General features: G+C 44.1%; 2 protein-coding genes across 2 annotated transcripts; both read right to left on the bottom strand.

Moving 5' to 3' along the window:
- Window positions 1-64,819: 64,819 nt before the first annotated feature.
- On the bottom strand, window positions 64,820-91,009 carry klhl14 (kelch-like family member 14; the record flags this gene model as incomplete). The annotated part of the gene is made up of 8 exons (XM_084327248.1): window positions 64,820-64,960; window positions 68,200-68,357; window positions 69,170-69,328; window positions 71,754-71,944; window positions 72,235-72,313; window positions 72,464-72,553; window positions 84,755-84,876; window positions 90,126-91,009. 8 exons carry the CDS (start codon window positions 91,007-91,009, stop codon window positions 64,820-64,822), a joined length of 1,824 nt encoding a protein of 607 aa, XP_084183374.1.
- A 15,237-nt stretch (window positions 91,010-106,246) lies between these two features.
- ccdc178 (coiled-coil domain containing 178) lies at window positions 106,247-143,917 on the bottom strand (the record flags this gene model as incomplete). The annotated part of the gene is made up of 11 exons (XM_084327662.1): window positions 106,247-106,414; window positions 111,908-112,042; window positions 114,485-114,634; window positions 117,478-117,637; window positions 117,984-118,129; window positions 120,859-121,012; window positions 139,178-139,320; window positions 140,420-140,598; window positions 140,900-141,101; window positions 142,079-142,209; window positions 143,860-143,917. 11 exons carry the CDS (start codon window positions 143,915-143,917, stop codon window positions 106,247-106,249), a joined length of 1,626 nt encoding a protein of 541 aa, XP_084183788.1.
- Window positions 143,918-144,179: the final 262 nt, after the last annotated feature.

The following is a 144,179-nucleotide window of genomic DNA, read 5'->3' as shown; positions in this document are numbered from 1 at the left end:
ATGATTCATAAACTAGGTTTAAGCTAAAGATAAAGCGTCAATATTAACCCATATAACTCTGTACGATAGCATGTGCAATAATGCTGTATATACAGTATATATATGTATATATGGACTGCATTTATATTTAGCGCTTTTATCCAAAGCGCTTTACAACTTATGCCTCACATTCACCCGTTCACTCACACATTCACACACTGATGGCTGAGGCAACCATGCAAGGTGCCAACCTGCTCATCGGGAGCAGTTAGGGGTTAAGCGTCTTGCTCAAGGACATGTCCATCCACATCTTTATGTCATTAAGGCAAGCTAGCAGAGGCTGCAAAAAGTCGTTACTAAGTCGTACACGGCCACATGAGCGCCTCAAAGTACGGACAGAGTCGTTCATCCATGGTTCAGAAAGAGCCGTGGGGAATTTATTCCTTAAAGGAGCGATGGAATCCACGATGCTGGTGCGTGTAGAGTTAAAAAGAGCAACACGCTCCTCAGCACTAAAGGCACCACAACCATCCAGTAGTAAAGGGGTGTAAAAAGTACCCAGAAATGATACTTAAGTGATAGTATGGGTACCATCTCAAAATCGTACTCAGGTAAAAGTCAGAGTATCTGGCTAAAAACACACTTGAGTAAAGCTAAAAAGTTTCTACTTTTAAAATGTACTTAAGTAAAAAGTAAAAGTAAAAACCTTTTTTATTGGAAGGGATAGACAGGGGTCTCAAACTCATTCCATCGTGGGCCAAGTTTTCATTTGATAGGAAATTATTCTTCTGATAGCAGGTGTTTAATCAAAGATCCCCGCTGTCTAGTCTTGCACAAGGACCAATCAGCATGGGTATGGGCGTGTTAATTTTCCATTGATGGTGATTTGATTGGCTGTTTTTAAATAAAGTGTGGCCGCAGGATTAATAACGTTAACGTTAGTTCGGCCAGAGAAACAAATATACTAATTAAAATGGTTGGACTTGCGAGATTTGTACTTTGTACTTTGTATGTCTGCATTTTAAATGTAAGGAGTAAAAGTTTTTTTTTTTTTCTGAAATGTAATTGAGAAAAAGTACAAGTATACAAACCTAATAATACTAGAGTAAAGTACAAATCCCCAAAAAACAGTACTTAAGTATTGTAACGAAGTACAATTACTCAAGTACTTTACACCCCTGCATAGTACATACAATAGAACTGTAGTAATAGAGTGAAGTATGCATACAGCGGGACAAGTAGAAAGCAACAAGCAGGGGACATCTTTAACCAGAGCTCTAGTTTCACACATGGATGTTGGTGTTGAACAACCTGTGGTGTTCATCATAATTAATCACAGCCTGTCATGTGATTAAAAGGGAATGCTACCCATTTTAAGAATTCACATATATTCTTCCTGTACTCCAGGAAAGTTCAGTCAGCATTTGTGAACACGTATCACTCTCGCCTAAAGCTAGAAATCAGAGCGAGAACCCTCAGTGATGTAACTGGGATGTAAAATCTGGGGCCATGCTCCATGTGTTCAGATCCCTGTTTAGATGACTGGCTCCCAAGTGGCCCTCTCTAGGTAGTGCTTGTTGTTTTCATACTCCATTTGGGTTTCAGTTGAACAAAGAGCAACCTATTTCATGCATGCTAAACAGTTCTCTCCTTTTGTTTAAAGGGGCTATGCGTTATAAATGTCATTTTTCAGTCTCTAGCATTGTATTATAGTAATAGGAGTTCGTATCAATGTGTTTTTGGGCCTAAATACTATATTGACGAATTCCTCAGCTACAGCCCATCCCCTGTTTGCCTCTAGTAAATCAGGTCATGTTGATTTGACGACCTGGTGCACGTCACAGGGCGCTGTTTATAGCGCACGGTGATGTGATTGGCTCTGTGGTTTTAGTAATGCCCGCCTCCATTCTTCGACAGACAGACCGGCGTTAGCTCTCGGGACTCGGGAGCGATCGCTAGCTAGTTAGCACCAGCCGGGGCCGGCGTTAGCAACCGGGGGCGTCGCGGAGCATTCAGCCTGCTGGCTACCTAGATCCACTTCAACCAGCGTCGCGGAGCATTCAGCCTGCTGGCTACACAGCTTGTCGGTGTGCTAATAGCCTCTGCAAGCTAACGGTAGCTGGCTCCAGGCTATTAGCACATCGACAAGCTGCTGGAGCTCCCGACGCTCGGCTGGTTGAAGTGGATCTAGGAATGCTCCGCGACGCTCCCGGTTGCTATCATGTGCAGGTCCTCTTCTCAGACCTGTGTACTGCACACGCATCATGCACGCTACACATCGCTGCATGTTGATCAATGGTGGCCCACTCGGTGCATCACAGTGGGCTACTATTGTGCTAACAACAACCGCGGTGTCCGGCTTGTCGGCCGGCATGAGTGCTCGATTTAAAATGGTTCTCTCCTCTTTGTATACCTTTGTCCTCACAAGTATTCTGCCAGGGAACTTATGGATACGACAATAGTAGTAGTTATAAGGTGTTTGATCATTGTGTCGTTGTACATATTGTGTATACACCGTTAGAAGCTAACGTAGCTTAGCTTGGTAGCTATTGTGCTAACAACATACCCCGACGTCTAGCTTGTTAGCCGGCATGAATGCCCGATTTAAAATGGTTCTCTCCTCTTCGTATACCTTTTTCCTCACAATTATTCTGCCAGGGAACTTATGGACACGACAATAGTAGTAGTTATAAGGTGTTTGAGCTTGTAACGTTAGTTAGCTCATAGCTATCGTTTGAGCTTGTAACGTTAGTTAGCTCATAGCTCTCGTCGGGTATTCATGCCGGCTAACAAGCTAGACGTCGCAGCATGTTGTTAGCAGAATAGTAGCCCACTGTGATGCACCGAGTGGGCTACTATTGATCAACATGCAGCGACATGTAGCTTGCATGGTGCAGTGCTTTGCCCCACAGGTCTGAGAAGAGGACCTGTGGTACCCTTGACTGAGATTTCATAATCAAAACTGTTAGATCAACCCTGAAAACTGAAAATATCTGTGGTAATAGTTCATAACATGGACTCTCAGAGTGATGGAACCTATGTTAGCTTCTAACGGTGTATACACAATATGTACAACGACACAATGATTTACATTATTACAAATATGGTAACGTGGTTGTGGCTTTTACAAATAGTGGTAACATATATATATATAGATAGACAGTACTGCTACATCTCTATATTTATGACATACCATATTTGTATGTAACCTGAAACCTAAGGGGGGACCCTGATGTAAACAAGACGAAAGTCTTTCTCTGGTCTGCATCCCCTTAACAATTGTGTGTATTGAGCTGTACTGTATTGTACCCATTCTACAATCTGTTAATAAAGTTTTCAATCAATCAATCAATCAATCAATAAGACCTCCACCTGGATGGAATGACGGGGAGATGGGCGGAGCTATTTGGTGGGTGGCTGTCACTCAAAGTGTGGGTGGAGCCAAGCCAATAATAGCCTGCTTTCATGAGGCTGAAAAATGCTGGTTTTGAGTACAAGATTAGAAATATAAAACAATGATTATTTTTGGAATAAAAATTACACATGTGTTACATAGACTCACAGGAAGTGTGTAAAGTTGCCCAAATAGTGCTAGGAATAGCACTGCATGACACCTTTAAGCCTTGGAGTTGATATGTCCTAGGTAAATCAAATCAAATCCAATCAAATGTATTTGTAAGGCCCGACAACACACGTTAATATCCCCATGGGATCTTCTTTAAACAAGTCAAGAAGAAACATCACAATAAGTCAAGAACAAAACAAAAACACCATAAAGTCCAACACATTTTAAATAAATGCAAAATAAATGCAACACTCCCAGACGCTTCTATACTTTAAGCAAGTGGCTTGTCCTTCCGCGTTCCCGTTTTGCGCTCTGATTGGCCACGCACGTTTCTGGTCATGTGACATGTGCGCCAATCGTGGGACGGCAAGTTTTTGGACGGTTAAGCTTAGGCACTCTTTCGAAGTTGGTTAAGGTTAGAGTTTGTCTTAGAGCGTAACGGCAAGTTCTTTCGACGGTTAAGCTTAGGCACTCTTTCGAAGTTGGTTAAGGTTAGAGTTTGTCTTAGAGCATGGTGATAGAACGCCAGGTAGTTTGCAGGCTGTTCGACGTGGAAATGGGCAAAGACACAGCTCGTCACGCTATTGGGCGCACATGTCACACGCGGAAGGACAAGCCACTTGCTTAAAGCATAGACGCCTCCCAGACATACCCCACGCGAAGGTAAGGAAAAACTCACTAAAACCTAGCACTAGGAAAAAATGCACCACAGGCAATGTGGAGGAGAGAAACCTTAGAAGGGACATTCAAGGGGGATCTCCCTTCATAGATGATAGTAGTGTTGCAATAAAACAGGCGAACAGTTGGTAAGCATGCACTCATATGTGTAATGAAACACAGATAAGTGCATGCGATAGCAACTGAACATTTTGAAAGATTAAAGATAGAGCTGATAGCGGATTTATTTGAGGCAAAGGGGCGGTGCAGAGAGGGTCGCATCCTCCCGGTCATCATCGCGGGACGTCCAACACTCCAGTCATCACTCCGAGACAGCCACTCACAGGGAGACAGGGAGACGGGACAGGCGTTAGACAGTTCGCGTGATTGCGATGGGCGGACATAGCAATAGATATAAGTGGTAAGCATATATGTGAATAGAATAGATATATGTAGTAAGCATATTATGTGAGTAGAATAGAAGTACTTAACCCAGCAATGAACTCCACGTCTAAACCACGTTGACAGACCACGGACAGAAGACGGTAAGAAGCTGATCCATGGCCTCGGTGGTGCACGTAGAACAGTCACTGCAATCTTGGCCAAGACCCCGAGACATCCACCACCTTGGTCAGCGCTACGAGACAACCACTCAGAGAGAGGGGGGGGGTTAGAGAGTTCCCATGTTTGTAGTGGGCGGAGATGGAGCAATAAATACATGTAGTGATCATATGCATACATGGTGACAGTAGATCTCATAGTATATAAGAAAATTGTGAAATTGAGTAATAGATAGAACTACTGCAAGCGTATGGCATACTCAGAATTGGTCAGGTAAGGTTCAGCACTGCAGGCCAGACAGAAGGCGTTATGAAGCTGTTCCATGGGACCGGTTGAGACAGAGGTTAAAAAGGTTCTCCCATGTCTGCAGAAAAGCAGACATGGGAGCAAATAGACATCCTAACTAAACTAGACAGATTAATCTAAGGGTCAGTCCCCAATCAGGTGAGATCAGGGTAGGTTGAAGGAGAGAGAGAAAATATGGGTCTTAAACAGGGATTTAAAAGCTTAGATTTTAGATAGGTATTGTTAAAATGATTGTTTTCATGAGGAAATTGTTCTTTGTAAGATAAATGTTATTTTAGTCACCAGATGAAGGTAAGCTACTCATGCTAGTCACTTTCTTCATTTTCTAGCTAACTGAATGGGGTATTTCTATAGAGGTCTCTGCTAAGCTAATAACAGTACAATTAATTTCACTTAATACTTACCTTACTATACTATACTTTGTATAGGCATTCAAGAAGTTGTTTATTTCATTAGTTAATGAGCATTTCATACAGTACATGGAGCTATTTACATTGTCATTCCATGTGTGCAGTATATTGATACTGTACGTGTTTTGTATTGTATTTTTCAGTTTTACGGAAACGACCATCAGTAAAGCCACACCTTTTTTCAAGAACACGGTTTTATTGGAGTTTTTGTTCGCTATCTGTCTAGCCTATAGCTCAGACGCGCAATTGCGAGGACAGAATAAAATTAATGTGGCTCTGACTGTATGTCCCAAGCCAAGGCATCAAGCTGGTTCTGCTGTAGTGTAGTTGGGTTGTAAGTAGCTGGTTTTTGCATTGACATGGCTGAATAACTGTCATTGAAGGATAGCAGTGGGTCGGCGACGGTGTTGTTGACATGATACATCCTTGTAGAACCAGTCTCTCAGTCCATATCCCTTTCCTGGTTTTAAACCCCAGGTGCTGGCCCATGATGCCACAATGATCCTATAGGCCAGGGAAGCTTGAAAGGACAGCAAAGGGAGGGGAGAGAGGCAGGCATAAAAGGTCTGAAGCATCCCCCCCAATTACTCCAAGTTCCCACTCCAGCTGTCCCATATTAATGTAACCACAGTCACTGTCAATGTTCTTTCTGGGGCCTGCAAATAACCTGGGGCAAAAATAGTGGCTGACACAAGTTCAGTCAGAAAAGGAACAAGTCAACCTGTGACACTAACTCAGTTCTCATCTCCTCTCCTCTACCGTCTACCGAAAATAGTGTGCATGTGTTGTGCATGCCCTGCTGGTCTCTGACAAGAACAAGTTACAGGTTGAAAAAACCCTCAGCTCGGAACTCGGCAGAATGTGCACCTGGCTCGCTGATAACAAACTATCATTACACCTGGGTAAAACAGAGTCCATTCTCTTTGGATCAAATAACAAACTCAGCAAGACCGACGGCTTCTCAGTTACAGTGGGTGACAATATTGTCACAAGGAAAAATGCAATTACATACCTGGGTTCCATCCTAGAGACAAATCTTTCCTGTGACAAAATGGCATCCAATGTAATAAAAAAAGTCAACCAACGAACTAGATTCTTGTACCGGATCTCCTCTCTGGTAAACAAGAATACCCTGAAGACTCTGGCAGGAGCACTCATTCAAGGGTACTACAGTCCAAAGCACCTCAAAGGCGCTAAAAACAAGATTACAAACATCACAAAACAAACTGGCCAGACTACTGCTTGACCTTACTCCTTAAACCCACCTCACCCCTGCCCACTTTGACTACCTAGGATGGCTAGAGTAGACGACAGAGTACAGCAAGTTGCAATGGGCCTGGTCTACAAGATACACTACACAACTCAGGTACCAATGTACATGTCGAAATACTTCCCAAAGGTCAGTGAATACCACGCCCACAACACCAGAGGGAGTTCCACAAATCATGTGCAACCCAGATTCGGCACAAACAAGTGAAAGAAATCGGTGGTGGTTCTCAATGTATGTGATGTATAGACCTGACAACCAGAAGAGGGGCGGGCTGTCGTTGCTATGACAAAGATCCTATAAAGGTAACAGTGGTTCCGGGTAAGGGCAGACTACAATCTGACTGAGACTAAGAACGAACAAAAGAAACGAATCCCACAGGAGGGAAGAAACCATCAGAGACTCTCATCCCTCTCACCCTCGCCGGTGGGGGGGAATGACACATCATCATTAGCTTCGGCTAACACGAGGAGGGTTTCGGCTAACTACAGGCCTGAGCCACTATTGGACTGATAGCAATGACAATACAATATGATAACATCTGAGATGAGGTTTCTGTTTATATCAATAAACAACGCTTTTTCAAGAAAGGTATGCTGTCTGAGGGTCGAATTCTTATGGAGGGGGAGAATTATTATGGTTGCGGATCGCACTAACGGGGAATGATAAGGGTTTTATCAGCCAGTATGAGGAGACGTCGGGGGAATCAAATACACAACGCAGAGTCAGTGGAAGTAAATGAGAACACAAACCAAACAGACGAGGACGTGATACTGGCCGATTGATCAGAATCTAACACAAGGGACTAAACACGTTTCGCAATTATGCCACAACAATGTGGAACGCCCTACCCACAGCCGTAAAAAAAAAATGTAATCCCTACCCACATTCAAAACCGCTCTCAAAGAGCACCTACGGGAGGCTGCACTTCGAAACTGGCCACCGTAAATGTCCAAACCTCCCCCCCCCCCCTACCCACCCCCTCCTAATGGACAGTCTCCTCCCCATCATATGTATTTATTTTCTGTTAGGATCTCTGGGTAACAGTACTGTATATTTGCATATCATATATGTCACGAATGTAACAGTACTATATACCTGTATGTCATGTATGTCCCTATGTCATACATGTCATGATGTCAAATGTCACTATGAATTGAAAATGGGGGACCCTGATGTAAACAAGACAAACGTCTTTCTCTGGTCTGCATCCCCTTAACAATTGTGTGTATTGAGCCGTACTGTATTGTACCCATTCTGCAATCTGGTTTGAATTCATTCATTCATTCATTATTCATTCATTCATCCATTCATTCATCCATTCATTCATTCATTCATTCATTCATTCATTCATTCATTCATTCATTCATTCATTCATTGTTGAAGAGCAGAGCTCCCACCTCGGCAAACCTAATGCATCTAAAAAGGCAGAAAGGAATTGGAAGAATGCTGCTGTGTATTGTATGAGACACAGCAGTGTGCTATTTATGGTTAAATCATAATCACCAAGGGCTTGTTTGTCACTGGTACAGTCAGCAGCAGTGATTACAACGGCCACAGCTCAGCTGCATGGCAATAGCAAGGTTATAAATGAGAATGTCAGACAAACATGAATGATACCAGATGATGTTGTTTAGCCGCCAGTAAATCATAGGTTACAGAGTAGCTGGGTTAGTAGTCTCTTATTTAAATTACCTATCATTGGCTGGTTCTAGCGTGAATATCTGAATAGCTAATTACAAGCAGTCGAGTTGGCATCACCCTGTCAAAAACTGAGGCCTTGGAGATATTTCCTAGTAGTGGTAGCAGCAGCAGTAGCATAAGCTCTGTAGCATTATTGGAATGATTTCTCTCCAAGTCATGCTTGTACAGTTGAATACAGTAGATTTGATTCAGGACACTGGCAATTTGACGAGATAAACTTGGAAACAAATTGAGTTGGAAAAAACGTTATTGTCAAAAGCAGATTTGCTAATCTAAACAAGTGACAAAGACAATAGCTGGCGGTCCAGTGTGTGATTCTGTTTTGTTGTTCAGTAGCTCTATGCCGGCAGCCTCCCCAGATGTAACGTCTACCACCAGCTCTTGGTGCCTTAGGGGGCTTTCTCACTGCCATTCGGGGTTGAATCAGCTCCGCTCCGTCCTCGCTCCGTCCTTGGGTGCGAACTTCCCCCCTCCCTCTCCCCCCTCTAGTTTGTGTACACACTGCAGTCTTGGTGCGCTCCGGGTTTTGTTTATGGTTTGCGTTTTGAGCGTGTAAGCTGCCGTAGCGATGATGTCACACTCTAACGTCAACACAGGAAGAGTTGAATACACGTTGGTGGAAACTGGATGCTGATATAAAGAAACAAATAACCAATAAATATGAAGTTATATTTGAACCTCTGTTGTCAAGCGTCGTCAATATAACCCACCCCCTTTTCTCACGAATGGAACTGGTGTTGTGGAGTCCGCTTTGAGCGTTTTCCAGGGTTAACGCTCACGCTAATCTAACGCTATTTATTACTAGTTAGCAGCTAACATTAGCCCATCACTCGCGTCAATTATATTGCATGTCATTGATCTACCGGTCGATCACGGCCGACTGGTTGGGCACCACTGGTCTATAGAAATAAATGCATTCCAACAAGAAACCAATTTATAGTAATGGAACTGGTGTCGTGGAGTCCGCTTTGAGCGTTTTCCAGGGTTAACGCTAACGCTAGTTAGCTTAGCTTATTTATTACTAGTTAGCAGCTAACATTAGCCCATTGCTCGCGGCAATTATATTGCATGTCATTGATCTACCAGTCGATCACGGCCGACTGGTTGGGCACCACTGGTCTATAGAAATAAATGCATTCGAACAAGAAACCAATGTATAATAGACATAGCAATGGCAAAAAAATTGCCAGGCCTAATGCGAGCCAGGGAAGTCTTATGCTTGTAACGTGGCTTCATGTTTTCATCCACTGAGCCGTGAGGCTCAACATGCTTGTTTGGTTGAGGTCTGAACTCGCCAAATTGCCCATAAATATCGTTTTGGGTATTGTCCAGTTGTTGCTGTATGTTTTTATCTGCCCAAAATTCAAGCAAGCATGAAAGCATTACAGTAATGACGTTGTGTGTGTCAGCAAGTTGATACAGCAAGCCTCTCCCGTGTTTTGGTACAAGCTCGCACCACGCCCCCCACTCCCACTGAGCGAATCAGCGTCTCCGGGGACGGGGGGGAGCGTTCTCAGTAGGACGGACACACCCTATTTGGGTGCGATCGGGCTGTGATTCGACCCTGAAAGGTTAGTGAGAAAGCCCCCTTATTGACTCCAGAGGGACTATAGAATGCTCTGGCTATTTGAACATGGCATCCTCAGCAGTGCTTGGATGTTTCAGAGCATTATTACTGCCCCTGGGAGTTCCTGGGGTTCAGAAGGAGGGAGCTGCAGTCATCACGGTCTTCAGCTAGACAACCTCACCTAACCCTTTTTTTGTTTGTTTTTAAACAACTAGTGCAGTGCCCATTCAAAACGTGGCCATCCAGAGTGCGTGCCTGTTCAGAACTGGGTGATTGCCTGGCTCCTGGAAGTGCTGCTTGCAGCATTGTCGGGAACCATGGTATTACTGCTTACAGTGTCCTAAAGAACTGCACATCCAATCAACATCACATTCGACACCTCCTCAGCAATACACCCACGAAGTCGAACTGTTGGATGAACAGTTCTCAAGAAATGTGAATGATAGACAGGAGCATTATGGCTATTTAAAATGTAATTTAAATAGTTATTTTGTCATTCTTGTTCGTTGTGAGAAAAAGAGGTGCATTTTGTACTTTTTATGTTGTTGAAGAGTTTCTGACCAACTCTGCATGTGTAAGCTAGCAACTGCTATTGTCTCGCTGCAGCGGTCCTGGGACTGAGTGTATTCATGCAGAGAAATGTGCAAATGGCTGTAGGCTATACTGTATATAATTCACATAATACAAACAAGTGAAGGCGAGAGTTGTGTGCTGCTCTCTTCATCTCTCTCCTCACTATTTCTGTTACGTTCCACCCGGTTTCAGGATCCGTCTGTCCAGCCTGGCTCCGTTCCCCCGCCAGTTCAGGGATCCTGCCCTGCACCTCAGAGACACTGCCCTGCACCCACCAGACCCTGCCCTGCACCCCCCTCTAGTGGACTTTTCCCGCTACTCCCCCTACTGCCTCTGTTATTGACAATTCATATGTGTATCCTCCAAATGTCTTTAATGTTCAATGTATTCTCTGTGATGTTGTCTTTGTTACCCACTCTGTTTCCCGGTCTGGTCTAGTATGTTGTCTCTTGTATTTGTATGTATTGTTAGTCATATATTTGGTGTCATTGTTTGTCAGCCTGTGTGTCTGTCCAGGTGTGTCTTGTTAGTAATTAGTCTCCCTATATATTCTGTCCTTTCCTGTTACTCCCCTGTCGGTTCGTTATCATATCTTGTCATATCAATGTTTGTGATTCCACGCAGCACCCTTCCGTACTCTCCACGTTTGTACCCTGTTATCGGGTTTTTGGTATCGTCTAATCTGCCAGTTTATGCTGAGGTACTATTCTTGTTTTGTTGTAGTTTAAGCCTTGTGTAAATACAAGTAAAGCCCTTTTGTTAAACTACATCCCGTTGTGTCCTGCCTGTCTCTCTACCCTCGTCCTGTGATTGCTATTGGGTCCACACCAACACCGAATCCTCACACCCGGTCCTGCCCTCATCCCCCCTCGCATTCCTGGACTTATCCCTGCACCTCACCTCCCCTCTCTTGGACAGTTCCCCTCACATCCTCCACTTGTTCATGGTCCTCTTCCCCCACCTGCTGGACAAATACCCTCACTACCTCTGGGACTCCTCATTCACTTGTATCTGGTTAGGTTGTCCATGTTTCTCTGTGTTCTCCCCATCTTGTTGTCTCTCCCAGTGTGCCTGTTGTCCTTTGTGTTCCCTTGTCTGGTTTAGGTTATTATTCTTGTCTTTAGTATTATGTCCCCAGTGTGTTTAGTCTTGTCTTGTGTTGTTTTTCAGTCAGTCTGTTCCTATCCCATGTGTGTCTCATTTCCAATCAACCCTCATGTGTCAACTAACCTGTGTATATTAGTCCTGTCTGCCTCCTTCCCTGTGTCGGTTCATTACTCTGTTTATTCTGTATTCTGTTTCCTGTGATGTTCGTTGTCAGATACTCCCCATGTTATATTATCGTATAGCTTACGCTCTGCACTCTAGTGGAACTATCCCTTTATCAATCTAATACTGAATAATTTGTCTCCACATGTACACACCCATCCGCTTGGCCACACCCACATCCGCTCCTCTACATAAGCGGGTTCGTGGACATACTAACAGCTCCTTCCCTATTTTCACCACCGTAGAAGTGACTGTATACACCACTTTGAGTTTAGTGCCGAAATAGTTGTTGGAAAGGAGCTACGTTGACATTGTATCTTTGTTTTTGTCTCTCTCGCAATTTTACGAGAAAAACTAAGAGATAATGTTTGCACCTTCGGAGGGTTTTTAACTTTTTTTTGTTTTTTTTATTTCTTTTTTGTTCTCTTATTTTGGAGATTGATGTCATACTGTGACACTGAAATGAAAAAATATTTCATCAACTGAAATATTACTCAACTAAAATATTTCATCAACTAAAATATACAGTACGTCACACCCCGCGCCTCTCCCTGCCGTCTGCAAGTGGCTAATCTTGAGTTTCCGACCCCCCAGTAAGCTAACCATGGATAAATCCAAAAAAAGGAAAAATAGAGGGTTTAATTCAGCGTGGACAGATTAATTTGCTTTCACGACTAACGATGCAGGCTTACCTGTATGCCTGATATGTGGTGCGAAAAACAACGAAAAATTTACTTTTTATTTGATAGATTTTCCACAAATAAGGGAAGGACTCAAATAGAGCTGCATAGTTCAGGGTTTTATTTCAAAGTAGGTCTACAGATGCCAGTGTTTTTTCTCCTTTTCTGTGTTTTATTTCAAAGTAGGTCTACACATGGTAGTCTTTTTTCAAAGTGGACTACTTTTTATTTTATAAATGTTCCACAATTAAGGGATTTTCCACAAATAAGGGAAGGACTCAAATAGAGCTGCATAGTTCAGGGTTTTCAAAGTCGGTCTACAGACACCAGTGTTTTGTCTCCTCTTCTGTGTTTTATTTAAAAATAGGTCTACATATCCAGTCTTTTTTCTCCTCTTCATAAGAGTTTGAGGTTTTCCTTTGTTATAACAGGTAAAAACAGCAATAAAAAGTCAAACATTTTCTTTTTGTTGCTTTATAATTCCATTAATGCAACAAACTGTGTGCTATAAGTATAAAGTATAATAAATCGCAAATTACTTTGGGTATGGAATTGTCAGGCGTTTTATGCTAAATGTGGGGTATGCTTGGGGATATATAAAACGTTATACACTGTGTTATCTTCATTTTAATGGTAAATAGGTTGTGCGGCTCTCTGAGCATTTTATTTTGTGGGAGGGGGGAAAAGTGGCTCTTTTAATAGTAAAGGTTGCTGACCCCTGGTTTAGACGCTCACAACGTCACCCTTCACCAGCGCTTCACCATCGGCGTGTCCTCCGTGCGTCGTGGGGCGTCTCTGGCTCTGCGGTCGTGGCAGCCAGATACGCCTGGGCGGCGCCCGGTGGTGAGTTTGCCTTGCCGAGGGGCCGTTGAGCCTCCATCTCCGGTGAGATGGCCTGGTTCCGGCCCTGGTTCCGCCGCCAGTGGACAGTCGGCCGAAAGGCCGACAACTCCTCTGGTGGCAGGGGATTTGCGACGCAGACTCTTCGCCTGGGCTCGCTCTCGTCGTAAGGCGGCGAGCAGCAGGGGCGAACGGCCTGGCTTTGATGTTGCGCTGGAGCTGGACGAGAGTTCTCTTGCCTCGTCTCCATTTCCGATGGAGACTGAGGATTACATGGAGGGGGCGAGAGCTCTCTTGTTCAAAGCCCCAGTAGAGACATATCACTCCCCCTCGGGGAGTGGCAGGGAGTGTTGCGTCTCCTTGGGGTCCCTTGTACTCCAGGGTTGGGTTAGAACCTCCGTCAGCCTTCTCTTGGACCTCGACCTCTAGGGGGTCGGGTTTTGTGGAGGCTGCGACATGGTGCACAGCATACCAAACGCCCCTTCCACTGGGGTGCTGTTTCACAGTAGACCCCTTAGGCGCCTGTCTAGTCCGCAGTGCTCCGGGCACAGGTCAAGTTATGCTCTTGGCCTGTTACCGGGATTGAGGGATCAACCTCTTGGGGGTTGTCTCCCCAGTGCGCAGACTGGCCCCACAGTATTGTGGGGGTGTAGCCTCTGTAGAGTGCTTCAGGGCGGCATGCTGTAGGGGGGAAGGGCCTGCTCTTGGATTGGGCCCTGTCCGATATGCTGGAGATGTGGGGGGTGGTGTCACTAGTGACCGTCTGGTGGGGTCTCGATGCTACAGCATCGTTGGCCCACCAGGCCCCCTTTCCGAGGGGTCCTGGCCCTCAGGCTGTTCCTGGGGCTGGGTCCTCCTCCGCGCTCCGCTGCTATGGCCTTGTCACGGTGTTGGGTTCTTGACCTTTGACCCCGTGATGTTAGGGGCTGTAACAGGGTTTTTTTCCTTCCCGTTCGTTCCCTAGTGGCATGTGGGATGCGCGCCTGAGTGGTCGCGGGTCCTTCTGTGTGAAGGTAAGTCCCACGATCTGCTCACCCTGTGCGTTGAGGTGCTAAACCCTCTTCGCACAGTCCGATCCAATTCCCTCCCGTCCCCCTCTAGGGGGGTCCGGGGGCTCGGGTCCTCCCCGGTTCTGACGGTTGTGGGGGGCCTCAGCAGGTACATTTGTCGAGCTTCCGCTCTGCTCCTGTGTTCCACTAGAGTGCAGAGCGTAAGCTATACGATAATATAACATACGGTTATCCTATAACCATAGTTATATGAGTATAGCGAGCGCTCTGCACTGACTCACTCAGGACCCCGTGGTCTTCGCCTTCGGTGAAGTGCTTGGGACTTGGGAAGGAGCTGTTAGTATGGCCACGACCCGCTTATGTAGAGGAGCGGATGTGGGTGTGGCCAGGCGGATGGGTAGAGAAAAATCATTCAGTATTACAGTAGATTGATAAAGGGATAGTTCCACTAGAGTGCAGAGCGCTCGCTATACTCATATAACTATGGTTATAGGATAACCGTATGTTTTTGTTCCTTGTTAGGTTTTCTCCTTTTCCAGCGTTGCTGAGGTTTTAGTTTTTCGTGTTTTTTGAAGGTTCGTTTTGTTTGTTGCTTTTAGTTTATGTTCTAAGTAAAGCTCTCTTCTTTGAATTACACCCTGCCGTGTCCTGCCTGCTTCCTCCTCGTTCTGTCTGCTATTGGGTCTTACCACAACACCAATCCCTAACAATTTCACCCTGTTTAAGTTGCATAGTAAAAAAATGTGGTGGCACTAGTGTGAGTGGGGGAGAAATTGCATATGGCGATGTAACTGTCATTCAACACCGTTGGAACTAGTTTGAATGCAAAACTGAATAGACAGTAATGAGGATGCAGCTTTGCTTTGCCCTCCCATGTGGTTGATGCCTATTTATGCTGTCTCTCAATAAAGTAATGTTAGGTACCATCATTGATTTTGCAATGATGGATAAATGGACTAGCTAGCAGACAAATGTGATAACTATGCATGAAAAATTCACCTCTACTTTTTGGCTTTGGAAATAAGCCAAAAGTAAAATGACATCAGTGTTGTCCTTCAAGTGAGAATTGGACACGACAGCTCATCTTAGGACTGGAACACAGACTCCACATGAATGGATTACGTTGGTGAGAGAGCGCTCAAGGACAAGACTGGGGACAGAAAAAAAAGATAAAATAAAATCTGAATAAATAAAAGAAGTCTGTCAACACCACCATTCAGGCTCCTGATTCACTTCCATTCATTTTGGGGACCTAGTGTAAATGTCATACTTCTGAAGTATAAACAAACTACTGTTCTGCAATGTCCATAAAACAGATGATTCTGAGCCAAAGGTATGTGTTTGTTTTGGCATTTGATGTGTCTTCACAGACGTATTACCATTGAAAATCAAAAGCAGATCTGGTCAATTTGTTGTAGGTTTGAGTGTGCTGTGTATTGTGTATATTTGCCTTGCATGGAATGTTTGGAGAGTGGTTACCCCCGTTACATGCTGCCTTGCTGGAAGATTCTGAACATTCTGTGAAACGTTGACAGTTTGCAAGTGAGAAATACTTCCTTTACTGATGATTTGAAAATGGCTACTTTGAGTACCTTTTATGATATAATTGGGTTTTTCGTTTAATTTCTATGTAAAGATAATTAGAAAAAAAGTTTGAAGCATTTTTTTGTTTGGTAAATAAATGCTTTGATTTTTTTCAAGTGACAAGATGTTTTTGAACATGAGTGAGTTAGATTGAAGAGGGTGGATTTCTTTTGCAAAATACATTAATAATGTTGTTAATATGTTGCTGGTGATTTAGTTTGAATATGTGTTTCATGTGCTATCACCAAATATGTTTTTATCTGGTGTCTGGTCAGGTGCATCTGTCACAGAATCATATGTTTTAATCTGTCAAGGTCGAATGTGTTTACAGTTTCATCTGTTATGCTTCTCAGACACCAGAGTCCTATAGCGTGGTATGAAATATGTTCAGATTCATTGGCATGGCTGTGCATGGCGGCAATGCATGTGTGCGTGTAAGCCTAGCAGCTTGGCTGGAATCTGTGGGGAAGCCTGTTGAATCCTGATTGTGTTGTGTTTTACAGGATTTCTGCAGAGTTGGTTCTACAGGATTCTTGCAGAGTTTGTTCTTGTCCCTTGGTAATGAGTCTGGTCTCATTCTCCAAGGACTTACGACAAAAAGGGCTTTCTCTTAGGGCCATTTGAGACCTTTTCGGGACGATTTTGGGATTCACCAACCGTCCCAATAAAACATATAATTAATATTATATTATAATATATTGTCTATATTCATGTCTTGCCCGAAAAGGTCTCAAATGGCCCTAAGAGAAAGTCGTAAGTCCGTTGGAGAATGAGACACATTGTTTTGGGCTATGTGATTTCTATTTGTGATGCAGCATCCTGTCATACTGCGTAACAGTGGTGCATAATTGTTTCAGTCACCATCATGTCTCTGCAATTAATGTATTGTAACTCTCAAGTGTTGAGCCTATACTTTATAGTCACTGTGTGTATGAATATGTGGATCTGGGGTGGTTATATCAAATGACAATAGCCTAGTTAAAGTTAATGTCATAGCTTGTATTTGATTATATTTTTCTTTGTTATTTACTAGTTTGACCATTGATTGATGGAGTAATATGGGGTTCTTAACCTGATAAAATAACAGAGCAATAGACTAACATATTTTTATATCTGCAAATGCATACATGTATGTGTTACACTCCCAGACCAGCTCAAGTCTGGGACAGTATAAACAATAAGAGTCACTACCCCACACAAGGAATTGACAGTGGTATCATGGCGCCATCTAGCGCTCACCTGCAGATGATGCAGTCAGTAAGGATCCTCTTTGATTGCATTACAAATATGCTGTTGTTGCAATTAGTTTATTTGTTACAAGTGTTATCTGTTTAGGTTGTTCTTTGTGTTGGTATTCTAATTCTGTGTTTTGTATAGCCTTGTCCTTGTTCCTGTTGTTTTTGATTATCGTTTTGTTCTAAGTTCCTGTCTCTCCCCAGCTGTTTTTTATTCTTAATTAGTGTCAGTATTTATTGCTTGTTGGTTGGTTGGGTTATTGTGGCATCATTGTCTCCGCGCTGTCCCCGTGTCGTGCCCGTGTTCCCTGGTGTTTTGTCAAGTGAGTTCGTGCCTGTCTACTCCTGTCCTTTTCTTGTTTTCGCCTCTTTGTTATGTTAGCGACCAGTGCCAGTGCCTTTCTTTTGTTTTGTATTTTTGGTTGTGGATTCAGTCAAATTCCCTTCATTAAGTATCACCCTTCGCCTCTGTCTCCGCTCTTTCATCCTTGTCTGCAAACTGTGTTCTCCTCACCTTCATCATCACCCCCAATCGTAACAGAATGACGCCACCAATCAAGAGCACAGCAGACAAGGTGGCAGACACTATGACCATCGTTCATAGCATGGTGAACGGTGATCTGGAACATTACACGCCTGCCAAGTGGGTATTCTGGCTCCAGATGATCGACAAGATCGCAACGGAGAGTCCGACACAGGAGCCAGCGATGCAGGTTCTGGCCGACCACGTTACTGCCCTCATGGAGGGGTTTAGGTCGCTCTCCACTACCCTACCCACCAACCGAACCCCAGGTATGGTTCCCATGGCTAGCGTAGCTACGTCAGCTAACCTGTTCCCCATTGTTAGCACAACCCCGTCTGCTAGCTTAGCCCCTGAAGCTAGCCAGGCCTCCCAAGCTAGCACAGTCCCCACTGCTAGCTTAGGCTCTGCAGCTAGCCAGGTTCAACCAGCTAGCATAAGACTCACTGTTAGTCTAGCTCCTGAAGCTAACCAGGCCTCAATGGCTAGCACAGACTTGTCCGGTAGCCTAGCTCCTGCAGCTAACCAGACGTCCACAGCTAGCACAGCCCTGTCCGTTAGCTTAGCCCCTGCAGCTAACAGACCTCAGAGAAGAAGCAAGGCTCGGAGGACTAGCGTGGCTGTTGTGGCTAGCCAGCCCTCCACAGCTGATCTGGCCGTCGCTGCCAGCCTGGTTCCGGTCGGCGTAGCCCCGGCTGTCACCGTTCCTCCTCCGACTTCCACGTCCTGCCCAGCCTCTACGCCTGGTCCGGCTGCTACACCGGTTCCAGGCTCCTCATCTCCGGATCCTACGCCACACCTCGCCGCCGAGACCGGTCCGGTCTCCACGTCCTGCCCAGCCTCTACACCTGGTCCGGCTGCTACGCCGGCTCCCGGCTTCTCAACTGGTCCTGGCTCGTCGACTGGTCCTGGCGCTCCGTCTGGTCCAGCCCCACGACGTGACCGGCGCCCTGGTCCTCGCCGTGGTCTTCGCTGTGGTCTTCGTCGGGGGTTGTGCTGGGTCCTACTCCGGGGGTCGTCGCCGCAGCACCTACGTTCTGGCTCTCCTAATCCAGTCCCTAGTCCGGCGGCTGGAGGGTCCCTCGTCCGGGATCCTGCTCCGGGGTCCTTACCCTCTGCCCTTGGCTCCCTGACCGGCTCCCTGTTTCTCTCCCTGCCTCCCCTCTCCGGGCCGCTGTCCCCGTCCCCACCCCCCCTCATCGGGCCTCTGTCCCCGTCCCCACCCCCCCTCTCCGGGCCTCTGTCCCCATCCCCACCCTCCCTCTCCAGGCCTCTGCGCCCATTTTCAGCCCCCCTGGCTGCTATGCCCCTCCTGGGTTCCTTGCTCGGGCTCCCGGCCCCAGTTCTCCGGGTCCTCGCCCTCTGTTTTTTCCGGGGTCCCGGCTTCCTGCTTCACCCATGTCCGGACGTTGAGAAGGAAGGAGGAGAAAACAAATATGAAGGAAAGAGAAATGGAGAACTCACAGGAAGAGGAGAGTTCGATGGAGCAAAACCCCCGAGGCGAGACCGAGAAGGAGAAGGCGGAGGAAGGGGGAGTCTCGGCTGAGACAGACAAGGAAATGCCAGGATGGGCCGTGCTCATGCAGGCCGGGATATTGGCGACCATGAAATTGAACTCGGACACGATGCAGGCGAACATGAAACTGAACTCGGACACGATAAGAAATGATATTGGGAAGTTACGAGAGGAATTGAGGAAGGAACAGGAGGACTTCAGAGGTGAAATGAATACAGAAATCAAAAGGGTGGATGAGAAGATGGCGGAACAGGACAGTAACGTGACAGAGGTACAGACTAGAACGGCGCAGATGGAGGAATGGAGCACAGAGATACACGAGGTGTTAACGTGTGCGATTCAAAAGCAAGGACAGATGGAGACAAAGATATCGGACATGGAGGGGAGGTCACGGAGAAATAACATCAGAATATGGGGATTGAAAGAAGGAGTCGAAGGGGAATCGGTGATCCAATATGTGGAAGAGCTTATCAAGGAACAACTGAAGGAGACGGGACTGGAAAAAATGGAGATACAGAGGGCCCACAGGGCGTTGGCTCCGAGACCGAAACCGGACAGACCTCCGAGGGCGGTGATTATTAACTTTCTGAGGTTTGAGATTAAGGAGTTGATACTCAGAACCGCGTGGACCAAAAAGATAGAAATCGAGGGGAAAAGACTGTCGTTTGATCAAGATTACTCGACAGCGGTGGCAATAACACGCAGGTCCTACGCGGGACTGAAGAGAATTCTGAAAGAAAACGGAATGAAATTCCAGTCACCCATGACCTCGCTAAGGATTCACTGGAAGGAAGGGACGGTGACATACGCGACGGCGCGGGAGGCGGCGGAAGAGATGAGGCGACGGGGGATGCAGATGACGGAGGACGGAGAGGGAAGGAGACAGGAGGGCCAGACGCGGAGCCTGCAGCAGAGATTGGAGGGGGCATGCAGATGGACCAGAGTGGGAGATCGAGGCCCGGGAGAGGAGGGAGGAGAGAGGAGAAGGCCGAGATGAGACGTGACAGACCGAAAGCGGAGACGGACGAGGAGGCCAGAGACGGAGAAGGAGGGGAGAGGAGGCGGGAGGAAACGAACGGATGAGTACACGCACAAGAGATTGAAAAACTATCCAAATAGAGACAAAATATAGAAACTGAAATAACATATACATAAACACACATTCCCAGGTAGAGGCAGGATATAGGAACGAACATAACGTATACATGGACACATAATACACAGGCCGACGGAGGGAATAAATGGAAATATAAATAGGTATGATAGACGGAACACAGAACATATTGAAACAAGTACATAGACACACGCTGAGAGTAACACAGTTGGAAGGGATTAAGGGGATAAATGGACATCACATAGAAAATAGAGAGGAGGAGAATAAAATGAAAAGGGGTACACAGAAGACACCACACACGGGTTTGGGAGGAAAGAGGGACATTGGAACATACAAGCCGCATTGAGGGGGACCTAGGGAATGGGGGTCTCTCAGAATGAAGGACAGAGCGATTTTGACCAGGAGCACGACAGCAGTAAAAACAGTAAGAATGCTGGACAAATATGACGAGCGGTTGGGGGCAAAGGTTTCAAACCCCCAAGCTGTCAGGAGGAGGCCTCTCACTAGGAGAGCAATTACTCCTCACCCACCAGCAGGGGACAGGGGGGGACACAGGGACCCCCCGAACGCCATGGGAGCACTTTATGTAAAGTTTATGTTTTTTATTTATGTTAATCATTATATGTATTCGGTGAAGAGAGCGGAGGCTACAACCGGAGGGGGGAATGAATGTGACATGGGGGGGACTGGCAGACGAAAGAAGAAGAAAGATGACAATGGTTAAAGGTATAAAAATGATGTCGTTAAACGTTAATGGAATGAATAATGCGATAAAGAGGGGCAAAGTGATGTTGAAATGTAAAAAAAGTGAGATGGAAGTGATTTTTCTGCAGGAGACACATTTGGTAGCACAGGAGCATGAGAAACTGAAGAGATTTGGATATGAAAATGCATACTATAGTTCCTTTAAACGGAACCTGAGGAGAGGAGTAATCACGTTAATCAAAAACACAGTCAAATTTGAATTGATCAAGGAAGTAAGAGACAAGGAGGGAAGGTTTGTTCTGGTGAAGGGGAAAATGGAGGGCCAAATGGTTACGTTAGTGAATGTTTATGCACCCCCAGAGAGTGAGAGGGATTTATATGAGACCATTTTTGATATGATAGTGATGGAACTAGAAGGGATATTGATATGCGCGGGAGATTTTAATGTAGTACTGAATCACGACCTAGACACCACGAGTACTAGAAAAGGACGGGCACCAATCAGTAGATATATGAATATTCAGATGACGGAAATGGGAATTACAGATGTTTGGAGGGGGATGCACGCCATGGACAGGGAATACACACATTACTCACACCCGCACGTGACATATGCGAGAATAGACTACTTTTTGATGACGACGGGGGACAGTTACAGGGTACGGGAGAGCAGAATAGGAGTAGCGGACATATCGGATCACAGTGCCATATATCTGACAGTAGATCTAGAAGGGAGACGGAGGAACACGATCTGGAGACTAAATGTAGGAATATTAAATAACAAGGGGGTGGTGAGTCAGATCAAGGAAGAAATAAGGAAGAAAATGACAACGGGGCGGTAGATCCGAACATTCTATGGGACACACTGAAGGTGGTGATAAGGGGGAAATTGATGGAGAAGACAGCAATGCTGAAGAAGGCCAGAACGGAGACATATCACAATCTGATAGGGAAGCTGAAGAAGCTAGAGGGGAGACACCAGATATCAAAAGAACAGGAAACGCTCGGAGAAATCAAAGAAGTAAAGGCCAGGATAAATAGGGAATTATTGACGGAAATAGAAAAGAAAGCGAGGTTCATGAAACAAACGTACTATGAAGGGGGACCAAAAGCGACCAGACTGTTGGCTAGGAGAATTAGGAAGCAACAGAAGTTGAACACGATACACACAATAAGGGATACAAAGACTAATGAAATATTGAGAGACCCAGCTGAAATAGAGAGGACATTTAGAGAATACTATGAGAAACTATACACACAGCCAAAAGCAGCGGGAGAAGAGGAAATAGAAGCATATCTGGAGAAGCTAGAGTTACCATCGATAGGGAAAGAACAGAATGAAGAATTAAATAAAATAATTACGGAACAAGAACTGGAAGAGGCAATTAGTAGAGCTAAAAACAACAAGTCTCCGGGGAGCGATGGATTCCCATCGGAATTCTACAAGACATTTAGAACTGAATTAGCACCCATGTTAGGGGCGGCGTTCAGACACACGATGGAAGAGGGAAAAATGCCCCCCTCGTGGAAGGAAGCCATAATCACCACGATACCGAAGGAAGGGAAGGATAGGGAATTATGTAGTAGTTTCAGACCTGTGTCCATACTCAACGTGGATGTCACGTACGTGGGTTGTTCATTATCATTATTGCCATATATTTTAACACCATGTAACATCAGGGTAATATATTATTTGTGTTGTCTGTTATGTGTGGTGTTGTGTCATCTCCTAATTGACTGTTTCTATTCACAGATGCCACTCATCTCCCTGATTGGATTGGTTGCATCTGATTGGTGCACCTTCGAACAGGCAGTGGAGATGGGTGGTTAATAGAGTGGAGATGACACACATCGGGGCGCCTCACTCTGTCAGTTGCCACTGATCAGAGTTTCGTGAGGTTGCCATTTATTGACCATTGTGGAACGATACTGTGCTTATCTACTGCTTCGTGTGGACTAAGTACTAAGTATATATATATAGATATCAGTGGCCTCTGCGCCACTTCTCTCTTGTTGTGAGTACTCTCTTGTTGGCTTTAGGCCTATTTTCCACTGAGTGTGGAATTGTACCTTTGGTACCTTTGAGTGTCTGTGGGCGCTTATTTAGTATATCCTATATCTCACTTTGTCTGTTCTCCAATTACCTCTTTCCCTATTTGTTTACATGTTTGTGGGTTGTCTTTTCCCTTTGTTGCATAATAAATCAGTGGAGGTTTAAAGCCCTACCCTGTACAATAAATAGAATTTACTATTTTGGATCAACGTCTTGTGTTCACTTTATTACCTGCTCGGGACCTTGCTTAAAGCACTACTGGACGGGCTGGTTTTCACATACAGCCCGTTCCAGCTTATCTTCTATATTGTCTTGTGACATTGCTATGTGACATGGGGGCTCATTTCCGGTCTTTCATGTTCTTGTGACATGGGGGGCTCAATGCCGGTCTGCTGTGTACGTTTGACATAGGGGCTGATGGTATCAGGTAAAGTGGCGTTGTTGTTTATTGGTATTTATGTATCCATGCTGTGTTTTATATAATAATTAACCATTCGTGTATGCTCTTAACCAGATCTCTTTTTTCTACCACATAGGTAACAGGGGGGGTCACCTGCTTGGCTAGAGGGTGGGGGGCACGAGTCGTGATTCCGGTGGAGCGCGCAATGAAATCGGTAAGCGACTGAAGATATGTGTAGCCTTCATCCCGGTAGGGGAGTAGTTTAGCTGGGATAGGCTAGAGTGACACAGGTGACTCCTAGTTGAGTGGTTAGGAACATTTGTTATTGTTTTCATTTGGTAGATGTGGTCAGTTGGATTGTTTTGGTTAAGAGGTATAAAAGCAGAATGTGTCTATTATTATTGCGCACGGTCATGGTTAACTAAGTGAGGACGTTATATATATATTTTTTTTTTGGTGTATCATAGTCACGCATAAAGACATATTATGGCTGCGTCGGCATTTGTTTTTGAAGTCTTCGTGGCGGATCCAACAGAGGATCAGGTGGAAGGTTCCACTAAGGCGGAATTATGCCTTATTGCTAAGCATTATAATATTACTGTGCAAAGTTCCCAGTCCAAGGCTGATATGAAGGCGGCTGTAATAGCTGGGTTGGTGGAGCAACAGGTGTTCAGCACGGCTGTGGGAGTGGTGAGTCATAGTGACTCACTGTTAGAAGACCAGGAGGTTAAAAACACTGGCGATAAATCTCCCTTGCGTGATCTTAACCGGGAGGGTGGTGCTATTAGGAAGAATGGTAGTACTCACAGAGCTGAAAGTGAGGGCGCGGGCGATTCAGATAAAGAATCCGCGTCTTCTGGCCATACGCGCTCTAGTCTGCGTTTTGCCCGTCTCCAGATGGAGGAGAGAGCGCTTTTGCGCAGGGAGGAGCGAGACAGGGAGGACAGAGCGGCTGTACAAGATAGAGAGGAGAGAAAGGAGGAGAGAGACAGACTGGAGAGAAAGGAGATGGAGGAGAGAGCCGGGCTGGAGAGAAAGGAGGAAAAAGACAGGGAACTTCAACTGGCCATAGAGAGGCTGAGGTTGGAGGCTGGAGCTGGTAGTGGTACCTCCTCTCCAGCTGGGGTTTCCCCGGCTCACTTTAATATCGGCCAGCACGTTAATCTGGTGCCCATGTTCCGAGAGTCGGAGGTAGAGGCTTATTTTTCTGCTTTTGAGCGTATTGCACAGGCTCTGCATTGGCCGGAGGATATGTGGGTGATTTTACTTCAGACCAGACTCACTGGCAAAGCCAGTGCGGCGGTTGCGTCGTTAACTATGGCTGACAGTCAAAATTATGAGCGGGTGAAGAATGCTGTTTTACGTGTGTATGAGTTGGTTCCCGAAGCATATAGACAGCATTTTCGCTCGCTCAGAAAATCCCCTTCTCAAACAAATACAGATTTCTCCCGTGAACAGAGGAATCTTTTGGAACGATGGTGCGCGGCGAGTAAGGTGCAGGATCTTGCAGCCATGAGCGAGTTGGTACTCATGGAACAATTTAAACTCTGTATGCCCGAACGAACCGAACTGTATCTGAATGAACAGAAAGTGTCTACTCTCCAAGACGCTGCTGTTTTGGCGGATGAATTGGCGTTGACGCACAAACATGCTTCGGTGCGTAACGATACTGTGTGTGTTAAAAACGGTGCGTTTCCCTCTCGGGAATTACCATTTCGGGGAAATGGCGAGCGTGCGTATCGGCCACGCTCGCCTCCGTCTGAAAAGAGACATTGTAATTATTGTAAGAAGCCAGGTCATTTGGTGGCGGACTGTTATGCATTTGTGGGCGATCGGCAAGATACTAAAAGGCCAGCTCAGAAACCAAAGGGGGTGGGGTTGATTAGCACTGTCTCACGCCCAGAGCAGGAGAAACCAGACAGTTGTTTCGAACCTTTTATATTTTCTGGTTTTGTGTCAATGTCGGGTAAAGTCTGTGACCAACGCGAGGTGAGGATCCTTCGTGATACAGGTGGTTCGCAGTCCTTTATTCTGGCGGATGTATTGCCGTTAAATGAGGAGTCGTCTTGTAACTCAAGTGCTATTGTGCGCGGGATAGAAATGGGCTTCACACCCGCTCCGTTGCATATGATACATGTGAGATCAGAGCTTGTCACAGGTTGTTTTTCCGTGGCGGTTCGTTAATCTTTTCCGGTAGCCGGAATTGATTTTATCATGGGGAATGATATAGCTGGGGGGAAGGTAATTCCATTCCTAGAGATGGTGGATGCCCCAGTGTCTGAGTTTTTGTGCGATGCGTTGATTAAAAGTCACCCAAATGTTTTCCCTGTCTGTGCTGTGACTAGGGCTCAGGCGATTTGATTTGATTTGATTTTGGGTGTGAGTAGCGTTCAGGGGAAACTGGTAAATCCCAAGTTTTCCGACATGCCGTTGTCTCTAACGCGTCAAGCGTTGATTGACGCTCAGAAAAAAGATTCCTCCCTAACAAGTTGTTTTGCGGCGGTAGCCAGCACTACTGATAGTAGGAAACACACCTTCTTAATGGAGGAAGGGGTGTTGATGCGAACTTGGGTAGCTAGGCCAGGTGTGACAGGCTTAGAGTGTGGGGATGCCTGGAATGTAGTGCACCAGGTTGTATTACCAGTGGAGTGTAGACTTCACGTTTTGATGTTAGCTCATGAACATATTTGGTCTGGTCATTTGGGTATTTCAAAGACTTATGACAGAATACTGCAAAATTTCTTTTGGCCCGGTCTGAAGGCCGATGTGGTAAAATTTTGTAGTACTTGTAGTACATGTCAAATTGTGGGTAAGCCAAATCAGGGGGTTCCTTTAGCTCCCTTGCACCCCATTCCGGCGATAGGGGAACCTTTTGAACATGTGATCATTGACTGTGTTGGCCCCCTGCCTAAGACAAAGGCAGGTCACCAATACATGTCGACTATTATGTGTCTTGCCACCCGTTTCCCAGAGGCGATACCTCTGAGGAAGATTACTGCCCCAGCAATTACCAAGGCATTAAACAGGTTTTTTTCGACTTACGGGTTACCAAAAACCGTGCAAAGTGATCAAGGCTCGAATTTCATGTCTAAGACCTTTAATCAATCATTACAGGCTTTGGGTATCAGTCACACAGTGTCAAGCGCGTACCATCCTGAATCGCAGGGGCCGCTAGAGCGCTGGCGCCAGACGCTGAAGGCGATGCTGAAAAAGTTCTGTGTTGATACGGGTTGTGGTTGGGACAAGGGTGTGCCATTTGTACTGTTTGCTATTCGGGATGCTAAACAGGAGTCACTTGGGTTTAGCCCAGCAGAGTTAGTGTTTGGTCACAATGTGCGTGGTCCATTGAAACTGCTCAAGGAGAAGATGTTGTCTGGTTCTTCTCCTAAATCGACTGTGTTTGATTTTGTCTCCCGGTGCAAGGAGCGTCTCCGCTGTGCGTCCTCGCTGGCTAGGGAGGCCCTCGCCTCTGCCCAGGGGGAGATGAAGGTGAGGTTTGACAAGAAGGCGGTGGGGCGGCAGTTCGAGGCTGGCGATGAAGTGCTGGTTTTGCTGCCCATGCCTGGGTCAGCTCTCTCTGCCCAGTTTGCAGGGCCCTATAAGGTGGAGAGGAAAGTGTCAGACACCAATTATGTTATATGTACGCCCGAGAGGCGCAGGAAGACACGGTTGTGTCATATTAACATGTTGAAGAGGTATCTCACCCGTGCTGGTGAGAGTGAGCAGGAGGTGCAGTCTGGCAGCCCAGGAGCTGTTCCAGCTGTTTTGTTGACTTGTGTTAATCCCCTGCCGGATGATGATTTGAAGGCGTTGTCCGAGGGTCAGCAGACGGGGCGTTTGACTAACTCGGAGTTCATGAGTGAGGTCACTGCCCATCTGTTGTATCTGCCCGAGTCACAGAGTGATGATGTACGTCAACTGTTGTTATCCTACCCTGTGTTGTTGTCTGATGTGCCTTCCAGAACAACCGCCCTGGAGCACGATATTGATGTGGGGGGTGCGACCCCCATCAAACAACACGCATATCGGTGTCCGGTGGCGAAGAGGGAGGTGATGAGGAAGGAGGCTGAGTATCTGTTGGAACATGGGATGGCTAAGGATAGCCGTAGTCCCTGGAGCTCTCCTTGCCTTTTAGCTCCTAAGGCTGATGGGTCTCCCCGGTTCTGCACTGATTACAGGAAGGTGAATGCAGTGACGGTGCCTGACTCGTTCCCGTTGCCCAGAATGGATGACTGCATTGACAGTATTGGTCCCGCTGTATTTATTACGAAGCTCAATCTCTTGAAGGGGTACTGGCAGGTTCCCCTGACAGAGCGAGCATCTGATATTTCGGTGTTCGTTACACCAGACTGTTTTTTGCAGTACACCGTCATGGCCTTCGGAATGAGGAACGCACCGGCCACGTTCCAACGGTTGATGCACATGGTGTTGGGGGGTGTGTCTAAGTGTAACGTCTATTTGGACGATGTGGTGGTGTACTCGGACACTTGGGGGGAGCACATTGACAAATTGCGGATGGTTTTTGCACGCTTGGCGGAGGCTTCATTAACTCTGAACCTCGCCAAGTGTGAGTTTGGGAAAGCCACGGTGACGTACTTGGGGAAGCAGGTGGGTCACGGACAGGTTCGCCCGGTGGACGCTAAGGTGACAGCGATCCTGGCGTATCTGGCTCCTTCCACGAGACGCGAGCTACGGCGTTTCCTGGGGATGGCAGGGTATTACCGGTGTTTTTGTACGAATTTTTCTGTGGTGGTGGCTTCCCTCACTTCTTTATGTAGTCCTATAGTACCTTTTGTGTGGTCCGAGGAGTGTCAGTGCGCCTTCGACGCTGCTAAGTCTCTCCTATGCAGTGCTCCTGTTCTGGCAGCCCCTGACTTTGCGTTACCCTTTCAGCTGGAGGTCGACGCGAGTGCTGCTGGGGCTGGAGCTGTGCTGTTGCAGGCGGGAGAGGGCGAGGTGCATCATCCGGTTTGCTACTTCTCGGTGAAGTTCAAGCTGCATCAGTTGAACTACTCGACCATCGAGAAGGAGACGCTGGCGATGCTCCTCGCACTCCAGCACTTCGAGGTGTACGTGGGCTACAGCGCTATTCCTGTGTTGGTCCACACGGACAACAATCCCCTGGTGTTCTTGGCTCACATGTACAACCACAACCAGAGGTTGATGCGTTGGGCCCTGTTGGTGCAGGGCTACAACATTGTCATCCGTCACAAGAAGGGGGTGGACAATGTTGTGGCCGATGCCTTATCCAGAGGGTAGGTCTGGGGGTACTGCTCTGATGTTGGTTGTATAGGTAATAATGTTTTGTTCACCCGGTGGGTTCGCTTCTATGGGGGGAGGTGTTACGTACGTGGGTTGTTCATTATCATTATTGCCATATATTTTAACACCATGTAACATCAGGGTAATATATTATTTGTGTTGTCTGTTATGTGTGGTGTTGTGTCATCTCCTAATTGACTGTTTCTATTCACAGATGCCACTCATCTCCCTGATTGGATTGGTTGCATCTGATTGGTGCACCTTCGAACAGGCAGTGGAGATGGGTGGTTAATAGAGTGGAGATGACACACATCGGGGCGCCTCACTCTGTCAGTTGCCACTGATCAGAGTTTCGTGAGGTTGCCATTTATTGACCATTGTGGAACGATACTGTGCTTATCTACTGCTTCGTGTGGACTAAGTACTAAGAGTATATATATAGATATCAGTGGCCTCTGCGCCACTTCTCTCTTGTTGTGAGTACTCTCTTGTTGGCTTTAGGCCTATTTTCCACTGAGTGTGGAATTGTACCTTTGGTACCTTTGAGTGTCTGTGGGCGCTTATTTAGTATATCCTATATCTCACTTTGTCTGTTCTCCAATTACCTTTTTCCCTATTTGTTTACATGTTTGTGGGTTGTCTTTTCCCTTTGTTGCATAATAAATCAGTGGAGGTTTAAAGCCCTACCCTGTACAATAAATATAATTTACTATTTTGGATCAACGTCTTGTGTTCACTTTATTACCTGCTCGGGACCTTGCTTAAAGCACTACTGGACGGGCTGGTTTTCACATACAGCCCGTTCCAGCTTATCTTCTATATTGTCTTGTGACATTGCTATGTGACAGTGGATTACAAGATGTATACATCGATAATATCAAAGAGATTTGAGACGTTTATGCCAGACATTATAGATGAAGATCAAACTGGATTTATTAAAGGGAGACAGACACAGGACAACGTGAGAAAGACATTACACATAGTAGAGGAGATACAAAAACAAGGGGGTAGCGCGGTACTGATTAGCCTAGATGCAGAAAAAGCATTCGACAGTGTGAGCTGGACATTTTTATATAAAACATTGATGAGGTTCGGACTGAACGGGAGGGCGATGAAGATGATCAAGGCGCTATATCAAGAACCGACAGCGAGGGTTAAGGTGAATGGCAGCTTGACGGATAGAATCAGATTAGAGAGGGCTACCAGACAGGGATGTTGTCTCTCACCGACGCTATTCGCCGTTTTCATAGAACCACTGGCACAACTGATCAGACAGACCGAGGACATTAAGGGAGTAAGGATAAAGGGAACGGAATATAAACTAGGCCTATTTGCGGACGACGTGATAGTATACATGAGGCAACCAGACAAGAGCTTCCCGGCACTGATGGATCTACTGAAGGAATATGGCCACTACTCAGGATACAAACTAAACGTGACAAAGACACAGACCTTAGCATGGAACTATACCCCAACGACGGAAATTAGAGAACAGTACGGGATAAGATGGGACATGGACAAGATTAAATACTTAGGGGTGAACATCACGAGAGGGGTGGAGAAACTGTTTGAGGCGAACTATACACAGATAAATCAGAACATCAAGAGAGACTTAGAGAGATGGACAGTAATGCCCTTGGACTTCAATTCAAGAATAGAGGTCATTAAAATGAATATACTATCAAGGTTACTGTACCTATTCCAGTCACTACCGATACAAATACCACAGAATCAATTCAGGGAGTGGGACAGACTGATATCGAGGTTCATATGGGCGGGGAGAAGACCACGGGTCAGATATAAAACACTACAACTACCAAAGGAAGAGGGAGGGATGGCAGTACCCAGCCTACAAGATTATTACTATGCAGCACAACTGAGAGCAGTGACGTGCTGGTGTAACGACAGATATGAGGCAAGATGGAAAGACATTGAAAAAGAAGGGGAGGGTTACAAGGTACAAGCTCTGGTGGGAGATAGGGAACTATTTAAAGAAAAAGAGGGACTATTAGATCCAATCACCAAATGCACCTTGACCATATGGAACAGAGTAGTAAAAACACACAAATTGGAGAAGCAGTCAGGGGTCCTGAGATGGGTAGCACATGACAAGAGATTCAAACCAGGGAGGTTAGACCATGGATTCAGAAGGTGTGAGAGGGGGGGGGGCAACAGCGATATGCAAAATGATAGAGAAGGGGGAAATGCAGACACTACAAAAATTAAAGGAGAAATTTGGACTAGAAAACAGGGACCACTTCAGATATCTACAGGTTAGAGACTACTACAACAAAGAAATAAGGGGGGCCAAAGACGAAGAACAGAATGGAATAATAAATATGATAGTAAGGGCATACGAAGGGGGGCAAGGAAGAGTAATATCAGCAATATACCGGGCTATAATGAACAGCAAGGGACACACGACCGATTACATAAGGGAGAAATGGGAGAGAGAGCTAGAGATAGAAATAACAGGGAAGGAATGGGGGAACATATGCGAGGTGCAACATTCAACAACAGGATCGAGGATATGGAAAGAGTTTGGATGGAAAAACATAATCAGATTCTTTATAACCCCAGAACTGAAGGGAAAATATGCACCAACACAAAGAGCTTGCTGGAGGATGTGTGGGAAGGAGGGGGCAAATCACACGCACATATTCTGGGGATGTCAGAAGCTGAAGGGGTATTGGGAGGAGATAGGGGAGGCAATGATCAGAATATTAGGATACGGATTACCACAAACAGGACTGGTGCTTTACTTAGGAGACCTGACACACAAGGGAATACAAGGGGGGGACAAATATTTAATAAAGATAATGTTGATAGCGGCCAGAAAAGCAATAACGAGACTGTGGTACAAGGAAGACCCACCGACAATAGCACAATGGGTAGGAATAGTGGAAGATATACAGGATATGGAGAGGATAACACACATGCTGAGGTTACAGGAAGAGAAATTTGGGGAAAGATGGGGAAAGTGGGAGGACTATAAGGGGAACGAAAACGACATCACAGAGGAAGAAACAAATGCAACACAAGAGGGAGAAGGGTAAAGGAGGAAAGAGGTTCAAGGAGGGTCTCTGAACCCATGTCACACATTTTTGCTTTAGTTAGTATTTTCTATCTCTATCATTTGGGTAGGACAATTGTTTTATGTTTTTTCAATTTATTATTTATGTCTGTGGAACATTTGCTTAAGTTGGGTCAGACTACTACTTGACCGGGGGGCGCTAGTGAGCGGTGAATGGAGTAGTCGCATTTTTCTGAGCTCCCTCCTCAACTTCTAATTTTGTATAAAAAACACACGTTTATCTAACAGTTTGCTTGAAAAAGTATCAACAGACTAAATATAACACTACCGCCGTGGAAAGTTGAGATTATAGGGAATTTACCGATGAGAAGGGGCCAAACAAACAAAAAAAAGGCAACCGCAGCTGGCAAACGACAAACAATGGCCACTACGAGAAAAGCAGCAGCAGCCCAAACATCTGATGACACTGCCAGCGCTGCTATTCTGGCTGCAATTGAAAGCCAGGGTAAGAGTCTGAAGAAAGCGATGGACGAGACCCGAGTCTCTATCACATCCCGTTTGGACAAGTTTGAAGCCACTTTGGCATCCCTGCAGTCCGAGCAGAACAGCGTGAAGCAGCTAGTGACGGGGATAGAAGTGACGGTGAACGACCACGACGCGCGTCTGAAACTCCTGGAAGCATCCCAAAAATCCTTACGGAAGGAAAACACAGAACTCCGGGCTAAGCTCAACGACTTAGAGGGCCGGTCCCGCCGGCTGAACCTCAAATTCGTGGGAATCAAAGAGGGCGAGGAGAAGGGAAGGCCTACTGACTTTGTGACCGAGTTGGTCTCGCAACTACTTGGCAGTGAAAACTTCACCAAGCCAATTAAAGTGGACAGAGCCCATCGTATCCTGTTAGCCAAGCCCGCTGAGGGGGAGAAACCACGCACCATTATCGCCAAGATGCACCACGACAAAGACAAGGACCGGGTCCTGCGTCTCAGCCGCGAGCACGGTCCTCTTTACTACAAAGGATCCAGAGTGTATATTTTTCCTGATTATACAGCGGACGTGATGACCCAGCGCAGAGCCTTCAGTGATGTGATGAAGACCCTCCGAGAGGCAAATGTGAAATACAGCCTACGCTTCCCAGCCAAGTTGCGCGTCGAGCACAACTCTACTGTCACAATGTTTGGCACCCCGGAGGAGGCTGTGCGCTTTTCCAAGACTCTCTCAACTGATGGACCTGGTCCCATGCTGGAGGTCTGAAGCAAACTGTATATAAGCTGATTTGTTGACTATTCAACATAAAACACGTGTGAACACTTTATTATTTTTCATCCACTGAGTTGTGGAGGGACAGCTGTCTAGGTATTGGTAACTATAACGTTAACCGGTGCAATGCGATGCCTATTCTTTTGCCCAGCTGTCTTCGTGAGTATATGGGGATTTTGCCGTTCAGTTTTGGTAAGCGGCGGTGGGGGGGTGGGGGGGTTTATTGTGTTGCCAGTCCTTATTGTTATATTTTTGTATCTGAAGTCTCTTTCAAGAAGGTGGATGATCAATGGATTAAAATGTACTTCATATACCATGCTGTTTGTATTAAGATTGTTATCACTTGGTCGTGATGACGCAAGGGGTTAATATATCGGGGGGTGAGAAGCCTATTACGATGGTGTCATGGAACACTAAAGGATTGGGTAGTGCAGTTAAAAGGGGAAAAGTATTTGCTCATTTGAAAACATTGTCTGCAGATATTATATTTTTACAAGAGACCCATATAGCTCCAACGGAACAGAGGCGCCTGAGGAAGCACTGGGTGTCACAAATGTACCAATCTGCTTTTTCTTCCAAAGCAAGAGGGGTTGCTATTTTATTTAGTAAATCTGTCCCATTTCAAATGACCACAGTAGTCTCCGACCCCGGAGGCAGATATGTCATGGTGTCTGGTAGCATTAATTCACTACCAATAACATGCCTGAATATTTATGGTCCTAACATTGACGACCCAAGCTTTTTTCGTAAAATATTTGACATAATCCCTGATCTGAATACCACCAACTTGATTTTAGGTGGAGATTTTAATTGCTATCTAGATCCCTATCTTGATCGTACGTCCACTCGTCCGCCTCCGACCATTAATTCCGTTGGAGTACTAAACAATTTAATGCGTTCTATGAACATAGTTGACATATGGAGATTGCAGCACCCTACAGACAGGGATTATTCTTTCTTTTCCCACGTCCACAAATCGTATACAAGAATAGATTATTTTCTTGTCGATGCTAAATTTATATCTAGTGTGCTGCAAACTAAATATCATAGCATCCTTATTTCAGATCATGCGCCAATCACTATGTTGGTAAAGCTGGCACTGCCACAGACGCGATACAGTTGGCGCTTCAACCCCTCTTTGCTCTCGGAGAAAGCATTTCGCGATCAAATGAGATCTCGACTCATTGAGTTTATGGAGACTAATGATACCGGTGATGTCTCCGACGCTACACTATGGGAGTCTCTTAAGGTGGTATTGAGAGGGCACATTATATCTTATGAAGCCGTAAGCGCCTGGCTGAGATTGAGGCACGGCTCCCCTCGCTGGAGCAGGTTTACAGACTATCACAATCCCAAATGGACTTAAATAACATTTTAAAATTGAAGTATGAATACAATTCTATTCTGGGCAAGCAGGTTAGTACCCTCCCTCCTCCTTAAACTCAGACAGAAGCACTTTGAACTAAGTGATAAACCAGACAGACTGTTGGCTAGGCAGCTGAGGGGTGTACAGGCCAGCCAGGCAATTCATAGTATCAAATCTATATCGGGCAGCTTGCTGACTAACCCTAAAGACATAAATGACCGTTTTAAAGAATTTTATACTGGCCTTTATACCTCTAGATGCCATGCCCCAGACTCTGAGGTTGAGAGCTTCCTGGACAATATTGATATGCCAGTGCTTAGTGATAAGGCAAGGGATGAGCTAGATGCTGATTTCAGCCTGCAGGAAATAACAAGTGCAATAAAGTCTTTCCCTAGCGGGAAGGCCGCTGGCCCGGATGGGTATGGGGCGGAGTTTTATAAAACTTACAGTGACATTTTGGCCCCTCTACTTCTTAGAATGATTCAACATTCTATCACTAATAATGTCTTCCCTGACTCCCTTTACGAAGCAAATGTGTGCCTTTTACTCAAGAAAGGTAGGGATGGGACTGATCCAGCAGGGTTCCGGCCTATAAGTTTGTTAAATTTTGACCAAAAGACAGTTGCCAAGGTGTTGGCCACTAGGTTGGCTCAGCATGTCGGATCTCTCGTCCACTCCGACCAAACGGGATTCATTCCTGGCAGGCTTGCTTTTTCTAATATTCGGAAATTACTAAACATATTGTACTCTAACCAAAGAAAGGACACTAAGCCGGCGATCATATCACTTGACGCTGAAAAGGCATTCGACCAGATCAAATGGAAATATATGTTCAGTGTCCTCCAGCGCTTTGGTTTCGGTGACAGGTTTCGTTCTCTTATTGGAATGTTGTATGCTCATCCCAGAGCTTCCATTCTTACCAATTCTGATAGATCTGACTCCTTCCCACTCCATCGCGGCACCCGACAAGGATGTTGTATTAGTCCCTTACTGTTCAATTTAGCCCTCGAACCCCTGGCTATCAGTATCAGGAGTCATCCCAACATCACAGGAATAAAGTTGGGAAAGTATGAGAGCCGTATTTCGCTATATGCGGATGATGTGGTCCTGTATCTTGCTGATCCTGCCTCCTCCGTCCCATGTCTCCTAGATTTAATCAGGCAGTTTGGTACTTTCTCTGGTTACTCCATTAACTCTTTCAGTGCCACGCCTGGTTTTCCATTTTACCGCTTGAATGCCACCATCCGCACCAATGTTAACGTTAATATCGCCTAATCTATGTTTTAGATTATGGCTATGTGTCTAATCTGCCCATCGCATTATCAAAGACTATTTTCCAGACAGTGCTGTGAAGGCAGATTGTTTTTTTATCGCGTCGTTGCCGTTTCAGAGCAGTTAGAAAAGCCCCCGTTTTGATATAAAAAACAGCTCATTCTGGAGCATTCTATGAAAATCGTCTTTTAGTAGAATATTCCACAACGTTGATATTCGTCGGCCTTTTTATGAATCGTTTTCAAATAAACGCTAGATGATCAATATTATACGTGCACGCACGCACATTACGGCCGCGCGCGGATAATCGCCTCGTTGATTTCCTCTCGGAGTTTTACATTGAAACCGAAAGAAGACATTTCACAAAACAGCTTATAACTTCATCAAACTTACTCTGATTATCCTACCACTGATAACATAGAGTCCTTACCTGACATCAGATGGTATCCAACTGGTATATTCCAATTCCTGATCACCATTCGAAAAAATCGATACGTGTATGGATCCAACGCGACACAGTGGATCTCCATGATCCGCGGGGATCTGAGGCTCCAGAATGAACTCTAGTAACCCCGGCTGGATCAGTGAACTGGAAAATGTGGAGTACCGGATTTTTTTCCCCATTCATTTTCATTGAGTCCATTCCAAAATCACTTATGTCATCTGGGAGACGACAGGGGGCGCTTTTTTCCACAGTGATCACCGGCGCAGCTCGGCAATACTCGGGTAGGCTCGGGTGATGCAATAATTTTTCAGATCGCAAAAAAATAATAATAATAATAATTCCGAGAAATCTCGTGAGTGGCTAGCAACCACCTATAAAAAAACACGAGAAATCTCGTGAGTGGCACTGAAAGAGTTAACTGGGAGAAAAGTGTGTTCATGCCCATCTCAGGGAGCCTAGACTCTTCCTTTACTGACAGCTTACCCTTTAAAATAGAATATGACCACTTCACCTATCTGGGAGTAGTTATACCAAAGGATCCCAAACTCCTATTTAAACTGAACTTTGGTGAAATGGTCTCAAAATTGAAGAAAAATATGGAGAGGTGGAGAATTTTGCCAGTGTCTTTGGTGGGGCGTGTGAATGTCATAAAAATGGTGGTTCTCCCCAGGTTCCTTTATCTTTTTCAGAGCGTGCCTATTTTTTTGACTGCCTCTTTCTTTAAACAGATAGACACTATACTTCTGCCATTTGTCTGGGGCTATAAAGCACATCGTATTTCAAAAGCACACTTGCAGAAGCCAAAGCATATGGGGGGGCTGGCCCTGCCGGTATTCCAGCACTACTACTGGGCTGCTAATGCAAGGGCCATGACCTTCTGGCAAGATTACTTCATAGGTGATGCTACAGTAGCCATGGACGCCCCCAGGTGGCTAGACATGGAGGCGCATGTGAACCTAAAAAGCTCTCTTCCTGCAATGTTATTTTCTAAGTGTGATACGATTAGTAAAATGGCTCTCAACAATTTTATCCTTCGGAACTCACTGAGAATATTGAGTCAAATCAAAAAGGTTTTCAAAGTACCTTCAACCTCGGCATATGCTCCAATATGTGATAACCATAATTTTCCCCCTGGTCAATCTGATATTGTTTTTTCATTATGGAAGGGAAAGGGACTGGCCACTATTAAAGATCTATATGTTGATCGTCACTTTGCCTCATTTAACGAACTTAAGTCTAAGTTTAATCTTTCAAGCTCACACTTCTTTCGTTACCTGCAGGTTAGAAATTATGTCCGCAGTAATATCCCAGACTTTGAGACATGTCCTGCTGACTACCAGTTTTATAATCTCATGAGCCGATCACCAGTTTCAAAACACCTGATATCTGATTTTGTTTCATATTTCTCTGTCCAATCTATGGCTTCCTCCGACCACATTAAAGATGTATGGTCCACAGAGCTTAGTATGGAAATCTCTGATGAGATGTGGGAGGAGGGACTTAGCAGGATACATAAATGTTCTATTAATGCCAGAGTCCAACTTATACAGTTTAAGGTCATTCACAGACTACATTACTCTAAAACCAAACTGCATAGAATCTATCCCTCTGTATCGCCTATCTGTGATCGTTGCATGTCCGCAGAGGGTAATCTTTCACATATGTTTTGGTTTTGTCCCAAGCTATTTAAGTACTGGGTAGACATTTTTGACTGGTATACCAAGGCGTACAAAAGAGAGATTGCCCCAGACTGCCTTCTAGCTTTACTCGGCTGTTCAGCTAACACTGCAGAATTACCTTACAATGAGCAGGAGGCCCTGATGTTTGGTATGGCTGTGGCCAAAAGAATTATCCTGAAGGAATGGAAAGACACGTCGTCTCCAAATTTTAAAAGGTGGCTCACTGAGATGGTCTCCTCTCTGCAGCTGGAAAGCATTCGTCACAGTAGGTCTGAGACCTTGAACAAATTTGAAATGATATGGGGTCCCTTTTTGGAATGCTTAGCTAGAACATAAGTGCTTCTCAATGTCCTCCTGTGTATTTTCTGTACTATGTATTGACAACACTACTATGTATGTGTGTATATATATATGTATATATATATATGTATGTGTATATATGTCAGAGAATCAGCCCCTTGCGTCCTTAGTGTATAGCATTTGACATGGTGTATGTTTGTTCATTGATGTGACAGTGTCTGGCAACATACTGTTTGTGTTCTTTTTATTTATTTTTTATTTTCTTTGTGTTTGTGATATTTGTCTTGATGTATGTTTGTGAAACTATAAAAGCTGAAAATAAAATATTATAAGTCGGTATTTTTTATTTCTGTTTTTGGATATTAAAATCTTTTCTTTATTGTTTATATATGTTTAACGGTGTTGTACATTATGTCTATGTATTATGTACCTGGAAGACCGACTGAGATGATAATAATATACAAAGAGGATGTTGTTTGTATGCTTGTAATCCAAAAATGCAAATAAAAATTGAGTTTAAAAAAAAAAGAGTCACTACCCCACACAAGGAATTGACAGTGGTATCATACCGCCATCTAGCGCTCACCTGCAGATGATGCAGTCAGTAAGGATCCTCTTTGATTGCATAAAAAATATGCTGTTGTTGCAATTAGTTTATTTGTTACAAGTGTTATCTGTTTAGGTTGTTCTTTGTGTTGGTATTCTGATTCTGTGTTTTGTATAGCCTTGTTCTTGTTCCTGTTGTTTTTGATTATTGTTTTGTTCTAAGTTCCTGTCTCTCCCCAGCTGTTTTTCATTATTAATTAGTGTCAGTATTTATTGCTTGTTGGTTGGGTTATTGTGGCGTCATTGTCTCCGCGTTGTCGTGCCCGTGTTCCCTGGTGTTTTGTCAAGTGAGTTCGTGCCTGTCTACTCCTGTCCTTTTCTTGAAATACACAGCCCGCCACTGGTCAGCTTTCAATATATTGTTACACTCAAATGTCTCGCATAGCCTGACCTCTCTCCACAGGAGATATTATAACCCGAGTGTAAAAACTAACATTGCTACTGCTAACCAGGGGTGCGTTGCTGATTTCAAAGCTGGTTGCACTGTTTTAATGACGCCACATGCACACGCGCTCCCGCGCATAAATGTTCCCTCACATACGCACAGACTAAAGACAATGCCTAATTGCCTCTACGAATGGAATATAACACATTTCATTCACAAGTTTTGTGTGAATGTGTCTGAGAACGTATTTGAACACACCTGACGACCTGCGCTATTGTTATGCAAAGTAGCCAGGTGGGTACTTAGCGAGTTGGCGCATCAGTCGAGTGCAGTGCATTCCTGTGTGCACGTGCGTGCACATCCGTGCATGTGTGTGAGTGTGCATCTGCTCACAGAGCCGGTTGTGCAACTCCGTCCCATGAGCAACGCACCCCTGCTGCTAACAGGAGTCTGGAACATGCACATGGTGCACGGAGGGTTGATGCAAATGCTTTGTCATATTGGAGGAGCTTCCTTGCTGCACAAAATACTCATGCTGCAGGTATTGAGTTTCGCTGTATTCCATCTTTTTGTGCTCAACCAAACAATCAAACGTTTGCTGCTATTAGCCACCGACCACTGTTAGCCATGGTCCATGTAAACAAGAGCCTCTGCTCACACGCGTTGTTGACGCAAGCACGTAACCAGTGAAATAACTTTTTTCCAAGCAACAGGTCTTGGTCATTGAGTAGATTATTTTGCTCAATGCACCTATATGCAGTGGGGGGGTGGGTATAATTGAACTGTCAGCTAGTTGGATAGATTACAGGTACAATATTTCCTTAAAAATTTAGTGGAGTAAAAGTATGAAGTTTCCTAAAATGAAAATACTCACGTAAAGTACAACAGTTTTACTTACTGTACGTACAGTAAAGTAAAAATACTTTCCACCATTGAGTTTTAGGAATGATCTTTCATTGTCCTGAAGTACTGCACTTGTTCTTCCATGGGGGAGAACGTTGGAAATCTCTTTGTGCCAAAGTGTGGCAGTAGGTGAGTTGTCTTTAATCCAATTAATTTAAATACAGTATACAAGTAAGAGCTTATCAAATAGCGTATAGTGCAGCAAAGGATGTACAAGCTCTTTTGGAGGTCGGCCCAGGATAAAAACTCCCGGATCTGTCTTTATTTTGACCTCGTATTATCACTTAGTTCACGGACAATGCAACCCCAGACTATCCACTTGCACTCCCGAAAACAATGGAAATATTTTCCAAGATCTGTGTGGCATTTCGTACAGAGGATATATTTTGCGATTATACTCTTAAACTAACAGAGTCCCAATTGTCCTCAATGTATTCATTGTTTAAGTCCTTCTCCAAATTAGGAGTTGGTTACCTCCGTTATGTCAAGAGTCTGAGAGTACAGCAAAAAATAAAAGGAAATGAAGTGTGATACACATTTAGGGCACTAATGAAATTCTCCACCTCACTGTAGAGAGATACCCTGGCAAGGGTACAGATAGTGAATTGATTGACGTGTTGTACTTGCAGGAAGCCAAATAAATGCTCCTTTGGTAGATTAAATTGCCCCTGTAACTGTTGGAAGGACATTAAGACACAATTTTTTAATGAATCACAACCACCTTATGTCCTTGAGTATGCCAGAAATCAAAAGATAGCTGAGCTGGAGCCTGGAATCTGCCCATAATCTGTGATCTGTTGCCATACTCTGCTAGAGTTATTAATGATGGGTTACATTTTATATCAAGATGTATCTTGTCTTTATTGCAAGTGACAAAACCCCACAATGTGTTTGGTGAGCAGCCCCACGAATCCACACAATTTGTATGATCCAGATAAGCATGTAACCATTCCCATATAAAGCGAGCATGACATGCCCAATTATTTGTCTGGGTCTCTTTCCATGCCTGTGTCACAATGGTGGGGGTGTGGTAGGACCCAGATGCAGAATGATGGGAGGTAGAGGCTTGTTCAAAAGGGTGTTTAATAAAAGAAATTAAATAAAAAAATAAGCACAGGATACAAAACCACAATAACTAACACAGCCTGGCTGACTAACAAAAAAAAAAACATAAATACAGAAAAGCAATACACATAAGAACAGACTAGCATACTAGACAATGACACTCCACTAACATAGAACACTCAGAACAATGACACCACAAGGACGGAACAGAAAAACAGGACTGATATACACAGGGTAATTGAGAAAAATAAATGGACAAGATAAATGGAGTGGTGAGCAGTTGTGGAAAGTAACAAAGTATTTATACTCAAGTACAATTTTGAAATACAACTACTTTGCTTTTACATTTATCTGAACCCATCAGTTATTAGTTACTTTATAGTCAATTCTGCATAGAAAATATAGCAAAGATTCTGACCCTAAGCGAAACGGAGTTACTTCACCTGCTGATCAAATCCTCCCCGCTGATCGACCTTTCGTCCTCGACCGGAGGTGTAGTCCTTGACTACTGAACTTCTCTGCTCACATCGCCTCAACAACCAAAACCTGCAGATTCTTCCTGAGTAACGCCAGAAGGATCCACCCCTTCCTGACAAAAGAAGTCACCCAACTCCTCGTGCAATCAACAGTCATGTCTCGCCTCGACCATTGCAATGCAGTGCTGTTCACCGGCGACTTTAACTCATACAGAACGCAGCAGCCCACCTGATCTCTCCTGATCAGCCCATGTTACCCCACTTCTTAAGAGATATGCACTGGCTTCCCATTGCCGCACAAATCTCCTTCAAGGTCCTTGATCTGGCATATCAGAGCTCCAGGGGGGTCATCAAACAGAAGCAGGCTATTCTATGTCCTCGCTCCACAATTGTGGAACGCACTTCCCACCAGTTAGGACAGCCGAAACCTGTAAACATGTTCTGCCATAAAAACACACTTCTTCAATCAATATCTGAAATGAAGAAGGAAAAAATGCACTCTGCTACTTAGGAATCTACCTTGCCTATATTACTACCTACTATGCTAATATGTCTTTACTATTATGCACTCAAGACTGTAGCACTCAAGTTCAACACTGTTTGATAAACAATGTTACGTACCCTTATATACCCTTTCACTACCACACTACAGACGGTTAACCATCTGTAGTGTGGTAGTGAAAGGGTTAACCTTCTGTAGTGCGGTAGTGAAAGGGTTAACCCGTTGCCGTGTGGTAGTGAAAGGGTTAGGGAACTGTGTACTTCTTCCACCATTGGTGATGAGCCGATAGGAAACGTTAATATGACTATATTACTTATTACTTACAATATTATATTATAAGGGTGTGTTCGATCGTACACAAGTCACATGAAGGGCTGCAGGTGAGATTATTTTGTTAAAATAAAATTAACATGTTAAAGAGAGTGTGTGTGTCTGTGTTTTTTGTGTGTGTTTTCCTTGTGTGTGTGTGTGTGTGTGTGCATGTGCCCTCGAGCATAGTTCAGTCCTACTGTAAAGGTCCTGTGTCTTATAAATGGCCTTTTCCAGTTTTTAGCATTGTTTCCTAGCAATGGGGGTTTATATCAATGGGGTCTGTGTCTCTAATTCTCATTTTGACTCATCAGTCTAGTCTCGAGTTCACGAGATCCTCCCTCACTCAACTAAGCCATTCTGATTTTACTGTTTTGCTGATGTGAGTAAGGCACTGGTTGTAGTCAGCGCCCACAATCAACAATTCGAGAGAGAGAGAGAGAGAGAGAGAGAGAGAGAGAGAGAGAGAGAGAGAGAGAGAGAGAGAGAGAGAGAGAGAGAGAGAGAGAGAGAGAGAGAGACACACACAAGCTTCTCTCTGGGAAACACACGCATTTACACACACCGCGCGCCGTGGGGATGGGGCTTCTCCACTCGCATATCACTGTCAAAACGCGCACGCGCGTATTCCGATCCGTGCAATAATATTCACAGGGGTATAGGGCTGTCCCCGACTAAGGATTTGGATGGTCGACTATGATTGGCCAAAATTTGCCGTTAGTCGACTATTGGTCGACAAAAAAAAATATATATATATATATAATATTTTTAAATTTACATTTTTTTTATTTATTTTTTTATCATTCCATTTGGGCTGTGGGGGGTGCTTAATGTCTGAAGGAGTCGACTGAAGGCTTCTTGTCCTCTGCAAAAGCATGCAATTGGTCCACTGATGGATACATCTTGATATTTGTCTAGTCTAGTGTGTTCATTAGATGGGTGAAACCCTCTTTCAGTGCCTCTGTGCCTGTTTTCGCAGGCAGTTAGCCTCTGGTATGCGTGCCATTAGCGTTAGCCACGCTTCTACTAGGCCTCTTTTATTTTGGAAAGAATAAAAAAAATTATAATATTATAATATATATATATATTTTTTATATATTCGACTTAGAGGTTGGCCAGTCGACTACGGCTCCTTTCGACCGATTAGTCGACTAATCGACTTATAGGGGTCAGCCCTACAGGGGTATTATATTGTCATTTGAAACAAGTTACCAATGCATTGTCCCGTGGGATTATGCCCCCCGCGGCTAAATTAATTAGTATCCCCCTCAATCTTTCTATATCTCTCTCTGTCTGCCAGTCAGATTGTGGGTGACTGTCACTCAAAGTGCTTATGGGCGGAGCCCAGCCCAAAACAGCTTGAAATCTTGAAGTGGAAAAATGCTGCTTTAGAGTACTTGATTAAAAATACAAAACAATGCATTCTTTTGATTTTTTTTTTTTACAGATGTGTTCCATAGACTCACAGGAATTGTGTAAAGTTGCCCAAATAGTGAAAGGAATAGCAATGCATGTCCCCTTTAAACTTATCTTGATATACTGTAGGAATTAGGGGTGTAACGGTACACAAAAACCACGGTACGGAACGTACCTCGGTTTTGAAGTCAAGGTTCGGTACAGCTTTTCGGTACAGTGGGGGAAAGTTTGGCTTTCCATGTTCCACTCAGGGGTGATGTAGTGTGCAGTAACTAATACTTGTAGGGCTATCAACGGATATTCTATATTGAAATTAATAATCGGCTTGTAATTCTTTTTTTAAATAATAATTATATTAGATTGTGAAAAAAACAGCCCCCGGTGGGCAGTCGTTAGTGGTTAACATACCGTTGTATTCGTTCGGTACACTACACAGCCGGTACGGTACGGTACACACTGAAACGGTTCGGTTCGGTACGGATAGGTGTACCTTTACACCCCTAGTAGGAATACATAACACCTTAGTTATACCACTGGTCAGTATGGCTTACTACCATAGTGTATGTATACTTGTATCACTGAACATACATTAGATTAGCATATTTACTCAGTAGCTTCGTTATATACAGTATACTGTGGGATCGCAAGAAAGGATAAAACGGGAGACGGTAGTCGAGTCTTTCCTTTACTTCCCAACATAAATTACATACATCAAACAGAGTGCAGAGGCGTTTAACGTTACTACTTCAAAGTGACAGCAGCCAGCTGACAGCTGACAGGTGACCTAATATACGTCACCAAATACCCACACCGTTCCCAGAATCCCCAGGCTTAAAGGAGCATTCCTCTGCTCCTCAAGTCCAGTGAATGTCTGCACCACACAGGCCCCCCCAGAATTCACAATAACCCCCCAAAAGATCATCCACAGTCAACGAGGCGGGGGGCAGATCAGGCGCCCAAAACGAGTCTGTATCACCCGTGCAGGGGTAGAGGTGGGGATTGGGGCGTGTGGGGGGGATTCAGGAGATATGAGGTGACTAGAGGGAAAAGCAGTTGGCAGGGGCCGGGCAGGGGGTCGTCCACGCCGCGGGGGCCGGGCCAGTTCAACTGGCCTGTCTAGGTCCAAATGGGCAGGCTTGAGCCGGTCGACCGATACCCGCTCTGACCTTCCTCCAATGTCCACCATGAAGTTCTTAGGCCCCGCCTCCAGGACGCGAAAAAGGGCCGTCGTAAGGGGGCTGCAGAGGAGTACGGTGGCTGTCATGGCGAATGAAAACATACCTGGCTGACTGCAGATCCCTAGGCATGTAGGACAGCGGGAGGCAGTGCTGGGAAGTTGGGACTGGGGTGAAAGCACCGGCGCCATCCCTGAGCACAGTCCGAGATGAGGTGACCGACCAGGGAGCCTCGGCATCCGGGAGGAACTCCCCAGGGACTCGCAGCGGCTGTCCGTACACCAGCTCAGCAGCCGAGGCCTGCAGGTCTTCTTTGGGGGCGGAGCGCAGGCCAAGCATGACCCAGGGAAGCCGGTCGACCCAGTTGCAGTCCGTAAGGCTGGCCCGCAGAGCAGCCTTCATAGAGCGGTGAAACCGTTCACACAAGCCGTTGCCCTGTGGGTTGTAGGCTGTGGTGCGGTGGAGCTTCACTCCCAGGCCCTCGGCGACTGCAGTCCAGAGCCCGGACGTAAACTGTGGGCCCCGGTCGGATGTGAGATCAGATGGTGTGCCAAAACGGGCTACCCAGGACCCAATGAACGCCCGGGCCACCTCGGCGGATGTGGTCGATGCCAGCGGGACCACCTCCGGCCACCTAGTGGTTCTGTCCACCATGGTGAGGAGGTGAGTGAACCCGTGGGAGGGGGGCAGGGGACCCACCAGGTCCACATTGACATGGTCAAAGCGCCTCTCCGGCACGAGAAACGGTGCCAAGGGGGCTTTGGTGTGACGGTGTATCTTTGCACGCTGGCACGCCACGCAGGAGCCGGCCCAGGCTGCGATGTCCTTCCTGAGGCCATGCCAGACGAATTTAGCACTGACCAGCTTAGTTGACGCCTTCACCCCCGGGTGTGACAGGCCATGGATGGCTTCGAATACCTGCCGCCGCCAGCCAGCGGGAACCATCGGACGGGGCTGACCGGTGGAGACGTCGCAGAGGAGCGTGGTGTTGGCAATACCAACCTGCACATCCTCTAACCTTAGCCCAGTGTCGGCTGTTCGGTAGGCCTGCATGTCCTTGTCAGTGGCCTGGTCGGCAGCCATGGCAGCGTAGTCCAGTCCCAAGTGGACGGCCCCCACCACCGTCCGGGAGAGGCAGTCAGCGACGTAGTTGTCTTTACCTGCGACATGCCGTAAGTCCGTGGTAAACTCGGAGATGGCGGAGAGTTGGCGCTGCTGGCGCCCTGACCACGGCTCGGTGGCCTTGGCCATGGCGAAGGTGAGTGGCTTGTGATCCACAAAGGCAGTAAACCGTCGGCCCTCCAGCAGGAATCTGAAGTGCCTGATGGCCAGGAAGAGGCCTAGGAGCTCCCGGTCAAAGGTGCTGTACTTTCTTTCATTGTTCCACAGCTGGCGACTGAAGAAAGCAAGCGGTTGCCAGCCCCCCCCCCCACCCACTGTTCGTACACTGCCCCCACTGCGTAGTCTGAGGCGTCAGTTGTGAGGGCGATAGGGGCGGTAGGAAATGGGTGTGCCAGTAATGCGGCATTGGCCAGTGCAGTTTTAGTGCCCAAAAAAGCATCGTCGGTACACGGGGACCAGTCCACCTCGGCCTTGGGGTCCTTACCACGCAGGGCCTCATACAAGGGGCGCATGAGGTGAGCAGCACGGGGAATGAACCTGTTGTAGAAGTTCACCATGCCTAGGAACTCCTGCAGGGACTTCACAGTGCGGGGGCGTGGAAAGCTGGCAACGGCGTCCACCCTGGCAGGGAGCGGAACGGCTCCCTCTGCTGAGACCCTGTGCCCGAGGAAATCAATAGACGACCGGCCGAACTGGCACTTGGCGGGGTTAACAATGAGCCCATGTGCACTGAGCCGCTCAAACAACTGCCTGAGATGTGTCAGGTGCTCCTCTGCAGACGTGCTGGCTACGAGAATGTCGTCCAAGTATACGAACATGAATGCCATATCCCGCAGCACCGAGTCCATCAGTCGCTGGAAAGTCTGTGCCGCCCCCTTGAGGCCAAAGGGCATCCGCAGAAACTCGAACAGGCCAAAAGGAGTGATGACCGCCGTCTTGGGAACGTCCCGTGGGTGAACTGGTACCTTGTGGTATCCCCACACCAAGTCCACCTTGGAAAAGATGGTGGTCCCCGCCAGGTGGGCTGAGAAGTCAGGCGACAGTTTGTAATGTCCACTAGCAGCCTGAACGCACACAGGAAGTCCGCGCCGAGGAGAGGAACTGACACAGCGGCCATGACAAACTCCCACCCGAAACGGCGCCCGCCAAAACACACCTCTACATACCGGGTTCCGTAGGTACGTATAGGCGTGCCATTAGCAGCGTCCATGGGGGGACCGTGGCCCCCAGCCATAGTGTCCACAGCTGTAGCAGGCAGGATGCTGTGTTGCGCGCCCGAGTCGACTAGTAGTCGCCGGCCAAATAAGGTGTCCTTAATAAATAGCAGCCTGCTGCCTCCGCCAACGCTCATGGCTGTTAATGAGCATTGGCCCTGGCGTTTCCCTGGTCCCTGTAATTGCACGGTGGGCGACACTGTTTGGCCCTGGCGCCAAACCGGTTATGGAAATAACACCATCCACTGTTACCCTGGCGACGGGCAGTCACTGCTGCAGCGGCGTCCGCAGCGTCCACTAGGTGGGTAGGTGGGTGGTAGGCTGGAAGCAGCGCATGCACAAACTGCTGCCGGTTGGCGAGATAAATCCTGTCCGCTTCGGCAGCCAGCGTGCGGTAGTCCTTGGTGAAGGAGACGGGAGAGCTGGCCAGGGCGGTGCGCACAGGCGCTGGGAGCTGACGCATGAAAACATGCTTAAACAAAAAAGAGGGATCTGCCGAGCCCAAAACGGACAGCATCCTGTCCATCAGTTCGGACGGCTTGCCGTCGCCAAGGCCGTTAAGTGACAATAGACGATCCGCCTTTTCAATTTCCGACAGTTCAAATAATTGCAAAAGGAATGCCTTGATAGCGTCATATTTGCCGGCAGCTGGTGGGGCTTCCAGCAGCCCCATAGCGCGGGCCGTCGTCTGGGCATCCAATGCTGCTACCACATGATAATATTTCGTAACATCCTGTGTTATTCCTCTCAACTCGAACTGAGCTTCAATGTGTTGAAACCAGGGTCGAGGGCTGTGATGCCAGAAGTCGGGTAACTTAATTGCAGCGGCGTAGACAATGTTCACTTCTCCGTCCGTCATGATGTAATATTCACGTACTTCAGGTCACCAATGTGGGATCGCAAGAAAGGATAAAACGGGAGACGGTAGTCAAGTCTTTCCTTTACTTCCCAACATAAATTACATACATCAAACAGAGTGCAGAGGCGTTTAACGTTACTACTTCAAAGTGACAGCAGCCAGCTGACAGCTGACAGGTGACCTAATATACGTCACCAAATACCCACACCGTTCCCAGAATCCCCAGGCTTAAAGGAGCATTCCTCTGCTCCTCAAGTCCAGTGAATGTCTGCACCAATTGTGCGTGATAAGTGTCACCACAATACTCCATATAGTGCACTTTATATTGTTATGCACTTTACTGTTACCTTGCACTCTGAAGTTTAGATGCCAACTTATTTTCATTGTACTGTAATTGTTCTGTATGATGACAACAATACATTAGAATCTAATTGAATCTAAACTTTAGTCCTGTCCTCCTATGGCCTGCTAGAAGAACCTGAGACCGTCCAAGACAGGATGGTTGAGATGGAGCCTCTCCATATATATAAAAGCAATATTTGCAAATGTTAGATTATTATTATTAATTAATGAATAATAATAATAATAATAATAATAATAATAATAATAATAATAATAATAATAATAATAATAATAATAATAATAATAATAATAATAATAATAATAATAATAATAATAATAATAATAATAGTAGTAGTAGTATCATCATTATACATCATATCATCATACATATATATGTGTCACGACTAGGTGTATTGAACCCAATATGCAGACAATGAGAAACGGCAGACAGGTCTTGTTAAAACCCGGTATAATACAATATTATAGACAGGTCTCCAGGCAGAGGTCGATTTATACAGGGGAGATTCTCGTACAGTCCAGGGGTGTGCGCGGGACAGGATAGTCAGACAGGCAGGGGTCGATACACAGGTTCAGGGCTTGACATTAACTTTTTGGCTCACTAGCCACTGTGGCTAGTGGTTTTCCAAAGTCACTAGCCACTCAGCATTTCACCAGCCAAAAATCACCACACTAAATAATTTTTTCATCAATACGTTCCCATTTTATAGCATGATGAATATGTTTAAAATCAAAATGCATATGATCGGTATCATGTTCCACCATGAATGCATGAAAGGGGGGGGGGCGGGGGATGTCATTTCTGATTATTGATTACCAATAACGGCATTCGTTATTGTAGCATCATACACTGATCGGCTGGTTGGCTATGCTAACAAGGCCTGATCAGCATGAAATCTACGTGAAATCGTTCTTACCTGTGGCCGGTTGGATCCCAAAAAGGATTTCCCAGTTATTGATCGCCATCTGGTAGATCGATATGTCCATTGGCTGATGCTATATTCCTTTACTGCATACTGAATTCGGCGTCGCAAAAGGTATTCCATGCGATCTGATGAAGGCATAGCTTCACGCTAACAGAAAAAGTAGGCCTGAATGAAAAAAATTAACATCCGGTCTGAAAACAAGGAGTACTCCATTCTCGAGACAGCACCACTACAAGGATCTGGCCGGTAATGCACTTTTCCGAATTGTTGTGGGAGTTGTAGTATTATGTAGTATCACTTGGATTGATGATGCCTTTTGCCTTTTGTAGACTACAATGTTTTTTTTTCATAAAAAAATGTCACCGGCCACCGTGGCGGGTAGAATGACGGGTCACCGGCCATTTGGCGGATGGCGGGTGTTAACACATTAACTGCCACGCTTCTATCCATCAATGTATGATCACTGCCACCAGTCTAAGCCTATGGAGATGTTCACCTTCTTTGCAGGGCTATAACTTTTTAAATTGTATTGCTAAATTGACATTACTATGGCCCATTCACCATCGATTATCTATCGTTCAGGATGTAACATCCGAACATCCGCAGCTCCTTCTCCCAACCCCCACCCATTCCAAACGCTGAATCGAGAACCTCATCCTTCACTCTGTCATCTTTCTCTCCCATTACAGAAGCCGAGACCCTGACACTGGTAACGTCGAACCGTCCGACTACATGCCAGCTGGACCAGCTACCCTCCCCACTCCTCCAGACCATAGCACCGGACATCCTCCCATTCCTAACTGCAACCATCAACTCCTCACTCAACTCGGGGGTGGTCCCCACCTCCCTAAAACAAGCCAGAGTCACGCCCCTCATAAAAAAACCAACCCAGAACCCCACCGTCATAGCCCTACATAGCATAACTATCGCCCTGTCTCTCTTCTCTCCTTCCTTTCTAAAACACTTGAACGTGCTGTATCCAACCAACTTACTGCTTATCTCTTACAGAATGACCTCCTAGACTCCAATCAGTCTGGCTTCCGGACTGGCCACTCCACAGAAACGGCCCTCATTGCGGTCACAGAGGCACTTCACTTAGCAAAAGCGAAAGGCCTCTCCTCTGTCCTGATTCTCCTAGATCTATCTGCAGCCTTCGACACAGTCAACCATCAGATCCTCCTCGCGGCCCTCGCAGGAATGGGAGTGGCTGGATCTGCGCTGACATGGCTGACATCATACCTCAATGACCGCTCCTACCAAGTGTCATGGAGAGGGACTCTGTCGGCCACCCGCCCCCTTCGGACGGGTGTCCCCCAGGGCTCGGTCCTAGGACCCCTTCTCTTCTCCCTCTACACTAAATCACTGGGTAACATTATTACGTCTCATGGCTTCTCATATCATTGTTATGCCGATGATACTCAACTCTTCCTCTCCTTCCCTCCCTCAGATATCCACGTCTCTGAGCGGATCTCGGCCTGTCTGTCCGACATCTCCGCCTGGATGACGACCAACCACCTCAAACTGAACCTAAGCAAAACAGAATTGCTCCACCTGCCGGCCAAATCCTCCCCCCTGACCGACCTCTCCATCACAGTCGAGAATGCAGCTGTGACCGCGTCGCCGACCGCCAAGAACCTTGGTGTTGTCCTCGACGACCAGTTGAACTTCTCTGCTCACATCGCAGCGACAACCAGAACCTGCAGATTCCTCCTGAGCCACGTCAGAAGGATACGCCCCTTCCTGACAAAAGAAGCCACCCAACTCCTCGTCCAATCAACAGTCATCTCCCGCCTCGACTACTGCAACGCACTGCTAGCTGGCCTCCCGGCCACTGCCACCAAGCCTCTTCAACTCATTCAAAATGCAGCGGCCCGCCTGATCTCAAACCTACCGAAGTCGGCCCATGTCACCCCACTTCTTAGGGACCTGCACTGGCTCCCCATTGCTGCACGTATCCGCTTCAAGGCCCTCGACCTAGCATACCGTGCGGCAAAGGGAACCGCTCCCGCCTACCTCCGGTCAATGGTCTCTAACTACACACCCTCAAGACCCCTACGCTCTGCATCTTCTGGCCGCCTCAGATCTACTCCTATCCAAGCTCCCGGAGGGTCATCAAAGAGAAGCCGCCTATTCTCAGTCCTTGCCCCACAATGGTGGAATGAACTACCCATCCCAGTTAGGACAGCCGAATCCCGTCCAATCTTTCGCCGTCGACTAAAGACTCACTTCTTCAACCATTATCTGAAATGATTAAAAAAAAATAATAAAAAAAATCTAACCCCGACTAACCTTAATGTCATGCACTTGTCCTAATAAACTAACCTACACTGTAACACGCAACACTTTGATGAACATTGTTACTCAGCTGATAGAGTTATACCCTTCTTGCTGTCTTGTCGCACAGAACTTGTAAGTCGCTTTGGATAAAAGCGTCAGCTAAATGACTAAATGTAAATGTAAATGTATGTAGGAACGTTACACTTTTTCATTCATAGATTCATACGAAAATACCATCTAGAATATAAATATGTTTTTATCGTTTTCTGCAGTAATTCCTAGAGTTATAGGCATAAACGCATATATAGATTATCAACTGCCGTTTGTTGCCGATACACGTTATATTAAAAATTTCAACTGTACATGATCCTAAACGTTATGACTGATCATGCGCGGATGAACGGGGGGGAGTCGTTTATAATTCCGTGATCGTCAGTAAATGCAGTATGGGTGATATATTGATCAGAGCAGTTTGCATTATTAATAATAAACACTCACGCTGAAAATGACATCAGCGTCCTCTTACCGTTCGCCGATGAGACTGGAGGAAAAAGATCCCACTTATTTGACGGTGATCTACTCGGTCCATTTCCGGTTTGTATAATAATAATAAACGCCCAAATCATATCGATTATTGAGTTATGGCAGCGATCCATATACACGATGTGTGTCTAGAGTCCCGCAACAATATGTGAGTGCCGGACGCATTTGCCCGGTGCACCGAGATCACCAGAGATCCATTTCCGGTTGTAACTCGCCGATCATCCACCAGGCGGCAGTATTGAAGCGTTGCAGAGTAGTGCAGGCTCCCACTGCATCAGACCAGGCTCCGTGAGGGCATTCTGAATACCATGGCGAACAAATGAAATATGATCTCAATAACGTTGTACGCCGTGGAATGGCAGAATTAGCATGACCTTGAAACACGTTGTACAACGTTTATGGCGCAGGATGTGTTAATGTCAAGCCCTGCACGGGTTACAGGGTAGTCAGCCAGGCAGGGGTCAAAACTGGTACAGGTCCTCATACATTCCGGAGTTGTCAGGTAGGCGGAGGTCAGAACACATTTATCGAGAGCCAAAGATCAGGGTGAAGAGCCAGGTAGGACTGCGGGGAAAGGAGGACAACAAAGGGTTAGGCACGGTCAGAGAACAAAGGACTAGATAACTATAAGAGAGCAGAATAACATGACTAACTGGGAAACACGAAGTTACGATCTGGCAGCATCATGACATCTGAGGCGGGGTTATATCACTGACGTAATTGGCCCACAGACGTCAATCAGCTGCTCGACCTGAACTCCATACCTGACTAACGAGAGAGAGAGAGAGCGAGAGCGAGAGAGAGAGGGAGGGAGTAACTATCCGGCACACCTCTGGGAAGATCAGGACACAGAGGAGCGGAAAGGACAGATGAACTTAGGTGCTAACTTGCAGCATTCCACCTTAAGAGGAAGGTCGCGGGTACAGTAAATAACCACACCTCCTGGCCTGGATGATAGCGCGGGGATGGAATCCGATGACGATCAGCCTGTCGCTGGTACTGGGAAACAGAGCAGAGTAGTGCAGACCGAGCCTTCTTCCACGTTCGTTGGCAGCGGCGAACGAACTCCCGGGCCGACGGAACACTGACCTCCACCTCTTGGTCAGGAAACAGTGGAGGTTGATACCCGAGAGCACACTTGAATGGGGAGAGTCCAGTACCCAAGCTCTGGAGCGAGTTGTGAGCGTACTCCACCCAAACCAGCTGCCGACTCCAGGAGGTAGGATTGGAGGCGATCACACAGCGTAGAGCCGTCTCCATGTCCTGGTTGGCATGCTCAGTCTGCCTGTTAGACTGTGGATGGAAACCAGAAGACAAACTGGCTGACGAGCCAATGAGGGAACAGAACGGCCGCCAGAACTGCGATGAAAACTGTGGCCCCTGATCCGACACCACATCCCGGAGGAGACCATGAAGTTGAAAGACGTGCTGGACCATCAGTTGTGCAGTCTCTTTGGCGGAGGGAAGTTTGGGCAGGGGGATTAAGTGTGCATATTTGGAAAACCGGTCTACTACGGTTAGGACGGCGGTATTACCATCTGAAGAGGGCAGTCCTGTGACAAATTCAATTGAGATGTGTGACCATGGCCGGCGTGGGACGGGTAGCGGGTGGAGGAGCCCTGATGGAGTGGGTCGCCTTGCCCTGGGTGCAGGCGGTACAGGCCAATACGAAGGCCTGTGTGTCTGTCTCCATGGTAGGCCACCATAAGTGTTGTCGCAGAAACACCAGGGTGCGGCTAACCCCAGGGTGACAGGTGAGCCTGGAGGAGTGTGCCCACTGTAGGACAGCCGAATGAGCAGAGTCCGGGACAAACAGGCGGTTAGGCGGACCATTGCCGGGGTCGGGTTGGGAGCGATGTGCAGCCCTGATCGTGCGTTCGACATCCCAGGTGATCACAGCTATGAAGCAGGAGGGCGACAGGATGGGGTCCTGGTCGGAACCGGACTCCCCCGCTGAAAAGAGATGAGACAAGGCATCGGCCTTGACATTTTGTGAGCCCGGGCGATAGGACAACGTGAAGTTGAATATCCCAAAAAATAACGCCCACCGGGCCTGAAGAGAATTGAGACGTTTCGCTCACTGAAGATAGGAGAGGTTTTTGTGATCGGTCCAAACGATAAAGGGGAGAACCGCTCCCTCCAGCCAGTGACGCCACTCCTATAGTGCCAGCTTCACAGCCAACAGCTCCCTGTTGCCGACATCATAGTTCCTCTCCGCTGGGGATAGACGTCGAGAGAGGAAGGCACACTGATGGAGCTTATTGTCTGTATGGGACCGCTGGGACAGGACAACTCCCGCTCCCGTATCTGAAGCATCAACCTCCACCACAAAATATATATCAGTATCGGGCTGGACCGAGACGAAGCGGCGTTTGAGGTAGAGAAAAGCAGCATCCGCCTCAGGAGACCAATGGAAAACGGAGTTAGTGGAGGTAAGAGCACAGAGGGGGGTGGGTGACACGGCTATAGTTGCGGATGAACCGCCTTAAAAAATTTGTCCATCTGTACCTGCCCCTCGGAGATGATGTAGCCCAGAAAGGATACAGAGGATACATGAAACTCGCACTTCTCCGCTTTAACAAAAAGCGTATTCTCTAACAGCCGTTGGAGAACTATGCGAACATGACGTTGATGAGTCTCCAGGTCCTTGGAGAATATTAGAATGTCGTCCAGGTACACAAATACGAACTGTCCATTCATGTCCCTGAGAACGTCATTCACCAGATTCTGGAAGACTGCTGGGGCGTTGGTAAGGCCGAACGGCATCACGAGATACTCGAAGTGGCCGATAGGGGTATTAAACGCAGTCTTCCACTCGCCATCCTCCAGAATGTGAACGATGTGGTAAGCGCTGTACAGGTCCAACTTGGAGAAGACAGTGCAGAGGACCGAAGGCAGAGCTGATGAGGGGCAGCAGGTACTTATTCTTTACAGTGATGTTATTAAGACCCCGGTAATCCATACATGGTCTTAGGGTTCCATCCTTCTTGCAGACAAAAAAAAAACGCCCCCACGGGAGACGACGAGGGACGAATCAAGCCCGCCACCAGAGATTCCTGGATATACTTTTCCATCGCTTCCCGTTCCGGGCGCAAGACTTTATACAGATGACTGCTGGGCAGGGGAACCCCTGGCAGGAGGTCAATTCAATGACACAGTCATACGGCCGATGGTGCGGCAGAGACATCACCCGTCATGAAACACTCCGGGGGGGGGGGGGGGGGGAGAGCGTGGCGCGTCACTCCTCCATACGGACTTACGGTCCGACACTTGTGATGCTGTTCTGACCGCTTCGTCCAACATGGATTCCTTTCGATATAACGGCATCTCCCGACCGATCTCCCGGTTCATCCCGCATTAGAATGCGGAAATGAGAGCGCTGTCATTCCAGTCAGATTCCAACCCTTGGAAATGGGAAACAAACTCCCATATAGACAGTTTGTCCTGACGGAGATCGAGCAGACACTGGCCCACCTGCTGGCCCCGTACGGGGTGGTCGTACACTCGTTTGAGTTCGGAGGCACAAGTGTCGGATGACTGAGCGATTGGAGATCCTCATTCGAAGAGAGCGTTGAAGAGACTCAGAGGGGGCCCCTCCAGCAGATTAACCAGGTAAGCAATTCTCGCAGTATCATTAGCGAAACGATTGGGCTGAGCATAAGCCAAAAGGTCCCCTTATAAGGGGACCCTGCTTTTCTTTATCATAAATCGATCAATAGAGACCGTATTAGATCCCCATGTGGGGTATCATTGGAAAGCCACACTCATTGGCTATAACCCTGTCCAAATATTTTCGAGATCGCCAAATGATTGACGGAGCGAGAGTCGGGGGTGGTAATGTGTACTTTGGCGCATGCCTCACATATCGGCATGTAACTCGAGAACCGCTGAACGGATTTTGTCACCTGAAAGGGCAATCGACAGGCAACAAATAGGGCTTTAATTCTATCGATATATTGTATTAAAAGAAATGCACACCGAGCCGCTAGAGGTCGGCAAAGTGGCATCGCGAATCGTCCTCATGACGATTAAAGAGTAAAGACCATAACCCTATCAAAACAGCAGTCAAAGTGTATATTTTCATTTTACCGATGTTTTATACGATTTACCGAAAATAAGAATTTATCGGAAAAATGCTAATTATATCTCTTTTATCGTAAAACCGCAAGGAAATGACTAAATCCACATTTAACCCTGCCATTGGAAAGAGGAGCATTTTCCCTATCCATAGATGTATGATTTGGCCATAATAAGGTCACGGTCAAGTTCAAGGTCAAATATGAATTTATAATTAAAATCGATTATCATTTATTACTGTATCTACAAATCCTTCTGTTTAATCATCTTCCCTTTATTCATTTGCTTAGATTTTTGTCGACGCAGAATGTTTGCGTCGATTAGTCATAAAAAGAAAATTTATATATTTTTTTTTGCACTACCTATCTTGAAAGTGGCTTCTCAGCTCTGGTCCAGCTAAAGACAAAGCAGAGGAACAGATTGGACATTGAGCATGACCTCAGAGTTGCTTTGTCTACCATCACCCCAGACTTTGAGACTCTTGTCAGGAGCAAACAACATCCCAGTTATCCCATTAGTTCCCTGGGATGTTAAGCTAAGAAGTCTGCTATATATTTTTTTTAGTTATTTAAACACTTCCACTTTAATTTGTATTATTTAATTTATTTATCTTGTTATGACTTGACTTAAGCCTTTGCACTCCCTGCGGAGCATAGGCCACTGACGATTTATTTCTATGTTGCACGGTTTTTGGCCTCCCGAACGATGTTGTGCCATCCCAGTCCAGCCTCTTTCATTTCCCCTTCCCAAGAACGGCGCCAGGTGTTTCGAGGCCTGCCGCGTTTCCTCTTTCCAGGTGGGTTCCATCGTAGGGCTTGCCGGGTGATGTTTGTGTCTTCCTTTCTCAGGGTATGGCCTATCCACATCCACTTTCTCTTCTTTATTTCTTCTGGTGGGGGTAGTTGTTTTGTGCGCTCCCACAGGTCCAGATTTGTAATGACATTTGGCCATCTCACTCTTAGAATGCGGCGGAGGCAGGAATTTATGAAGGACTGTACTTTCTGCTTCAGGCCTACGGTTGTCTTCCAGGTCTCCGAGCCATACAGGAGGACTGATTTAACATTGGAGTTAAAGATCCTCAGCTTTGTGTTGGTTTTTATTTCGCGAGACCTCCATACTCAACCAAGTAGGTTGTATGCCGTTTTTGCTTTTCCGATTCGCACTCTGATGTCTTCTTCTGTGCCACCCGCTGTATCTACTACGCTCCCAAGGTAGGTAAAGGAGTTAGTTTCTTCGATGGCCTCTCCCTCTAGTTCAATGTTTTGCTGGCACTTTGTGTTGATCTTCATAATCTTGGTTTTTACCCTATTGATCTTCATTCCTAGAGTTGAGGCTGTTTCCTTTAGTTTGTTGGTCTTTTGTTGCATTTGCTGGTGACTGTGTGATAAGAGAGCTAGGTCATCTGCAAAATCGAGGTCTTCAAGCTGGTGCATCAGTGTCCACTGGATGCCGTTTCTGGCTCCTTCTGTTGTCTTCTTCATGGTCCAATCAATGGCCAGCAGGAACAAGAAGGGGGACAGCAGGCAGCCTTGTCTCACTCCGGTCTTTATCTCGAACGGGTTTGAGGGCTCCCCTCTGTGCAGTACCCTACTTGTCATCCCGTCATATGATCCTCTGATGATGTTGATGTACTTCGGTGGGATTCCATAGTGCTCCATCAGGTGCCACAGACTGTTCCTATCTAGACTGTCAAAGGCCTGTTCGAAATCGATGAAGTTGATGTATAAAGAGCTGTTCCATTCCAGGGACTGTTCGATGATGATCCTCAGTGTGGCGATCTGGTCTATGCATGACCTTTCTTTCCGGAATCCTGCTTGATGGTCTCTGAGGAGCATGTCAACGGCAGTCTTCATCCTATCTAGAATTATCCGGTTGAAGACTTTGCTGGCGGTTGAAAGTAGCGTGATCCCCCGGTAGTTCTTGCATAGTGCAAGGTCCCCTTTCTTTGGTATCTTCACTATGTAGCCTTCTTTCCAATCTTTGGGTATCCTTTCTTCTTGCCAAATTTTCCTCATGAGGGGATGGAGTGCTTTGATGCTTGTAGTGATGTCTGTCTTGAATGCTTCACTCGGAATGGTGTCTGGTCCTGCTGCTTTCCCATCTCTCAATTGTGATATTGCTTTCCTAGTTTCTTCTTTTGTTGGGGGGGTCATTTTCAGTGGGAGTGTGTCTGTTGCTGCTTGTATATCTGCTGGGATGCTCGCTGGTGCTCTGTTGAGCAGCTCTGTGAAATGTTCTACCCATCTCCTTGTTTGTTCTTCCTTTGTGGATAGTGTGTTTCCTGCCTTGTCTTTTATGGGCTTCTCTGATCTCATCCTTCTCCCCGAGAGCTTCCTGGTGATTTTGTATACCTCTCTCATGTTTCTCTGTCCCGCTGCTTCTTCTGCTTGTGTAGCAAGCTCTTCATAGTAGCATCTCTTGTCTGCCCTGACCTTTTTCTTTATTTCTTTATGTATCCTGTTGTATTCCTTTGTGTGCTTCTCCTTAGCTGCTCTCGTCCTGGCATTGTTGAGGTAGTCCTTTGCCTTTTCCTCTCCTCCATACTGTCCAATGTTCTTTGGGTGATCCACATTTTGTTTTCTTTCTTTCTTCTTCCCAGACTTTCCTCGCAGGTTGTTTGCCACACGTTTTTGATCTTCTCCCAGCTTTCGTCGATTTCTTCTTCCCCACTGCCCATTTCAGCCAGGGCCTGGAACTTGTTCCTCAGTGTGATCTGGAAGTGCTTCTGGTGTAGTTTTTCTTCCAGTTTCTTGGTGTCATACTTTGTTATTCTGTTTCCTGGGGTCCCCCTTTTCAGCTTCAGTTGTACCTTTGCTATGACTAAGTGGTGGTCTGATCCCACATCTGCACCTCTCTTTGTTCGCACATCGAGCAGAGATCGTCTGAACTGCTTCCTGATGCATATGTGATCGATTTGGTTGCATGTTTTCTGATCAGGGGACACCCATGTGGTCTTGTGAGTTTCTTTATGTGGGAAAAAGGTTCCGCCAATTACCAGGCTGTTGTCTGCACAGAAGTCCAAAAACATCTGCCCATTTTCGTTTCTGCAGCCCACTCCTTGCTGTCCCATGACTGGTACGTATCCGTTGTTTTCTTTTCCCACTTTGGCGTTCATGTCGCCCATCAGTATAACCACCTCCCTTTCCGTTGCTTTGAGTAGTGTGTTCTGTAGTTTTCCATAGAACTCCTCCTTTGACTCTTCTGTGGCATCGTTGGTTGGTGCGTATGCCACAATGATCCTGAGTGTGATTCTTGGATGAGACGTTCTGAACTTTGCTGTGATGAGTCTAGAGGAGACTGGTTCCCATCCAATGAGAGCCTTCTCCGCCTGTGTTGAGAGCATGATGCCTACCCCCTGCGTGTGTGGGGCGCCTTCTTCTTCATGTCCAGAGTACAGTATCTGTTTTCCGGATGCTAATCTGCTCTCTCCTGAACCTATCCATCTTGTTTCATTTAAACCTAGTATGTGTAAGCCGTAACTTTGCATCTCCTTTGCGATGTTGTCAGCTTTCCCTGCTTCGTACATGGTGCGCACGTTCCATGTTCCTATCTTTGTAGGTTTCCTGGTTGGGAGGACATTCGATCTCCTAGCTTCCCAGAGGCTTTGGCTAGCAGACGTCCTATTTTCCATTTCGGATCCACCACCGGGAGACCTTGCGCTCAAGTTATCTGTCAGTGTTTTCGTAATCAAAAGTTATCTTGTTATGAGTAGTTGTATTGTTCAAATGCATTTTGATTGAAAGTTGCTTAAGATCCTAATTCAAATGTTTCATGAGTCATTATTTTAATTTGCTATGGGATCATCATGTTATGTTAAGTTAACTGTTAAGGCAGAGGGACTGGACAACAGGGTGACATTCACAAGTGTGCAGACTTGAACATGTGAGGTAAAACATGCATTGGAGAAGGAGCCATGCCCACAGGAAGCAGAGATTGAGGGTGTGACAAAAATAATCGTTAGATTAGTCGACTAATCGAATGACAAAAATAATCGTTAGATTAGTCGACTAATCGAAAAAATAATCGACAGATTAGTCGATTACCAAAATAATCGTTAGTTGCAGCCCTACTTTACACTTGATCTCAAGAAGGTGGTCAATGAGCTCAGTGAGCGAAATCAAAATAACCTCAATGTTTTCATGGTGTTATTCACCGGCACAGATGCAAAAATAAATCATAATTTATATTCTCCTTTTTTTCATTACAATTTACTCAAGCCTAGTAGTAACAGACACAATATTTCTGACACTGGAAATACATACCCCCAGCCCCAGGTCCCTAGATGTTCCTAGATACCAAGAACATGCAAATTGGCCTTGTAGAAGTGGAGCAATCTTCCATTTACTTAGGCATGTACCTTTAGGCGAAATTTCTGAAAATAGGGCTACAGCTTAACAGGTTAACAAGCACTGTGTAAGGCATTGTTGACAGGTATGTATTTGCCGGGGCGGGAATGTGCGGCTCGGGTACTGGCTGGACAGAGGAAATAATAGTAGCGGCGGGTCAGAGGCGTAGTAACGAGAGGCTTAGGTGGGGTGGTGACTGGCACAAACTCCGCGAATTGATCTCGCAACCTGAGTACGGTGTTGAACAGTTCCTTCTGTCGGACAAGCATGGCCTTGAAACCCTCGTTTAACTAAACCAGTGATTGGTCGTGCTGTCCCAGTAGGCTGCCTTGGCTCTGTAGAGCCTGCCTCATCTCAAAGTCCGCTGGGTTCGTGTCCATGGCCAGATCGTACTGTCACGACTAGGCGTATTGAACCCAATATGCAGACAATGAGAAACGGCAGACAGGTCTTGTTAAAACCCGGTATGGGTATATTTAATACAATAGTATAGACAGGTCTCCAGGCAGAGGTCGATTTACACAGGGAAGATTCTCGTACAGTCCATGGGTGTGCGTGGAACAGGCTAGTCAGACAGGCAGGGGTCGATACACGGGTTACAGGGTAGTCAGCCAGGCAGGGGTCAAAACAGGTACAGATCCTCATACGTTCCGGGAAACATACGTTCAGGCAGGCAGATGTCAGAACACGTTTATCGAGAGCCAGAGATCAGGGTGAAGAGCCAGGTAGGACTGCGGGGAAAGGAGGACAACAAAGAGTTAGGCACGGTCAGAGAACAACGGACTAGATAACTATACGAGAGCAGAATAACACGACTAACTGGGAAACACGAAGTTACGATCTGGCAGCATCATGACATCTGAGGTGGGGTTATATAACTGACGTAATTGGCCCACAGACGTCAATCAGCTGCTCCGCTGACAGGAGCACACCGGAACTCCATACCTGACACGAGAGAGAGAGAGAGAGAGAGAGAGAGAGAGAGAGAGAGAGAGAGAGAGAGAGAGAGAGAGAGAGAGAGAGAGAGAGAGAGAGAGAGAAGAGAGAAGAGAGGAGAGAGGAGAGAGAAGAGAGAAGAGAGGAGAGAGGAGAGAGGAGAGAGGAGAGAGGAGAGAGGAGAGAGGAGAGAGGAGAGAGGAGAGAGAGAGGAGAGAGAGAGAGAGAGAGAGAGAGAGAGAGAAAGGGAGGGAGTAGCCAGGCAGACTGTGAAAGTATGATAGCATGTACAGTGCTGTATATACTCCATATATACATTTATATATACCGCATATATATATATATACATCTGTCTGAATATACCTGCATATAATCCTCCTATATACCTATGTATACACCTGTAGATACCCCATATAACTCTGTATGATAGCAATGTGAAATAATGCTGTATATACCGTGTATATATATATATTTATTCTTACCATATATATATATATCCACATAGATAATATGTAAATACCTGCACATAATCACTTTACATATCTGTAGATAGATACTATATCTATATATGTACATATCCCTTACCTACTCTTACTATTTACGCTGTTGGCCAGTATGACTACTACCATACTGTCTTTATACCTGTATCACTGTACATATTAATATTACAACTCTGTACATAAGATTAGCACTACACTCAGTAGTACTAATTTATATATTTTATACCCAGTTTAATCACCTGTAGGCGACATTGTATATTACTATTGCACTTTACTGTTACATTTGTACTTTTCATTGTACAGTACTTGTACTGTATAATGACAATACATTTTAATCTAATATAATCTAATTATTATTCATAAAGGATCAGTAAACATTGCAGAAGTTGTTTTTATACTTGGAATTTGCTGGTTGCTGCATTAGCAGAACATCCATTAGAGAACTTAGATTGTACATTCCATACAGTAAAACATTTAAAGGGGAACTATTTTACAATTTATTTCACTATTTGGGCACTTTTACACAATTCCTGTGAGTCTATGGAACACCTCTGTAATTTTTTTTTTTTAAATTCATTGTTTTGTATTTCTAATCAAGTACTCAAAAACAGCATTTTTCTACCTCAAGATCTTAAGCCGTTTTGAGCCTGGGCTCCAACCACGGTGGGGCCTGATGCCACACTGCCAAATTATTATGCAGCTGAGACATCTCTGACATCACAGATATGCACATTTTCAGATGACTCAGTTCAGTGAGGGTGAATATTGTGAGAGGAGAATTGGAAGAATGCGCCAATATGAGAATTAGAGACATAGATCATATTAATATAAGTCCACATAGCTATGAAACAATGCTAAACACTGAAAAAGGCCATTTATAAGATAGTTCCCCTTTAAAACAGAATGTGATAGTGTCCATCATTTCTATCACTAGATATGATGTATGCTATATTATGATGGTCAGTGCCTTTCTTTGTAAAGTATTCATGCAATGAAGTTACAAGAACTAACAGAAGCTACTTTAATCATCAAGAGTCAGTTTATTTTTATATTCTAAAAGGCAAAGGACATAACAGGATTTGAGAATAAATCCAAGGTTGAGTGCACAAAAATGTTTCACTGCAAGCGATTATGTACAAAAATGAAAATCAACTAACTTTACAGAATTAAATAGGTACTGTACTGATATTTAGAGTCAACTTTTGCTAACTTAACAGTGTTAGATCATTTTGCAAACTTAACTAGACCGTGGAGTTGAATTAAATTGTACCTACTAAAGATAAATTTTTTTCACCACAGCACATCAGATAACAAGGTTCAATTCAGTCAACCTTGTTATGTGAATCAAAGTTCACTATTAGTGCATCAAGAACAACAGTATGCTTTACTCATTTCTCTTTCACAGATGGCAACTCCTATCAAGGAGACGCTGTGACCTCACAGGGCCGGGTAACATTAACAGGTAAAAGAGAACAAAGCAAGAGAATGCCCACTTCCATCCGTTGACATGTTTACTCAAATACGCTGCCCATATACAGTACAGTGGCTAGCAGTGAGTAACTATTTGATTGTACCATCATTGTATAACTACATCCATTTTAGTGCCATCATACAATAACTCAGAATCAACGTTCAACCTTTCTTGTGCCTTAAAGAATAATTAAATGTCCAGTCCACACACACCTGGTAACATTTGATCAATCAAGCAGATAACCTGTATGGAACTTTCTGCTTCATAATTTATACATAAACATGATTTTGGCTTGGGCGTAAGTGGCGACTTAAAAGTTAGGGCTGGGTGATATGGACGGATGTTATTGACAAGTTAATTTTATCATTATCATAAAGGTATCCTTCCATATGTGTATTTCATTTGAGTTAAATACTAATATTTGTGTCGTGCAGATATTAGAATGAAGCACTCCTGAAATTAATTGACGTGGGATTATTAAAATCCCGTAAGCAATAACAAAAGGGAGTGCTATGGTATATATTGGCCTTTGGCCTTGTTCCTACAGTACAACTGCGGCACAGTAGTGCCAATAAACTACCATGATCTGAAGGTTTTTTTTAGAACACATTTTCAGAGGAAGACAAACAATAGCATGTTGATATAAACAGGATAAGTGCAAAGTCCTGCATTAGCCATTGTATAATTACCATAACAATTGCATGGAAAATACAATTATCACAAATCACCCAGCCCTAGTCTCACCCAGCCCCATTTCAGTTTGGGATTGATCATGCCCCCCCCCCCCCCCCCCCCCCGCCCAATGACAATCCTTGAAACAACACTGTATTTTGCTTGATTGATGCCTCTACTAATTACAGATACAATGGATTTGAAAGATATACTGTAAGTCTGTTCAACACTATGCGTGCTATATTAAGAGAAGCCAAAAAACACTTACTACCAATTTGAAACAAAATCTGATATGAAAGTGACCATTTCTCAGAAGTTCAACACAGATGAGTTTAAATACATGAATTACATGAATTTATTTTCGACCTTCAGTAGGCAATAACGAAAGTGCTCTTGTCAAACCTGTAAAAAAATAATTTATACACACCCCCATCATCTGATTGGAGGGTTCGTCACAAAATTGTTGACAGCTGTTTTTCTTCATTGATGGCCGTCCCCCCGATTTATCTGCTGGTGCTTCCCCTCTCCACCACAGTGTCTAATTCGTTGTCATTTGCTAAACGGGAGGCAGGCGGGCAGTATGACGGTGGAACAGGCCGGACCGGCCAAGGGCTCCGCTACCTCTCCCTCCAGCTCTGTCCATGACCCTTTCTCTGGGCTATAGCAGATGGTGGAAGACTTGTATGCCCCCTGTAAACACAGATATTTGGAGTTCATGTTTAGGTTTTACATATACTTACATCACGGCAGTTAGAAACAAAAAGAGCCAGGAACTAATGATATGTTGAAAGGTCTGAGTATATGGAGTGTATCAGTCTTCTACTTCCACCGGGACAGGATGGGAGGATTTTTGTTCTTTGAATCATAGGAGCGGGACGGGGGTAATCTTGCAGGAGCGGGACGGGACGGGACAGGAGTTAAAATCCACTCCAGTGTCAGTCTCTATGCCAGAGTGCACTAGGCTGAATGTAGCAAGATGTAGCAAAGCATTGCTGTAAACCTTGCCCCAGAGACACTATAGGGAGGTGTAGTCTGACGTCACTTTAGTTTCCTGTGCGGTCCACCCGTATAGGGATTTATCATTGGGAAAATTTATTATCGGCTATTATAATAATTCTGCCTCATGAACATTGGCAAGCTTTCTATTTTTGCACTAAATGAGTTCCCTTCTATCACTAACATTATTGTTTAAGCATTTTTGGTTGAAATAAAGTTAGTTATAAGGCTGTTTAATTTGTCGTTAAAAAATAACTACACTTACCAGTAGAAGGCCTGTCGTTCAGTGCTGTCACGCCAGAGTGAAGTGTAGTTCCTCAGTGAACGAAAACATAAACGTTGTTATTTTGTTACCTTTTACAATTAATTGCGAATGTTTTTATGTTGAGCTATAGATTGTGGATGAATACACACAGAAAGGTACACCATGCCAATGTCCATGCTTTATTTGTTTTAAACGAGACAATTTAGAAATGTGTCCATTGGAAATTCATTGCAATTTCAAGAGGGGTGGACCGCGCGGGAAAGAGCAATGACGTAACCACTACACCAGTACTAGAGGTAGTCTAATATACTATTGTATATTAAGACTCTTTAGGCAGATTTTGACTAATAGACTAGGCAAAATATATGTGTGCAAGGCTTTTTCTCCCCATTGTACATCCTGTCCTCGCAAATCAACTCGCAACAATTAATTTACTTGAGGCTATGACTGACCACGCATGTTCGATATGAAAAAAGTTAGTGATTTGGGGACAATGAGATGTCTGGCTAGCAAGCCAGCATTTGTGTCGAACATATTGTCCGATTATATTAACTTTTTGTTAACCATGGGCAAGGTTATTGACTAAATCTGCATGCGCAGATTGATAAACCTAGATCTCTGGACAATCCAGAGACTCTGTGGTCAATCTGTCTAATGCGGGAGTGCTGTGGTGCTGTCTATAGACCACTGCAACACGTCCGGTATTCTGAAATCATGGGAGAGAGCGGGGGGTGAAAATGAATGAATGTGGATGAGAGCCTTGACATTAAGTGGTTGTAGCTGTGGCTGTAGGGATGTGGGAGACATGATCCAATAGATATTTTATATGAACACGGAGAGACCAATCCCAAGTCGATCGGCACTTTTTTGGCCAAGCTATAGTCACTTTTCTGCACCTACTCCCGAACTACACATGCGCAGATTGATGAACCTAGACTCCGTGGGCAATCTGTGCATGCAGAGTTCGGGAGTAGGTGTGGAAAGCAACTATAGCTCGGCCGAGAAAGCGCCGATCGACTTGGGATTGGTCTCTCCGTGTTCAGGAGACTCATGCGTATAAAAGTCTATTGGATCATGTCTCCAGCACCTCCACAGCCGTATCTGCAACCACTTAATGTCAAGGCTCTCATCCACATTCATTTATTTTCTCCCCCCGCTCTCTCCTCACGGAGCTCAATGTAACACGGAAGTGCAGTAGTCTATAGACTTGAGCAAGAGAACTACGATACCCAGCACCACCCGGTGCGTTCACTGCGTTGATGGTTCTCTAGCACGCAGTAGCTTCTATAAAGTATGGCAAGTCTGCGTGCAGTTGTTAAGTTACTCATGAACCAGATTTCCGTGCATTATGAGAAGTTTTATCATTTATCAGAAGTTTTAGCCTCTTTGAACAGAAATATTAAAACATTAGCTTAGAAGTAATCACGATTAGCATAGCTAACGTCAGTTAATGTTTACTTCTCAATATTTCTTTGATAATGTACTGTATGTTATCAAAGAGGATATGGCAAAGGTCCTGTGTATTGCTGGTGAATGTAGCTTGGTTTCTGGCATACAAAACAACTGTCAGATATATTTTTATCCTATTTATTTCCATGAATTTAATGAATTCTTGTCATGGCTTGATAGCCAGCTCTCAGAGCTAGGTGGCTTGCTGGCTGGCTGGGCATGTGACATTAGGGAAATCATCAGGTCTGACAGTGCATTCCATTGAAGTGGGAACTAGGAAATATCCAACCTCCTACTAGGAAAAATGCAATGAAACGGCCCTCAAAGTCGGAATTCCAAGTAGGAAACTCTAGGTTGGTCTCTCAACTCAAGACTTTTCCGAGATGCCGTTATCTGCAGTCATTTCAACATGGCGGCATAGCCTACACTATCAATTGTAAAGAACATTGTTTTAATCTTTAGAAGACGGCTGACGCTAGATTTCTATTAATACCAGTGTGGTAGCCAAATATAACAGTGTCTAAGCATATACTTCCTACCCATTTGAGATACCCATAGAAGCTTAATACTTACAAATTTCAACTTCCTACCTAGAAATGCTACCTATGAAGCTTCTTGTGTGCTCAGAAACCAGCCACACCAACACCAGCTGCTTCCGGTGTCACATTTCCCTTATATAAACTTATCTTACATATTTTACATATCTGTGGTTTATTTCCGATCTGGGCACTGGAATGCACTAAGGTCGTAATTCAGATTTTCCAACTGGGAACTTCCGACCTCCGACTTTGAACGGAACGCGCCTTGATTGGTCTACTTTTCTGTGTGTGATGTCAGTGAAATCATCTGTTTTGATTGGTCTACTTTTGTGGGGACAGACATAGAGACAGCCCCTTCGGGTCTACGCCATAAAAACAAGTGACCACTGGTGGAGTTGAAGGTGCAGGAAAGTGGAGCTACCGCCCCGTAGGACTTGTGTTTCTGCTGACTCACTCAGTCACCAGTCAGTCAGTCAGTCAGTCAGTCAGTCAGTCAGTCAGTCAGTCAGTCAGTCAGTCACACTCATTCAGTCAGAGGACTACAGGCTGGTCCGTCAGGTCCAGCAAAAACAGATTAACTTAATGCATTCAAATAATTATAATTATAAATGAATCAGTTCCATTGACACCCGGCCTAGCCTACTCATTGCTCTTGAGGAAACTATATTGTGAGACTTTACCATGCTCCAGCTGTATCCCCCCACCAGGAAGATTCTTTCATCCAAAATGGCACAGCCAGGGCCACTCCTCCCCTCCAGGATGGGTGTCTGTAGGATATTCCACTGGTCTGCCTTGGGATCATAACACTCAACCAGCATCACGTCGAGATGGGAGAAACCTACACGGAGCAAGAAGAGAGGAAAGATATATGACAAACCCCTTAGTTATTCCATCATCACGTAAGTGTACATCTGTTTTGTGTGTTTGTGTGTGTGTGTTCATTTATTCAATCTTTATTTATACTTGATAAATACGCTGAATAATTAAACTCATTTACAGTGTCGTCGAGTTGTTACATTCATAAATGTCATAGTGCGTGCGATAAATACTGAAACAAATACAGACAATCAGAGCAATTAAGAGCACAATTGAGGTAACAATTGCATATGTACTTGTTGCATATGGTAAATCTGAATCTGAAGACTGAATCTGAATTGAAAAACATGTCTAGTTTCAGAGTTTTCTGCAGGGTAATCCATGAGGTAGGGGCAGAGAAGCCAAAAGAAGATCTACCGAGTTCAGTACAAACTCTAGGCACTCTAAATGTAAGACAATCACTGGATCGTATACGACAGGGTCCAGTGGTCCATTCCAATAAAGAAGCAATATCATTTGGACAGTCTCTAATTATGGCTGTGTGTGTGTGTGTGTGTGTGTGTGTGTGTGTGTGTGTGTGTGTGTGTGTGTGTGTGTGTGTGTGTGTGTGTGTGCGTGCGTGCGCGTGTGTGCGTGTGTGTGTGTGTGTCCTCATTCATTATTCCTGGAATGATGAAGTGGTGAAGAGAACTGGCGATGTCTTTGTCTAATGTAGGTCATGGACATGAATGACAGCAGATCCGCAGATTCACATACAGCAGATACAGCAGAAATGAAAATCATATTTATCTTATCCCAGTCTCTATTCAGTGCCTGGGGTGCACAAGGCTATACCTTTCAAATGGTTTCCACCAATAGCGTAGAGGCGGTCGTTCATCCCAGCCAGGGTATGAATGGCACGCTTTGTGTTCATATCCTGTTTCCTGGCCCACACGTCCATTACGGGGTCATAGCAGTAGAGCCAGGAGACGTATTCCCCATTGTGTACTCCTCCTGCAACAGGTACGACAACATGCAACATTACTTTCTAAATACGCAGTGTACTGTGTACTTGGAGTACGTGGGCTGTTGACATAATACTGTAAGGGCAAATGGACACAGTCTGAGTAAATGCACTGACATGCAGGTCACTCACTCCTGAGTAATGTATTGATTTAGCCCCAGCACACCTTTTCAATGATGCACATTAAGTCCTTCCCTCTAGAAATGCACTCGTGAGTTGAGAGTGAAAGGGGCTCGACCTTAATTGAGATGGGCAGATCATCCAATCGTGCAGTAACATCTAGGAAGTCACTATTACTACTAATACTGTAAAAAGGAACTTCTTGTTACTTCTGTAACTTGTTGCATCGACCTGATACTACAGTAGATACTGATACTAACTACAACAACCTATACCATGAATTTCAATCGCAAAGATTTACATCAGCTTGAACTCTGTTTCCTGAATGACAGGGTGCCTTTACTCTTTCCACTATATCCCTGATAAAGGGATAGCTTTGATCTTTGGAATCTATATAATCTATCTCTGATCTATTTCCTACTTACCAATGTTGTCGTCGATCGGTAGGATCCTTTCTCAGCACAATCCGTGCCGTTCCTTATACTAGCTCCAACTAGTTAGCCACAAACTAACGCAACGTCAATGGGGTCACGCTCCGACTGAAAGCTAACTGATATTCACGGTGCACACAAAGTATATTAAACCTGTTAAGCTTTTAAGCCATATTTTCAGAAAATCCGCTTTGTCGTGTGGCAGTGAAAGGGTTAACCTGCTGTATTGTCACAGTGAAAGGGTTAACCCTTTGGTAGAGCGGCAGTGAAAGGGAACCTGTTAATCTGTAGACCGTTTTCGCCTAAAGGTACATGCCTAAGTAAATGGAAGATTGCTCCACTTCTGCAAGGTCAATTTGCATGTTCTTGGTATCTAGGAACATCTAGGGACCAGGGGCTGGGGGTATGTATTTCCAGTGTCAGAAATATTGTGTCCGTTACTAGGCTGAGTAAATTGTAATGAATAAATTAATTATGATTAATTATGATTTATGATTTTGATGATGATGATCATCAAAATGGGGCGGCGTGGCTCAGGGGTAGAGCGGGTCGTCCAATGATCGAAGGGTTGGTGGTTCGAATCCCGCTCAAGCCCATGTCCATCCCACTGCCGTTGTGTCCTTGGGCAAGACACTTAACCTACTTGCCTCGTATGAATGTGTATGCATGTGAATGAATGTTGATGGTGATCGGAGGGGCCGTAGGCGATGATTATTCGCCACGCTTCCGTGAGTCTGCCTCAGGGCAGCTCTGGCTGCAATTGTAGCTTACCACCACCGGTATGACTGTGTATGAACGAATAATGGACTCTGTAAGCGCTCTGGGGTCACTGGGGTGTCATGAAGAGCGCTATATAAATCCAATCCATTATTATTATTATTATTATTATTATTATTATTATTATTATTATTATTATTATTATTATTATTATTATTATTATTATTATTATCAAAAATTGAAAACATTTTCTGAAAAATGCTCACTGAGCTCATTCACCACCTTATTGAGATCATGTGTACAACAAATCTAAGCAAATGAACCATGGGAAGATGATTAAACAGAAGGATTTGTAGATACAGTAATTAATGATAATCGACTTTAATTATAAATTCATATTTGACCTTGAACTTGACCTTGACCTTATTATGGCCAAATCATACATCTATGGATAGGGAAAATGCTCCTCTTTCCAATGGCAGGGTTGAATCTGTAATTAGTAATTTCTTGCGGTTTTTACGATAATTAGCATTTTCCGATAAATTTGTATTTCCGATAAAACATATAAAACATCGGTAAAAATGAAAATATACACTTTGACTACTGTTTTTGATAGGGTTATGGTATTTACTCTTGGCTACAATTATTTTTTTGAAAAACATTAACCTCTTGACATCCAAGGGCCCACATGTGGACGATTCTTTGCCGACCTCTAGTGGCTCGGTGTGCATTTCTTTTAATACAATATATAGGTAGAATTAAAGCCCTATTTGTTGCCTGTCGATTGCCCTTTCAGGTGACAAAATCCGTTCAGTGGTTCTCGAGTTACATGCCGATATGTGAGGCGTGCCCCAAAGTACGCAAAAGTACACATTACCACCCCCGACTCCCGGGGCTCTAGCTCCGTCAATCATTTGGCGATCTCGAAAATCGTTGCACAGGGTTGTAGCCAATGAGTGTGGCTTTCCAATGATACCCCATGATATGATAATTGGGGATCTAATACGGTCTCTATTGATCGATTTATGATAAAGAAAAGCAGGGTCCTCCTATAGGGGGACCTTAACAGGTTAACAGGTTAAGAACTATCCCTTTAAGCTCCACCTGACGGGGACGTGTTTGGGTGAAGGTGGCGATCTGCCCTGACCTGAGATGTAGATCTTCCCGTTGTGCACTGCGCCCGCGTGCGCCGCCAGGGGCTGGGGCAGAGACGACACGTAGTTCCACTCGTTGGTCTCCAGGTTGTAGGACTCCACGCTGGAGAGGTAGCCTGACTCGTTCCTTCCACCGATCACGTACAGGTGCTTCTCCAGGCGGCAGGCAAAGAAACTGGCTCTCCTGAGACCAAGGTGTCAGTCAGCCAGACGACATCATCATTAAAACAACGCTGACAGATCCATTGAAAACGTATCAACAGATGGGGGGGGGGGGGGGGGGGGGGGGGGGGGGGGGACGACGACTATAACGGACACTCCCGACGCCACTGGGTTTGATTTGACATATAATTGTTGATTGTAAATACTAGGCAAACAAACATAAAACAAGCAATTATCAAATAGCAGCTACTTGTATGTAGACAATTGGGTACGGTGCGACTGTTTGCGTTACAATTGAACAGTGATCTTTACCTCTCCTGCATCGATGGTAGTTGTATCCAACTGTTGAATCTGGGATCATAGCGGCTGACAAAATTAGTACTGTGCTTTCCTGCAAAAGAGACGGGCATTAAGATCCATGACACAGACTTGTTATTGAAAAGAAATAAAATAAAAAGGAATGGATAATAATACTACTAATAATAATATTAGTGAACATACAGTTACAGTAATATCTACAGTGATTGATTAATGACATTACCATTGGGGTTCCACTGGTCCTCTCCACCCATCAGCAGCAGGAAGTTCTCTACCTCCACCACGCAGTGATGAGCGCTGTTGTAAGGCATTACTAGATACAAGGAAACACACAAACACACGGCGCCAGTCAGTCACAAGCCTTTGAGTGTAAAGCAGTTGTTGACATCCGTAGACATTTTAAATATGACTGCATTTTAATAGTGCTGTTCTAGTACTATGACACAGAGCTTTACAATGGAATGACTGGGTAATTTTTTTTCAGTATGGGCTGCCCCAATGGGAATCAAACCCCCAACCCTGGCAGTGTTACAGTAATGCCATGCTAAAAGTGCCAAGCACCCTACCGACTGAGCTACACAGGACCACCATTCATTTGTTCTACTTTTAGTGTATGTTTCTGATTGAGCTATGTGGTTTTTAAGTGCATACAGTATAGCAATTTATTTATATACATACACGTGCCAACAAAGCGCATGAACCGGATCTCTGAATAATTATAATGCTTAATGGTGCTTTTTTTTATCTGATGTCACTATGTTGTCCAAGGTGGTTCATGTGAACAAAAACTGAACAATTTTGAAAGATTGTTTTCATAATTATACTGTAGATAGTATAAGTATCCACCTAATCTGTATCACTGTGCTGCATGCATTCCTTTTGGGTTGGAAGTGATTCTTAGTTGATGACTTTTTTTTACCTATTTTGTCATATATTTTTATGGGTTAGTAAAACGTTTCAAAATGTGCCGGATAATTACAGTATTTCTCCACATCGATGTGCCACAATGCTGGAAAGGACATGTGCAAGCATTTAAAAAAATTGCTTTACAGTATGGCCGCGTAGGTAAATTAGAAACACGCCCCAAAAGTATTAGAACAAAAAAAATTTAAATGTGAGCTTTCGCTTTAACTTAGGTTTCCATTGGACAACAGGTATAAAAGGGATACAGTACTGAAATGATCATTTGATATCTGTTATGTGCAACATTCTACTAGCTCATGCCTTTTAAATCCTGTATAATTTTGTATGTCTTACTTGTTGTGTTATCTATCTATCTATCTATCTATCTATCTATCTATCTATCTATCTATCTATCTATCTATCTATCTATCTATCTATCTATCTATCTATCTGTCTGTGCATGTCTTTATACAATGGCATGCACATTTCTTGATTCTGATTGGCTGAAACACTTCTTTCAGATGTTGTTATTTCTCATAACACACTCCACGTGATCCCAGAACCCGCCCACAACCGAATTACTTTTTTCCCGAATCACTCCGCCGTTCGTGTTTTTAGGAATGAAACCAAGATGGCGGACAATAATCTTTATGAATGGATGTATTGATATCGTCATAACGACTAATTAAAAAATGATAAAGTCACGTGGAATGTGTTAGTTGCTTACACAATGTTGGATTATGTAATTGGTTGGTCATGACTCATTGTGAAACAAAATATAAATAGCGGGAAGTGTGTTGTTAGATGGCATTCATTGTAGAACCTCCCTCTCCTTCAAAAGGACACTGTAATTTCACTGTTAATAAAATGTTCAATCAATCAATCAATCAATCAAATAACAACCGCTAACTTCACAGATGGCATGCTTTGTAGCAACCTATGTATAGATGTAGCACTGTCTATCTGTATGTCATATATGTTATGATGCATTGAAAATGGGGGACCCTGATGTAAACAAGACGAAAGTCTTTCTCTTCATGAATGGATGTATTGATATCGTCATCACGACTCATTCAAAAACGATAAAGTCACGTGGAATGTGTTAGTTGCTTACACAATGTTGGATTATGTAATTGGTTGGTCATGACTCATTGTGAAACAAAATATAAATCGCGGGAAGTGTGTTGTTAGATGGCATTCGTTGTAGAACCTCCCTCTCCTTCAAAAGGACACTGGGTCTCATTCCCCAATATTTTTCAAAGAGTTCTCTTGGAAGACTTATCTTGGAACCGACTGAGACAGAATCAATAACAAGTTCACTCTGAGTCCTCAACACGCTGGTAATATGTCTTAAGTGTCTCAAACGTTCACACCTGAGATATCTGCGTTGGGGAATGGCACCATGTCTCAAACGCGAATGCGCGTCCCCGTTCAGGACATTTGCATACAAAACAACGCCTCCAGAGCTCCTTATAAGGCAACTAATGATGCAGCCGTGGGAAAATGGATGCGGAAGCGTTTTGCGACCCATCGAAATTAGATTAGATTAATTGTATTGTCATCATATATAGTACAGCTCGGGCACCTGCCGCAGCGCTCGCTCACACACATGCGCGCGCAGTACTGTATAGCCTACGCGCGTAATGAATGAACGCAGTATAGGCTTATTATTCCATTAATGACTTGTTTCATTAGGATTTAGTAGATACTATATATATGCTCTGCCCTACGTACAGTATAAGTACTTATACTGTACTTAGGGCAGAGCATATATATAGTATCTACTAAATCCTAATGAAACAAGTAATTAGAATAATATAAGCCTATATACTGTTCATTCATTAGACACGTAGGCTATACTGGCTGACACAAGACTTATGGAATATTAATGCAGTCTATTTCCACACGATTAGCTTTAGTTCTTATTTATTTATCCACTGTCATTTCAGTGTTGGTGTATAGGCTATATAGTGTATTTCAATATAAGTTTAATTGATTAATGATATATTCGAAGGAATGCAGGTTTATAGCGTATATCAAACAAAGGTCTGTCCCATTGTATACCAATCAATGGGATATATTGCATGTTGACCTGCATTCTTTCAAATGTATATAATTAATCATTAAAACAGATATGTAACAAATAAGAAATACAAATTCCACAGAAGGCATTAAATAATTATTATTTTCAATCATTTCACAATAATTGCATAATTGTGTTTGAATATCTGAGTAATTAAAGTAATTATACATTTGTCCAAAATAGCTGGTTCAGATATGGTTAATCCAGCTGCCCTGTGATCAGATGAATCCATATTATTTATTTTTCCGACATCAAATGCGTAATTTCTTATCGTACAAATATTGTCATATTTATTTTAATTATGATTAAGTAATTAATTCCAATGAGGCCTGTAGCGTTGACATGAACAGTCTGTCAAGTTAATAAAATTTTCTATTAGTCAATCAATCATAAGTGTGCTCCTCAGCACTCTTAAATCTGCTCTCAGTCACGGTCAAATCCGATCTCAGGAAAATTTGGGGAATCGTGCTACCAGCCCTAATATGTCTTAAATGGGCAGAAATCTTTGGTCGTAACTCCGTTCGGGAATGAGACCCACTGTCATTTCACTGTTAATAAAATTTTCAATCAATCAATCAAATAACAACCACTAACTTCACTGTTAGATGGCATGCTTCGTAGCAACCTATGTATAGATGTAGCACTGTATCTGTATGTCATATATGTTATGATGCATTGAAAATGGGGGACCCTGATGTAAACAAGACGAAAGTCTTTCTCTGGTCTGCATCCCCTTAACAATGGACCTGTCTCAAAACCCTGCCCTCTTTTCTTGATCCTCCAATCACAGCTGTCGCTTACCTCTGACTTCCTCGTACAAACAAAGGTAAGCGACAGCTGTGATTGGAGGATCAAGAAAAGGGGCAGGGTTTGAGACAGGTCTATTGTGTGTATTGAGCTGTACTGTATTGTACCCATTCTGCAATCTGTTAATAAAATTTTCAATCAATCAATCAAATAACAACCGGTAACTTCACTGTTAGATGGCATGCTTTGTAGCAACCTGCCTCTGCAAAAGGACACTGTCGCACAAAGCGATTTCACTGGATGTCCCGGACACAATGGAAGTATGGATATATTCGTAACGAATAATTTTAAAAAGATACCGTTAACTGGAATATGTTAGTTGTTTACACAATGTTGGATTATGTAATTATTTTTGTTAGATGGCATGCTTTGAAGCACCACACCTCCCAGCTGCTTCTAGACACGGAGGCAACTTATTATAATTTTTTTTTTTACCTACTTTTTCTGCGAATGGTTTTGTGAATAAATCTCCATTATGCTTCAATTACTGTGTGTTTATTGTATAGCAATAAGGTTGGATGAATTCGGCCATTGTATAAAAGTATTACACCACTTGAAGTCGTGTTATAGAAATTAGATCACGCCTATGGGGGTCTAACGACCCTCGGCTGCGCCTCGGGCCTAACAACCACCCATAGGTGTGATCTAATTTCTATAACACACTCCGTCGCATGATGTAATGCTTAAATCTATCTATCTATCTATCTATCTATCTATCTATCTATCTATCTATCTATCTATCTATCTATCTATCTATCTATTTTACAGCTCAATGAAATTATGTAGATAAAAAAAATGTAAATGTCATCTAGATCATTACATGAGCTGTAATTAACACAACACAAGTATTCAGTATCCTCTGATGACATCACATGAGGGGATATTCAAACTCATTAACTCTCAATAACTGTCAAACTAAATTAATGTGTACAAAACGGTTTTGAGCCTTGGGATTATGTGAGATTATGTGCAAACTAAATTGGTTGTTTTTTGGTGAAGTGTACCTTTAAGAGTAGATTCTGTTCACTTAATAACTCTGCCATAAATGTCTTGTATTTTATGTGGTTTGGCAGCGTCTATACTTCCCACAAGCAAGTTGTCCTTCCGCGTTGCTCTGATTGGCCACTGACCTACGGTTCGTGCGTTTTGCGAATCTGATTGGCCACTTACGTTTCTGGTCATGTGACATGTGCGCCCAATCGCATGACGAGCAGTGTCTTAGCCCATTTCCGTGTCAAACAGCCTGCAAACGACCTAACGCCTAGTTTATCACTGGTTAAGCTTAGGCGAATCTTTCGCAGTTGGTTAAGGTTAGAGTTTGGAATCAGGGCTGGCGTTCTATCGCCATGCTCTAAGACAAACTCTAACCTTAAAGGAAAACTTCAACATTTTGGGAAATTAGTTTATTTAACATCTTCCCTGGAGTTAGACAAGAAGATACATACCTTTTTTGCTTGGGGTTTTCAAAATAAAAGTGCGACGTTTATAGCAGCGGAAAACGTTTATTTTGTACATTATCTAACGTTAACACGAACCTAAACTAACTTTAGGTTAGTTGTAACGTTAGTTTAGGTTCGTGTTAACGTTAGATAATGTACAAAATAAACGTTTTCCGCTGCTATAAACGTTGCACTTTTATTTTGAAAACCCCAGAAAGGAAGTCATTATATTTGCTTTACCATCCTGTTCTGTGTTAGCTCCGGTTAGCTCCGAGCGTGCAGTAGTTAGTATTATATTATCAATACCAGCCATTGGATTACTGTTTTCTATATTGGGGAGGCTTTTAATCGTCAAGGTAAGAGGATTTTAAGTCATGGTATCCATAAACTTCAATCGGTTCGGATCCTTTGAAGGAATGAGAATATCAACAAACACGGCTTCACGTTGAAACCACTGACTGCGCCCAGAGACTCGAGTGGTTAGGCAAAAAATAGTTCCGAGTATATTTGCTTATAAAACGTAATTGTCTAATTCAATTATTTTTTATTTCTCCACGTGGTGAATACACAGGTCACAACATGTTTACAGGAACGTTTTGGAGTTGTATTTGGTGACTGTAAGACCCTGTAGGGAACGTCAGGCTCCGCCCCCCCCCCCCCCCCCCCACTTCCAGTGATGAAGCTAAGCTACGCTAACGGAGCGACTGTTCCCAAAGATAAATGCATGCACAGAGACAAAAAAGGTATGTATCTTCTTGTCTAACTCCAGGGAAGATGTTAAATAAGCTAATTTCCCAAAATGTTGGAGTTTTCCTTTAACCAACTTCGAAAGAGCGCCTAAGCTTAACTGTCCAAAGAACTTGCCGTCACACGATTGGGCACACATGTCACATGACCAGAAACGTGCGTGGCCAATCAGAGCAACGCGGAAGGACAACTTGCTTGTGGGAAGTATAGAGGCGGTTTGGCATGATAGAAGACAATGCCAAGCCATGCCGCCATGAAAAAAACATTGTTACAAACAATCCTGATGGGGGCGCTATAACAATAATTCAAATGGCCTTATCTCATGAACCATACAGTAGAGATGTGAAACTGTATTTCCTCATGATGACAAATTCTGCCTCAAGGACTCATTAAATTAAGTCACCATAATTATTACATTTTGGACTATGGGGATGTACTGTAATATACAAACAGGCTGCAGCCTCCACACTCAAGGCCTTTTAGACTCCGTTTACCCTGAGGTTTATTACCAACAACTACAACACTCACCATTGTATACGATACCGGAGTCTCATGACAAGCACAGAGAGACTCAGAAGAAGCTTCTATCCCCAGGCCATCAGGATGCTCAACGAACAATAACACTACCATCAAATGCACTCACAGCACACACATCCACACGCACACACTCACTTTAAACAAACAACTCACTGGGGACCCTGATGTAAACAAGACGAAAGTCTTTCTCTGGTCTGCATCCCCTTAACAATTGTGTGTATTGAGCTGTACTGTATTGTACCCATTCTGCAATCTGTTAATAAAGTTTTCAATCAATCAATCAATCAATCAATCAGCACCCACTTTACCCACTTTATAACACCTAAACACACTTTATATTTATTGGTAAAGAATTTGCACTACAACCCATACCTCATTACACCTTACTGTAAATTGTACGTAAATTGTACCTCATCCCATTTCTGCTTTGTACTGTATAGTATATTGTATTGTAACTCAGTTACTTCTACTCTGCATTGTACATTGTATATATGTATATACTGAACACTTTTGTCTAAGTACTTGACTCCTATTTTATACTTACTATTCTTATTTTATACTTATCTATTTTTATCTAGCACAATCTCTGGAGCAAAACAGAAAGAAGCATTTTATATAAAAGTATTCTGTACTTCTGTATGACAACTAATAAAGAAACTTGAAACGTGTATTCTTTATGATAAGATCGGTTGCTCTTCTCTGTCTGTCAGGTGCAGTAATCGTATATGTTTATTTATAAAGCCCTACTCATCAAATGACCACCTTATCTCTCATCCATGCTGCTCTGGACACTGGTCCACACGTAACGACGTGCTCCAGTGATTGTCTGGTTGTCTAGTTCTTCACTAATATGACCGCTTTTTTTTATTTATTGATGCAGCGTTATCATGGAATCTCTTACAACATGACCTAAAATTTAGTACTCTTGTGTCTTTTGGACGTTTTCGATTTTTAATCAATAACTGTCCTATGTCGACTTGTAATTGCTTTCTTTGATGTGTTATTGCCTATGAGGTGTATTTATTTTGTGTGTTGGTGATTGATTTATTGGATGTTTTAAATTGATTGTGTGTGTATTGTAATCTCAAATGCCATGTACACTCAATGTCATTGAAAATTAGGGTCTCCCTCAATGACTCCTGTATTTAAGTAAAGTAAAATATTATATATAATGATTAATAATACTGTTTGGATTTTGAGTGTTTCCCAAACATGCTGCATATCTTTAGGGGATATAGCCCAGCTCAATCAGTTGAAAAACATTGCTGTGAACAAGGTTTGTGGTCATACAAGCATGACCACATGAACATCAAGAGTTGCTCGCATGACTTTGTTTCTGATACGGAAGTTGTTCAGTATTGTCTGGTGATTACAACACCAAATGTTTGCAGATCAGTTACAAAATGTACAGCCATTTCAATGTTCACATGAATTGCCCATGGAGTCCCATTCATTTTATGGCAATATTTGCATGAGTTCTTATTTTTTCCAGTTCACGAGTCACACCATCAATATAAGTGATTTGGCTTGCACCCTTTTATAGGCTGCTTGCAGCTATATTTTACTTATTTATTTATTTTCTAGATTTCTAGTACTCTCATAAATTACATTGCTATGTACTACAGTATGTAGTGTTGCTGGCAACAATGTGATTTCACTACAGACATGAAGTTCTGACCATGATGGAATACATGGTCATGCCATTTAGAGGATGATTATATCGAAAAATCTTATAGTATCATGGGTGCATTTATCATGGGTGGCCAATGTGGGAATCAAACCAAAACCTTAACCCTGTCAATGTTAGTACCTTGTTCAACCCATACAGATTTTTTTTTTCTTTTTATAATTTCCTAACATTTTAACCACGTTGGTTAGTTGGGAGTGTTCACTTTCATAATGAATATTAATGTCAATAAATCACAAGGGTAATGTCTGTGATTAGCCATGTACTGTTATTGTTGACAGCTGATCACAGTTTCACCCATGACACAAGTAAACATATTTGCAAACATATGTGTGCGTGTTGTGGGGGGGGGGGGGGGGGGGGGGGGGGGGGGTACTAGGTTCAGAATGTGTCATCAATGAATGTGTCATCATAACTAATTTCACACAGTTGTACATTAATGACCAAATCCTACAAGTAGACTGTTTAATTAAAGTGAAAATGTTGATTTCTGGCACCTGCTGGCCACAAGTGGTACTGTCTCTGTGTTTTCAATACATTTTATCTTTGCTCTGTTGCCTCCGTGTGCTTTATTTAATTGAAAAAAAAATGTTAAGTCTTTTTGCAGACTGAATTCTTTGATTTTTTGGTGGTCAAGGTCACTACATATTTGTTTTCCATCATTGCAAACAAATTTCCCACGTTCTGTGCGCAAAAGAAACGATGGCGCCTCGTTCGCTCAAAGCATACTTCTGATATCATGAGAAGGCCGACTAAGCGTGTCTCACCAGACCCTCTGAGGCCAGAGCAGTGAAGGTGAGTGCCGTGCTGAAGCGCCCGTGGACTCAATTTGCTCTGTACACACTCCACAACTTGATTAATTAATAGAGAAAATGTACGTTGTCGCTTTAAAGGTAGGATCTGTAATGCCGCGAAACAGTGACCTCTAGGAAAAAGAGCCCCACTTGGTAGTGCACTTATTTACATCTTTTGTTTTGGTTCTGTGCAGCGGGTATAGAGAATGGGTTTCTATTGCCTGCCAAGGGAGGTCTGGAGAAATTCACAGTTTAATAATACTAAACTCCAACCGTCAAAAGAACAAGCAGGGCTCTTTTGCCTACAGGTCGCTGTTTGACAGCATTTGAGTTTCTAGCTTTAATGTTCCTCTCACTACTCGGCATGGGCTTGGGTGGTCAGACATCCTCCCACAGCGAGACGAATGGCCCCTAGCGAAGGGTTTTCCCCTTGTGTACGTCTCCGCGGTCCCTCCGTCTCCCCTCCGTCTTCCTCCGCTAACGTGACCCCATCGAGATGTAGAGAAATGGTCTTAGGTGACAGTCATAATGAACATGATCGTGTTCACTCAATAAATCTCAGGACCAGCGTCTTTTGAGCACAAATCAGTGGAATGTTAAAGCCCACCTGTCTGTCTCCATCAGTCATTTCCACTGTCACCTCCCCACTGCCTGATGGATCGCAGATGCTGTAAAATTAGACAGCCTTGAATCTCATTTCTTTCCAATTGGCCTCTCCCTGCAATCTCACTCTGGGTTGGCTGACGTGCGGAGGTCCTCTATGGCAGAGAGGAAGCCTTGGACAGGAACTAGTATACTGAACGTACACTAAACAGAGCTTTATCTTGAAGGAGAGGATTAGGGTGCCTGCCTCCAGTGCACCTCAAAGACTGGCGCCATATGACTAGCAGATTTCCTCACATGCTATTTACATTATTATGCAGTCAGCAGTACGGGACACAGATGGGCGGCTTTGTATCTGATGTCAAGTGACTTGCACTCATACTAAACACCATCTGATACTGTCATAGGGAGAGAGGGAGGGAAAGATTACCGCTTAATGGTATAACGTAGGCGTAGGCTATGGTGGGGGAGGACTGAGGAGAACACTGTGCAGTGGGGGAGGATTTGGGGCCTTTTCACCGCCTCTACAGGTGCCTGAGACACAAATGAGGAAAAGGCTTAAGTGAATAGATTGTATTAATAGTCTTGTGCATTGATATTATTATTCATATCATTATTATTATTAATACAATTTTGCATCTCCACAATACACTACTGTGCTATATATGTTGATGTCAAATTAATGTACCCTTCCTACCTCTCACCTAACCTTCCCACTAAACCCAGGGGCGTGTAGGCAGTGCAGCACTCCTTCCTATGAAATGGATGTCATACCTCCAGTCTACAGTGAGCTCTCAGGCTCACTAGAGGGAGTCAGACACCTCTGCATAGAAGCACAGTCGGGGAGGGGGGGGGGGTTGACTGACTCCACAGCTAATGCACCACTGCTGCTCTAGCGCTGACGTCCCTGTATCCCCCCCCCCTAGCCCGAACGCCATTAGCGTTGCATCCCACTGCTCTGCGTTCTATTGTTCTAATCTAGACCACAAGATAAGGTTCGTTTTGAAAAAGGGGAGGGAGAAGGCATGAGTAAGGCGGTGGGGTTGGAGAACTTTAAGGGGGGAAAAGGGAGCAGAGTACGGCACTACTGTGTCTGAGCCTCGTCTTGTCCGTCTGCCTTTTGTCTCCCGATGCTCCGCCACACTGCTGTGGGTACACACTAGATGGCAAACGTTGACACTGAAAATCAGCAGGCGGACAGATATCTGACAAGACAAGGGGGATCAGATTCTCTCCTAAATTGTGTTGATGAATGTCTTAATCAAAGTCTGTCCCTCTCAGGTTTCGCCTCATTGAAAAGTTATGATTGAATGTTAATAATCTTCTATTCCACATCCATTGTGTGGAAGCTACATCAGATGGTCACTGATGTGATAAGGGGATGATTTTGCAGTTTTGTCCTTCCACTCGGCCACGGCCCATTTGAGTGTTAACTTTTTTAGCTTTGACTGATGGAAATCCCTACTGACCTTTCGCTTGTTGCAGTTTATACCAGTGAGTGTGGGTTTTAATGAGAAAATGACAATATAAATACCCGTGGGCTTCAGGCTGTGTGTACATGCCTGCTTTGGTGTAGTGTATATATATACCCTGACATAATTTGGCAAGATCCAACGTAAAACAATCATACTACTGCTGTTGCATACAAACCCATACCAGCGCAGAAGCAAAAACCTGTCCCTTATTGCCGGTGAAGTCATAAATTCACACTGAGCCGTCAAGGCCATATCATTAATTATTCTCAATAGACAGTGGTAGCACTGTCTATTGACATAGTATCATCATAAAATACAACGCTTGAAAACATCAGACCAGCCCCAGAAATAACCCTTGACACCGCACAGGGAATACAGAGTGAGTCCGGGTCAAGCTGACAGCAAATAGACCCATCCCCTAATATGTACGAATGGAGAAGCATTAGTGAGATATGGCCCCAACCAAAATACAGGACAACAACTCAATACAACCACCAATGATGATGCAAAGGGAGAATACGGTTTCCCATTAGCTCTTGTTTGACCTTTTGCTATATGGCAAGAATATAGTGGTGAGCTGCAAAAGGTCAGGGAAGACAGGTGAGAAAGAGAGCACAGGACAACTATCTGGGGGCACGAGGCTGTAAAAATTAGCTCCCTTTTCATAAATGTACAATAGGGGGTCAGACGTTTTTCCCATGTGCAGTGCAAATGGGTTTCCACTGAATGGATTTTTGTGTGTGTGGGTATATGACATTTTGCCTTCAATGTCATGTCATAAAATCAATATCATAAAACCATATAAACCCCTACTATGTTATAGGCCCCCACTTGAAATCTAATTTCGTGAAAATTGTTATTCCACTGCATTAGTGCGTGCCAGTTACCACTAATGGATGATTGCTTTTAGCTAGGAATATTACTTTGTAATGATGCTATTGCTGAATTATTCCACTGTGGCCTGGTCTTTGGCACCCCCTGCTAGACACAATACCGTCAGGAAAATTCAATTGTGTTATTGGTTCTAAATATAGACACTATATTCTTAAAAGGTGTTGAGTGTAACATGTCATCCAGCATTGTTCCATCGATGCCACCATAGATCATTAGATTCAAATAAATCTCACCATGCATCTTGCCAGGATATTTCAGTAAAAACAAGGCAAGCCAGGCATGAAGCTCCACAGTGGCACGGAGTCACGCTCTGATTGAAAACTTATATTAAAAGTGATACGGACACTACATCATTACCTCCAGGATTTAGGGAAACTCCTTTCCCTCGTTTTACGTGGAAAAAATGTACCTGTGTTAAAGCCATCCACGGGAACGACCATTTCTCATCATAAAAAGGAGCTAACGCAGGGATGCCTCTGGGGAGGGAAAGTTGAGCCTTTTTGCTACTCACTTGTGAGGATCTTCCATGTCTTTTTGCTACTCACTTGTAAGGATCTTCCATGTCTTTTTGTCGTCATCGTAGTACTGGACTAAATTACTGGGGAGACGATCGGGTCCAGGAGGCAAGCCGCCCACCAGTAACAACATCCTCTTATTGGAGCGGATTCTGTAATATTGAAAGTGTGTGTGTGTGTGCGTGTGCGTGTGTGTTAGTTAGGACACAGAACGGTAGTAACTACAAAGTAGTTGAAGACATAAGATAAAGCATCCGAAAAGCAACTGTAGCCTGAACTCTTTTTGAGTCTGGAATTTAATTATGGAGGAGATTCATTAACTTGTACAGTGATCACTGAATTAGTCAAATGGAATTAATGAAACATACTTTGAATCCTTAGTACAGTTTCAATTAATGACTGAAAAAAAACAATGAATTAATGAATACGCTGTGTAAATACAGTTGCCGAACTTAAACATTTCTCTTCGACATCAGAGACATCTAATCGAGCAATAAATAGGACTGCATATATCACATTCGACAACAGAAATAGCCTACAGTACATCCTATTGAATGGTTATTACACTCTAAAGATATATTTTTTCAATTAGCTGCGAGGCTACGACTGTTCTGCTGGGCGCCATACTGAGGGCTAAAGGGCGCAATCAAGTACATCAACTTGCCCATAAAATGTCTCCATTCCATTGGCTATAATGATTCATGTGACATATCTGAGCCAGTCGTGACATATTGTAATCCCTGCTGTTTGTCTACGAGACGTGACCTTAGAGCTGCACATTTTAAGTATGCATTTATGACCATTAGCATATCAACACAAATCTGAACATGTACCAAATTAATCACAATATACATAAAAAAAGATCTCGAGCAATTGGTCTTTATATTCAGCCATTTTCACTGTTAAATTTTTTTTTTATATGCTTGACTAAATGACCAGCGTCTGAGTGCATCCTCCCTTCTACTGGCCCACTCAAAAGTGGTTTGGGGTTACTCATATGCAAATGAGCCCCTGGACATAGATAATGGTGATTAATTGAGAGAAGAGAAACAGTGGCATGTGAAACTAATTATGAGGATTCTTGATTCCTTACTAATTTGGAGCCATATGTAGGACAAGATATCTTATTGTGACAATGCATACATACATACAATTGCCTGTGTGTCTACTTTTAGATCCTTATATTCAATGTGTAAAAATCTGATTTTCAAGCATTCAGTTCCTCATAACTCAGATTTTCAATGACTCAAAGTAAGAGGTCCAATTAAAAAAGAAATGTCAGCATTACGTCTCTGACTATAGCCAGCCCGGTAAACAACACTTCAATCAATCATCAAACACACCATCAATCAATCATCGTCCTGACAACGCCTGTCTAATTAGCATTTCTAAAAGTGCTGATCATGACAAACATGGATACAGGCTATACAGCTTACCCTATGTTTGTGTAGGTGAGACAGATGCACCAACCTGAGTGAGGACCAGGAGAAACAGCCAACTCTTCCCCACTGAACATGAAGCCTATGCCCTTTCAGATATAGTGGTGCATCATCTCAGATGTATTGAATTTCCTTTTTTTGAGGCATCAACAACAATTGCAGTGCTTTTCCAGGGTAAGCACACACTAATCTCTGTGTTATTATCATATAACTAAAGAATAAATTACTCTATTTATAGTGTCTCAAATCATTTGTATAGGGAGTACTTCCACACAGTACATTTCAAAACTATTCATGGAGTCTACTGTTTTGTGTCTGTACTGATTATATAACAAGTACAGATATGAGAGAAAATAAAGAGAGTTGCTTTTCCTCAGCGAGTACATGGGATAACCAAACGGTTATGGGTGGATTTGCTTTATTCGGGCTGCCAGTAATAGCTCTTGGCAGCTGGTACTTAGTATCACTACACATACCTTAATATCACTACACATACCTTATTATCACTACACACACCTTATTATCGCTACACATACCTTATTATCACTACACATACATTATTATCACTACACACACCTTATCACTACACACACACCTTATTATCACTACACATACCTTATTATCGCTACACATACATTATTATCACTACACACACCTTACGATCACTACACATACCGTATGTCCCACTATGTTACCTGTTTATTGCACAATGTTGTCTATTGGATTCTATTATATGTTGTACTACTGTATTGCACATCGTTGCGGGCAAGACCACCCGCATTTCATTGTATACTTGTATGCTGTGACAAATAAAACTCTTGACTTGACTTGACTTGTATTATCACTACACATACCGTATTATCACTACACATACCTTACACATACCTTATTATCACTACACATACCTTATTATCACTACACACACACACACCTTATGGTCACTACACATACCATATTATCACTACACACACCTTAGTATCACTACACACATACCTGATTATCACTACACATACCTCATTATCACTAAACACACCTTATTATCACTACACATACCTTAGTATAACTACACATGCCTTATTGTCACTACACACGCACACACCTTATTATCACTACACAACATACCTTATTATCACTACACATCCTTCATTATCACTACACACACCTTATTATCACTACACACCTTATTATCACTACACATACCTTATTATCTCTACACACATATCCCTTATTATCACTACACATTAGGGATGCCCCGATCACGTTTTTTGCCACCGATAACGATCACCGATCGTCTATGAGCCATATCGGCCGATACCGATATCGATCGTTTTTGGTTTTATAAAAATAATAATAATAATAATAATAATATATACTTAAAAAAAATAAAAAAATAAATAATATATATACATTATATAATTATACTTGTAGTTGTATTGTCTGCGAGACATCGCCACCACGCAACAAGTCAAAATGCTCGCTATCTGCAAACAGCTCCACTGTCTGTGTGTATACTCTGCTTTGGTCAAATCACATTCAGCGTGGGGCCTGAGAGTGCTGGGGCTGACGTTCTGCAGATGGATACTATTGAGTCAGAGCGATAGTTCAACAGGGTCTGAAACATGTTATGAAGCATGATAGCTAATTAGCCAATGTTCAGCTGCAAAAACAAACAATGTCAATTATGTTATAACTGATATCAGGAGCTATCTGTAGCTACTGCTAGCCGGCTAGATGACGTTAGACAATGCATCATGTATTAAAATAAAGTGAACTATTTAGTTTACTGGATCATTTCGTTGTGATCTAACAGTGATATAACGTGAGCTAACGTTAGCTACCTATGCTAACGGAGGTCTCATGCTGGCGCATCCCTATCATTCTTAAACTGAAATGCGCATTTGTTGATATCAGGAGCTATCAGTAGCTAGCCAGTTAGACAATGCATCATGTATTAAACTAAAGTGAATAGTTGACCGTGTAGTTTTGTTTAAACAGTAACGTTAGGTCGGTAGCTTGCTAACGTTAGCTCACGAGCGATAGCTAGTTAGCCAACGCTACCCAGCACTTGCGAAAACGAATGCCAAACTGTCACATTGATATCAGGAGCTATCAGTAGCTAGATAACATCAGACAACGCCTCATGTATTAAACAAAAGTGAATAGATGACTGGGCCATTTTGTTTAATGCTGGTTATGTTGAAAGAGGAGCTCTGCGGTGCTCATGCACTCGACTCTTGCCGAAGGGTTTGTTGACATGAGATGGGTCTGGGAGGGGGAGAAGGAGGAGGAGGAGGGGCAAGACGTGCAGCAGCAGAGTGTGGCTGTGAGCGAGTGAGAACTCCGCAGAGAATTGGATCATGTTTTCCATGTCATCGATCGGTTTTCACGATCGGCGAAATTAAAGCATTATCGGAATTCACCGATCTCATATTTATACTGAATATCGGCCGATACCGATCGCTGGCCGATCGATCGGGGCATCCCTACTGCACATACCTTATTATCACTACACACACCTTATTATCACTACACACACCTTATTATCACTAAACACACCTTATTATCGCTACACACCTTATTATCACAACACACCTTATTATCACAACACACCTTATTATCACTACACACACCTTATTATCACTACACATACCTCATTATCACTACACACATACCTTATTATCACTACACACATCTTATTATCACTACACACACCTTATTATCACTACACACACCTTATTATCACTAAAAACACCTTATTATCACCACACACCTTATTATCACTACACACCTTATTATCACTACACATACCTTATTATCACTAAACACACCTTATTATCACTACATACCTTATTATCACTACACACCTTATTATCACTACACATACCTTATTATCACTACACACATATCTTATTATCACTACACATATACCTTATTATCACTACACATCTTATTATCACTGCACATACCTTATTATCACTAAACACACCTTATTATCACTACACATACCTTATTATCCCTACACACATACCTTATTATCACTACACACACCTTATTATCACTACATACCTTATTATCACTACACATACCTTATTATCACTATGCACACCTTATTATCACTACACACACCTTATTATCACTACACATACCTTATTATCACTACACACACCTTATTATCACTACATACCTTATTATCACTACACACACCTTATTATCACAACACACACCTTAGTATCACTACACACCTTATTATAACTACACATTCCTTATTATCACTATACACACCTTGTTATCACTACACATACCTTATTATCACTACACACTACACACCTTATTATCACTAGATACCTTATTATCACCACATACCTTATTATCACTACACACACCTTGTTATCACTAAACACACCTTAGTATCACTACACATACCTTATTATCAATACACATACCTTATTATCACTACACGTACCTTATTATCACTACACATACTTTATTATCACTACACATACCTTATTATCACTACACATACCTTATTATCACACGTACCTTATTATTACATACATATACCTTATTATCACTACACATTTCGTATTTCTGTACCACTACACATGCAATGACTTATTATAAGTGGACTATTTGCTAAGATTAGACACAGGGAAGAGTGGGCAGGTATATTGCTGTTTTCTCTTCTATGTATCTTAGTGTAAAAGTACATAAGGTAGGTATCTTTATTTGACCCAATTTAATTTACCAATAACTAGACGATATCCTCCTAACCTCATGTGTGTGCCACCTGCCTTGTGTGTGTGTCCACCTGCCTTGTGTGTGTGTGTGTGTGTGTGTGTGTGTGTGTGTGTGTGTGTGTGTGTGTGTGTGTGTGTGTGTGTGTGTGTGTGTGTGCGCGCGCGCGTGCGTGTGTGTGTGTGTGCATGTGCGTGTGCGTGTGTTTGGGTTTGCCACATGCTCACCTGCTGGCCACAGTCTGCCGACAGTGCTGCCTGAAGGGCATGAGGTGGTAGTTCATGGCATCCAGGAGCAGCTTCTGGCACACGGGGTCACTCCTCATGAAGTCAACAGACTGCACCCTCTCCACCAGCTCTGGGGCAGGTATGAGGGCGAAGCGCAGTCTCTTCATGAGGTCCGGGGCGTAGTGCGTGCGAGTCTCCCTGTCATGCTCCAGCCAGAGAACGGACATCTGGAAGAGAGCCAGCTCAGACTCCACGGGGGGAGGCAGAGCATCCAGCATGGCACACATCTCCTCAAAGTTCAGCAGCAGCACGTCCTCCACCAGGTACTTGTTGGCCAGCTTCTTGGTCTCGTCCAGCCCATGGAGCGCTGCGATCTTGCAGATCTGCTTGTAGTTCTGCACAGAGATCTGGTCGTTGAGGAACTGCACACTGAGCTTGGTGATCTGGGGGATGTTGAGGATCTTGCTGACCGAGAGCACCTCTTCCACCGTGTCCAGGGAGAGGGTCACGTTGGCTGTGTACAGGTACTCCAGCACTAGCCTTAGTCCAATGGAGGAGCACCCTTGGAGCACCAGGTTATTGATGGGCCGGGTGCTGCTGGTCACCAGCTTGTCATCAGGGGAGGATGAGGGGGTCCCACTGCTTCCCTGGTCCCCTTTGCTTCCCTCGTTGTTGATGGTGTGGTGGTGGTGAGAGGAGAAGAGAGACCTGAAGTACTGGGAACAGGATGCCAGCACTGCCTTGTGGCAGTGGAACTGCTGTCCCTGGGCAGTGAGAGTCACATCACAGAAAAGCTGTTTCCTCCATAAGAGATTGAGCCCATGCAGCAGGGTGTCACTGTGTGTTGGGTCAAAGGTGGATGTTCTATCACCCGATCTGGACATGGCTTACTGAGTGTGAACGCCACCTAGGCAACAAATAAACCATGCAAGCCATTTACCTCCAGTCATGTATTTGTGTCCAATATATGTAGCATACATGTTATAATTAGGTTATACTAATAAGAAGGGACTTTTCAAATAAGTTATTGTTATATAATATAATAACATTGAATAGATATACCGTCCATGCAAATAAATGGGAATAACCATCATGCCAGCCGGCGCAATTCTGCATCCAATACAGGTTCGGTCGCTTAATCAACTTTTAGCTCTGGTCGTAAAGCAACAAACAAAAACGTAGTAGTTCCAATCGTGTGTCACTCTTATTCATTCTTTCACGACAAGATAATTTATAAGGAGGCTGCGATTTGAAGCGCGCTGTCAAAACAAACTACGAGCTGCTGCAGCGCCTTCGCCTCGACAAGGCGAGTGAAGTTGTTGGAGAAGGGAAAAGACAGACTACCCCAGTACCCCCACGATGCACGGACAATATGCAGCATTCAGCCAACACACTTATCGTTCTGTTATCTTCCTGCACCCCCACAATGAGGACATTATACATTCCACAAATCTACGCACGGAGTCATACAAAAGCAATTAGTTTGTCTCTCTGAGCCGTCAGTACGGGCGCCGTTCTCTTGTTGTAGCCTACATGAGTTAGGCAGAGACGTGAGTATCGAACATTATTCATTAAATGCAGCTTTCGGCAGATATAAATGTAGTACGCATAATGTTATCTTTCTAATACGATGTTGAAAAAAAACTATTTCTATGTGCATAATGTTTGCAAACTTGACACAAGGGTCCTGTAACGTTGTCGCCACATTCTCTAAAAGCGCCTGCTGTCACAACTAAATGATGTGAACAGCTTGCCTGAGACAAACTTACCTGACTTCAGTTCTTGACAAAAAGAGAAAGTAAGCTTCAGGTTCCCAATATTCTGACTTGAATTTCCTTTGTTCTCCTTTTTTTTTTTTAAGAAAGGTCCTTTCCTTTAAAGTCTATACGGTCGGTGCCTCAAAATACTCATTGATTCCAACTCATAAAGTCACTATTTCACGTTCTATCATTTGTTCTTCTGAATTAACAAGAAGTGTGTGAGTGTGAGAGGGAGCTGTGCTTTCTGCAAGAGAAGAAGAAGAAGAAATATACGTGTGACAAATTATGCTACCAAGAAACAACACATCATTATCCTTGGGCCTGGGGCTCACTGAGTCGTAACGAGAGTAATAGGAAATCCACGGTTGGGGAGAGAAACGGTCGTGCATGGCCGGTGGAGAGAGACCATGCAGGGGTATGGATGCTGGAGAGACTCGCAAAATTATGGCTCAAGGCTATTGTAAAAACTGTCGAGCGTAAATGACTGCGATTTCAAACATCTATGGAAGAAAGAAAAGAGAAAGGGGGAGAAAAACCGAGTCTTTTCCTCGCTGTTATAGAGAGAACCGTCAAGTTTTAGTGCGCATTGCTAATTAGTCAATTTCTCTCTGCCTTCACAGCCCGACGACTTTGCTGCTGAGCTGAAACTGCTAATTTCTGGGACCAGCCTTTTTTTGGCTGTGAACTGGATGGATGAATGGCTTGTCTCGCACAAATGACAAAAAGCCCCTGCCTTAATCTCCATCGCCAAAATAACCCCTCATCTCATTCTGCTCCTGCAAGTCCTTCAAAAGAAGGTGCTCTATGCAAACTTAAGTTCTGCATCTACAGTGCATCATACACATGATGCACATTATGATGCAGGTACAATATTAATTAAGCTGAATTAAACCATACTAACTGATTTTTATTTATTTTTTGCAAAAATTGAGAAGAATATGGTCACCTGCAACCATATCAAAACACGGCCAACCCACATAAGTGCATGTAGCTACAAAGTTGTGACACAACCACAATATAATTCACAATATGTTCTCAGATAACATATTCCACCTGTGCCTGGATCTTCTGAGAATAGTTAATTGTTTCACAACCCTATAGGCCTACTGTAGCTGCAGGCCTGAAAAGACAAAGGGTTAAACCCTAATACAAGATTCATCAGGTTAGGCTACAGTGCCCATGTGAGTTCCACATAACAACACCATACTACTTGTGGATATTACTCTTCATATACCAGCCCACTTTAAAGGGGGTTCTTCCAATCCCTTCTTAGGTTAACTGTCAACTATTCCGAGGTCCACAAACTCAGTCTTATCGGGTTGACATTTCTTTGCAGAACCAAGTCAGTTGGTGATTCAGACAGTGACAGTGAACCGCCATTGTTGTTCTCACATTTGTCGTGAAGATGATACGTCTCAGGAATCGCCACGTCAATCACCGGAAACCTGAAATGACTAGAACTACAGTATGAACCTCAGTTGTGGTAGTTGCACATGTCTTTCTGTCATTTACCTATACGTGATCCATGGGGCAACAGTATACTACACTATGTTTTAAATTCTGACCAACATCTATACCTTAGGTTTGCGAAGTGGGTGCTTCACCATGACATCCACAGTACGGAAGGTGTAAACCTAAACATCATTCATTCATTTGATGATGTTGGATTGACTGGTAAAGGTTAACAAAGAAAACATCCTCCCCAAACAAGACAACACCAAAGCAAATCCAATCAAAATCAGTCACTTATTAGGATGGAGTGAACTGTCAATTAAATATAGCTCAATTGGAGCTAGAAAACCTACATACAGGGCTCCCCTGGGACTAGAACTGACAGATCCCTCACAAGTTATGAAATGACAGATAGGGATAAATGGGTTTGTTCATGCACTATGAAATAGAGCAACACCATGCTACCGTCATGTAATAGCATGCAGGCCACACTCAGGTAGCGTTTCTGAAAGATGGAACTGGGAACGCTTTCTTGACGGTTGAACGTCGACACGCGCACCACTTATGTCCCCCTGCACATGTACATTGAATTAATTAATTTCAGATGAACAGAACTCTGCATGTTGACTTAGCTGATGCATTACATGTCAAATAACGATCATCACTGTGTGCTTAATATGCTAATTAACGGACTGAAAACACACATTTTCCGTTTTACCTACAGTATATTATGTTCAGCTCATTTCCAAAAGGGCTTCTCACCACAGTGTATCACAGTACTACCTCTGTACTGTATTTCAGTTTAGGAGTCAAAACGCTGTTATGTTTGCCAGCACTCAATTAGCACCACATTATCCAAGTCTCGGGCGAGCTCTCCTAGCGCAATGAAATGACCATTTCCAACTCTTTCAGCTCTCTTTGTAGCAACTGAGTCTCCTGAGGCCACTGGTCTTCAGATTGCGGGGCATTTATGGCTGTAGGTTGTTGCAGTGTGAAGAGGGAGGGGGTCATCAGATAGGGAAAGAATTTCTAGACTAATTAAACCCTTTGAGACAGAGAATCACACTACAGTGATTTACAAGTCTCTCTATACCAGTTAACCCAACTCATATTTGTCTATCTGTCATATTACACACATATATATATATACTTATTTGAGAGGGGGGGGGGGGGGGGGGGTATTTTAATTAATTAATTTAGCCTGACACTCTAGAAGTATGGCATGGCTCCAAGAACTAATAGCTCTCAAAACAAAGAAACAGGAGACAGGTTTATTAAAAGAGGGGGAAGACGTATGTTATGAATGAGCTAATGGAAGAGTAAATAATACAGAGCTATGTGAGAATGGTATGGCTCGGTCACAATGTGTTTTTACAGCGGCTATAGGCACACGACCAATAACCAACGCCTATGTTGTACAGTAATAGTATAACTTGAGATTGTATAAAATAGCATTGTATAACAGTGTACATAAAGACCCAGTGCCTCATCCGTAGCTAACAGTGTATTGCACTACCACAGCACCTAGCATGTCCTACCATGCTCTGTAAATAACTCATGTACATATACCGATATGCCCTACTTTGTTTACTTGTTTTATTGCACAATGTCGTTTCTATTGGATTCTTATTATATATTACTATTGTATTATGCACATCGTTGCGGGCAAGACCCCCCGCATTTCATTGTATACTTGTATGCCGTGACAAATAAAACTCTTGTCTTGACTTGACTTGTACAGTCAGCCTCTGAAGTCACCGCCTGCAAACCCTGGCTTACTGTACAACTTGCTGTATAACCATCACCATACATCACCACATGCTTTCTCATCAGCAGTAATTAGAACCACAGCAATATGCATGTCAATAACAATGCAACGCAAATAATAACTAAATAAAACACACCGCTCAGTAGCCTTGAATAACAGATTAAAGGGCGAGCATATAATCTAATCAATCCAATGAAACAAAACAAGGAGAGGCTACAAAGTTGTGCATAGCATAGTCTACCAGGCATAATTCCTTTTGCTGGCTGCAGCAGAGGGTATGCTAAGATAGAAAGTATTATTTTCCTAAATGGAAGGTGTCAGATGGTCACGGAAATGTGATCGGCTGTTCAAGATCACTGCTTCCCATCTGCAATTTGTGACGTGTGAAAGATTCAGCCCAAATGTGCTCACTGAGCGGAAATCCTCAGCACTTTCTCTTATCGTGGAAAAGCAAGATAACCAGCTGTTTACAGATCAGAGAACATATCATATTAATATCATGGAGGGGATGATATCATCTTGTTTGTAAAAATATTTTGTTAACTAAGTGTGGCGTTGTATGGCAACCTTTAAAGTGAAAGTTCTAGGTAACAGATTAAAAAAAATATAAATAGTAGAATCTTAAAAAGGGGGGGGGGGGTGAAAATCTATCTAAAATGTTGCTGGAAAGCCACATAAAATACATGTGTTGGAAAGATATGTATAAAATGTGTGTTGGTTACAGTATACGGCAGGTTAATGTAGTTAGTGTTTGATTAAAAAGCTATATTATTATTGGTCATATTTGAACAGACAGAATAGACAGACTTTATAGACCCCCCCCCAAATGTAATTTTAATCTACCCGCCCCCACCCTACAGTACGTCTAAGGTCAGGCGGCTTTCCCTTGATTTAACGTCTGGTTGCCCTTATTGTATCTGAGTTAACAATTATCTGTATGAGGTGATATTGTAATGTGATGTGATTGCTTTGAATAATTATGTGAAGTGTATTCACCATATTTTTTGGGCACACCCCCCCCCCCCCCTCCCCCTGATTAGGAGTTCCTGCTTCAGAGCCCAGACAACTGTTACTTTAACTGTCTCCGACGATAGTTTTACCGGTTAATCATCCCCCCAAGAACAGCTTTATCACTAAAGGAATAAATGGAATTTGCTGGAGGCACAGGTTCAGTTTATGTACTCCAGTTGAGGAGAATGTGAAAGGGTCAGTTAAAACACACTGCAAAAAGGTGACGCTTCTAATCCTTCATCGTGATGCACGATGGAGGTTATAAAAAAGACACGATCCACTGTTTAGTATTGATCTCAGCCTGCATATCAATTCCCTACATTAGTTTTAGGACACACAATGCTCTCACGGGACTGATAAAGAGTCTGGCTTGTCATCTCGGCTCAGCAAGTTAGTCATTGTTGATTCATAAAGAGTCTACTGTGTAATGAATTGAAGGCTCTCTCTTTATTTGCCATTCTGGGAGTATTTCGAGGCCTGCTGTTTTGAAACCCCCCAGATCCTCACACATGGCGTAGCCACACCATACAGACACGGCTCACAGAACCAGCCCGGCAGCCGGGAGGTGAGTCGAGAGGAACAGGCGGTGTCCCCTCCAGAGTGAAGCACAGGAGTGTGTGTGTGTGTGTGTGTGTGTGGCATTCTCAAATGACAAAGGGTAGTGTTTGAGTGGTTGAGGAGGGAGGGGACAGGGCGGCTCACCTGAGGGAGTGTCTGGGGCTGTGGTGAAGAAGACCCAAGGCACGGAGGGGCCGCAGGGGGCCCCCGCCATGCTGCAGAGGAGTGCGGAAGGGGAGAAAGGGGGGGGGGGGCTGCCGGTTGCGCAGTCTCCCCAGCGTGATGCATCTACCTTCAGGGTGGCAGCAGGCGTGGAGTGGGGTGCAATGGAGCGAGCACGGGCTCAGTGGCGCGGTCACCTAGGGACGCTGAAGTCGCTGTAGCAGGACTGATAGTTATTCCTTGAGAGAATTGCAAGATGAGCCCCATTGTATTAGCAACCCCCCCCCCCCCCCCAACAAAAATTGTATCAGTGTTCGTGAGCCTTTAAAATATATGAGCTTGGGATGAACAAAATAAAAAGGGGGGAAAAAGTGCCACACCGGTATGTCTCTAGTGTGTGACAGTGTTATGAAATATATATTTTACTTAACTGTGATTTTGATATTGTTGTAACCCTGTGTCAAATATATTATCTCTTTCTTAAAAAGAATAATGCAAAATGCAATAACCATGCTAATTTAGCATAAAATCCCCAAACAATCAGAATCAGCATTGTCACATCGAGTTAAACTTCAGTAAATTCCCTTGGCAACAAGAAGCCAACACATTATTCCATACTGATTTGAAATTCTCAGACATTAAGCTTTTAATTTACGAGCCCCACTTTTGTTGCGACTGTTGGAGGCATATCTTTTAGAAATTCTATGTGTCTAATATGGTCAGCACTCCCAATTATTCACTCCACTGACAAGGGAAACAAACGGGATCAACCAGTGCATTCTGTATTATCTACACCCCTTGGATTCTCTGACAATAATTAATACAATGGCAAGCTGCTGTTAGCAGCCGCGGCGACATGGGCTCGACAACATAAGCTCTCCCATTCCAAGAGCTCTCCAGGAGAAATTACATCCAGCACTGAGGTCACAGACACCCTGGCCACTGCCTACCTGACAGACCAGTCATGTAGGTGTCTCACAGTCACAACTCTGGGTCAGAGAAAGGTGCTATTATAAAGGTCCTGCTTACATCACCGGGGGCTATTACTCACATCATTACACTATAAACGTAAGGCTCTGGAATATGTCAAGAGCAATATGAATGCAGCCCCCGCCGTAGATATACACCGCCTTTTTATAGCACGACTGTCCTATATATCAGGGACATTCATCAATGTGCCACATGATGGTGCTCGGGCGAGGGTGCTGACCACGTCAGTGGTAAAAGCAGACGCCATGATGCTAGGGTCACTGCACCGGCACATGATGTAGATAAACAGGAAATACAGTAAAACTCTCGATACACCGCATTAAGCCACGTGCTTGACTAACAAACTCTGTGAATGTACTGTGTGGCCTGGTACAGACAGAGCCGGTTACTCATGTAGGTACTGCACTGTTGTACGATTAGATAACATCTAGCCGTATCGTAACAATAATGATAGTAAACATTTAAATCAGGTCAACTGACGAGTATATGTCACTTCAAACAATTGGCATGCAGTCATTTCCTTTTGGTATTAACTCATTCACTGCCAACAACGAGTATACTCGTTATTGGCCGTCAATCGTTGGGCGCCAACAACGAGTATACTAGTATACTAGTATGAGAGAGTGAACAGTTTCAAGTACCTCGGAGCCCACATATCCAAGGACTTGACATGGACTACACACATTGACAGTGTAGTGAAGAAGGCACGACAACGCCTCTACTTCCTCAGGCGCCTAAGGAAGTTCCAAGTCAGTCAGAAGATCCTTAGGAACTTCTACTCATGTACAATAGAGAGCATCCTGACCGGCAACATCACCTCCTGGTTTGGGAATAGCACTGCACAAGACCGTAGCAGACTACAAAGAGTGACACGTTCAGCCGAACGCACAATTGGAGGGGGGCTTCCCACCCTCCAGAACATTTACTACAAGCGGTGCAAGGGGAAGGCTAAGAGAATTATTAAGGACTCGAGCCACCCGAACAACTGCCTCTTTGAACTGCTGCGGTCAGGCAAGCGATACCGGAGTCTTAAGGCGAGCACAGAAAGACTCAGAAGAAGCTTCTATCCCCAGGCCATCAGGCTGCTAAACGAACAATAATCGCTAAACGAACAATAATCACTATGCAACAACCATCAAATGCACACAGCACACACACCCACACGCACACACTCACTCAAACAAACAACACACTGCAGCACCCACTCTCCACACTTTAGATCACACAAACACACTTACACTTTATATTTATTGATAAAGGATTTGCACTACAACTCGTACACCTACTGTGAATTGTACCTAAATTGCACCTCGTCCCATTTCTCCATTTCTGCCTTGCACTATATAGTATTGTATATAGTATTGTATATTAGTACACTCGTCCCATTTCTCCATTTCTGCCTTGCACTATATAGTATTGTATATAGTATTGTATATTAGTACACTGCACAGTATTGTATATTGTATGGTAACTACGTCTATTCTGCATCGAACATTGTACATATGTCTAAACTGAACACTGTGACCTTTTTTTTACTTCTAATTTTACTATGTTTTTATTTCATACTTATCTTGTCTTGCACAGTCTCTGGAGCGCAACAGTAAGAAGCATTTTGTACAAAAGTATTCTGTACTTCTGTATGACAACTATTAAAGAAACTTGAAACTTGAAACTTGAAACTCGTTATTTGATCGTTATTTCTTTTATTCGCTATTTCCATTCATTATCCATCCAGGGAGCCTGGTGTTACCATAGGGAATGAGTCTGAGATCGCAAAAGTCTGGTGGGATGCGGCCAGTGTTGCACTTCCTTTGTGTATGGGGCTGTGCGTCGATTATATTGATCCGGGCAGACTTTTATAGTAACCTGAACCAAGGGCTTCACCCGATCGCATTGAATCATTTTCGGGACCCCCGATTCATTATGCTGTGGTGGGTTATGTCGTGGGCCAAATGGACATACGATCTACCAGATGGCAATCAAATAATGGGAATATTCTTTTTGGAATCCCACCGGCCACAGGTAAGAGCAATTTAACGTCAATTTCAGCTTGATTGTGCCTTGTTTTCATAGCCATCACCCTGATCAGCGTATGTTGTTGTACTAACGAATGCCGTTATTGACAATCAATTAATCAGAAACGACCCCCCCCCCCTTTCATGCATTCATGATGGAACATAATAGCGATCATATGCATTTGAATTTTTTATTGTACCGTGTATATGGACGAAATGCCAATGGATTAAGTATAATATACGTTGCAGGCTATTCCTAGCCTCCCAGGAATTACCCTAAACCGCTCTAAAACCATACTTACATTCACCACGGTATAAAACGGGAATGTATGGATGGAAAAATGATTTCTTTTTCACATCTTGAACGATAGATACTCGATGTCAAATGGGCCATAGTATTGCATCCATAGCTATAATATAGAATATAGTTATAGGCCTGCAAACAAGGTGACCGACTCCATTGGTTTAATGCGTGGCAGCACATAGCCATATCCCGTTCCCAGCGTGGCAGAGAAAGAGTTAAGGGGATATTTCACTTCAGTAGAACTTGTCAGGTTTCAGCAGTCTTACTTCATAACATCATTTGGGAGAGGTGTTAGTTGGACAATGCCTAGGCTAATGGCCGGTTAGCCTAGGCATTGTCCAACTAACACCTCTCCCAAAGGCTAACCACCAACCGGCCATTCATTTAGGCTAAGCTAGGCTAACATGCAGCCAGATAGCTTTCTACAGAATGCACAGAGGAAACTGGTATCTATCTTCGTGTCTCTCTCTGGAGAAGACGATAAGCTAATTTCTCAAAATGTTGGCGTGTTCCTTTTTTTTATCCACTTTTTCTCCTAATTTTTCTATTTTTCTCCCATCCCAATTTCGTGTTGCCAATTCTCCCCTCCCCTGTCTTGAACGTTGCTAGACTATGCCCCCCACTGGTCGGTTGTAGTGAGGATAGAAGCCTTGCATCACGTGTCCCCTCCGGTACACGAGGAGGCAACCTGTCGCATTTTTTCACCAGACAGCGCGGACTCTCAGTGGCGAGGAGTAATGCGTGGGAGGCTCACGCTGCCCCCGATACTTCCTGTCTCTGCTGTGCAGGCGTCACCCAACCGACCTGTAGGAGCCGCTGTCCACAACGTCCAATCCCCACCCATCGACTTTCCACCCACTGACTCTGCCAAATGAGCCAGTACGACGGCCGGTCCAAGTCGAAGGCAATGCTGAGACTGGGATTCGATACCGTTGTCTCTTGCATTGGTGACGAGCGCAATCTCCGCTACGCAACCCAGCCGCCTATGTTGGCGTGTTCCTTTAAGTCATGTACAAGTAAGCTACCACTGCTGGCCCCGTCGTCCGCTGTCAACACCACCCTTCCTCCCAGGTGTCAGGCTCCTCATTCACTTCTGTCATGGGGCTACCCCATTCCCTATAATGGTTGCCTCACAGTCTTAATTGGTTTAGCCCTGGTCCCCACATGTGGTCATGCTACCAAACATTTAGCTTAGGCTTTTTGGCTTTGTTATATTTTGTATATAGGTACTGGTAGAACCCAGGCACAGAAGACAAACCTTCGGTTAAATTATAAACATGTTATGTGGATTTAAAGTAAATAAATGTGTTAACAAATACCCTGTTAGTCTGTGGTTCCTTGTAGAATCTCTGGCTGCCCAACCAGAACTGGGAGAGGCCAAAGCCTTTTCTGGAGGGGAGATTTGGAAGGAACCAAGTGTGGTAGAGTACAGGGGGGGATTTTCATAATGAGAAGGGAATAGGCTTATGAAGCGCCCTAAACACTGTTTAGTGTTTTGTGATGGTAGATCAGTATGGAGTGATGCATCCATCTTATACAAATAATGTCTGTTTTGCTTAATTGATTGATTGTGTTTTTGGTTTGTCCCTGTAGGAGGAGCTTCCAGGATAAAGCCGGGGATGGAAGCTCCTCTCAGGGAGAAGTAGAAGCTGGCTTGGGGAGAGACTCAGCCGTGCTGGAGCTAGTGCCCTGGACTTAGCCAAGGGCCTGGTTGTGGATATTTTGTTGATGGAGAGTTTGATCGTTTTGTATTTTTGTGTCTAGTTGTGTTAAATATAGTTTTTCCCACTGGGAAGCATTAAGAACATTTGAAAATAAACACCAACCACCGGGTGATGACAACCTGCCTCTTTTCACTGCTTGGCCACATCCTCACAACTTCCATTAATTTTGTCTAAATATAATACTTATGAAGTATAAAAGAATATATATACAGCAAAATTATTCTGTGTAATATATTTTTCTGAGTCAAAGGTACTTGTTTTTCTTTAAGTAATGTTGCCATTTTCAAATGATCAGTAATGGAACTATTTTCTCACTTTTGGCCAACTAGTTTGGCCAACTGTCCACCTTTCACAGAATATTTATCATCTTTCATCCAGCAAGGCAGCATGTAACCATGGTAACCACTCCCCAAACATTCCATGCAAGGCAAAGACATACAGCACACTCAAACCTACAACAAATTGACCGGATCTGCTTTTATTTTTCAAAGGTAATGCATCTGTAAAGACACATCAAATGCCAAACACATACATGCCTTTGACTCAGCATTGTCAGTTTTATTGAAATTTGCACAGCAGTAAGTTGTTTATACTTCAGATTCAGAAGTATAATATTAGTCCCCAAAACGAATAGAAGTGAATGAGGAGCCCAAAACCCGGGAGGAATGGTGGTGTTGACAACGGACAACATGGGGACAGTGGTGGTTGTAGATGCACTTACTCTACAGGCTGCTGAAACTTGACAAGTTGTACTGAAGTGAAATATCCTTTCAAGAGGACACTAACAGGTTTTTTAATTATAGAGGAGCACTTTCCCCCCTAACATCCATTAAAAGGATGTCACAGCAATGTTAAATCTTCACAGCAGGCATTGGCATCAACAGAAGAAAACGTGGATGAGTCTCTCCTTAACAGCTGTAATTTGTGTTTTCCAATCACCATGCTGATTTCTGCTCATTATACTGTGGTTTCACACCGGTAAGTGAGCAAAGTTTGGATTGATTGACTCTAATTAACAAAAAAATGTTCCAAGCCATGGATTTATTATCATGCTAGCTAGCCACAAATGTCAAAGACTTTCGCAAATTATTATCCTGTTAAGATAAATGTCTTTGAAATCGAAGGAGTGTGGAAACACAAGGAACATGTATTGTTGGTGATTCATTTGCATGCCGTGTTTGCCTTTGAGTCATGCCCCAGAGTACTCTTTACAAACCATACCTGAGCAAATGAACGGATGTGTTATTTGTTACACAGTATAACCGGACTACACATTCACTGACAGACGTTGCAGTTGTGAAACCTCAGAGGTAAGTCAGTTACTGTAATATTGTAAAATGCATTGTTTAAAATTGTTCTGTGTCAAAAATACATATAAATAACAAAAACAACAACAACAACAACAACAACAACAACAACAACAACAACAACAACAACAACAACAACAGTTACATATGAGGCAGTACAGAGCTGGCTGGTCAACTCTTTGTTAACACGGGACCTATTCCCCCGTTGCGTGCTGTAAAACTTGGCGGTATCTCCCTCATTGATATTTTAGACACAGTAGCACCTCTCTCTCAACTCGCATTCTTTCCTTGACTCCCATCAGCTCCATGGCTCAACTCCCCACTCGCTCATGAACAAAGAGAGGACGGTTTTGAGTGGACGGGGGAGCAAATACACCCCCATTTCCCCCCCCCCATGTTTAAGAGGGTTAAGAAAGAGAAAAAAGGAAAATCTCAAACAGACTTTCAGTTAGCCCTGAGAACACACAGACCAGTGCTCTGATTCACCCGGCTTCACCACAATGATCAGAGGTGTTCAGTCAGGTGAAACCAAGTGAAACGGGGCAATAGTCTGCATGGTGGCACCAGGCTCGAAATTTAGAATCAGATGATCAGTAAAACAGGTTTTCCCCCTCCGTATCTTTGGAAAATGTGCCCTTGATAAAAAAAAATTAAATAAATAACCCTTCCCACTGACTTCCATGTGTCAACAATAAAACGCCACAGTGAGGCATGTTGGGAATGTTCTATTCTCATCATACTGAAACCGGCCTATAACGCGGAAGAAGATACATCTCTGCGTGTCAAGTGTTTCCACCGTCTAGTGTTCCCACACAATCTACCCACTTTAGAGGAGCTGCGTTCAGGTGCGTGTGTACTTTGAGGCACACGACTGCAGATGAATGTGACGACATCCAGCAGTGGCGTGCTTTCATTTATTTTAGGGGATTGATTAGATGCAGGGAAAGTAGATAAATGTGTTAGAGGGAGGTGACTTCGTTTGAGAGATTGCCACAGAGCCAGTAAGAGATAGTACAGTCAGGGCATTTTTCATAGGATTTTTCTTCAAGGTGCTTTCAGAGAACCGGCGGCATCGTGGCTTTAGCAAGCCGCTGATCTGAGACACCTTCTTAGCACCATTAGCCCGGGTGTCCTGCGTGTCTGTGTCCATAGAGGATTATGTACACGTGTAAAAGTCCTTTAAAAAGGAAACCTCTAGTGTGAAAATATACCTAACAGAGAATAAACGGGCGTGTTTTAAAAGTCATATCACTCTGCTAGTAACTCATCTTTGAAACTAGATGAGCAATAAAACGTCATACATAGTAGACTGGCCTGTTGTGCAGTCAACTATTTCATTCTTAGGTTGTTGTTCCACACTGCCCCCCTATGTTTCCACAAGCGGGGGGAGGGGGGGCTCTGGCCTATCAGCAAAGTAATAGCATCTCTATCAACCAGACAGGGGGCCGCTGGGAGCTAATATCACCTATGATGAGACGGCAAAATTCACAAAGGATGTCAACAGTTCTTTTCACTCATTCGAGAGCCTCTTTGTCCAAGCAAATCATACATATATCAAATCAAATCAAATCAAATTTATTTATAGGGCCCGACAACACACGTTAATGTCCCCATGGGCCGTACAGGTCTTCTTTAAACAAGTCAAGAAGACAACATAACAATAAGTCAAGAACAGAACAAGAACACCATAGGGTCCAAACATTTTTTAGATGAATGCAAATAAATGAAAGAATGCAAGCACTCCCAGACATACCCCACGCGAAGGTAAGGAAAAACTCACTAAAACCTAACAATAGGGAAAAAAGCTCCACAGGCAATGTGGAGGAGAGAAACCTTAGAAGGGCCGTTCAAGGGGGGATCTCCCTTCTTAGATGTCGGTGATAGTAGTGTTGCAGACGGACAGTTGGTAAGCATGCACTCATGTGTGTAGTGAAACACAGATGAGTGCATGCAATAGCAACTGTACATTTTGAAAAATTAAAGATAGAGTTGATAGCGGATCTATTTGAAGCACAGGGGCGGCGCAAGAGGGTCACGTCCTCCCCGTCTTAGTCACGGGACATTCAGCACTCCGGTCGTTGCTCAGGGACAGCCGGAGACAGGGGGAAGGAATATGACCCTTTCCGATTCCCTATAGTTTCAATTATCTCGCGACGTTCGAATAACGACGCTTATTTGCAATGCTATTCATAACGTAACTATTGTTGATCAAAGAAAGATTCGACTTCACTTTTTCGTTTTGTATGGAACAGACGTTAATGTTCTGTGTCATTATGACAAGGTTGAAACATGATGAAATAAAAATCAATTTTCTCCAAATACTAGGTGTGATTCAGTTAAGAGGCCAAATTGAAAGCAGTGTTTCCCCCAGGGTTCTTTAGAAAGCCAGTGGATAGTGCACACCCAACAGCCTTGTGTGCACACTATTTACCCTCGGATTGCTTCAGGCTAATGTCTCAATAATTTTCACTCCTTTCTCAGGTCCTTCCCACAAAGGACTTAACTAATGATCCATGGACAAAATGAAGCATTTAAATTTATTCATTAATCATTCATCTCCAGCTCATTGAAAATGCTAAACTTCCACAAAATTAAGATTGAATATTGAAAAGTGATTGAGGGAGACAGCTTTCAGAGAGAGAGAGAAAGAGAGCGAGAGAAAGAGAGAGAGAGAGGGGGGGGAGGGAGGGGATGGGGGAAAACAACAGGGTGTGTCTAGATAAGGGGGTATCTTCACATGGGTCTGGTCAAGGTGGCTGAGGTGCACTAAGTGCTAGTTAAGGTCACAGGGTTTTCACTAGTTGTAATTAGATCTTGGGGAATCTGGAGAAGCGTAGAATTTCTGTCAACACTGCCTGTAATTATTCTCTTTTCCAATTAATGGTGACATAGATTAATTATCTGATGGGGCAAAGCCAATTGCAATCATTCACCCAGCTAAAATTAGATCAGTCCTGACAGCGGCATGAAAGTCACCTGTTTCATTCTTATGGATTTGCTGCAAGTGAAGGGGGGGGGGGTCGTGAAGCGTGCTGGTTAAGTAAGTTGTCTCGTACAGGTGAGCGTCCAATTACTCTGCTATCTGAACTGTAGGCATCTTCCTCTTCAATCCGATGGCGTCTGGACTGGCTTGTTTGTTCGCTGCACCGTTGTCATCGGCGGTGGTGGTAGTAGTAGAGTCATCCGTCAGAGACTGCAGGAACGCAGAGATGCGCTGAATTGCTTTTGACATCTCCTCCTGTTTGAATAAGGGAGCAAATAGAATCGATGAATAGCAGGCTAATTAAGAGAACAGTGACGTTGTTGGAGTGGAGAAGCTCTGAAGTGCAGCTTGAAAGGAACAAGTACTGCATAGACGCTCTCTACCCCCCCCCCCCCCCCCCCCACTCCACGTGCTGCCGGCGGTGTGTCTGGTACAGTTGTGAGAACAAAGTTACCATCTTGTTCCTATTCTTTGTGGGAAAATAAGAACAAGGGGCTCCTAGTGTACCACATGCAGGTCCAGCGCTCCGCTGTTTTTTTAAAAACCTCAGCATCCAGTTTTTCTAATAAACTGCCTGGCACTGTCAACCAGCTTGGGAATCCGAACCGAACTAGCCATGCAGAAATTCTCTGACTAACAATTATATCAGAAACAGGATCTTGGATTACTGTCCCCTGGGATCGGGGCAGTGGGCGTCTGCTCCAATCATTACCGGCCATTCAACAAGGCTCTGCACTGCTCTCCGCTGTTAGCCATTGTCAATTATGCCATCCCTTGTGTAAACTGGCAGAACACAAAACTGAACAGCCAGTTCTGGCAGCAGTGTAAGAGGATGACAGCCCCCTTCCTCCTCCTCCTCCTCCTTCTCCCCCCAGTCACCCACCCCAGGGTTCCCCCGGCCTTCCTCCCCTCAAGCTACTTTAGAGCAAAGTAACATTTGGCTCCTGATTCAAGCACGCCTTAGCCGTGAAAGTGCTAACCTGACCTCTCTTATGTTCTGCTTGTGGGGGTTAAGTGGACATGATGGATTAGTATAGGCCCCTTCAGGATTCAGTCTGGACCTGCTCTAGTTTGTACAAATTGTATCCGTTCTATTGATTTCCTTATTACGAATTGGGGGGACCGATATTGATATTCTACGTATCACTTAATTATGCGCAGCTTGGGATCTTTGTGTTTAGCAACGAGCACACTCTCTGAAGGGCCATTAGTCGCGAACTACTCTTTGGACCGTTGCAGTGTGCACTTCTTTGAAAAGTCTTGAGATCACATACGAGACCGTGGGGTCTTTCTATTTACACTAGGTAATTCGGCAAAGTCTGCGCTGGTTTCCTCATAGGGGTCTTTGTTAGGTGTGTACTCTGCTTGGACCGTGAGCAGTGCATATAGACTGCTCAGGAGGAGCCTGCCTAAAGTGAGTGCTGCCTGCTCTAAGGGACCCTATGCTGGGCTGTGACGGGTGACGGTGCGGCGCGCTTCAATACACCGGCTCTTTTGTCCTTCACACTCTGCAGCTCTCTGATGGCTCCTCCCCCTCCGTGCCCCACTCCTCCCTGTCTTGAGCCCAGATCTGCCGGGGCCTCTTCAGTTCTGGGCCGCCGAGACACGACGGCTGCTCCCAGACCCATCAAAAACCGTGTCAGCAGTCAGAGGGGAGGGATTGGGATGGAAATCGCTTAATGTTATTTCCCCCACTAGGTACCGATGCCCAGAGAAAAAAAAATCTAATCAAATTAATAGTTGTTTCATATGAAAGGATGATGGCTGAATAATTTTTTGCTGAGCACCTGCATAGACACCATTAACAAAAGAAATGTGTCGCTTTAGTTGCCAGACGAGGTTACCCCGAACACGCAACCGAGGTCGGGAAGTCATGAAACGACGACTTGTGCAGTAAAGAGTCAATACAGTAAAGATGTGGAGTGTGGAGTTTCTATAGAACGGTTGTATGCCACCTGCCTCTGCAGTAATGCAGGACAGGATGTTTCATAAAGATTCATCACTCTCCCACTGTCCGCTTTGACCTCATCTCACGTCACAGCGCAGATTAGACACCGATTAGCCCCTAATTGAAGATCCTCACTTCTCAACCTTGCAGAATATGCTCCCACTTTTATATATATATATATATATATATTTATTTATTTATTTATTTGCAAGAAATACAGAAGGTGATTACACTTCACAAAAGATAACCCATGCCATAGATTTCTTAGGATCCATCGAGTGTTACGGAGCACAGTCTGAATTAGCATGATGCTCCCAAGAAAAACGGGAGGTGCGACGCTTATGTAGTGAATATCCGAGCGAATAGAGTTTGACTGTGTTGTGTGTACAGTATAGAGTTATCTGGAGAGGCAGAGCTAAGGCTCAGACACTGGGTCACTGCATTGGCGTTCTCACAGACACATCATCCATCATGTCCGTCTGGAATCTGATGAGTGGATGTATAGAGTACGGCTGGCGTCTTTAAAGGCCGGGTAGGAAAGACATTCAAAGATTTGTTTCTAAAACACATAATACGTGTTAGAAAATGGTTACTGAAAACATGTGAAAAGACTGTGAACTGTGTAGTACTGAATTGTGGAGTTAGACCTTTAATACATTTTTCATAATTTTTGTGGTCAGGATGTTTTTGGGCGGTTCCTTAAATCATAGCTCGATGACACACTGGAGCCCTCTTAGCATAACCCCTCCCCTAACGCTATATAAAAATTCATGTATGTGAATGGAAAATGCTAACAAGATTAGCACCATACTCCGGGAGGTATAGTTAAATAAAAACACAGATTTGGGTGGTCTAACCGCTAGTTAGTAAATTAGTCAAGATTTCTAACTAAGTCCATTTGATAGATTAGGTAGCAAAACACTGGTGATAGAACACAAGGATAGAACACAGAACACAAATGTACTGTCTATCTGTATGTCGTTTGTGTCATATGTTACGATGAATTGAAAATGGGGGACCCTGATGTAAACAAGACGAAAGTCTTTCTCTGGTCTGCATCCCCTTAACAATTGTATGTATTGAGCTGTACTGTACTGTACCCGTTCTGCAATCTGTTAATAAAGTTTTCAATCAATCAATCAATCAATCAATCAATCAATCAATCAATAGAATGGAAAAATAAAATGGCACTTGAGCTGAAAGGGAGCCGTCAATCAAGCGTGATCTGACCGTGCCCCCACAATCCAGAGACATGGTCTGAGAAGCCAGATGAGCTGTTTTTCAGCTGGGTTTTACAATAGTTATTAAAATGTTTAATCATTCACATTTGGCTGGGTGGTTAATAGCACATTCTTCTGTGCTGTGACAGACTCAGAAGAACACATTTATTTTCACTTTACAATGACTTTAACTGTACCATGGCAGTGATGCAGACAGCCCTGGTGAATGTTTTACTGTGGCACTGCCTGGCTGCCCTGGTCTGTCCAAAGGAGGCATAACCCAGCTCACTATTTATTATTTATTTATTTTAAATAAATGTAATTTCAGAATTCATACATGTTAACAGTACAAAATATTATATTAGTGAACTCTCTAGAGTGCTACAACTCAAAACGTGTGATGTCATCAAGTATAAAGTCTGAAGTTGCTCCATAGACAATGAATTGGGAAATATTTGTATAGATGACACTGAGAGAAGCCAGGAGAATGTTCTGAGGTATTTTCTGTTTCTGTCCACGAAATCAGTCTCCCATTAATTGTCAATGGAGCAGCTCCAGACTTTATACTTGATGACATCGCAAGTTTGATTCTTACTTCTCTGGTTTCTGGTTTGGGGAGAGTAGGTCATGTTCACAAATGTTGATTGAACCATTTCCATTCCATTAGGCCATGGAAATAATATATTGGACATTTTAATTTGAGTGGTGCTCCCCTTTAATTAAGCACAGAAGGTGCTAGAACTCAAGTGTCATAGATGCAAAGCATTGAACTGGTCCTGCACAAAGTGCAGTCAGTGCATGTGAGCCACCACTAGGGGCAGAGTGGCTAACCATAAGTGAGTGAGTGAGTGAGTGAGTGAGTGAGTGAGTGAGTGAGTGAGTGAGTGAGTGAGCAATTTCTTTTTGCCATTTGGTGAAACACGTCAAATATACAGACATCCCAAAATATAACAGAAATCTCTTTTAAAAAGGATCCACTGAATGACATTTAAATTTAAAGTTTAAAATGTCAATATGTTTCCAAGCCCCTAAACATGGCAAAGCTGTTGCTCAATCAAATAAGCCTCCTCTACTTTTTTTTTTTTTAAACTTTATTTTTTAGCGTTTATCGCTTTCCTGGTCAAGCATGACCGACAGTTGTAGGGTGAAACGGGAGAGAGAGCAGGGGGAGACATTCGGCAAATGACGGCGAGTCCGGGAATCGAACTCGGAGTCAACCAGATCCGTGACGCAGCACGGAGTTCCGCGACGCAGCACGGTAACATGGTGTGCTACTGGAGCACCCGCCTCCTCTACTTTTACTGGTATAAGCAATTTTACACCTCACTCCATTAATTTCGTAGAGTCTCAGGTCTGCATATTTTCCCATAGCTGGTAAAGGAAGTACAGTAGCTAGAGAGTTTCACATCTTGGTCTCATCTCTGACTAAACTTCACATATGTTTAGGAGGGGCCCCCGAAATGTGTCAGACCATATCCTATTGTGCTCCATAATGCCACCAATAGGCCAAACTTGAAATAAAAATTGTATTCCCTCTCTCCTATAAAGTTGATCACATTTGACATACTGCATGTAGGCATATCAACTGTCTGACTCTACAACACAGCTGTTGGAAAGAATGTTGGTACTCTAACCATTTAACTGTAACGCATGATCACAGCAAAGATACACAAACTGGGAGAGAGGCATAATTCCATAATATATATGTAACGGATGGTATCGTGAAGCGCAGTCAAGAAGGGCTGGGGTGAGTAGCGGTGCCAGGATGGTATCGTGAAGCACAGTCAAGAAGGGCTGGGATGAGTAGCGGTGCTATGGGTTAAACTCACTCTCACATCCTCAAAAGACGCATAGACACAGTACAAAGTAGTGAATTCACCTCTTGGTATAGCGGTCTGTGTTGTTGCATGCGGCGTGGCAGACCCATGTTCGAATCTCCCTCGGGGCATCGAAGTTTGAGGTGACATGGTCACAACCGTTACATATATATATATATATATATATGTATATATATATTATAATATAGAGTAAAATGCAGAGCTTTTGAAAGGTGCAGAATAAAAGTATTGCTCCCCCCACCCCACAAAATGATTGATTTATGAATTTATCATTTAAAAAATGTTGGCAGGTCCAAAATGTATGTTTTGTTTACATATTCTGTGCATGTATCCCCTCCAAATTTCCCAGTTCCTCACGTGGAATGCACCTGATTTGTTAAATGCTGGTGCTCTAGTGTGACATCTAGTGGCCGAATATCATCTATAGCACCTTTAAAACCTGTCTATACTGTAGCTCCTTTCAAAAACGTTTGAGATGTACAACTTTTCCAAAGTGTTACAGAGAGCTTTACATCCCGACTGTTTGGCTCATTGGGGTTGGACCTTGCCGCTCTAGTTCTTTTCTTACTTGCTGGGTGAAACACATACAACACCAAGCACGGTATAGTTATACTCTCATACAACAGAATCCATAGAATGAAACAGAATGTGAAGGGGGGGGGAGGATTCACCATTGAAGTGAACTGAACGATAGCAGCTCCGTGTAGTTGTCTCCCCCGTCCCATTCTATATGTACAAATACCTGGACTGTTTTTATTTTCTGGTTGGTGTCTTGAGAAAGAGCCTGGCAGCGATCCAGTTCAGCCTGGCTGTAGACGCTGCGTTGTTTGAAGTATTCCACCGTATCTTTGTGCATCCTCTTCTGCAACAAAGAGAGCTTGGGGGTGGGGGGTGGGGGGTGTTGAGAAAGGCAGAGAAAAGGAATTGGTAAGGCAGGAGAGGAAATTAATGGCAGTGTTCAAGAAGAATGATGGAGGGGAATAGAGAAAGCAGTCAATAGCCCATTCTGCAGTACACGGGCCTGACAGGAATTTCACAGTCTCTTGGTTTCTCTGCCCACTCGTGTGCACTCACCAGAATCCAGTCACATCTGGCTGCCAGGATGGGGGGTTAATTTTCTCTAAATGCTTCAGCGGTTTTGTTCTAGCCGAGGCAAACTCTGTGACTACAAAGCTGATGAGTAAAATATTTCTACTTCACCCAGTTTAACTTTTATACCAATCCCCTCAAGACATATTTTACACATACACACAGAGAGTCATGAACCCCCCACCGAAACCAGAAATTATTCCTAGTCTCTCGGAAAGACATGCTGCTCCGCTTTATTATTTCAACACAGTTTTCGAGCAAAGGGGGTTTAAATTCTGATAGATGCCATTGCTTTCTCTCTCTCTCCCTCTCTCTCTCTCTCTCCCCTCCATCTCTTCGACTCTTCCTACAACGCTTATCATTGCCTGGCAATGTGTTCCCCGGTGCATAGAGAAACTAAAGCGAATTAGCTCAGCCATCAACCGCTGAAGGGAAGACAATAACAGGAATGCTCTTTATGGTGTGGCCCCGTTAAAAACCTGAGAGCTGAGAGCATCCACATAAACAAGGCAATGCTTTACATGTACAGTAAGAGACGAGACTAGTCAGACGACCCCTTACAGGAAGCGCATACTAGGGGGGGCTGATTATCGTTCCTGCTACTGGGAGGCTAATTATTCAGGTACGGCGTTAGTTCTCGTTCATAACGTCACAAGAATGAAATACGTCACGTATTGTCGTTTGTACTTGTTGCGTTTTGGATGTAGAGACGTGTTAACGGCATGTAAGTGTGTATTTGATTCACAAAAGTCTTCCTTTCCTCCTTTGATTATTGAGTGTTGTTGTTGTTTTTACAGTAGGCCACCACCTGAAGGCAATCGTCTTGTGAGGATATGCGGCAGGAATAAAAGAAAGGGTGCAACATACAGTAGCTTTAGACCCGATGTCAAGATATATCCAGCTATCTTAACATGTACCATTTCTCACTGAAGAGATAAACATGTCACAGATTCTTCTTGAGAAGTTGCCATATTTCCCTTTCCCTTTGGGCCTTTTCTCCTACTAAATGGAATCCTTTTTTACTAAACGGAATCCTTCCACGGTCCTTTAGTAGTGCCGACACACAGCAGCTCCTACACCTCTCTCTATCTCTCCTCTCTCCCAGAGAGAAAGCATTTCAGTCAGAATAGGATCAAATCCTTACTAGTCAGGCGTCTACATTTCAGAGACATAATATTAATTATAAACATGTCACCGAACCAAATTCTGATACAAAAATACCACCGGTTGAGAATCTGCTGTTATACAACTCCGGAGTTTGAAACAAACAAAAAATAAAAAGGAGAGAGGCTGAATCCAGAGCGAAAAAGAAAATCAGGCTTTGATCATGAGCGTGGCAAATCCTGTCCACAGGATTTTATTTTTGCATGCATTTCTCACTTGATAACATTCATGCAGTTAGATGAGGAATTGCTCAAGTAAAGGTATTAGTCTTTTTTTTCTTCTTTTTACAAATAATGTGCGTTGCTCAGAGCAGAGGCTGTGGAGGAGCTTCTCTCTGGCGTTACGGCTGTCATCTGTGATTCTAGCCCAGTTACGTGGTGTCCCACAGTATACAGATCAAACAGTTGGGATGCTGTTGAGTTTGTTTCTCTCCCTCTCCCTCTCGTCAAAATTGCAGCACTGCTCTCTTGATTTTGACCTGTAGTGTGTTGCAACTTACGTTGTGCTTTGGTTGGGATTCCTTTCCACCCTACTCCCAGTGGGAACACGACATAAGAGCAAAATGGCCACCGTGTGAATATGGTCAATGTGTGTCTCTCTCTTATTGACCCTGTAGTAAACAGGAGGTGTAACAGTTAATACAATTATTCCACCTTCTTGGAACACCTTTTCGAAAACTCTGTGGTTTTTTTTAAAAGACCATTTCAGGATTTACAGTATTTACATGTTCCCACTCCCTCTCTCCCTACTCCCCTGGGCAGGGGCACTACATAGCCCAACATTACATTATGTCACATCCATCATCCTCCTCCACTAAAGTTATCTCATCATTATTAGATTGCCTGCAGTCACCTCCTCATTGGTTGCCCAACTAAAACCATCCTAAAATTGCCGACCGTGCAGAGCCGAGTATTCCAGTCACTAATAGAATAGAATAGAACAGAATAGAGTAGAGTAGGGTAGAATAGAGTGGAACAGAATAAACGTTGTACAGCATAGGCGTGCATACAAAAAAGAGGTAAAGGAGATTCAAACAAAAGTGAAGATATGAAAAGGCAGAACCAACCTGTTTGAAGTAATGAAAAGAACCTGCTGCTCGGTTATTCTCCTCCAGGACACCCACTGCCTCCCATCTGACCACCATCCGTGTCTTCGGAAGGTCTTGGTACTCGTGGGCCAACTCTGCATTCTCCGCAAGTGCTGTTTTCAATGCCTCCTGTAAACCAAGTGAAAAACAAAAGGTTGATCGAGGTGGATTTGAAATAACTAGGCCCTCGGGCCTTGTACATTTCAGGTCATGGTGATAATTCCAATGATCAGAACGGTTTGGGTTCAATGTTAAACACATCTACGTGGCAGAATGTATTTAGGCCCAACCAGTGATCCAAACAAAAACAAAAAGGCAGCTCCACCACCGAAAATAAGAAATAAGAATGGAGACATGTTTTCATTCTCGACTGACAGAGCTGATACATGAACAGGTGTTTGATTGTATTCACTGTATTTTGTGGCTGTTAAATGTATAGTTATATTGTTAATGTTTGTAATCACTGGAGTAAAACAGATCTACATGAATATTAATATTTACAATGGGATAAAAAAAAATATGAAATGTTCCATTTTGCACATGTTCCATCTACAAATCAAAGTCTTCAGGAGTGTATGTGAATATACCCCACAATGATATGGTTCCAAAACCAAAATGATGTATGAAGCTTTAATATAAGGAGTCACGCTGAGCATTAGCGAGAGCCCATGGTAACAACGGTGGAGTCAAGCTGTCATAGCCTACAGTAGGAGGAATATATGCTGAGCCAGCACGCTGTACAATAAATTAATGTCACATACATAATGAGTGATTAAAGATATGGATCAGTGTCTCTGTGACATTACAGCACACACAGTGAACAGTGGAGAGTTATCGGAGAAAGGATTCCAAGGGATTGGAGAGTCAATAGTGCACATATTGCATAGCAATACCGCAGCTAAAATGATTTCATTAGCACATTCTGGTCTTTAACATTGGGGTATACTAGAGACAACACACAGTCAATGGTGCACATTATTGCACAGTAATGACCTGATCTTTAACGTCGGGGGCAGACTGTAGAAAGCATAATATCAACCACAGGGCAACAAGGAAACAACAAACAACCGGACACTGTCCTGGGAAATTAAGCAAATAAATTACAATGAGAAACTGTGTCTCTTTGTGTCGTCGTCATCCCCCCTTTCCAGCTGAACACGATTTCCCAGGTATTGGATGTGGGGCTGGTGAATATCTCAACTCTACCTGCAGACATAATGAAGTGTGTCTCTGCAGTAAAACAGAACAGCACTAAAGTGATGAGTTTAACCCAGCAGAAAGAGGGGCTGTAAACATGACAAATGCCTGCTATTGATTTCAGGTTTAATTACTCCATGCAGCACTGACAAAGCCCATCTGATGCTGTTGTGAAGTGTAAATGGAACAAATTACACTTCATTGCCCATAAGAAACTGATAGCGTCGGCAGTTTGCACTGTTTACTTTGTCCTCGCCAAATGACAGGCCCTGATCAAATTAACAAACAAGGCGCCACGTTTCGGAAAAGCCAACGGCTTTCGATATGTTTTGGGAGACATGGATTAGAGATGACCACAGTTCTCCATTGAGACTAACAAGTCTACTGATTTGATTCATACCGGTGCACCCAATAGTCATTTCTTTGTGAGGGGCAAATTCAATAGGTAACTTATCCTTGGAGGTGCAGAAAAGAGAGTGAATATATACAACTGTGTGAGTATTACACACACCACGCACGCACGCACACACACACAGACACACACAGACACACACAGACACACACACACACACACACACACACACACACACACACACACACACACACACACACACACACACACACACACACACACACACACACACACACACACACACACACACACACAGAGCTGTGACCTCCAGGGATTGTGGAAGTATACTATGGGGTCAGCATCTTTATATGATCTCATATCTGAAAGTGTCCAGCCATTGTGCTTCATGCACAGTGATTTCTGAATGCTGCTTAGTGTGCTTATTATGTTATGCTAATGCAGACATTATGTGTGCTTTATATTGGACCCAATGATCAAAGTAACCAATTTCGCCTCTGATCTTTTTATTTGGTGAGGGGGGTTATTGTTGTTTCCATTTGATTTCGTCAAGTGAAAAGACTAAACCCTGTTGTGCATGGCTGACTTTTATCTGGCTAATGGGAGTTGTGTCTATGAGGAAGACTTCTAATTCTTAAATTGTCTCACTTCTTTAAAGTTGCTGCACTTGGATGCATGGCGGCGTAAGCTCCATTGCCTTTTCTTGTTTTGAACTAATGCATTCTTGATCACCGTTTAATGAAACTATATACCACATGGCGATTTCACATTAGATAAGCCATGTGAAACCCCCATCAGCGAAGAGGCTCTGGCTGGGGCTGATAATCCAGCAGATGAAAACCTTACAATAAATAGGGCTTTCTATTACAAAGGATCATTTTAATGAATGCTATTTTGTGCACTGTACACTTGGATGTTTTTACAAAAATATCCTTTTGTGATGCATATAGATAAATAAAAAAAAAGAAGAAAGCTGTGAAGACAAATTTTGCGCTGAGTATACGTTCGAAAACACAGGCCTTCGGGTCACCAAAATGGACCTTGCATCCGACCACGACACGCATCATCAAATTCATCCAGGGAGAAGATTCTAAGAACGGTTAGTTGTCATTTGCGGAGAAAGCACTTAAAGAAGATTGACCATGGCTTGTAATTTTAATTGCTCGTAGCTCTTTCGCGTAAAAAAAGAAGAAGTGTATTTAAAGGGAATGATTGTGACAAGCAATTCCACTGACACTAATCCACAAATAAACAAACAATGAGACTCCATGGTGTGTCTTTTGATTTTGCATTATCACCCAGACAAAACAGCATGGCATGACGGTATTCTTGCTCATTACACCTTTGGCTAAAAAACATTCCAGTCAATGTAATATTAAATAATATAGCGTATACATTTGGTTACCTTGATGTCCTCCTTTTTCTTTTGCCTTGCTGCAAAATGAGCTGTATGTGTCTTAATGGATTGCTGCGTTTGTTGTAGGCAGTTATTAATATCAGACTGCAAGGTGTTCATTATGACTGTAGCTGATTGGTTTTTGAATTCCACTGCATCAAAAACACTCCTGGGAGCAGAAACAAATAGACACCGACAAAGTAAGTACAGGAAAATAATTGTTTTAGAGTATCGTAATGGTAGTGATATGAAAAGTTGTAGGCTACTCAGAATGAATGAAAGGTTTTCACCATTGGAGATTATTCCAAATCTTTGTTGTTCTGGGTATATAATAATAATAATAATAATAATAATAATAATAATAATAATAATAATAATAATAATAATAATAATAATAATAATAATAATAATAATAATAATAATAATAATAATAATAATAATAATAATAATAATAATAATAATAATAATTATTATTATTATTATTATTGAATTTGACTCTGGAAAAAGATTCTTACTGAAGTTCCTCTATGACTGCTGGCATGGTTGCAGCTACTTCATCCATCTTATCCGATGCTTCTCTGTCCTTTGTGGATTTATTTGTTAGGTCACTGATCTTGGTCAGAGCATAGTCATATCTCTTTATAGTGGCACAGTGTAACTCCTGAAAACAAAGAATAGTGATAATGTTGAACCCCTTACAAAAAAAGTATATCATGGTGTTACCGAAAAAGTATAATTTTCCATTCTTTTTTTGGGTCACTAAGATGATGGTGGAAAAATTATGGAAATGCCATCAGTATCATGGCTTAAATTGGATTATGCCATATTACCGTAATTCCTCTAATAGTAACCGGGTGTCAAATACAAGCCGGGTCTCCATTAATGGCCGGGTGCGCTCTTGAGCTAAGCAATTATAAGCCGGCCTCCTAATACAAGCCGGGTTACTAATATACTGAGCTGCATACTGAGCTAGTTACTTGATTTCACTTTGAAAACGTTGAAATGACCAGTGACCACCTGTAATTGCACTGTTTACTATTTCATACAGTACTTGGTTTCAATAAATGAACCCAGTACATTTTACTGGGTTCAAACTGACACAAAATGTTGATTTATTCATTATGATCCGTTTGAAAATTTGAAATATAGGCCTCCCTCTTATACAGGCCTCCTCCTAATACAAGCCTGGTACCCGCTACAGTTGAAACAAATACAAGCCGGGGTTACTATTAGAGGAATTACGGTATTTAAACACAAAAGTCGGTTATAGGATAGGATAACCTTTCGTTATATTATCATACTGGTCATCGCGTCTCGCTCTTTGCCATTATGAGATATGGGACAGAGCAGACGCGTGACCAGACAAGTGTACCCCCTGAGGGCCCGTAAGCCCCACTACCAGGGAGGAGGGGAGTCCCGTCCACCCGCCCGTCCTAACGAAGGGGGGGAGGCAGTCAACTCCACCAAAGTGTGGAAAAAGGGGGAACCAAAGACCCCTGAAAACGCACAGTACAGGCGGGACCACGTGTGACACAGCACCCCGTGGCACACACCCACACACCCCTGCTAGCCTACCAACTGGCGGGACGCAGGGGAGGTCCCAGACCTCAGAACCGCCTGGGAGACAGAACCCCCAGTCATGTCCATGAGGTAAAACTTAACGAAGGGACCCGGGGAGGACCAGGAGGCCGCAGCACAGATGTCCTCCACCGAGGCCCCCCCTAACAAGGCGAGTGGAGTGCGCCCTGACACCCCCAGGGGGGACCTGTCCAGCCAACGTGTAGCAAAGGGCAATGCATTTCCTGTTCATAGTCTTTGTTTTCCTCCTGGAGCGTCGTGAGGGTTTCGTGTTTTGTACTCAGAGTGTCTACTAAGTGTGTCACCTCTGCTTCCCCGTCCTGTCTCTAGAGCAGTGGTTCTCAAACTTTTTACACCAAGTACCACCTGAGAACGTAACTGGCTCTCCAAGTACCACCATATGGCCGACATTAAAATACAGTATATTCAGCTATGCAGAGTTCACGCAGGAGGCAAATGTATTCCTAATACCATTATTTATTGTTAACTTTTGTCAGACACAGCCACAATGTACAAAGGGGTAGCACTAGAACTAGCAAACTCTTCCACACAACTCATACAATGCAAGGGGCATTGAGAACATAATAACTAACATTCTCACATAGCAAGTGAGAAAATTAAGAACAACTGTATTTCAGCAAATGTACTTAATTCTCTCTCTCTCTCTCTCTCTCTCACACAGCAAGCAATTGTCCTTCATTCTCACACACACACACACCATGTTGTTGTCCATTGACAACTCACATAAGCAGGGCCGGACTGGGGAAATAATTCAGGCTGGGAAATATAGTGTGAAATATAGTCCCAGTCAGGCCACTTTCTAAGTGGGGGTCCCCCACCAGGAATTATTAAGACTTAATTTCCTGCATTCTGGTATATGGCATATTTTTACCCTTTAAATTCCAGTGTTTGTGATGGCACCACAAATTATTGTAAAAAAAAAAAACACAAAGTAAAATATTTTCAATATATCAAATGCAAAGTAAATTTTTTGGGGGGGATTATTACAGGCTAGGCATGTGTCAATGATTAGCAACAACACAGATTTTGATGGATTTTTTGTAATGTCAGATTTAACAACTCTTTTCAGAAAAGTGGGAGTAATTAATTTTTTATCTGACATTACAAAAAATCTAAAAATAAAAATGGTTATGATCAGGGCTGAAGTTGAATAAAAGATGTATGACTGTTTAGACTGCATTACTCTCTGTCACATTGATCTCCTGGTTGTTCCCCACTTAGGTTATCTAACTATCGCGCCACCACAACTAGAAACACTGGCCTGGCCTGCTTCTAAGTTCAGTGGCCTGACTGCAAAAAAAAAATAAATAAAAAAAAAAAAAAAAAAAAAAAAAAAAAATATATATATATATATATATATATATATATATATATATATATATATATATATATATATATATATATATATATATATATTTTTTTTTTTATAAAAAAAAATTCAAGTACCACCAGCAGTACCACCAAGTACCACTAGTGGTACACGTACCACAGTTTGAGAACCACTGCTCTAGAGATCACATGGGGGGAAATAATCAAGTGTCCGGAAAAAAAGAGCAACAGAAATTAAAATCTTTTTTGTGACACGAGATGACTTACAGTTTGCTGAATATATTCCTGTAGCTTGTTTATTTGCTGTTTTATTTTATTCATGTTTTGGAATCCTTCCTCGATTCCAATCTTCAATTTCATTTCCTGTAATGAAAGCCGTGAAGGTGAACAGGCCAGTGCTGTTGTACATAAAGCCTACCTTCTGTGTGTGTTGAAGCGTACGCAGCACAGTGTATCAGTTACCCGGTCGCTCATAGTGGACTCCCGCTCCTCCATCTCAGGAATACACTGTGACATGGATACACACTGTTCCTCCTTAAGAGCAATCACTTGTTCTGCATCCTTCACTTTAACACACTGAGCCTCCCCATGTGCCGTCAACTGATTTAGCTCTTCTCTGCAGAGGGCAAACAAACAAATGTTTTTAAGCGATCAAGTTGGTGAGTTGAAAATAATTCTTAATTCCAAGCCTTGACTTGGAAACTGTCATTGACACATTATGCCTCTAAGATTATTTGTGCAGAATGTGTATGTATGGATCCCTCAAAAGTCCCTCAACCCTCTTACTTAATCCTCAATTAAAGGTAGAATCTGTAAATGCCGTGAAACAGTGACCTCTAGGCAAAAGAGCCCTGCTGCTTGGTATTGCGCTTTGTTTACATTCTTCTGTTTTGGTCTGATGTTTGGGTTGGAGTTTAGTAACTCATTATACTGTGAATTTCTCCAGACCTCTCTTGGCAGAGACTGATGTGTGGCCAGCAATAGCAACCCTGCCACTATCTCCACTCAACTCTAACCCACAAATCAGACCAAAACAAAGCATGTAAACGAAGTGAAATATCAAGGGCTAAAACTGAAACTTGCGATATCATCAGGTACAGTATAAAGTCTGAAGCTGCTCCATATACAATGAATTGGGAAATATGGTATGGATGACACTGAGAGCACCCAGGGGAATGTTCCGAGAATACTGGTACATTTTACATTTCAGAAGCAAGAACCCTACTATAGAATTTATAGTAGCGAGAACGTATTTGGGTATAAACATTCTAACAAACATTATATGGGTCTACAAAATCAGTCTCCCATTCATTGTCAATGAAACCTGATGACGTCACAAGGTTGCGTCTTAGGAAGTGGCTACATTGATTCCCCTTTAGGGGCTGCTGTGGGCACCTTACAAGAGGGTGGGTGATCCACTTATTTACATTGTAAATAAGAATTTGCCCTTAAATTACCTGCCTGGTTAAATAAAGGTTAAATACAAAAATGTATAATAACAGTAAACAATCGGGGTCAAATGCATATAAATATGTCCTACAGTCTTGTGGTGCATGTCTGAGAATATATTACATAGATTTAGCTAAATAAGCTGCTTTCATTCATTATTGATACTGATTATTGATTAATCTGCCATGTCTCTGCTCTAACCTGCTCTGTGACAACTGCGGTGGCCATTGACAATAACTGCCAGTATTTTTTACATTTTCAAAACTTCTCATTGAGTCATGGTGTCCTACGCAAACAACCCTGCGCTACCAGCGGTCAGTCTGTTGTTATTCCATCATTTCTTCTCTTTGTTGACAAAACCCGGCGTGTGCTTTAGCTCCACCTGTTTTATAAACCTATAAAATGTCCCCCCTTAACTACATACATTTTGTACTGTCAGAACAGTATTGTGTTTGTAGGTGAAGTAGTTTTCTTCTTGTAATCTTGTAATCCATGCACAAAAACTATTCTTTTTTCAGCAAATCTCTTAGTTACAACAACATTTATGTTATACTGACAAGGCTTTCATTTTGATGGTGACTGATGGTGACTTGCGGCCCTCTAGTGGTCAGAAAAGAATGATTGCAGCTTTAAACACTCAAGCATTACTCAGTATTGCCGGGGCTAGTATGGTGGTTACTGAAACTCTTATTTAAGTCTTGTTTTTTCCCCTCACAATAAATGTTTTCTCCATTCATTTAATTTTTTACAAGTACGACTTTTTATGGCGTCAAAGTGCATCTAAAACATGAAATCATCACACTCTTGCAGTCATTGGGTCTCATTCTCCAACGGATTTATGACAAGAAATTTGTTCTCACACCAATGCAAGAGGCTGCGGTCTCGACTCCCGGAGTCAGCATTGCTTGAGGCTTGGGCTGATCGCTATACTAACCCGTTTGGCTGGGTTAGGGGGAGGGCAAGTCATGGGTGGGAATCTGGCGTTGTGGACAGCGACGCCTACAGGTCAGGTCTGGGCGCTTGCTCAGCGGAGGCAGGACTTGATGAAGGCAGCGTGCCCTCCCACGCGTTACACAGTTCACCAATGAGAGTCCTCACTGCCAGGGGAAAAAAGAGTCACTGGCTGTCGCAGCGCGTGTCGGAGGAAGCGTGCGGATGACTTCAGGGTTCCCTTGTACCGACCAGTAGGAGAACATGCACACAACAACCATGTAGGGGAGGGGGTAATTGGCACAACGACTAAATTGGGACGGGGAGAAAACAGAGAAAAATCGGAGAAAGAGAGGATTAAAAAAATAAATAAAATGTGTTCTCAGGCTGATTTGAGACATATTAGGGCCGGTAGAGAGATTCTCCAAACGTCCCTAAGATTGGATTCGGCCGTGGCTGAGAGCAGGATTTACGAGTGCTGAGGAGCACACTTAACTTGACAGACTGTGTGCTCCGTGTTCTTAATGGCTTTATTTGGGAGGAATCATAGTGATTCCTTCATGTCAACCCTACAGGCCTCCTTGGAATTAATTAATTAATCATAATTTCAATAAATATGACAATATTTGTACGATAAAAAATTCCGCATTTGATGTCGGAAAAATAAATAATATGGATTAATCTGATCACAGGGCAGCTGGATTAACCATATCTGAACCAGCTATTTTGGACAAATGTATAATTACTCAGATATTCCAACACAATTATGCAATTATTGTGAAATGATTGAAAATAATAATTATTTAATGCCTTCTGTGGAATTTGTATTTCTTATTTGTTACATATCTATTTTATTGATTCATTATACATTTGAAAGAATGCAGGTTATAGCCAACATGCAATCTATCCCATTGATTGGGACAATGGGACAGATGTGTTTGATATAGCTATAACCTGCATTCCTTCAAATATATCATTAATCAATAAAACAGATACTGAAATACACTATGTAGCCTACTACACCAACACTGCAAATGACAGTGGATAAATAAATAAATAAGAACTAAAGCTAATCGCATGGAAATAGACTGCAGTAATATTCCATAAGTCTTGTTGTGTGCGCCACACACACGCACACAGTATAGCCTGCGTGTCTAATGAATGAACAGTAGGCTTATATTATTCTAATTACTTGTTTCATTAGGATTTAGTAGATACTATATATATGCTCTGCCCTATACGTACAGTAAGTACAGTACACATAAGGCCGCCAGAGTTTGGGTGTACCATCAGCGGACTGCATGGTGGACTGTACTACATACAGTCCATACAGTCATTAGAATAATATAAGCCTATACTGTGTTCATTCATTATCATTACGCATGTAGGCTATACAGTACTGCGCGCGTGTGCGTGTGCGTGTGTGTGTGTGTGTGTGTGTGTGTGTGTGTGCAGGCGCAAGCTGTATTATATATGATGATAATACATTCATCTAATCTCATTTTGATTGGTCGCAAAGCGCTTCTGCATATCGGCCACCATTTTCACACGGCTGCATCATCTAATGAGCTGGACAGGTGTGTCTAACTATTGACTTTGCGATTTCATTTGCACACTGCCCTATTGGCTGCCTTATAAGGAGCTTCGGAGGCGTGGTTTGTATGCAAATGACCTGGACGGGGACGCGCGTTCACGTTTCAGAATGGTGACATTCCTCAACGCCGGTATCACAGCTGTGATCGTTTGAGCCACTTAAGACATCTTCCCCACGCGTTGGGGAACCAGAGTGAACTTGTCGTCGATTCTGTCTCAGTCGGTTCCAAGATGGTTTCCCTAAGAGAAGTCTTTGGAAATTATTGGAGAATGAGACCCATTGGCTTTCTCCATCAATCAATTTGACAATGAAAAATTACCCATATCTCATATTTTGGCTTTCTTTGAAGGTGCTATCCCTTTGTTTCAATTACTATTAAGGATTTCAGCAATAGCTAATATACAAGAGTGTTATACTGTGGGATGTAGGCACTGCTAATGCTGTGGTCACAGGCAGTAGCACCAACATCATGGTAAACAAAGTCTGTCTAAATAGAAGTCGCTTCACTCTGTGGCCATCTTGATAATGGGGGCTAACGAGACTAACTGACCCCTATCTCTTTGAATGCCTTTTTTCCACTTAGACCAGCTTCTACGCATGCACCATCCATCGCTTTCTGCCATAGAGTCCTTAGTTACCATGGCAACCACTCACCGCACGGTCCCCAGCCTTTTGGCAGAAATCATTGTTAATCTTTAAAACTCACATTTAACCTCAAAACGCAGTAAATTATACATTTACTCAACATAAATCACATTTAATTATTATATAATTATAGTTTCATTCTTGCCGCTATCTTTAGTGTTACAGATTTCCCTTTTCAAAATTACCACAGTGATATTAGTATGTATAGACCTGGGCTGTCGTACATAGGTAGTTGTTATATATTCGTACTTGGCTTATCGCGTCCCGCTCTTAAAGCCTATCGAGATACCCCTTATCTCCTGTACTTATTGTACTCCATCACGAAAAAAACGTGTACACCCACACCTGACCGGGTCCCGCCTCTATGGAGGCGCAGCCTATAAGACCGTAACCATGGTCACCAACACACCATTCCTCTATTTTCGTTCCATCATATTGGATGCAGTGCACCTTATGTAACTAGTAGTATGAAAAGATTGGAGGAATTGCGTAATGTTGAAAGCTTACCGGAGGTTGCTTGCCCCTGGCATCTTCGAAGCATGTTTCAGCGACACGTCGGGCTTGTGTTGATGTTCCTCGTCTGATGGCAGCAGACCAAGGATCAGCTGTGCAAGGTTGGCTATCGGGCCAGCTTGTACCCAGGTAGGCCCTGTGTCTTCAGGCATGGGTATTAGTGTTAGTAATGCTGGTTTGTTTTGTTACACAACCATGTTGTGTGTCGGCGCCGGGGGCGGGATGGTTTGGTGAACGTTTCACTGCAGTGAACGGTTTCCAAACGGTCCTGGGCGTGCTGTTAAACAACTAATGCTAATGCTACATGCTAACGCTAATGCTACATGCTAACACTACTGCTACATGCTAACACTACTGCTATGCTGTTCTAATGTCTCCGCCGTGGGATGTCGTCACTTTTCCCTCCTCTTGCCCGGTTCATCAATGAAGGTCAGTCGGTAGCTGATGTGGGGGTTTTGCTGAGTCCTATTTACCTTTTTACGGGTAAATGGGTTGACAACAGGGTAGGCCGTGGCTATGTAGCCTAGCCAGGTAACGTTACCTCTGTGTCCCGGCGGGGGTTGTTGAACGGTATTCCCACCTGGGAGCCGATGCTTGAGGCTCGGCGGGTAGCAGTAGAGCTATACTACTGCAGGATGGGACGTAACGGCGGCCCGTGTTGGGGCTCAGCTGACTGTTTCTGTCCATAGTAGCGTTGAACGCTATGCTAGTAGTGTAGTGGGCTACTGTTTTGTTCTGTCACTCTGCTATGGGAAGGTCTGTCTATGCTACAGCTTTCTCTCCTCTTTTTTTTTTTTTTTATTGGTCTTTTTCCCCCTCCATTTTTCCTCCGATTTTCTCCCATCCCAATGTTAGTCGTATGCCAATTCCCAGTCCCTTCCTGGTCGCTGCGCACTTACCCCCCACAGTCAGATCATCTGGGAGAGTGGAGGCTACCACGTGCTTCCTCCGACACACGTCCAGCCAATCACCGCTTCTTTTCACCTGGCAGCGCGGATTCTCATCGAGAGGGCGTAGCGTGTGGGAGGACCACACTATCCCCCTCGAGTCCTATCCGCGCTTAGCAGGCGCCCCGACCGAACTGTAGGAGTCGCTGTTTACAACGACCCGGACCCACCCCGCCAGCTTCTCCCACCCTCTAATACAGCCAATTGTATTAGTGCAGACGGCCAGCCAAGCTGGTGACAACCCCGGAGCTGTGAGCTAGATTCGAACAGGCGAATCCAGCTCACAGCTCCGGGGCTGGTGACGAACGCAATCTCCGCTCGGCCACCTAACCGCCTAGCTTTCTCTCCTCTTAACCATTCATGCTGACGGTCAATCGGTGTCTATTGGGGGAGTAGTGCGGGGGGGGGGCTTTGTTTACCTTTTGGGTAAATGGGCTAAGCTGGGGCTGGTGTGCTGTTGTGAATATTTTTAATTAATGCAGGACTAGTTCGCTCTGGTCCGCCTCCCCTTAACGTTGTGTATATGGGCTTGCTCATTCTACAGTATTTTGTGGTTTAGTTCTTTTATTCATTTAACCCCTTCATGGTGCACACCACAGTGGAGGTTGCTGTTTGCAACCACCAATGGTGCTCCGTGTTAACATCAGTCCTTTGCTTTTGACATATTGAAACAGTGCCCCGCCCGGCCGACGCCATGGGTGGGTCGGCCTGGCGAGTGGCTGGTGGGCTGCTAAAGCCTGTACCGCCACGGTATGGAATTGGCAGCGATTAGAACTGTGTTCGAATTGCTGTTTTTTCTATCAAAAAGATTGTGTCTGGTGGCAGGGCCTTGAGGGCCAGCCGACGTCGACACATCGCGCGAGGTTGTTGACGTTATTAGCTTTGACCTAGCCGCAAGCTATAACCGCTCAGGGTTCCCCTCTCCGCAGGGGATTTTGATCTTCTGCTGGAGCGCGGGCGGTATTGTCCTAGGCCCCACACCGCCTCACACCGCGCAGCCAGAAGAAGAGAGAGCACGGCCTCGTCAGCGGCGATGACGAGGTCCTTGACAGGCGGCCATGTTTTTCCCCCGCCAGAGGTATCCTGGGCGTTAAATCGACAGGTGTCCACAAGGCCGACAGCCTTGGCGGCCGAGGGATCGGCCATGTTGGATGGGTTCGGCTTGAACAACAAGCCGTCACCGTTCTGCCGCGAGCAGCCCGCTCTCCGATCACTCCCTCCCCCAACACCAGCGGAAAAAGTGGGCTCTGATTGTTTCCTTTGGCTGCGGGCCGCGTGCCTTCGTTGAAGCGCGGGCGGCCCCACTTTTCGCTTCTCATAGGAACAGGGGCTGACACCCAGTTGATGGCTGAGCCTGGGTCTGTCCGTGAGAATGTTGTGCTGTCATGGTGTTACGTCTGTCAACTATAAGTGTTGTCAGCAGGGGGGCTCGAAACCTTTTGAGGCACACAGTGCGGGCTTCCCCGGCCTCGCCTTCGCCAGGCCAGGTATCATGTTGGTGCCTCCCACTCCTGAAAGATTGGCAGTGGTCTCGCAGGCACGCGTGATTTGGGTGGTAGTAATATCACTGCAGGGCTACGGTGTGTAGGAACCCATGGGGTCCTCACACCTTGCATGTCCGGCTGCAGAACAACTCCTCAGCATGTTCTGAAGGGGTGTTCAGTGGGGGGGCTTTTTTCACCTAGAAAGCCCCCCATATCAAACCGGCCCTTTCTGTCGGGGTCCTCCCTTGGGTGCGAGATGTCCCGACACGGAACGCTCTGCTCGCACAGGGTTGGCTACGCACAGCGGGTGGGACCGGGCCAACTATCTACAGTTCCTGGCGGACCTGCGCCACATGGCGGCGGGTGCGTTGGGAGTGTCATCACATATGACTACGGCAGTACCATATGTCGAGGTGGATGGAGAGAGCGCTGTGGCGGGGACTTGTGTTTACACAACCCCACCCGTTTTCGGGTTTGGTACAGACCCTATTGTCAGGGTCTCCAGCAGTGACAGCTCTGGTCAACGAGATCCAATCTCTGTGGACGAAGCAAGCCATCGTCGTGGCGTTCTCCTCCCGGTGTTCTCTGGTGCCTGAGGAATCGGGGGGGGGGGGGGGGGTCAGACCCAGGCTGGACCTGTCCCATGGGAAGGTTCAGCATTTTTTGGATCGTCTCCTACCTGTTGAACACTGTCAGGTGGGGGTCTGGTTCTCCTCCATAGACCTGTAGGATGCGTATGCGCATCTCCGATCTTCCATCCTAGGGCTTACCTACGCTTCCTTTGCAGGGTTAGCGTATGAGTACCAGAGGCTGCCGTTCGGTTTTCTCTTGCTCCCCACATCTTCACCAAGTGCGTGGAGGCCGCACTGGGGCCTCTACGTCGTCAGGGGTTACGGAGTGTATTCTGCCCTGACGACGTTCTGGTCCTTCGCGGTCAAGGTGGATCGTCAGGTCTCGTACCAGGCAGGTCCCTACCAACCTGGGGTTTGCTGTAGACTGGAAGTAGAGTACTCCTCTTGCCAGTCAACGGTTGGAGGGCTATGGGCATCCCTCTCAGAGCGTGTTGTCAACACGCTCGGGAGGTTCCGTCCTAGGACGGTTACGGCGCTGTCTCACGTCACGTTTTTCACCGACGCCTCCCTCGCTGGTGATGCGTCGGGCCAACGCAGTAGGGGGCAGCTGGCAAACCATGCTGCCCGGTCTACGCTACGTTCAATGTGTTGGTATTGAAAGCGGTCCTTCTGGTCCTCAAACGGTGTTGATCAGGACGGACAATACGACGTCAATGTCGTATATCGACAGACAGGGAAGAGTACGCTCCCCCCGTCTGCACCAGGCGGCAGGCGGCTGGCTATGGGCGTCCTCCATCTGCGCGGCCTGAGGGCTCCCCACATCCCCGGCAGGGTGAATGTGGGTACAGGTGTACTGTCGCGGGGCGGTCCTCATCCTGACGGGTGGGGATTACGTCTGGACATAGCCAGGCAGGTCTGGGACCGATGCCGTGCCGCCTGGGATTCTTCCCCATACATCTGTTAGGTCAGTTGTTGGGACGGGTACGTTGAGGAGCGCAGGTTCTTGATCCTGATGGCGCCGGACCGGGGCGCAGCTGTGTGGTTCCCGGTCCTGATCCGGCTACTGGTAGTTTGGAGAGGATGGACCCTTCTGTGGTTGATACCATCCGGAATGCGCATGCTCCCTCCACTGTCACGCTTTACGCGGGCAGATGGCGTATGTTCCAAGTGTGGTGTAAGGCAGGGGGCCGGGACCCTAAAAGGTCTCCTGCCCCCTGGATGCTGTCCTTAGTTACCTCCAGTCTCTCCTTGATAGACTGTCGGCTTCGACGGTGAGGGTATATGCAGCAGCTATATCCTCCTATCATGAGGGATTTGAGGGGGATGTCTTGTTCAGCCACCCTCTTGTGAAGCGTTTCCTGCTTGGCGCTCGACGCGTTAAGCCGGTGCAACGCTCTTTGGCTCCGAGTTGGGATCTTCAATTGGTCCTCGGTCGGTTGTCCTTGGCCCCGTTTGAGCCTCTTGAGCAAGCGTCGTTGGAACAGCTGTCGTTCAAGACTGCGTTCTTGCTGGCCGTCACCTCCGCTGAACGCGTGGGTGTGGTTTGTGCTCTCTCGGTACGACCAGAGTGCCTGTCTTTCGTTCCGATTGCGGTGCCACTCTGCGGCCTAATCCTGCCTTCGTGCCTGTAAATATCTGGAGTTCTTCCGCTCCAGGGATATTGTGGTTCAGGCGTTTTCATCCGCCTCCTCATGCTAGTGAGTTAGATGCGGGCCTTCACCTGTCATGTCCGGTCCGTGCTTGGGAATTACCTCAGCCGTACTCAGGACCTCGGGGTCACCGATCAGCTTTTTGTCTGTCACGGTGGTTCTCAGGCCGGTAAGGCACTATCGAACAACGCCTGTCCCATTGGTTGTGCGAGGGCATTGCCCTCTGCTACACGTTGGCCGGGCTGGATCCCCCTGGGGGCGTCAGGGCGCACTCCACTCGTGGGGTGGCTGCCTCTGCCGCTCTGCTGGGTGGGGCCTCGGTGGAGGACATCTGTGCTGCAGCTTCATGGTCCTCCCCGGGCCCCTTTGTAAGGTTTTACCTCATGGACATGACCGGGGGTTCTGTCTCCCAGGCGGTTCTGGGGTCTGTGGCCTTTCCTGCTTCCCGTCCGTTGGTAGGGTAGCAGGAGTGTGTGGGTATGGGCCACAGTGTGTTAGGTCACACGTGGTTCCGCCTGTGCTGTGTGTTCAAGGGGTTCTAGTTCCTCCTTGCTCGCACTCCGGTGGAGTTGACTGCGCCCCCCCTTCATTAGGAAGGATGGGGTGACAGGGCTCCCCAAACCCCTTGATGTGGGCTTACGGGTCCTCAGGGGGTACATCTGTCGGGCCTCGCGTCCGCTTTAACCCATATCTCGATTTGCTTTAAGAGCGGGACGCGATAAGCCAAGTACGAATATATAACGGTTATGTATATAACCTAGTTATATGAGTACTGGCTGAGCGTCCCGCTCTTAAGCGGCCCTGAGTTCCCTTTTGAGGGATCTTTTACTGGAACGGGATTTTGGCGAGGAAGGGTGTGTTGGTGACCATGGTTACGGTCTTATAGGCTGCGCCTCCATAGAGGCGGGACCCGGTCAGGTGTGGGTGTACACGTTTTTTTCGTGATGGAGTACAATAGGTACAGGAGATAAGGGGTATCTCGATAGGCTTTAAGAGCGGGACGCTCAGCCAGTACTCATATAACTAGGTTATAGTTCTATGATCCACCTGGTTCAGAACCAGTTTTGCCTATGGTCTTGGTTGCCTACAGGGTTTTTCTCAAGGTTCCACTTACTCTTAATTGGTCTGAAATGTGACGGGAGCAGAGTTGAGCATAACAAAATGAGATTTGCTTTTTGAAATAGAAAAAAACTAAAACTGTAAAGTTTGGGGTTTTGCTCTCCTCTGGGAGCAAAGGCCCTAGCGTTGCCCAATGGTAATTACCTGTCTATCTGCCCTGATTGCACTCATTGGTACCTGGTGTGTATAGTTAAGTTGGCTTTATATGTGCTTCCTGGTTACTATTCAGATCGTCAGTCGATCACTGAACCTTGCCGTGAGTAGTACTATGTATTCTTGTTTAAGCCTTATCACTCCTTGTCACGGAGGATACGTTTGTTCGCTATTGCTCATTATTATCGTGTCGCTTTGATTGCTGTGTCAATCCGTTATGTTATGTAATCTATTATCGCTATGTGTATATTGCGCATCGTCGTCGACATATATTCCTGTACCGCGCTTTTTGGAGACTTGATTTCTCCCCTTTGCTTTTCCTCTTTTTGGAGATAAAACTATTCTCCTCTTTTGTTTGTACGCCGTTGTTGGCGTGTCTGTCTTATCAACAATAAAGAAGTATCCTTTGTTTGAGAATCAACACCTGCCTCTCGTGTATCCGTTCTGCACTGTACCTGGGCCCAACACACCTACCCAACTCGTAACAAAAACAAAAGGTAGTTACAAGACTTTGTACCTAAATAAGGAACTACATTTCAAGACCATTCTCGAACAGGCGGCTGGGTGGTGCAGAGGACATTGCGCTCGTCACCAACGCAAGAGACACCGGGTTCGACTCCGGCTGTCTGCGTTGCCTCCGGCTTGGGCCAGCCGTCATACTAACTCAATTGGCAGAGTTAGCAGGTGGAAGTCGATGTGTAGTAATCTGGACGTTGTGGACAGCGACTCCTACAGGTCGGTTGGGGATGCCTGCACAGCAGAGACAGGAAATGGCGGGGGTAGTGTGAGCCTCCCACACGTTACACCTCGCCAATGAGAGTCCGCGCTGGCAGGTGAAAAGATGTGACCGGCTGCCTCCTCGTGTATTGGAGGGGACACGTGATGCAAGGCTTCTATCCTCCCTACAACCGGCCAGTGGGGGGCGTATGCGAGCAACGTTCAAGACAGGGGAGGGGAGAATTGGCACAATGGAATTTGGGATGGGAGAAAAATAGAAAAAGAGGAGAAAAAGTGGATAAAATTCTCGAACAAATGCTGCGTAGCTGACAACATTATGAAAACAGGAATAGTCAAAACAACAGTTACAATATTAAAATTACAAACTTGTGATTGTTTTTCAAAGCTGTAGTTTTCAAGTGTTGGATATAAATGTTAATATCAATCAATGAAAACAAAGATGGCGGTGAATGAGATGAAGGAATACTAACGTCAAAGTAGCTGTCGTTGGTCGAAAATAGTAGTATACCACACAGTATACTATGGGTACAGTAGTAGTAGCTGTCATGGAAAATGAGTACATTACGATAAGATGCATTTTCACGAAAATTAAGTAAAAACATTTACCTTTATTGGCCGTAACACTAAAAGAATGAAACAATCTATGCCTCTGTCAAAGATTATGAACCTACACAATACGGTTTGGCCGTAATACGTAATACTTTGATCTTCACTGGGTGGCTAGTGGCTACAGTGGAACCCTACTCCTCAGGTCTATAGTAAGAGTATAAGGAGAGAAAGTGGCAACTATCACCATCTACTGGTTGCATTCAAAAAGATTCCAATCACCATTAATTATATCCCCAAACGACAGTGTCGGGGATACTGTGGATTCACTCCGACCACCACTGCGTCTACATCCGCCGCCACGGCAGATCCTACATATGAACATAATAACTCGAATAGCTTTCATTTGCATCTTTTAAAATTTGCTGTGCATATTCATGACCCCTAGAGGAAGCAATTTACATCACTGGAATGTCTCGGTTTATAAACCAAAATGGATCATCTGATCATTTGATACATCCAATTCTACTTCTACTTCTAAATCTCTTGGTTAGGAGACTGACGGTGGGCATATACAGTAGAATAGTGTAGTGAGAGAGTGATGTTCTTCCTCCCTAGACAAGCTATCTTGTTTGGCCAGTGGAGGTACATCATCTATAAACACAACAACACCGCTTAGCAAACGCAATCTTCTCGTAACTACAAGATTTTGCTGAGAACATAATAATTTTCGTGCATAGATTTATCAACTTATAATACACGGTTCACATGGCCATTTCCTGGTTTATAACAAGATGATAGTGGCCAAATGGGCAATAGCGAACATGAAATACTTAACCTACAAACAATACTGTTCTGACAGCACAATGTTCACTGGATTTCTTTTGTATGCATAGGCATATCAACTACAATACAAGGTTCACCTGGGCATTGCCATGTTGTAAACTGGTGCCAAAGATGACCGGAGTCTAGCTAAGACTTTGTGTAGTATCTCCCTTGTGTGTTGAAACGGTCTAACATTCACCCTCAATATTGATTTCAAAATACAGTGTCAATTACTTCAATAAAATACTTGTCGTTCACCAATTTGAAATATATTCAAGGATTCAGGTCCTCTGCCTGCTGTCAGCCTATGTGCCAAGTTTCACCCAAAGCCCGGGAGTGAGTACAACCACACCGTGTGTCCAGGTGTAAAACGTGCCCGTATGGGAAAACAAATGGTGATTAGAAACGTTATGAACCCAACCCCTAGACAGCATATGGGAAAGTGAACAGGTTATTAAAAGATTGCCCCTAGCTTTGTCTGTGGTTCACACATGCCCTTTACCTTGAATGAGGTCTTGCATTTTGAAGCAGCACTTTGTTCTAGAATGCTTGTTTTTGTTATCAAGTTGGAACCGTCTATAATGGGCATTACATTTTACATTTACATTTAGTCATTTAGCTGATGCTTTTATCCAAAGCAACTTACAAGTTCTGTATGACAAGTCATCAGGAAGGGCACAACTCTATCAGCTGAGTAACAATGTTCATCAAAGTGTTGAGTGCTACAGTGTAGGTTAGTATATTAGGAGAAGTGCATGACAGTAAGGTTAGTTAGGGTTAGATTTTTATTCAATATTTTTCAGATAATGGTTGAAGAAGTGCGTCTTTAGTCAACGGTGAAAGATTGGACGGGTTTCGGCTGTCCTAACTGTGGTGGTCAGTTCGTTCCACCATTGTGGGGCAAGGACTTACGGACTTACGGACTTACATACTATGTACTGAGAGAAAACGGTGCTTTTTCAATGTATGTGATGTATAGATTGGGGAGAGATGACCACAGCTAAAAACGGTGGTAATGAAATGTGCATGGTTCGCTTTAGAAAACGGTGATAGAAGAAGAGGCAGTAGCCATCACTGCAGAAGGTTTAGCAGCCAGCCGAATGTTTACATTCCTTGTAAGAACATAGATAACAGAGTGTAGGCCCAGAGCAGGAGGAGAGGGGTGACCTCTTTAATGCAACAGTGGATGAAACGTTTAATGGTGTGAAAGGTTAGCAGTCGTCATGACAGCACGTCGCATGACAACCAGGAGAGGGGCGGGGGGCCGTCGTTGCTACGACGAAGACCTATAAGTCGAATGGTGTTTCCGGGTAGGGCAGACTAGAATCTGACCGAGAGCGAGTAGGACTGAGATCACACAGAGGACCTTCTCTCCTCTCATCACGAGAGAGGGGGGGGGGGGGGGGGGGAGGAAGAATGCCACGACATCAGTAGCTTCGGCTACCACGAGGATGGTCTTAGGCTAACGAACAGGCCTGAACACTATTGGACTGAATCACAAAAGGACAATCTGAACACACCGAAAGATCATTAGAATAGACTCTTCAAGGACGATACAATTTGATAACATCTGATAACATCTGATTATGAGGTTTCTGTTTAGAGAAATAAAACAACGCTTTTCCTCACAAGGTATCTCACGTTGTCGAAGTGTCGAATTCTTACGGAAGTGGAGGAGTATTATGGTTTATGGATTGCACTAATGGGGGAAGATAAGGATCTTATCTACCAGTATCGGAGACGTCAGGACCATTAAAAGTACACAACGCAGAGGAATTGGATGGAGAGCCAAACAGACGAAGACGTGATACTGGCCAGTTTGATCAGAATCTTACAGATGATGCCGTTGGGACCCGGATTTGCAAGAGATTAAAACAACGGGAACAGTTGGTTGTTGATGACAGCCAGAAAGCAAGAGATAAGAACAACGGATAAAGACTTTTTCAATAATGGGGCGACAGTGGACAACAGTCATCAATGTGTGGGAGAATCATGATCGAAGCAAGGCCGGTCAGCCCTGGGAGAGAGCGGCGAGTCGAGCGGTCAGGAGGCGAACCAGCGCTGTAGGGGAAACAGCGCTCCGATCAAAAATGTGAGTTCACTGTGCACACGGTTGTTTTGATTTTAACGCCAAATAAAAACGAACAGATAGTGAATCCGTAAACGTAAACATTTCTAGTTCGACACAGAGAATGCCAGCTGTGATAATATGAGCAGAGAGCCATGGTGGAAATCGAGGGTGTTATCTACAGAGAATGAAAAGCAAACGAGGCAGGCTGCACAGTTTTGGTTTAAGGAGGGTAAATGCGAGATGAGGAAAGGGGGGGGGGGGCGCTTGAATCAGATCGAAAAATTGTTATGGCGGGACTGTTTTCATAACAGAAGGAAAGTCGAAAGGAGATTGTACCAGTGTGTATTATGTCCGATCAGGCAAGAGTATTAGTCTGAGAAAGCGTCCCCTGATAATGGATAGGAAAGAGAGGAAAACAGCAGTGTTTTTAGGCCTTGGAAGGAGGGGCAGCGTTCGTTTTGTTTGTGAGAGAGTAGCCATTATGAGCGAGTCAAAATGGCCGTGAGCACCACGAGGAGATAACAACAGATAAAGAACCAGGAAGTGACACGTCAACTAAAACACCATGGAGGAGGAGTAGGTCGCCACCTAGTGGCGGAGGGGGGGTAGTGCTGGGGAGTTTCCATTACCCATAGGGGAATATTTAGAGTTTAAGTTAATTAAGGAGTTTAATTTTTTCAAGATTACCAACTGCTTGTGTGTATACACGGTGGTGTATGTAGAACTTTGTAAAGGAACTCAAAGTGTGGTATAGAGCGACGGGACAGCTCCAGGGCGACGGTAGACAGCCCCGTAGGGTATATAGAGCGACGGGACAGCTCCAGGGCGATGGTAGACAGCCCCGTAGGGTATAGAGCGACGGTGACAGCTCCAGGGCGATGGTAGACAGCCCCGTAGGGTATAGAGCGACGGTGACAGCTCCAGGGCGATGGTAGACAGCCCCGTAGGGTATAGAGCGACGGTGACAGCTCCAGGGCGATGGTAGACAGCCCCGTAGGGTATAGAGCAACGGTGACAGCTCCAGGGCGACGGTAGACAGCCCCGTAGGGTATAGGGCGACGGACAGCTCTGTTGTATGTTAGATGATAGTACGAGTACGTATGTGAGTTAGGAGCAGGGAACCAACCTGCTCTGTTGTATGTTAGAGCGATGCAAATAGTTTTAGGCACTGATTCTGGGTTTTTTGGTTGTTGCACTGTTTTTGGGTTATCACAAAGAGGCGGGAAGAGGGTCCGTGCGTGAGGATACCAAGTGCGTGGGATGCCAAAAGATAGGGGGACAGGGCTTATGTTGTGTGCTCGGTTGTATGTTATTATCATAATAATAAGATCGATATACAGGTTAATTAAATAAGTTTAATTATTAATTGATTAAATAAGAATTGCACAGAAAGATGGTGCAGTTATTTGAATGGGTTAATTATTGAATAAAGAGGGAGGTTGAATTCCAGTGGGGCCTTCTCACACCTAATAAATAGGCAGAGTCTTGAGGGGACACGTCACCAGAAAGAACTGGCGCGCGCTGGGGGTCACCCGTGGGACAAACGTAGAGCGCCGAGTGGGTATCGTTTAGCTGCTGGTGTCACGCCGGAAGACAACAAAACAGGGAACCGCCCTGTAGGATTAGATATGGGTGTTGAGAAGGTGGGGGACTAATAGAGAACAAATAGCGCCATGGGCTGTAGGACACTCACACCGTCCAACAGTCTGAAAGGGCGTGGCCATGGCAGGGGCTTGCAGAGGAAAAAAAAATATATAGAGAACGAGCTGCAGGCCCAAAGCCACGGTAGACTAATAGAAAACACAGGGTCGAGTGTACAGAAAAACTGCCGGTGTTGTGTTTCTGCTTTCAAGGGGGGAATGACACCGACAGCGATGGAGATGACCAGGAGACAGACTGGAGGAGGAGGAAGCCGCAGGGGCCAGGCACAGCAGCCTGGTACACAGATGATCCACGACGAGAGGGAGGAGACGGCGGCGGTGGAGATGAGCCTCAACCAAGATGACCGACAGGGCGGAGATGACCGACAGGGCGGAGATGACCGACGAGGCGGAGTCCAGCAGTCGCAGGCGGTGTTGCCCAGGGGAGAACGAGGCAGACATCGGAGGGGCCTTCACGGCGGAGATGCTGTTTAGAGAGCGTTTTGAAACAACAGAGCACGGGCGGTGAATCATGAACAAACAGGGACTTCCTTTCAGAGTCAATCAGGAGATCGAGAGACGAGACAACAGCGAGAAGTCCTGTGTTCATTGATTAGGAGTATGAGATATAAATGGAGGATTCATATATAAGATATATGTATAGAAGGATATATATATATATATAGAAGGTAGATATAACTGAGAACAGTAGAACAACAGGATATAATTATTGGGAGCAGACAGGGGGGGCTCCAATGGTTATGAGTCGTTGGATGTTGTTGGTTTTGGTGGTCGGTTTCGGTTCCCTTTGTGCACGAAGGGGGGCGCAAACAGACATCAGGCAGCAGGATCACTGGGTTGACCGTGGGCCGTCTTCGTTTCTTGTGCACGAGAGACGAGGTTGGTTTGCTTCAACCACAGGCTATTTTTGGCATAATTAATTGAAAAACCAAATAATGATTTATGATTCTGAAGGGGTGATAAGAATCAAGGGGGGATTGAGAGAAAACGGTGCTTTTTCAATGTATGTGATGTATAGATTGGGGAGAGATGACCACAGCTAAAAACGGTGGTAATGAAATGTGCATGGTTCGCTTTAGAAAACGGTGATAGAAGAAGAGGCAGTAGCCATCACTGCAGAAGGTTTAGCAGCCAGCCGAATGTTTACATTCCTTGTAAGAACATAGATAACAGAGTGTAGGCCCAGAGCAGGAGGAGAGGGGTGACCTCTTTAATGCAACAGTGGATGAAACGTTTAATGGTGTGAAAGGTTAGCAGTCGTCATGACAGCACGTCGCATGACAACCAGGAGAGGGGCGGGGGGCCGTCGTTGCTACGACGAAGACCTATAAGTCGAATGGTGTTTCCGGGTAGGGCAGACTAGAATCTGACCGAGAGCGAGTAGGACTGAGATCACACAGAGGACCTTCTCTCCTCTCATCACGAGAGAGGGGGGGGGGGGGGGGGGGGGAGGAAGAATGCCACGACATCAGTAGCTTCGGCTACCACGAGGATGGTCTTAGGCTAACGAACAGGCCTGAACACTATTGGACTGAATCACAAAAGGACAATCTGAACACACCGAAAGATCATTAGAATAGACTCTTCAAGGACGATACAATTTGATAACATCTGATAACATCTGATTATGAGGTTTCTGTTTAGAGAAATAAAACAACGCTTTTCCTCACAAGGTATCTCACGTTGTCGAAGTGTCGAATTCTTACGGAAGTGGAGGAGTATTATGGTTTATGGATTGCACTAATGGGGGAAGATAAGGATCTTATCTACCAGTATCGGAGACGTCAGGACCATTAAAAGTACACAACGCAGAGGAATTGGATGGAGAGCCAAACAGACGAAGACGTGATACTGGCCAGTTTGATCAGAATCTTACAGTACTTACATTATGTTGGCCAGCAGATTCTTTCTGCCCTTCACTGCATTCTTCATGGATTCCCTTTCAATGTCAGCTTTGAGTTCCATCTTTTTCAACTCCACCTCAATGGCCTTGAGGTGAACTGTTTTCTCTGCATATGTTTTATCAGCCTGACACAAACAGGAAAGAATCATGGAGAAATTTCCCTTAGATATCCTCTGTAAATAATATACCATTGTGTGCATGCATGGTCAACAATTTAATGAACAATACACATTCTATTAGTCTAAGCCTACAATATGAAAAGCAAGTGTTTTGAATCCCAAAAGGTGGTGGCCACTACTCTACCATCAACTGAAGGGAGTGAAAACTCTTACAGTGATGGTGTCACCAGATTAGATGAAATTGATCATTGATTGTTGTGTGTTAACGTAACTTGTGTGTTGGTGCCTATATTTAGAACTCTTTTTGGTCGATATGCTCAACATAAAAAGTTATTCATGTGTTTTGACTGCAGTGTTTTGCAACACCAACCAATTAACAGTATGTGCTTTTGAAACACGTATGTGCTTTTGAAATGAACGTTTTGACAACTGAACAGAACCTAATTCTATGAAATTGGAGATACCTCTCCTTCTCAAGCATCTACATTTTGTAAGGTGTGGCCTGATTATTTATTTCTAGTTGCAGTACGCAATATTCTGCAGGCAGGGAACTAGTCTGTTGGAGAGCCTTGTAACCCCTATGGCAATTGTATGATGTAGAGTGCCAAGCTCTGCCACAATTTGGAGTTGGATGCACTAACTCTCGTTCTCAAAGGGTAAAACCACAATGGTTTATGAAGAGACTGCACTATACACTGTAGAGCCTCTTGTGCACCTTTCTCGACAAATCATGTCTTTCATTTTGCGTGAAGGAATTCTGCTAAAACAGGGGTAATTGACACCACAATATATAATCTATCATAGCAAACAACTTTATATATATATATTTAAAAAGAAAATTATAATCTAATAATGGGCCTTTGAAAGAATGAGAAACATTTGAATCGTATGGTATGGGTGATTGTTAAAGGTTTGTCTTAATGGTGTTTCAAAGAATATTCAGTATGAACATCAACACACATGTTATTCAAATCCCCTGCAAAACCATGTTCCCCAGCATTTCCTCATTTCAAAGCACGGGCATGGTGTTTTGAACCGCTCTTTCTTATAAGAATCAATGACATTAGCACCTACTTCAGTTTGGTTGATTTTTGGTGTCCCTCGCTAACTCCAGCTTGTCCTTAACAAGGGGGCCTTGTTTTTTCGCAAAGTCGATGTCCTCATCCAAGTGCTTGTTGAGAATCTCCATGTTCATCACCTTCTCCTGCACCTGGTCGAGCTTCTCCCTTCTCGTTTTCAGGTGCCATTTTAGTTCTGTGATGTCTCTGCTACAGGCCTCATGCTCTAGACAGAGGAACAGTTGTGTCATGATTTGCATGATTTGTGTAAGATATTAAACTGAACTTTTCGTTTGACATTCTCAAATATTTCAGAGATCTATTTGCTTTCTTATCATTAATCACGATTGACAATATATGATATATACAGTATATAAAAAGACACAATACAATCCCACAGGTAGACGATACAATAAATATTGGTGTACGGTATTGGCCAGCCCTCGATGAAAGGTACTGCAGAGAGGTCATGACACTGTGCACAATACAGGAATGGGTGAATGACAAGAGATCTCTCTGGCACTGACCTTTCTGGATGACAATGGGGTACTCCTGTTGCTTCCACACTGAAATACTGTCAACCTTTTTTTCCAAGGTTCTCCTCCTCCTCTTCTCTGTCTGAAGAGCCTCCTCTGCATCCTGGCGATCAGCCTCCAGACGCTCTATGAGATACATAACCTCCACGAGGACATCTGTTGTCTCATTCCGCAGCGGGGACGACGGACCACTCTCTGGATGACGGGAGTTTCAACTTTTAAAACTGGAGCCCCACTGTGCTATATTACCATGAGCAACTGATTCGCTTTCATAACAACTCTTTTGGTATCTACAAATACTATATGCAACTTCAATTAAAAGTGTGAATATAAAAAAAAAAGTGTGGTAATATTCTCTAGTAGCCGTGAATACAAGATTCTATTAGAATATCAGTTCATTGGTCAACAGGCAGATACAATTAGACAGGAAGGGGGGGGGGGGCAGTATGTGACCACTGTTGTTTGGGGAGGCTTGTACACCATCTATGTGACCACTGTTGTTTAACTGCCCTTGAGCAAGGGCAGTTAAACCCCAAGCCTCTAAAAGGGAATGGTAATGTATTCTCTGTGGTTTCACTTTACTTTTTATATACGTGTGTGTGTGTGTGTGTGTGTGTGTGTGTGTGTGTGTGTGTGTGTGTGTGTGTGTGTGTGAGGAGGTGACTGTATACACGTGTTAGCATTCTAGTGTATACAAGAAAACGTGCAAAATGGACAATAAAACTAAAATTATAATAATTTGACCTTGTATTTTAAGTCCAATGGCTTCAACGTATAACTCTGTGGATATCAGTGGATCATTGTCTGAATCACTGGGTTGAAATCTGTGAAGGAATGAAAGTCAGGATATAGGCTATAGTACAGTATATTCCACTGTGTAGGAAATGAACAAAAGAAATAAAGTAATACTACTACTACTATTACTACTACTACTAATAATAATAAAAAGAAAAACAGGAAAAGAAAAAACCTTCACCTCTAGGTTTTGCTGTTGTGCTGCTTCTCATGAGTCACATGGGGCTGACGATTTCCTGACTATTAGAAGACAAAGTATTTACAAAACTGTATCCTGACATATTTTCCAGTGAGATTAGTACATTTTCATTCCGATCAGGAAATTTGCCTTATAATCGCTCTCACGCTCGGGCACATCAGACATCAACAGTTTACCTGTTGACACCAGTTCTCCACTTTCCTCTTCAGCTCTTGGATATGGCAAATAGCTTTGTTGACACACGGTGAGGGAGTGTTAACCAAGGCACAACTGCGACGTCTACTGGGACAGACTGCTTGAAGATCTCCTTGATCATGAGAGATAGAAAGCGTTGGCGACTGGAAATCAAACTGGAGATTTATTTTATTTCTTAATTTTTTTTAAGAAATTCATTTTCAGGGATTTGAGGAGGATCCTGTACCCCCTGTCTATAATAACATGCACCCCATAATAGTGCAAATGAAGTATTGTGATAGCATACCTTCAACTCAATGAAAGAATATCGAAGAAGCAGATTTGAAACATTAACTCTCCCTGTTTCATTTCATGCACTGGGAAAAGGAATCAATCAATTAATTTCATATGGTACTGAAAGATGGTTTTGGGATTCTCTGGTTCCCCATTGCTGTCTGTCTGTTGCACAAGCCTTTCACCATATTGGAGGTATCAATGAATGCTCCCAAGGCAAACCCAAGGGCAACACGCTTAGTGGTGGAAGGACGCCATCTGGCTGCAAGCAGGTGAGCAGCACCTTCAAGGCTGAACCCATTCATCCTGCCCACACTCTTCTGGACATTTTTCACCAACACTAACTTGGGACTCCTGCTTTGCAATGAGGACAATGGTCAAAATAAGGAATGTACCCCACACAGTATAATGCTTAGCTAACTAATTTTCCAACACATGATTTCAAACAATGCCATACATCATAAGTAGGAATGTGCACAGATAAGGGCCAGGTAGGTAGTCAGTCCAAAGAAAGAGCAACACACCATGCATACAATCCAAATGGTCAAGATACCGGTAGCAACAGGTAAATTGATATTGGTAGCCCAAGGGGGAAAAGGATGTGTGCGTTTGTGAGAACTGTGCGAGCTACCATAAATGTTAGCCTAGTCAACCCACCTACAGTATATGCAATCTTGTATGCCTATAATTAATAGAGTGCTGTTGCCTGTTGACAATATGCATGAATTTGGGATGAAAATATTCACAATATCTGGAAGTCTTACAATATGTGTTAGACTTGGATTCAGGTAGCCTACCATTTTGTGAGCAGTAGGCCATGGGACACATTTTGTACTAAATGTAAGAATTACATTTACAGTACAAAGCGACATTTATGTAGACACTAGGGTCCTGTATCACACAGTTGGGTATTTGTCTGTCAACATTCCTGTAGGTCACAGTAAGTCCAAAAAGAACATTGTCTGCAAATGGGTGAGAGAGAGTCACCTGTGATAGCTTCAGTCATCTCTGTATTTAGGCCTATACTATAATAGAGATGCAAAGAAGTGCAATTGAATGATAAAAAAAAGGTTTATCCTCTCATTGATACAGACAACCTATGCACATTAAATATGATATGGATACCTCCAGTAATCAATTTTAAAAAGCATTACCACCAAAATAACTGAACCCTTGTAGTTGTAGTTTATGGTCATCGTGAATATTTAATTATGATTATGACAAGGGGCTATTCAATACTAGCTATTAACATAAAGTAATATATTAGCCTAGTACAAATGAATAGTGTGAACTTGAAGCACTAATAGCCTACTGCTAGTTACTGACTCATCAACTGCAAGTAAAGCTCAAATCACATAAATATTAATGGTTATTAGTCACACACACACACACGCACACACACACACACACACACACACACACACACACACACACACACACACACACACACACACACACACACACACACACGTCATACTGTTAATCTAACCTTGTTGATTAGGTCCTCCTTCCCTTGAAGGAAATCTAAGGGGTTCAACGTCAGGCATTGTTGTAACTTTGCTGGTTTGCTCGAAAGGTAATCTCCACATCCCTGTAAATTACAAATTTCGTGTATTGGACTGTTCGCGACGCTAACAAATCTGGAATGAGAGAGCACTTTAACATACCGGTAATAACATTTTATTTACACAACAGTACATGTCAAAATACTTCCCAAAGTGTGAGGATTCGCCTGTCCCTGGACATTTTTCCTGTGTTTTCCCTGTCTACTCTCCTCTACTCTTCACCAGCCCCCACCCTTGCGATGAT

The sequence above is a fragment of the Notolepis coatsorum genome (genome assembly GCF_963971535.1).
Source record: "Notolepis coatsorum genome assembly, chromosome: 13".
In the NCBI taxonomy this organism is placed as follows: domain Eukaryota; kingdom Metazoa; phylum Chordata; class Actinopteri; order Aulopiformes; family Paralepididae; genus Notolepis; species Notolepis coatsorum.
This window is presented reverse-complemented; position numbering and strand designations above follow the sequence as displayed.